Source organism: Megalops cyprinoides, chromosome 10 (genome assembly GCF_013368585.1).
Source record: "Megalops cyprinoides isolate fMegCyp1 chromosome 10, fMegCyp1.pri, whole genome shotgun sequence".
NCBI classification, from domain to species: Eukaryota; Metazoa; Chordata; class Actinopteri; order Elopiformes; family Megalopidae; genus Megalops; species Megalops cyprinoides.
The window spans coordinates 11,694,403-11,836,802 of NC_050592.1; the positions used below are offsets into that span (position 1 = coordinate 11,694,403).

The 142,400-nt window shown below is 41.4% G+C and overlaps 9 protein-coding genes across 10 annotated transcripts; 5 read left to right on the top strand and 4 right to left on the bottom strand.

Moving 5' to 3' along the window:
* The first annotated feature begins 1,496 nt into the window (after positions 1 to 1,496).
* plin6 (perilipin 6) lies at positions 1,497 to 21,157 on the top strand. Its single transcript, XM_036538679.1, has 7 exons — positions 1,497 to 1,526; positions 1,875 to 2,073; positions 3,103 to 3,185; positions 3,706 to 3,955; positions 6,249 to 6,430; positions 16,721 to 16,999; positions 20,709 to 21,157. The coding sequence occupies exons 1-7, from the start codon at positions 1,497 to 1,499 to the stop codon at positions 21,150 to 21,152; spliced, it is 1,467 nt and encodes a 488-aa protein (XP_036394572.1). The 3' UTR covers positions 21,153 to 21,157.
* Positions 21,158 to 24,055: 2,898 nt separating this feature from the next.
* Positions 24,056 to 26,576, bottom strand: zgc:171704 (uncharacterized protein LOC100124619 homolog). Its single transcript, XM_036539261.1, has 4 exons — positions 26,418 to 26,576; positions 26,088 to 26,141; positions 25,904 to 25,980; positions 24,056 to 25,670 (listed from the first exon to the last, which is right to left on the bottom strand). Exons 1-4 carry the CDS (start codon positions 26,527 to 26,529, stop codon positions 25,257 to 25,259), a joined length of 657 nt encoding a protein of 218 aa, XP_036395154.1. The 5' UTR covers positions 26,530 to 26,576; the 3' UTR covers positions 24,056 to 25,256.
* Positions 26,577 to 29,579: 3,003 nt separating this feature from the next.
* Positions 29,580 to 42,551, bottom strand: trim33l (tripartite motif containing 33, like). The gene is made up of 18 exons (XM_036538680.1): positions 41,899 to 42,551; positions 40,940 to 41,040; positions 40,646 to 40,784; positions 40,156 to 40,273; positions 39,897 to 40,013; positions 38,038 to 38,152; positions 37,645 to 37,791; positions 37,402 to 37,513; positions 35,213 to 36,426; positions 34,432 to 34,887; positions 34,315 to 34,351; positions 33,890 to 33,920; positions 32,885 to 33,023; positions 32,003 to 32,190; positions 31,708 to 31,807; positions 31,519 to 31,587; positions 31,221 to 31,355; positions 29,580 to 30,812 (listed from the first exon to the last, which is right to left on the bottom strand). The coding sequence occupies exons 1-18, from the start codon at positions 42,125 to 42,127 to the stop codon at positions 30,546 to 30,548; spliced, it is 3,714 nt and encodes a 1,237-aa protein (XP_036394573.1). The 5' UTR covers positions 42,128 to 42,551; the 3' UTR covers positions 29,580 to 30,545.
* Positions 42,552 to 45,316: 2,765 nt separating this feature from the next.
* Positions 45,317 to 48,226, bottom strand: LOC118785261 (protein S100-A12-like). The gene is made up of 3 exons (XM_036539871.1): positions 48,108 to 48,226; positions 46,676 to 46,813; positions 45,317 to 45,882 (listed from the first exon to the last, which is right to left on the bottom strand). Exons 1-3 carry the CDS (start codon positions 48,117 to 48,119, stop codon positions 45,712 to 45,714), a joined length of 321 nt encoding a protein of 106 aa, XP_036395764.1. The 5' UTR covers positions 48,120 to 48,226; the 3' UTR covers positions 45,317 to 45,711.
* A 1,445-nt stretch (positions 48,227 to 49,671) lies between these two features.
* Positions 49,672 to 59,660, bottom strand: dcst2 (DC-STAMP domain containing 2). Its single transcript, XM_036538681.1, has 15 exons — positions 59,372 to 59,660; positions 59,006 to 59,176; positions 57,409 to 57,510; positions 56,890 to 57,084; positions 55,844 to 55,909; positions 55,084 to 55,297; positions 54,809 to 54,966; positions 54,399 to 54,563; positions 53,898 to 54,065; positions 53,071 to 53,171; positions 52,468 to 52,598; positions 51,888 to 52,015; positions 51,498 to 51,591; positions 50,297 to 50,548; positions 49,672 to 49,891 (listed from the first exon to the last, which is right to left on the bottom strand). Exons 1-15 carry the CDS (start codon positions 59,658 to 59,660, stop codon positions 49,672 to 49,674), a joined length of 2,454 nt encoding a protein of 817 aa, XP_036394574.1.
* Positions 59,661 to 60,349: 689 nt separating this feature from the next.
* dcst1 (DC-STAMP domain containing 1) lies at positions 60,350 to 69,530 on the top strand. Its single transcript, XM_036538682.1, has 16 exons — positions 60,350 to 60,395; positions 60,924 to 61,049; positions 61,138 to 61,212; positions 61,619 to 61,747; positions 61,843 to 61,982; positions 62,127 to 62,298; positions 62,945 to 63,088; positions 63,389 to 63,510; positions 64,160 to 64,317; positions 64,812 to 64,911; positions 65,035 to 65,130; positions 65,384 to 65,510; positions 65,861 to 65,977; positions 66,387 to 66,529; positions 68,784 to 68,894; positions 69,291 to 69,530. The coding sequence occupies exons 1-16, from the start codon at positions 60,350 to 60,352 to the stop codon at positions 69,528 to 69,530; spliced, it is 2,046 nt and encodes a 681-aa protein (XP_036394575.1).
* A 1,250-nt stretch (positions 69,531 to 70,780) lies between these two features.
* Positions 70,781 to 96,391, top strand: adam15 (ADAM metallopeptidase domain 15). 2 transcript variants are annotated; one of them, XM_036539665.1, is made up of 25 exons: positions 70,781 to 71,670; positions 73,734 to 73,834; positions 81,309 to 81,385; positions 81,739 to 81,817; positions 82,211 to 82,287; positions 83,555 to 83,738; positions 83,883 to 83,948; positions 84,572 to 84,643; positions 84,776 to 84,945; positions 85,435 to 85,519; positions 85,638 to 85,786; positions 86,255 to 86,432; positions 86,641 to 86,733; positions 86,943 to 87,138; positions 87,537 to 87,645; positions 88,136 to 88,331; positions 88,987 to 89,064; positions 89,154 to 89,265; positions 89,410 to 89,566; positions 90,171 to 90,279; positions 91,896 to 91,961; positions 92,574 to 92,642; positions 94,884 to 94,952; positions 95,114 to 95,283; positions 95,370 to 96,391. In XM_036539665.1, the coding sequence occupies exons 1-25, from the start codon at positions 71,421 to 71,423 to the stop codon at positions 95,434 to 95,436; spliced, it is 2,979 nt and encodes a 992-aa protein (XP_036395558.1). In that variant the 5' UTR covers positions 70,781 to 71,420; the 3' UTR covers positions 95,437 to 96,391. The 2 variants fall into 2 exon arrangements, with proteins under 2 accessions (XP_036395558.1, XP_036395559.1); XM_036539666.1 differs by lacking the exons at positions 91,896 to 91,961; positions 92,574 to 92,642; positions 94,884 to 94,952.
* Positions 96,392 to 102,719: 6,328 nt separating this feature from the next.
* Positions 102,720 to 116,117, top strand: LOC118784834 (semaphorin-4A). Its single transcript, XM_036539279.1, has 14 exons — positions 102,720 to 102,910; positions 109,362 to 109,522; positions 109,807 to 109,866; positions 110,494 to 110,592; positions 110,966 to 111,056; positions 111,304 to 111,426; positions 111,791 to 111,918; positions 112,212 to 112,393; positions 112,821 to 112,971; positions 113,225 to 113,414; positions 113,511 to 113,626; positions 114,148 to 114,311; positions 114,588 to 114,679; positions 114,875 to 116,117. Exons 1-14 carry the CDS (start codon positions 102,814 to 102,816, stop codon positions 115,825 to 115,827), a joined length of 2,607 nt encoding a protein of 868 aa, XP_036395172.1. The 5' UTR covers positions 102,720 to 102,813; the 3' UTR covers positions 115,828 to 116,117.
* An 8,233-nt stretch (positions 116,118 to 124,350) lies between these two features.
* nudt17 (nudix (nucleoside diphosphate linked moiety X)-type motif 17) lies at positions 124,351 to 129,153 on the top strand. Its single transcript, XM_036539199.1, has 8 exons — positions 124,351 to 124,683; positions 124,903 to 125,028; positions 125,401 to 125,584; positions 125,671 to 125,696; positions 126,004 to 126,096; positions 126,691 to 126,789; positions 127,168 to 127,304; positions 127,665 to 129,153. The coding sequence occupies exons 1-8, from the start codon at positions 124,609 to 124,611 to the stop codon at positions 127,840 to 127,842; spliced, it is 918 nt and encodes a 305-aa protein (XP_036395092.1). The 5' UTR covers positions 124,351 to 124,608; the 3' UTR covers positions 127,843 to 129,153.
* Positions 129,154 to 142,400: the final 13,247 nt, after the last annotated feature.

Below are 142,400 nucleotides of genomic sequence, written 5' to 3' on the forward strand. Positions count from 1 at the left end.
ACCCAAGGGATTTCTTCTCTCCTCAAAGATAAGCTTCAGTTAGTCTGGATATTAGGCAGTATTCTAAATAATTAGGTTCAAAATGTTGCGGAGATTGTTCTATGGTCTAATTTGAGAAGATAAGCAGACTTGGACTTGGACTTGACCATATACAGCACTACAAAGAACACCACTACTAATCTGACAGCTTTTTAGCCAGAAATGAATAAGTAAATGTAAATGTAACTTAAATGTGAAACATTACATAATACACTGTAAACAGTAAATGTAGGCCAGTATACCTTCAAGGGGGAGAGTTCAGTCTTCAGCTAAAAAAGGGGAGATGTTATTGAAAGAGATTCATGAGCAAAAAGCAAAGTCAATCTTCCCCTCCTTTCTTTGCTGTTTTCTGCTACAGCCATTTCTGTGAAGGGTAATCTTTTTAAGAAAACCCTGATTTATTTTGCTGTGGTCTGCCCTCAGTTTTCAGAAGCATGTCCTGGATGAATGCTTCATTTGTTTTGATGGATGTTATTTCATTTATCAGTTTGGTTTCTACGAACACAGTTTGAATCCAATATTTTTTACTTATTTGAAATGATACTCATGACTGATCATGTTATCTTTTATTTGCTCTATTATGTTTAAGAGGGCATCATCTGTACCATTGGCATTAAGGTAAAAGGTTACTGCATTGAAAACAACATTTGGTTTGTAATGTATTCTGTAGGTGTCATGATGATAGATTTTTTTATAGTGATGAAAAACACACTCATTTGTGCTGGGCATAGTGGCTCATTTTTTAGTTTTATTATTATTTTCATTCCATATTATCATAGTACCAGAGGGGAGACAATACATAGATAAAAGGAAGGCAATAATATTAGTATCAATAACATTAGCAATAGTACTACTACTACAATTATTACTTCTAAAATTAAAAAGAAGAGCTGATAATAATAACAAAAAAAAGATGTTTCCAAGAGGCTTTTGGTATATGTATGCATATATACATTTAAAAAAGTATATATACATAGATGAGAACAAGAAAGACAAAAAGGTGTTGGGGTCAATTTCATCATATTTCTCGTATATGTTAGTAAGTAGTTTCTTAGATAACTCGACTACCCCTTATTCTGTAAGTATGTATTTGTTCCAGAAGTTTATCCCCTAGTCATGAGCCTCTTTGTGACTTGGCAGCCAGCAACATCAGTTCAGCTTCAGCTGAAGGTTGCGTTGTTGAGCAGATGGCGTGCTTTTTGGAGAAAACCAAATTTCCATGCTGTGATGGGGTAAACAGGCAGGGGCATTGTGGTGCCCAGGCAGCTGACTGCCCCGTGGGAGGGAGAGGCAAGAGCAGCAGACAGGGTGATGCACTCTAGTTATGTAAAAAACGGAAAGGTTTTTTGACACTATTTGGTAATGTTGTGTTTTTCAAATACTCATACAGTACAGTACTACTTATAGTGTAAAGCCCCTTTCCTCTCTCTCTCTTTCAGAGAACTGGTGACAGTAAGATGTCGCAGTCATCGACTCAGAACAGCGAGGTGAGGCGTCCCGCTGCTGCAGTCATAGTAGTAGTAGTAGTAATACAGCATTAGGACCCGAAATGAATATCTTCATTTCAGCTTGAATGGATACGCTTCTGTTCTTTTGTGCTGGAAGTCGCTCTGGATAAGAGCGTCTGCTAAATGAATGTAATGTAATGTAATGTTATGCAATGAAATGGTTCTCAGGTATTGTCATGAGGCTCACATGTCTCCACTTGTCCCAACAGAGCTTACTGTCTCACGTTTCTTGAACTGAACCTACTCTGCCTTAAGCGATGGATGTAGGTTGACAGATTTACCCTTTCCCTCCATCTCTAACCTGTGCCCCTTCTCTCTCTGGTTCAGGGGAACGTGGTGAGCCGTGCGGCTCGCCTGCCTCTGCTCAGCTCAGTGCTGCAGAGAGTGACCTCGGTGTACGCTGATGTAAAGGGGCGCTACGCGCTGGTAGGCCTGGTGGGAGGTGTGGCGGAGATAGGTCTCCGCAACGTGTCCCAGGCCACTGCCCGTCGCGCGGAGCCCCTCCTGCAGAGCCTGGAGCCCCAGAGTGAGTCTGCCTCGTTCTCCTGAACCGCTCCTGAACTTACCTACCTTGCCCTTGAGCTCTGCAATCATGGAGAAACTGACTGTCCTAGCCCACGATCCCTGTCTGTACTGGTCCCTCAGTGGTGGAATGAGCTCAGGACAGTGGAATCACTGGCCATCTTCTGATGCAATCTGAAGACGCACCTCTTCAGACTGCATCTCGGTTCCACCTAAATCCTCATCCCCTAACACCTGCTGCTTGTATTACTTGCTGTTTGTTTTATGTGCAGTATCGCAATGTGTTTTTGATTCTGTGATCTAGTGACTGTGATGTATGGTAGTATACTTGGCTTCCCCTGTGTAGTCAGTTTACATGAGTTAACTTGCGGTAGGGCTTGAATAGTGTCATGCTCACACTCACTGGTCTGGGAGTGTTGTTAGCCTCGTCTAACACTGTTGCTCATTCAAGTTGAATGGATAAACTTCTGTTCTTTAGTGCTGGAAGTTGCCCTGGATAAGAGTTATAAGGAATATAATGTAATTTAATGTAATGAGCCAGTGAAGAAAGCCTCCGTATACATGTTTGCTAGATGCTGTCACATCAGACTACAAGATTATTAATGAATGGCTGTGATTGTGTAATGTAACTGACTTCCGGCAGCTGATGACTTGGTCACTGATTCATTTTAGAGTAGGAGGATATTTGCTAAAAGAAAATTTGATTGTATGAAATCACTCTTTCAATGGACCAACTGACCAGGCAAGAGCAGCCGGTCACTCCTCCTCTTTGCCCTTTGTCTTTTGTTTTTAACCTGTGCAACTGTTTTCATGAACTGCATTACATGCTTGGTGGTCACTGAGATCACAAAAAATATAAAAAATATAATGTGAATTATACAGTTCCCTTAATATATCATGCATTCCATATGGTTTGTTAGTCAATGCTAGAAAGCCAAAGATATCTTCAGCACTGTGGTGCCCTGAGAACATAATTGCCTGTCTCTGCTGTTCATTAAGGCTGTTTTTGTCATTCTGCGTGATCCTCCCACAGTCAGACTAGCCAACAGCTATGCGTGCATGGGCCTGGACCAGCTGGAGAAAAACCTTCCCATCCTGCACCAGTCTGTAGAGGAGGTGGGTGTACTGGGCGTGTATAACAGCTTGCAGTGCGGCGTTGCCTAGCCTCTCCATAACTATGACTCATTATATGCCTGTGCACAACCTCCAGCCATATTGTTCCACACAACCCAGACAGAACAACAAGTGCCGTGTCTACATGAATGTTACTCTTCCCCCTCCCCACCCCCCCTTCCTAAGACACTCATCTTACTCCTACTCAGCTGTGGGCTACCTCCTCTCCTTCCTCTTACTCACTCCGTCCCCTGTGTCCCAGACCACTTCATCATCAATGAAACCTGGCTTTCACCTAGGCTGTTTACAGCACCTTGTGCCCTCGGATGGCACAGAACACATAACAGTCTGAGCAGGAAGTGCTTATGGTCTTTAATATGGGCATGAACAGCTGTTCTAGTTACGCGATAACATCTGACTGTCTGTACCGATGTGCTTTTTAGTCACACACCCAAAACGCAGTAAGTATTTTTTTTCACCCCCTTTGAATTTGTCACTCCCCTCCCCTGCCGTCCTCTCTTAGGTAATGGGTCACTTAAAGGACGCCTTTTTCCTGACCCTGGACGACCTGCAGGTGCGAGTGAATGAGGAACTGGACAGGATTTTGGAGAGAACAGAGAGACTGGTGGATGGGACCCAGGCGGCGTTTGGCGTCCCGCTGGGGGCTCTGAGGGACTCCTCTGTGGGGGCTGCCCTGGCCTTGGGGTTTGACAATCTGCTGACGCGTTCCGAGGAGGCCGCCCAGTACTACCTGCCTCTACCTGCTGAACTGCGTGAGTGACAGAGAAACGGACAGAAAGACAGAGAGAATGACCACACCTTGTAGTGCCCTGGAGGTTGTCAGGGAAATGTCTTTTGATCAGTCTTTCATCAGTTATATTAATTGATGAATTTCATCAATTAACATCAATTAAAGCTGTGTAATTTTGAGGTGTCCCAAAGGATCTTTGTTGTCGTATTTGTGCTCCAGTGTTCCTGAAGTTGACAGAGTATCTAAGAGCAGTAAACATGTTGCACTCTAGAAATAGAGCAAAAATATCTTATTTGTAAATATCTTTATTGTAAGTAATTATTCTGGATAAGACAAAGATGAAAGTGTTCAGAGTACCGAACCCTTTCACTTAGCAACACAGAAGAATAGATCCTATTTTACACTTATACGGGCACAAGAGGGCAATGTAGCTCTGTCTTACCAGATATGTAGGTCACAAAAGTATTCAGCCATTGATTCATAGCAGCAAAGAGTTCAATATGCCTCCAGAATGAATTATGACCAAGGCAATTGCCTTGATTGCATTTGATTCCAAATCAAAAAGAAACGTCTCAATTTCAGCATGTTTATTGATCGCTGTTCTATGTATACATTAAACCAAGAAATTTGTATTCCCTGGAAGCTGCTGAACCATAAAATGAAAATGAAAGGATGCAAACACCAGCTATAGCGTGCATCACAATATATAGCCTACTTCAGGAGTTCAATTTTCTGATAATTGGGCCAAAAGTGTAGTTTCTGTTTTGATTAACAAAATTCTTAAAGATTTGGAAATGGCGTTACAGTACACAAATTCAATTAATCTAATTAACTCTCCTTGGCCTTTGTTCTGGCTATGCCTGTGTATCCACCCTCAGGATTTTCTACATTTTTGTTTAGAGATGGCAGTATATGGAGTATATATGACTGTAAGGACAGACATAGAGTGCTGATGTAAAGAAACGTGAGCTTTTCAGATGGGAAAAGGGGTGTACTGTATGTCACTGGTGATGATCCAAGTAATAGTGACAGATGAAGGGTCTTAGATGAAGTGATACATAATGACTACCCTGTGTGTGTGTGTGTGTGTGTGCACGAAGGTACGGCAATTTAATCACCCCCTCCCCACCTTCTGTTTCCTGTGATTCTGTGATGCAGAAGCTAATTACCCACTCACTCACACCATCTACTCACTCAAACCGTTCACTTAGTCACTGTTTTATCTGTTTTGCCAACATCGCAGTGTCAACTGGACAATCTGAAATGATGAAAAGAGACGGCCTTTAGTTTTGTTAGAATCTGACAAGTTCAGGGGTTGAAAACAAAATACCCTTGATTCAGTCTTTTATTCAGTTATTTGAGATGTCTTGGGATTTTCATTATCTTTATCAAGTCCTTGCCAAGAGGGACGCACAAACTGTGATCATGTCATTGTAGGAAAATGAGAGCTATTTTGCTCCCCATCACCAAGACAGATAGAGGAGCTTAGAAGGAAGAGTTTCACTGATTTGAATATTACCACTCACTGTCTGTCATTCCATTTATTCGATCCACAAATGATTAATGGAAGTCTTTTGGCATTTAGTGCATTTTTGTCTGTATTCTTGGCGTATTGTGTTTTATAGTTACAGTGTTTTATAGTGATAGTATTAAGCAATGTGATTCAATTGTGCACATTGTAATGACCAAAACGGAACCTTTTTATGCAAATTTAAGAGATGAAATGTATATTTTGTTGTCAATCACAAAAAGATATAGATAATTATCCATAATTTTATGTTTTCTCTGCCTTAAAATACACCTGCTCAGACTTCACCTTGGGTCCCAGAGCTTGTACATGTACTGTATACTGCCACTGCATTCACTGCGTGAAATCTGGCATAAACAAAAATATTGTTCTTACAGTTATAATGCACTATAATGCAAGGAAATCCTCCTCTAATGGATGTATTTTTGGCACCATATGAGAACTGTTAAACGGTAATATTAACTGTATAGCTCCTATAAGCATGTGTAAGTTTGTATGATGTAGGAATGTTGCATTCAAGGACATTTATTAGTCATTAGACCTCAAAAGAGGCTGTTGTATTCTTACATTGTGGCACTGTTTTTCACTTTGACGACCAATCACTGGTTGCTTGGCATTCCTGCTGTTCTTGTTTCTCCTGTGCTGTGCACAGGATGTACCTAGCTGTGATGGCTTTGTAAGCCAATCAGAATTACAGCCTCTGCCAAACGAATGAGTAACCATAACAGTGCGACTTCTCGGCATGTGTTTTGTCTCCGTGCGGCTGACTGTCTCTTTGTGCCTGCAGAGCGGCAGCTGGACCAGAAGGTGCAGAGCTACGAGGACGAGGAGGAGGGAGATGAGCCAGGGACGTGGACCCGCGTGCGGAGCCTGATGCTGTGCGTAAGCCTGTACCTGTACCACCAGGCCCTGCTGCTGAGGGGCAGCCTGCAGCATGCTGTCATCACGCTGGGGACACTGGCCGACCTGGTGAGAAACACCCCCCCCACTCCCACCCCCTCCAAACAGCCCTTAAACCAGACAGTACCTCACTGCCCTCATTCCCTCGCACCCACTCACTGATTTCCTGCAATTGAAGTTCCTGACTGACATACAGTACCAGTCAAAAGTTTGGACACACCTGGTTAAGATAATGGGAAACGTGCATTCAAAGACGTTTTGATCTAAAGACTTGTGCTTAAATACTTGAAATTTGTTTCTTAGACAAATATAAATAAGGAAGTTGATGTCTGTGTATGAATTTCTTTCCTTATTTTTAAAGAGTTTTTAAAAAAATAAATAAAAAATATGAAGAATCTAAAATATAGAATAAGATGATGATTTTGATTTGTTTAACATTTTCTTGGTCACTGCATAATTCCATTTGTCTCATGTCATACTTTTGATGTTTTTACTATTATTCTAAAAAGTAGAAAAGTAAAAATAAAGAAAAACCTTTCTATGAGTAGGTGTGTCCAAACCTTTGACTGGCATTGTATCAGATGCAGTTCTTGTACTTTTTGTGCATTCACTCTCCTCAGTGCCTGATCTGGGCTTGATCTAGGCTAGACCTGGGCTCTGATCACTTAGATACTGTTTTTGCAGCATCTGAGGATCTGGCCGACCTCAGGCATAAGCTGATTAATTGAAGCCATTATGCAGTATTATTTGGGATTACTGCCTAGCGCCAGGCCTCAGAGACTTGGTGGAATGCCAGTTGTTGTTGTTTGTCATTTGATGGTGTAAGGCTTGTTTTATTTGGACCACAGGTGCCATACACCATTGAATGATCGTGTCGACGTGCTGCTCCCACGCGCACATTTCAGTTGACAGAATGGGTTAAAGGATTGAACATGTCCCTGCGATTCAAGGAGTTTTACACGATGTAGTTAATGACTCCTCTCCAGCAGGGAGACAGGCTCAAAATGTCAATGACAGCACACGCTCACACAAAGCTACGCGAGAAGGTCAGTGTCCTGAGTCTGAGATGGCCTTCTGACTTTCTGTAGGAAGGGTCACAGTACTGAAATTTACAGAACTGATTCCATGGTGCTACCATGGATGACTGACCACACTCTAATTTGAAAATGAATATGAAGATTCATTTAAGGATTATGAAGCCTCATTTAAGCACAAATTGAGAAGTTACATATTTGGATAAATTTTTTCCTATTGGATTTTGTGATGCTGGCCAGCACTTCTCACACAATAAGGAACAAACTTGCAAAAAGGCCAAATTATTTATTTTAAAATTCAAAGCAAAGAAATTCAGCCTTAACCATGAGCTGCCTACAAGAGTTTCCAAGGAGCACCTACACACCTGAATTTAATGTGCCTCTGGTTAGGCCGACATGGTCCATTAACCAATGGCTGGCTTCACATGCACACAGATAATTACAATGACAAATAGTTGCAATTAACAGATTTGGATGCACTTGATAAAGTGATCTCCTATTGGTAGGTTTGAATTGGATTGAAGACAAAGGGCCCTTGAACGTTTAACATTTAATGATTGACACAAACTAACAATTAGCAAGCATTTAGTTTCTAGGGGACCAGTGAAGGTTCTGTTTCACAGATGTCCTTAATTTGTGTGTTGTTTTTTCAGAGAGCAGCCAATCTTCCTTTTTAACCAGCCATGGTACACTGTTTGGCCAAAAGTATGTGGACACTCCTCCTAATTATTGAATTCAGGTGTTTCAGCCACGCCGATTGTTAACAAGTGCATAAATTCAAGCACATAGCCATGCAATCTCCATAGACAAACCTTGGAAGTAGAATGGGTCGTACTGGAGAGCTCAGTGACTTTAAACGTGGCACTTTCATAGGATGCCATCTTTGCCACAAGTCAGTTCACGAAATTTCTGCCCTGCTAGATCTGCCCCGGTCAACTGTAGTTGTCTAGGAGCAACAACAGCTCAGCCACCTTGGAGCAGTAGACTACGCAAACTTACAGAGCGAGGCTGCCGAGTGCCAAAGCACGTAGCACATAGAAACCGCCTATCCTCTGTTGAATCACTCACTACAGAGTTCCAGACTGTCTCTGGCTGCAACATCAGCACAAGAACTGTGTGTCGGGAGCTTCATGAAATTGCTTTCCATGGTCGAGCAGCTGCACATAAGCCCAAGATCACTATGTGCAATGCCAAGCGAAGGCTGGAGTGGTGCAAAGCACGCTGCCACTGGACTCTGGGACAGTGGAAACGCATTCTCTGGGACAATGAATCGCGCTTCACTATCTGGGTTTGGCGGATGCCGGGAGAGCGCTACCTACTGGAATGCACAGTGCCTACTGTACAGTTTGGTGGAGGAGGGATAATGGTCTGGGCTGTTTTTCAGGGTTTGGGCTAGGCCCCTTAGTTCCAGTGAAGGGTAACATTAATGCTACAGCATACAAAGACATTTTAGACAATTGTATGCTTCTAACTTTGTGGCAACAGTTTGAGGAAGGCCCTTTCCTGTTCTAGCATGACTGTGCCTCTGTGCACAAAGCAACATCCATAAAGACAAGGTTTGACAAGTTTGGTATGGAGGAACTCCAATGGCCTGCACAGAGCCCTGACCTCAACCCCATTGGACACCTTTGGGATGAATTAGAATGCTGATTGCGAGCCAGGCCTTCTCATCCTACATCAGTGCCTGACTTCACAAATGCTCTTTTGGCTGAATGGGCACAAATTCCCACAGACACACTCTAAAATCTTGTGGAAAGAGAGTAGAGGCTGTTATAGCTGCAAAGGGAGGGCACAACTCCATATTAATACCCATGGCTTTGGAATGGGATGACCAATAAGCTCATAGAGGTGTGATGGTCAGGTGTCCACATACTTTCGGCCATATAGTGTATGTTTCCCATACAGTCCACACATTTTAAACTCTAACAGTGAAGACAAGATTGAAGAGGACCAAATACGCAGTATGAGCTGACCAGATAAAACGCTAGGCAGTCTTTCTGAGTGCCACTCTACGCATTGGACAGTTCCTTTGAAGAAGCCTTGAGGAACATCAAAACATCCCCTGCCTCTTTAAAGCTGATTTGATTTTGAGTAAAAATAACCGTGCTACGTGCCGTGCACCATGGCTTGGGCAGTCAGATGGCCCCTGGCGCTCCCTCCATTTCCTGCCTACATGAGTGGGCGCAGGACCTTGTCGTCTGAGAACACAGCTCCAGTAATTATGTGTTCCAGACCTGACTCCCTGGGGTTCTGGTTAGCAAAAAGATGGAGGGTAACTTAAGCATGTGGTACTCCTCTGTTTTGGAGAGGGAAAAGACACACAGGTGGCACGTATGCCTTACACCATTTATGCAAAATATTTATGCAAGATTCATTTATGTGCACAGTCTCTCTCTCTCTCTCTCTCTCTCTCACACTTTCACACTTATACCCTCTTGACCCTCTTATACCCTATCAGTCAACACTCCCTGGTCCAACTTTATTAAGTAAATGTGCCGATTAATTTCTTTTTTACATAACTTTCACATTTTTCCATTTCCAGGAATTAGTAGATGGTGAGGGTTGCGTCTTTCTGAGGGTCCCCACACGCATATGTACAGACAGACAGACCGACAGACAGACACACACACACACACGCATATACATATACATATATATAGAGCTTGGCTTCAGGCCTAAAACAGTTTTCAGTTTATTTTTTCCTACTAAACATTTAGCCAAGCCAAAGAACATGTGGTATGTTTATCCTCATCCAAACATCTGCATAGAGACTGACTCTGAGAGGGAGAAAAATTTGTGATTGTCTGGCCTGATAGGGCAGTAGATAGTCTAGCTCTGTCCTGTGGGATGTGGGTGTACGTGAGGCCTGAAGCTTTGCTGTGCCCGGTCAGACACAAAGATAAGGAGAGAGAAGAAGCGTTGTGCCAGGGACAAATCACACTCGGAGAAAAATGTATAAGTTTGTTTTATAACATTTATGTTATGTTGTATATATGTATATATCCACAGAAAAATAAATATGTTCAGTTTCATGTTGCTGGGTTTTGATGTGCAGTAGGCCATTGAGAACTGCTTTTTACAGTTGTTCTTGTTATTTAATAAGTATTTAATAAGATGAATTAGTTATCATATAAAATTAATGAGTGATAGCTTGTAGCTTTCTGTCAGTCTGTATGAATCACTGGTAACAGCCTGTATTTATTTCAAATGAAGTTGGTTTTATGTGTGGATGGGTGCAGAGCAGGGCAGGTAGATAGGATTGTAGGGAAATTGAAGCAGAGGGCTGAGCACTGTAGCCTTTGTGTGGCCTACATTAGGAATGAAAATGCTGGGCTGAGTGGCTGCTCATGTATTATAGTGTAAAAAGCAACAACTTCTCAAGTAATATAAATATACCCTCTGAAAATGTAATAACTTTTGGAGGAATCTGAAGCACCAGTTCATCAAGGACCTAAACGAGGCTGCAGATATGGGATCAGGCTGGCTATGAATGGTAAAAAGAAAGACACGGGGGGAAAAGTGGGGGGTGGCTACTGTAATTATTCTTTCAACATTATTTCTTTATTCTGCAGAAACCATTATTCAGCGATGTAAAAAATACAATGTGTACATTCATGCAATTCAGAAACGCCAAAAAGTAAAATTACAGTGACATCAATTACTATTCGCAATTTCTGAAACAAATGATCTACTTCTTGTAATATTCCATAGCTACACGATACAATCAAAACCATAAGCTGCCCAGTTTACAATTCACAGTTGATTCACTGGCATTGCCTCAGGGTCACAGTCCAAGCACACAGGCTCGGGACAGATCCATACCGCACGTCCAAGGGACACTCTAAAGGGGTAAATCTTCAGATGTTGACGTAGCGAGGGTGAGTGGTTCTGGCTATTCTGTAGTGCATAGTACATCCCACTCCAGGTGGGAAAAAGCTGAAAATGATAAGTCCCTTGCTGTGAGGCCCTGGATTGAAAGGACAGGCCAACCGACAGTGGAGAGAGGGATGCAGGCAGTGATAAAGAGAATGGCAGAGTTTTGAACATGCAGGCTGTGGTCCACAGTGGAGGTTGATGAGGAGAGAGGTTTAGCAGGAACAGACGAGGAGTGGACAAGGTGTTAAGTGGGGAGCTGCAGGATTTTAAGGGGCGGAAAGCACTGGCAGAGAGGTCTGCTTAGCAGAATTGCATTTGTTCAGGCTGGACCAGAAACTGGGCAAAACAGATGGTGAGAAATGGGTGTAACCTTTGGATGCAGGACTTGAATAATCAGCAGGTATGAGTCAGACCACAGCATTCTGGGAGATGACAAGTATGTTGTCTGTGATTATTGCAGTTGATTGTATTAGGACCAGCATATTCAGGCTTCCCTGGATGTTGTTGTGTTTCTTGGTTTTTTCAAAGAAATAATTGCTATTCTCAGAAACATATGTTAAGAATTTGGACTGATATACAAACCATAAACAAGCCCGAAATAGTCATCTTTGTTTTGCTTTTATTAGAACCCTGCTAGTGTCAGCCATAAATTCCAGTCATGCATGTCAAACTAAAAGACCCCTTTTAGTGTCCTCTCTCCCCTCACCCTGGCTGTCAGATCTGAGCCAGCATGGATCACCACATGCTTTGATAATTAACTGTAGTAAGGAAACATTTCCTTCTCTGAAAGCTCCATAATGACCCGCTGCTATCAAAAAACATGCACATAAAGCAGCTGCTAAACAAACTCACTTAACCCAAATTCCTAAAGCCCGTGGCTGGTTTGTTTTTTTGTTCATAAATTGTACTCCCCCGCCCTCTGTACCCTTGTCCCCTTATCAGCAAAATGTGCTGTGGGATCTCACGTATCCTAGGCAAGGCTGTTTGGTGTGTCTGGTTTAGGAAGGGTCGACCAGACTTGCTCTTTCTAGACAACAAACAGAGATTCGGTTGTTTGACTCTGACACAAGCTGTTGTAACTTGGAAACTTTTGAGGGTGATGCTGATCATCTCTGCTGACATGAGTTCTGTCTGGAAATTAAGGAAAGTAACACGTGATGCACATTTCCTTGCTAAGTAAAACTGAGCTAGTTAATTCATAAATCAAGCAGCAATCAGCAGTCGCTACCTGAGATTGTATTTACAGTGTGAGCCTCTCCTGCTGTGGCTCTTACACATTTGTGTTTGTTGCACTGCAAAAAATAGCCCTTCAAAAATAAGAAATAAAATAATTAATACAAGGTGTTTTTTGCTAGTAATAAGTGAAGAAATCTGCCAATGGAACTAGTGGAAATACACTTGTTAAGATTTCTTGAAAGGGATCTTAAAATTAGGTGGAAAAAAACTAATTTTGATCCATTTTTAACTGGTATTAGGAAGTGTTTTTGTGTCATGCAGTTTAAAAACCTTCTGACTTGTCAAAAAGGCTTGCTTAATTTGATATACCACTCAAAGTAAGATGTTTTCAAGACAGTTTCACCAAACAAGATATTCAAGATGCACCGTCTAAAAACAAGTCCTTGTAGCTCAAGGAAATTTTGCTTGTTTGGTGACTGTGTCTTATATTAAGTGTAAAGAGATATTTTAACTTGAAAAGAGACACACGTGCTTGGTGAGATTTGGATTTTTTGCAGTGTGCTGTGCGTTGCTTTTATATAAAGTGCTCCTTTCATCTCCCTGAGGAAGGCCCACTAATGTCCTTTGGGCTGTCTGTGGGTTGTGTGGTGCATGTGCGTTCCATGCGCAGTCAGTTAACAGCACTTATGTAGTGTTGCATGTAGGCAGAGAGATTTGCATGGCATGCAGTGTTGCGATGCGTTTTGGTTTCTGTGATCTAGTGACTGATGCATGGCAGTATACTTGGCTTCCCTTGTCTTCTCAGGTTGTGCAAGTTAACTCGTGGCAGTGCTTGAATAGTGTTATGCTCACACTCAGTGATCTGGGAGGGTTGTCAGCCTGGTCTGACACTATTGCTCATTCAGCTTGAGTGGATACACTTCTGTTCTTTTGTGCCGGAAGTCACTCTAGAGAGTCTGCTAGATGAATGTAATGTGATGTAATGTAATGCCCATCTCTGCATTTTGGGCAAGATAAGGTTGGCGCTGTTGCCTTAAGGGCCATCTGCTGATGGCAGTTCCTCCAGGTTCACACTGCCTCCTCTGACCAGTAACAGGCTCTTACTGTGAGCAGATTAGAGATCAAACACTGCTCAGTGCCAGAGGAAGGTGATGCTTGGTTGGGGAGCCAGAGGACGGCACATTACTTCACAGTGTTCCCAGCGAAAAGACATCCACTCTCAAACTTAATCACCAGATTATGTAATGTAGCTAATTCAACATTAACTCAGACATTAAATCCTGAGCCACAGGAAAGGAGCAAAAATATGAGTCAACTCACTGGCTCAGGTTACTTAGTCTTATATGACTCATTGGTCACAGCTTTCCTCCATTAAGGTGGGCAGCTTGTCTGTACAAATCGGCACCTTAATGGCCAGTGTGGTACCCAAAGAATGTGGGTAGTTATGTGGAAGGTAGACAGGTCCTGTGGGTGTGTGTGTGTGTGTGTGTGTGTGTGTGTGTGTGTGCGTGTGTATGAGTGTGTGTGTGTGTGCATGCGTGTGTGTGTGTGTGTGTGTGTGAGCATGTGCGTGTGTGTGTGTGTGTGTGTGTGTGTGTATGAGTGTGTGCGTGTGTGTGTGTGTGTGTGTGTGTGTGTGTGTGTGTGTGTGTGTGTGTGCACGCACACGTGTGTGTGTGTTTTGGAGTGCAGGGGACTGGTGCCAACTCATGCGACAGTAATGTGTACAGGAGGACCTGGCTGCAGTTCCAGTTTCCCAGCAATCAGCAGTGTGTAACTGGGGACAAATGCTGTTCCTGAGAGGCTGACCCTCACTTCAAAGCTGCTCATTAAAAGTGCTGGAGACACTCGAAGAGGGGATGATCAGAAACGTGATTCCATCCGAGGTGTTTGTTGACAAGATTTGGCTGCTGTGCTCCACTAGCCCACATGCTGACACTGTGGTGTCTTTTTTGTCCCCCGGCCACCCTCCCTCACTGGGCAATGCCCTCTCACCAGGAGCCTGTAGTGTTTTGGCAAGTTGTAGATGGCAAGACACAAATGTCCATCGTTTGGCTGACCTAGTTTCCCCCTTAAATTAGGGGTCTGGGAGGGTGAGCGGGTTTGAGGAAACAAAGGAAGACAACCCAAGAGAAAGGACATTGGTGAATTCCAGACAAGGCCCAGGATAGTGTGTGGGCCTGTGTTTGCTGGCTGCAGCTCCACAAATTCAGCACTGTCATCTCAGATTCACGTGCTGGACTCTGAATATGGTCTTTGTCCACCGCTAAGCCAACGTGACTATTTTGGTTCTGAGTATTTTGCATTAGAGTTACTGTGTTGTGGTCCTGTTGTAGTAGGCGATGGAAGCATTGGGTTTGCAGCTTTCAGGTCATGGGTTTTTGTAGCTGCAGTCTATTTGTAGAAAAGGAGAAACTGAGATAATTGATAATTGGGAAATTGTTCTGTAGTGTTTGTGTGTGTGTTTTTGAATGGATATACAATCTATAACACTATGAAGCCTGACAGAACAGAGGTATTTCAATATATTATGTATAACCATAATGCATAAATCCAATGTAAAATTGGTACTTTAGTCTTTAATACCTGCTCTGCAAGAAATGTTGAAAGCTTCTTTTTGTTTATTAAAACAATCAAATGATGTATTCAGCAATCTAGCCATTAGCAGCTCAGATGGAATTAAACGTTGAGACCTACAGTTAATACTGATGTTGTGAACCCTTGGCATATCGCACAGTTAACAATGGTATTTACTACCTAATTTATTGACCAACTAATTTAATGAACAACAGGTACATCACTGGAAAAATACATCGCTCTTTCATAACTCATATAAATACACGAGTTACAGACATAATAATACAGATACAGTATACTCCTGTCTGCCGTGGTATGTCTGAGGTTCGGAGTCATTGTAATATGTCTTCATCTAGATGTATGTTAACTAAATACCTGTGTCCATTTCCACTTCTCCTTTTCCCTTTAAGGTCTTTCAGTTCCTGTGCTGCTGTGCTGCCCAAACACCTCTAGCCGCATGCATTTGAATGACAATTCAAGCTTGCGTTCAAATATATTATCCCAAAGAAAAGAGAGCCTGTATAGAGATAGAGAGAGATAGAGATAGAGAGAGAAGGGGAGAGAGAAGAAGACATAGAAATAAGTTCACAAGGCACTTAGACAGCATGTATATTCAAGCTTCTGCCAACTGAGAGCTGTAATTGGATCCAGGAAAGTAATCACATTTTCTCATGGGGTTAAGAATTCTTGTTGTATTGTGGCTGTCAGTCCGTGTTACAATAGTGGCTTGCTTGTTAAAAATTTGCTGGTTAAAGAAATACAAAGACATTGTGTCCTACGGAAAAGTTCTGGAACTGAGTCTTGTGATTGGCTGTGATACTGGGCTGCCGCAGCCCCAGATTAGAGCCCCCTACAGCTTCATGTTGACCAGATCAGAGAGAGGGAGGGAACAGAGGGCCTGTGGACAATGCTTGCTAAATTTGTTTCAGTTATACATCTGGCAGACAAAAAGTAACTTTGTGTACTTACCTACATAGCTCAATGGTATGAGGAGTAATCAGTCTTTGACAGTTGATTTTCAAAACGCTCAGTTGCCCAGTTTAAACCTTACCAGTTCTGAGATACATCAAATGACCTAGCTGACAGGTTTTTTAATTTTTTTTTTTTTTTCAATCAAGTTATTCATTCAATTGTCAGGAATTCAGGTTAGAACTCTGCTAGAACAAGGGCACAGGTACAGAACAGCAAGCAGATCAGTCAGGGAAACAAGAAAGATAAGTTTATAGTACAACCAAACAGGCACAAGTGTTTATAAAGTGTTTAAAATGATCATAAGGAGAACTCATAGCATGGCGTATCCTAATATCATAGCACAGATTATGCCTACCCAAGACCCATGAAAGCAACCACTAAAGCAACATTAGAACGGCCATTAGATACATGAACATACATTTATATACAAACATATAAGTTGGGCTTAATACTGATGCATAGCGCTACATTAGTCTTCTCTCCATGTAAGGGCTGTTGAGTTTTCAAAAGCGGGATCCATCCTGGTTCTGGGAGCCAAAATGTAATATGAGCATGTGCATTTTGAGTTGGTGACAGGTTCTGATTGTAGTGGGGTTTTTTCCATAATACAGAAATCAGAGAAAAGACATGTGGGTTTATGGTAGAAATGAAACTGTTCAATATCCTTCTTTCTGTCTTTCTGACAATCCCTCCTTGTCTCTGCGTTTCCCTCTCTCCTTGATAGGTGGGTCTGACCCAGGTTACTGAGGCAGTCATCACGCTGTCCCAGCGACTCCTGGCCTTTCTTGTGTCTCGGGGGGAGCAGCTGGAGTCTCTGAGGATGCTGGTGGTGAGTCAGGTCTCTGAGGTGGCCCGCATGATCTTGGGACTGCGCCCCGTCAGTCTGGCTCTGGCTCTGCCGGCTGCGGTGCGGGACAACCTGGTGGTGCTGGTGAGCGACCTGCAGGAGCTGAGCAAGATCCTGATCCAGCTGCTGATCAACACCACGCCGCTCTACAACATGGTGAGGATGACCAGCGTACACGTACAGCATGACACTGTGCTTGCGTGTGTGCATGTTTGACGTGCCACTGTGCTTGATTCCTGTGGAAACCAATATTGCACACCATGCCACCATTTCACACAGTCTAGTGTGGACCATTTACAAGGTTCATATGCATTCATTTTCAGCCATCCAAAAAAAAAATGCTTCCAGGCCCATCCACAAGGTGGAGCTATCAGTTTCATGAAGTGTTTTTGTTAATTGATTCTCTTCTCAATGGATGAAAATGCAAATATAGGCTAGCAGTAATTGTGCTCCAAGTAGTGCTGTCCAGCTCCACAAAGCATACACTCAAGTCTTACGACATGCCAAAAGGCACTCATGAGGCAAAACATGCTGTATTAGTCATAGATGAGATCAGTGATGTTTTTCTCAATGTGTTTATTGATTCACTTGAACCAGATGAAGAACAATATCTCAGCTAACTTATGCTATGACACATAAAATTCATAGATGTCCCCAATCATACAGAGTTATGTGTTCCCAGAATGACTGGGAAAAATAGGCAGATAGACATACAGAGTAAATGAATTGATACTGACACAGCCAAATTTCCTGATAACCAGTCCAATAAGTTATTAATTCAAAGCTCCTTGCTATGGACCTAAAGGCCCATCCAAACACCCTCTCCTGTGTACTGAGCATGTTAACATTTTGTCTCCTTGTGTGCATTCAATTTAGCAGCTTCTGAAATAATTGAGGCGGAACAGGTGTGCGGCGTGTCCCGGTGGCATGTGCTGAGTGAACATGACCCAGTGGAGAGTCTAAGGTGCATGTGAGGGGTACGGAGACACCTCTGTGTTTGGCCCCCTGGACTGGCATGGCGTCACAGCTCTGATATGTGAAGAATGCAGGGAGTCAAGAGTTTGGGCCACCCATCGGGACACCAGGAATGCCTGTCTTTTAACCGCAGTCCAGGAGATGATTTTCCTGACCCGTGAAGTCCTTGTTTCGGGGAGACGGCACGTCTCGTGTCCTATTTTAACAGCAGTGACCTCAGCAGTCTATACTGGTTAATGGATGTCTGCCCTGCGTATATTTTTAACTCATTCTCTAGGGGGCATGCTGTGGCTTTTTTTCGGCATCTCTTTATGTGGGCATCTTTAACATGGTTTATGGATTAATGATTTTCGCTTGATAGAGGTAGCATTCATCTTTTTATATTTGTCAATAAAGGAATTTATCATAGTGAAATATGATTTACAGATTTTTTTTCTACAAAGGTGTATAATTTCAGTTAGATTCTGTTTCTGTCAGAATTATTTTACTTGTCAAAATATGCAGTAAGCAAATTATTAAAGCATGTCAAAACTGAAATGAGACATTTTTAGCACTTTCTACAATAACCAAAACAAACAAACAACAACAACAAAACAATATAATTACAGAAATGAATTGTTCAGGTGGGACCAATGTCCTGTGTATCTTCCACATAAGGAAGTGAAATGTGAGGCCATAAGAAGTCCATGTTGTGCAGGATGCAGGATGAAGGGAGTGTTCGGTGAGTTAATGGTTTATTGCAATGGCTCTGCAGGGGGTGGGAGAAATAGCACGAAACCAGCCTATGACCCCTCATTCCTTCTGGAGGAGAGGACAATTCCATGTTCCAAAGTACACTCAACTCGTTCTTTTTCAGCAGCTGTTTTGCATGGAAGACATAGGAATCTCTGCAAGAGGTCACCGATTAAGGATGCCAAATGCTAACTTTTCAGCTGCTCTGTTTGGCGAAGAGCCAATGGTCTAACGTGACAGCATGTGACCGTATAATACCTTTGCATGTTTCGGCGTAAGCTGGAGCTGGAACATCTCCTCTGCCCATTTGAAAAACCGGTCATTGATACTTCTAACATGAATGAGTACATGCATGTGTGTGTGTGTGTGTGTGTGTGTGAATGTGTGTGCATGTGTGCATGATTGGTGGGGGGGGCAGAGAGGGAGGGAAGAAATGTATTACCCATGCTCCTGTTGTTTGCTGGTTTAATTTTCTCCAGCAGTTGTCAGACAGGTGGTCTGTTACTTGTCTCAATTTATGAAGAGCATACTCAAGTCCAGAGGGATAAGAGGTCTTTCAATGGTATGATTGATGGTATGATTAACAATGGTTAACAAATGACATAATTACTGATTACAGGAAGATACCTCACAGATTACAGTGAGATAGAACAGAGCTACAGTTAGGGAAGGCAGGGTGACAGGATGCCATTTCCAACTTATTTCAAGTGGTGCCTCTTGCCAGTTTCTTGAATTTCTTGCCAGTTTCTCTACTGGGGATTCTAGAAGGATCCGTGCACATTTAGAGTTTAGTCCTTGTTTTAACACTAACCTTTTGTAGGTCTGAGTAATGGAAGTGCTGACCGTGTGAGTCATCAGGCCTTCAAAACACATCATTTGACTTCATAGACTTAATGGATATGAACTTGAAGAAGGTTTAACTTACCCTACAAAGCAACTCGTAATTACAGTAATTACTGGTGGATGTAGGCTGTAGCCATCTGATTGCACTTTTCATTGTTATGTTGTTATTGTGAAAGTCTTTTATTAACCTAGACTTTTTAATATAAAACAGCAGCTTTATGTAAATGGTGTCTACAGCCCAGGACTGCACTCATGTGGTCCACACCATTAGTCAGTCATCCTGTTAAGTGATTTTCCAGTTCTAAGAATCCATTTATTTAAGTCCCATGAATAATACCTCACCATTAATCAAAGCACACAATATGCACACACATTCTATGCCTGTCGGGAAAACAGACTGATGTTTGACAAATTGTCAAACGGTGTGTATTGGAGAGAATGGTCTACAGCAGATGGTTTAGTCATTTGCTGGAAGCAGAGGAGATGGAGATGCTCCTGAAAGACTGTGTGAAATGCTGCGGGCTCATTTCAACAGGAAGCACCAGAAGGCTGATGGTGGCAGAGGTACTGAAGGATAGCTGTCTGTGTTGACGCGGTCAGATGAGTGCCATAATGGAATAAACCCCCCCCCGTATCCCTGTTTGCTATTGCGCTGGCAGCTAATGGGAACATCTAGTCCTTTCCTTCAACTTCCTTTTGCTCATGATTAGCTTTGAATGTAGTACCCCTACGTGAGAAATACGTGTGTACATACCTTCATGGTTATCTGCACCTGTTGAAAAGCTAGACTCCACTATGCAGAGTTTCACAGTTCACAGTGTTCTGTCCTTGTTCTTTTTTTCGGTCTGTTTTTGTTAATTGATGTTTTCACTTTGTAAGTTTATTCTCTTAATTAATTGTGTCCATTGTTTTTAATTGTACAGCACATTATAAAATTGACTTTGTTCCGAAAAACGTACATGGGTATGTGTTGGCTTGCAGGTGCAGCTTCCTCATCAAAGGAAGTTCTCAGTGTGAAACTTTCTCTGCTCGGTCTCTGTTCTCCCCTGACAGTCCCTTTGTGTTGTCCTCCCTTTCGCTCTGCAGCATCCTGTCCTCTTTGTTTGGTTTCAAATGTGTTGTCTCAAAACCTCACCTTCACCTTCACTTCTTTCTTCAGTTCTCCTGCATTGCTTCTTTTTCCATCTATCAACTCTCATTCCTTTTTTTTCTACTGTCCTCAAATGTACTCCCTCCCTCTGTCTTCATCCTCTAAATAATCCTTTATCTCTCTGCTCCCCCTTGTTTTATCTTTCTCCCTCCCTCTCTCTCTCAGCTGCAGCAGCCATCAGAGCAGCAGTTGGAGGACTACCTGAGCCAGGAAGACCTGTCCGAAAGCTGCGCCTCACGCCGCGGCTCCAGCAACAGCCTCTTCCTGAAAGCGCCGGACGGCCGCCCGCGCCGCCGTAGGAGCCTGTACGTCCGCTCTCGCCGCGGGTCGACCACCGCCAACGCCTCCGCCTCTGCCACCGTGCCCAGCCCAGTCAACGGCCGCAGGGGAAGCCTGAAGCTGGACAGCCAGCCCGCGTCGCAGCCGGAGCTCGACACCCTCGCTGTTCCCGTCACCGCCGCGGTGCGCCGCCGCTCCTCTGCCACCGAGGTCCTCCTGGCTCCCATCATGCAGCTTGTCTCCCAGGGCCAGCGGGCCTTCGAGTACCTCAGCCCTACCCCGCACCAAGAGGACACAGGAATACCTGTGGTGCACACTACTGAGCACTAAGCCCCAGAGGAGGTGCCCTGGAGTGTGTTTATGGAGTAATCAGAGGATTTTTTAAGATAGCATAGATCATATTGCTGTGATGCCCAAATATGTCTAATGGATCATATTAGCTAAAATGAATTTACCAGAAAGCACTGCTGGGCTCTTCTGACTTTGCCATGTCTATGAATGAAGGATAAATTTGTGTCCCTCATGACTCAGGGATTTATCCTTCATTCATAGGGACAACCTTTTCTATGTCCTCCACTGTTGCCTCATTTTACTTATACTAGCATGTGCGTAGTCTTTGTGCAGACAAGCTTGAAGCTCCCAGTAGTTTTGAGGAAATACTTGGCGTGACCCAATGTACGAATAAGAAACTAAATATAATTTTGTATGGTATAATTTTGGACCACAATTTTAAATTATACTGAAAGTAATTATGCATAGATACTCAGCAGCAAATGGACTGCCAGAAGCCACGATGACTCGCTTAAGGTCGGTGTCATGGCGCTCTTCTTCCCTTTAACAGGGCAGACTAGTGTAATGCAGTGTCCCTGTTGACTCTGAACAGCACAAAGGACACAGTCTCACCTCTCACTTCTGACTCACAGTCCTAATGAGCACTGAACGCACAGGTACAAGTCGTACCACATCGGCCTGTCAGCTTGCAAGGGCCTGTCTCATTTGGGCACCTAATTTGGATTTCAATGAAGGGAGATAATGAGCATGACATGCTACATGGAAATTGTCACCATGGCCTGCAAGCTCTCTTTTCTCCATGCGCCCCCTGGCCACACTTCTTAGACAGACGTTCGCTTCCATGGCAACGCTTCCTTGCTCTTGTTTGGTGGAGCAAGAGAGTTGGAGGCAGCTTGCGGTGCTTGTGAGCAAATACGTCTCGGGTGAAAACGTCAGCGCAGTAAAACGGGTTAGCAGGTTTGCTTTGTGAATCAGGAAGTCGGGGTCCTGCTTGCCCCCCATCATGAACAGATTTCACAAATGACTCAGAGTAAGTTCACAAAGCCTTCCTTACCCGTATTACAGGTCGCCCACCCATTCACTTCCCCCAGACCATTGCTAGTGGTGCCCAACTGTCCAAGCGCCCGTCATAACTGTTGAATATTCATGAACTTCCTTTGATTTCATTGTTAAAACAGAATGGAATCCTGTGTCAGAGAGGTGCTGGTGATGACATCAGAATGGTCTACAGTAATTGGAGCTGAGCAGATAGAAGCCACGGCAGTGCACGTAGCAACAATCGCCCACATGCACGCCCACACTGCAGGGGAAGCACTGTTGGGTAGGAGTGACGTTGCCTGTATGTTCAACCAGGGTTATCTTGCTGTGTGGGATGTGCTTGGCTCTTCGTCACAGGGAGGAAGTTCCATTTGTCTGGCTTGCCTGCAAAGAGACACAAAGCATACAACTTCATGGCCCAGGAAACACAAAAGCATTCATGAGTGGGCACATTATTGAGGTTTAATAATGTTGGCCTTACAATACAGCGGTTAATCCATACTGTAAAAAATGTTTGAATGAAAGCATCTCCCTTTGCAAACTGAGACAAGCAAAGGTTCATCTGTGTTCTAGGAAGCTTGCCTTGTCAGCAACTCACAATGAATTGAACCATGAACTGCAGGAATACTGCACTCCTGAAATTTTAAATGATGATATTCTAAATTATTATTATTATCATTGCATGGTAATCTCTGCAGCCAAATACCCTAATTGTCAGACTTGTGATCAGAATGTGAATGAAGTAACAGGATATAGCAGCATGTGTGGAGAGACATCAGTGGAGTTTGTAGAAATTTAGGTGCTCTTTTGAAATGTGCTTGTGTAAATCACGGACCTTAGGCAGAGGTGAAAAATGCTCATGTGTATTGAACAGTGGAGTAAGATAAACTTTCAGGATGTTTTAAAATGTATGTGCATTGTTAATGCTGTATCTGCAATAGGTTTAGTCTGGCTGTGGAAGGGAGAATGGGTAGTCTGTTTGAATGACAACATGTACTTCAAAATTAATGACTCCCCTCTGACTGACAATTTCAGTCAGTTTGAGAGTCATAGATGATCAGAATGATTATACAGGTTAGCAGCTTGTGTGTGGAATGGAAGAACAGGTTTGTAATTTTAGAAGGCCATGATCTCAAGTTATGGATGCTTTTTGCAATATATTACCTTATATAATCATGAAGTTTTTATTCATTACTGATGCTTGTTGCAACCATACATTATTTGCATATTTTAGGTAATATTTTATGTTATTTCATTTGCATTCTCAAATTTGATGTGAGATTATTTTTCTGTATAGCAATGGTGTCTGCTGGAGACCCAGGGATTTATGTCTTTTTCCATCTCAGGTCTTAATTACTAAGCTGAAGTCTCTGATTGGATGGGAACTGATTAGATGTGTAGCCAGATGGTTGTAGGGTTGAATCCTGGTTGGAACACCACTGACGTGCCTTTCAGCCATGTTTTACTGTCCAGCTATAGAAACAGTAAATTAGTCATCTTGGGCACCCTGGATAAGGGCATCTGTTGTTCAAAGAAATTTTATATTTTTTAATAGCATCAGGACTGTAGATCCTCAGGATCTTCAGTAGACACCACTGTTACAGAGTGAAGATTTTGACTCGTATTTTAAGGACCTGATTTTAATCACATTAGTCATCAAGTGGATTCTTTGTGTACAATATATGGAAGTTATAAATATGATAAAGAACTCACTACTTAACACATCCTACCTGTTCAGTAGACAGAGTTCATGTTTGAAACTCAAATAAAACCCAAATAATCAGATTGCATTTCTTTCCAACCTTTTATTAACAGCAAAAGGTATAAAAAAAACATTATACATTTATTTTAATTTGCATACAGTAACTAGTCTCACTCCATTACCGATAATACAAATAAAACAAAATAAAAAAAGCTTGAGTTCAAGCCTGTTCATCTGATATGTTTCAAAATAGAGAATGCTTCTGTGTATGAGCATTATATTGTTTCCTGATGCCCAGGGTCTCAAAGACCACATAAACAAATTACACTTCTTTCAACTTGGTACACTGAGAATAAGAAAAGTCCAGGTACTATCTGATCATAAGTCATTTGGTACTGACTTTTCATGATTACAAATGCAGGAGTAGTACACCATGACTCCCACTGTCCAAGAGTATGTACACCTTGTATGACTCAGTGATATTGTATACTACCCAGCGGAATGCATAAACTTTAAAATCCATGTATCCACATACATTATGAATGCGATCAACAAGGTTTTAGTTCCAATGGGTGTAAAAAGCATACAAGAAATGGATGCACTAATCAAAAATTGATTAAATGCTCACAATGAATCCTTCTCTCTTGGTCTGATCACTATGACTAGCAGCAAACATTTCCACTTTCAAATTCCCTTTCGTACACAAAAGTGTTGTTCAAAGTAGGTTAAAACCATGCTGATATGACATTCTGAATAATCTACCTGTAATTTAATTCACAGTATTATTAGTCATTTGCACTCCAAATAAAGACCAGCACCAATGCATGTTTCCAACACGTACTAGACCCCTGCCCGTCATTTGATTTTTTAAAAATGCTACATTGTATTGGAGTGAAATGACAATTCAGAGTCACTTGGATTGTATTACTTTTTGAGGTGCTTGTCTCTACTGTGAATTTCATTTGGTATTTTTCAGTAAACAGCCAGATGAGTTGCTAAGACAAAACCACAACTGAACAGGTGACACACTTCACAAGGCCAGTGCTGGATTCCTTTCTCTGTACAACCACATTGACCTTCTATTTTTTTTTCTAACTTCAGTACAACAATCTGGGGTTCAAATCTCACTCCTCAGTTCCACCAGTCCAACAAGATACGAGTTCAATAACGTAACAGTTCTGATGGTCACCATAACTCTACTCTGCCTTCGAAATTCGACCTTGCAACGTACCATAAATCAATTCTCTGCACGTGCTCCACGTCGCACCATAGCTTTCCTGACTCCACTACTAGCCCAAGCGTCCACCAGCTGGCATTTGTCAGCCAACAGTTCAAAACAACTGTTTTGAAAACGCACACTTCTCTAGAATATTCCACTCTTCGGTCCGCAGACCCCTATTCTGCTACTCAGCTCGTTTCCTTCCAAAAACCGCCGACACGCTCCTTACGATGCCTTTGAATCCCGCACCCCCTTTCTTAAGTGCCCTCGCCTCCCGAATGAGGTCCAGCAATTCGTGGAACACAAGTAGTACGCCGTGGTACGTTTCGGCGGCCGAGATTTCGAAGAACCCACAGTCAGCTGAGAGAGCCAGGAGTCGTCCCTCCTCGCTGGAAACCGTGCGTCGGTGCTGGAGGTCGCGCTTGTTGCCAACGATGATGATGGGCGACATCCCGGACGTCTTCTTTGCTTGTCTGATAAGATGCACCTGTTGCCGCACCACGTCAAAGCTTGACCGGTCGCAAATGCTGTAGACCAGAATTAAACCATCGGCCCACTGCAACTGCTTCTCGGTAATTGACTCCGTTGTTTCACAGTTCTAAAAAAATCAGACGGGATGATGTTATTATATTTTCACAAGTTGGAAACTGGTTTCAGCACTAGGATCCACACAAAGCTGCGTTCATGATTAATCATAATTAATCATTAATCATGATAGGCTAAATCATGAGTAAACTCGTCAAAACTGTACTTTGTATTTTTAAGCTTTTCATATACATTGTGTCATATATTTCCACACACGAGGAGGGATGTCTATCCTCTATCCCTCACCTGTGGATATAGGGAATCCCAGATGTTGAACGATATCTCCCGTCCGTCAACTTTGTCATTGTGATTGTATATTGATTCTGTGGGGGAAAAAAGTGAAGACATCAGGTTATGCGACCATCATTAAGGGAATACCAGAGAACCATCTGAGGCGTTCGAGTCATTGATGTTTGCACGTTGCACTTACCAATATCTCCGTACTCGCCGATGAATCTTCTGGTGAGAAATCGCACGGTGAGGGCTGTGAACAGAGAATTTGCACTGTAAGTATGGATTCCTTCTCACCTACATTCAGTCTCGTATGTATCGATACATTAAAGTGCTATGCTACGACACAGTTCAGTGTCCTCAATCAAAGTAAATATGGCAATACCGTAAATAATGTATATGTCTTGACAAAATGCAGCTTTGATAGTTTACATCTTGCTAAATCTGTTTCTCTACATTTATTGGTTTAAGTATAATTGCTTAAGCAATATTTTATAAAGTATTAAGGTAAGATATTGAAAATGCTCACCTGATTTCCCAACGTTTTCGGCTCCAAGCAACAATACGTTAGCTTCGACTTTTTGCTGCGCTCCATCCATTGTTTTGCTTTGCTGGGAGCTGGGTTTGACCTGAACCACCATTTGTCACAAGTAATATGTTGTCTGAGGATTTAACTTTCACTACAGCGTGCTCGTCGCTCTTTGACCATACCCCGTCGCTACTGGGTTTTTATGTACAGTTGGGCGGTACCTCTCCATAAATGGAATTTCAGCTGAGCCAATAAGAGACTTGGGCGACCGTTGGCGAGGCACACAGCATAACAAGTTTGAACTCTGAGAAATTCTCATTTACCCCCCAGGGAGATGAGGAATACTAAACTGCAGCCGGAAAGGATAAAAACGTTTGAAGGAGGTGGAAGAGACTGAACCTGACATTGTAGCCCTTGATTAATTTTGCGCAGAAAACTACATTAGGGGAAACCACATTAAGTCGTGATATATCAAAGTTATTTGCTAGGCAGAGTTATATCTGAGGCGGATCCAACACAAGCACCGTGGTATGTTGTGTAATCAGTTAGTATTTCGAGGTTTTCAATTTGGACAATGTCGGTCATGCGTGCATTTTAATATTAGAGACCTGGATCAATTACATCAATCCCAGTTTAAATGCCCTTTGCAAAACACAGTATGGAACAGGTGTCTGATCTTTGTCGATGCTGGTCACCTTTACGACCCATACTGCTGTAGGTGCTGTAAAATTAACGGAAGGACAAACGAACTCTCTTGGGAACACCCAGAGAGATGAGGCCCGCGTGAATATCCTCAAATCTGCATCTTACAACCTTCAAATGTAATCGGTGATGAGCATGCAAAACAGAACATAGTCACAGGAGAGAAGGGACAAAAGGCAAATAGGTTCATAAGTAAATTCGTTTAATAAACCCCCAAATGAGAACGTTCCGGAACCCTACGGCGACACTGCAGCTGCAGTAATTCACTTAACCGGCACAACCTCCATGATCCCACATTTCTTGAAATTACAGCATGCCCTCCGTGATACTGGTCCAATGCTATAATGAATGAAGCTTGATTGTAAAATAATACTAAGAAATGATATAACTGACAAAGTGTGCCTTCTCATGCCTAGACGCAGGCCTACGTATTACGAAAGTTTTTGCCTGTCTAAACTCGTCATGCTAAAATTATAAGGTTAGTTGTTGAAGCAAAAAATAATTTCTGTATACAATTGGACGCAAAATTTGCTCGATCATGACAGATCTGCTCCGTAAATGAAGCAACATAAATACGTATTTGGATGGACCAAGATTATCTACAACAGCGTTTCCCACACCTCTCCTGGAAGACCCCTTGTCCTGCATGTTTTAGATCTCTCCCTGCTCCACCACAGCTGATTTAAATTTGTTATTTTGTTCATTTTGAATCAGCTGTGCTGGAGCAGGGAGAGATCTAAAACATGCAGCACAAGGGGTCCTCCAGGAGAGGTTTGGGACACGCTGATCTACAAAATCAGATTTCAATACAAGTACGACGGTAGTGTCGTAACTGACGCCATCTGCTGTACACAGTTTCACTAAGATTGTAGAGCGTACAATAACGGTCAGTTTCCGCGCAACTCCAACATTTTCTGTACAACAGCATCCCCTAGTGATTGTTAAAGAATTTTACGGAAGGAGTTGCGCGTTTATTTTCGACTTCAATATTCCATTCAGTTGCATTTCAGGCACCATGGTTTATGTGGTCGCGTCATATTTATCTTGATCATTTTGTCGGTTTATTTAGTTTTATTCCAAATGTGTCGTGGCTTCATACAATTACAGCCTTTCGGACAAACCACCTTCCTCTCACGTATGAGCTGTGTATTTTCTTAACAGGTTTACAGTACACAACCACCTGCGTCTTTCATATGCTTTAACATGTGTAGTTGAGGTATATATTTTCCCTACAAGATCAACTTTTTTGGTCGCAAACTGGCAATGCTATAGAGTGTGTTGTAATTTTATGCTTTAACAAACAACAGTAACTGAAGTGCTATTCCAGAAGGTCTGTGGCCCTCCTGTGGTTTTGAGGTTGAACGGCGTTTCTTGGGGCATACCAAATCTGTTCTATGAATTTAATCACTCAAATATATTGTAATTACACTTACATTTATTCATTTGGCAGATGCTTTTATCCAAAGCTCACTTCCAAGTAAGGCGAAGTACAACAAGCAAAAAGCCATAGTCATTGTTTACAAATATATGTCTCATGACAATGTAAAAGTGTACAGTTCATATAAGAAATAATGTTAATTTGGGTATGATCCTTGTGTGAAACAACCCTCTGAGATCATCCAACCATATAAGATATTCAGACTTGAACACAACTCCACTACTAGTGTTTCCCTTGCCATTTTTCAAGGAAATATATTAGCAATGCAAGTTATAAGTGTGTACATATGTACATATGATATGTACATATCTTTCATATCTTCATAAAGGTTTATGCTAAACCTTCATTGGAATGTGATTTTATGTTATAATGGTGAATCCGTTAAAAATTTAACTGATGAAGTTAAATTCCCTCCTTTACAGACTACACAGAAATGTGACTGTTCACAGTGAATGTTGTGTGAATAACATCTCAAAGCAATATGTAATTCCAGAATATGGAATGCGTCATTTATTCCAAATCACAGAAGCAAAACATTCCTCAAAGTATTTGGCAAACGAGAGCACTTACGCATAGTTTTCCCTCTGCTATGTAGCGAAACATTCCCACTTGTTTGAATAGTTACACAGACTGCAGGTTAAATACATACATAGTAAGTACTGGTCAGTATCCCTGTAAAGAAGGAACAAGTGGCATACAGGAGAAACATCAAATTGTGGCATTTAAACAACCCTATCTTGCAAAAAAGGCATATGTTGGACATATATTGGACCACATTCAATACCTGAGGATTCAAGGCACAGTCCATAGATATGATCATCTTCCATGCTTTTATATTGAGAGCACGAACAAATATCAGGGAACAGTCTAAAACACGGGAATGTATGAGAAGCCCAATATTGGAAACATAACCAACACGTAGGCCATTTGATTATATTTAAACCTTGTAATGAATAAGTATGAGTAGGAAATGAGTAAGTAGGTTTCTAAAACTAGGTAATTATTTTGGATTTAAAAATTGCCAGTGAAGATACAATCCTCATGTGTTCTGCCAAAGAATGCTATGACTGAGGAGTGCCAGCGCACAAAGCTATCTTCTCCTTTCCTCTACTGATTTACTCTCACAGTGTAGAGTATGTAGCTTCTCCCAGAATATCAATACCTATACATTAGGTAAGCTTCTATATGGCATTCAGATTACAAGCTCAAAAGCCAATAAATATTTTACACAGATACTTTATAAAAACAGTAGGTTTAAATTAACACAAATGTGCAAAAGCCAGTTAGCTCAGAAAACAGATCATTATAAAACAGTACATTCATCAGCACAAATTAAAACTACAAATGTTTCAAAGATATGAAAATGTGAAGTTATTTAAATGTGCAAAGCTGCTGCCTACAGCCCAATACAAGTGGGGCAAGAATGCAATCCTGAGGGACACAAGTGGTATTTGCTACAGAAGACAGATTCCCTTAATGAAAGCAGCCCTCTTTAAGCGGAAAATTTAAACCGAATAGCTGCCTTCAAGGACAGCTGTTTAAAACAGAGTCCATCAAGAGCAGCCCAAACACTCAGAAGAGCTGGAATGGAAACTGCATTTGAAATGGAGACTACAATATAAATGAAAATACTGTATGTTTCCCCTTGGCCTGGGGCACTTCAGTGTCAGTCTGTCCATCTGTCTGTCTTACACAGGTAAATAATACTGTCTTCCACATAACATCCAAGAAATAAGGGTATACAACCTCGGAATTTAGGCCTACGCACAATATTCTTGAACAAGGTTCAAGGGCAGTACTGTTATCTGTATTATTTCAACTAGGGCAAGTTCATTTTCATCAAAGATGTGCTATACGCCATGAGTGGGAATGGTCGATGTTCGTGCAAAGTGCAGTGGTTCTCCACAGGAAAACAAGGCCTTGAGGTAGATCCCTAAGCTGTATGCCAGCACGCAGTCCCAATAAAACACTGTGCTAAGTCAGGCTCTCTATGCGGCTCCTTGGCTCTCTTCCTCTGTCTCCGCTTCCACATCCTGCCGGAGTTTTTTGGGCAGCGACCCACGGTTTGCCTTAATGAACTGCCGCATCCGCTTCAGAGTCTCGCTCACCCTCTCCCTCTCGGTGTTCACGTCTCCCACGCTACCGCTCCCCTCTCTCTCAGGACGTTTCAAGAGGGAGGGATGGAGGGTCTTCCCAAAAACTTTGCCCAGCTTCTTCTGGAAGCATTTCTGAATCTTCACAACCAAGTCTGTTTCCTGAGACAGAAGCAAGTGTGAGACATGTGTGTCTAAGTGCCACTTCTCATTATTATATTACATTGTTACATTATTGGCATTTAGCAGACACTCTTATTCAGAGCGGTTTACACAAGTTATAATTCTCACATGTTATCCATGTATGCAGCTGGGTATTCACTGAGGCAATTCTAGGTTAAGTACCTTGCCCAAGGGTACAGCGGCAGTGCCCTAGCGGAGAATCGAACTGGCAACCTTTCAGTTACGAGTCCTGTGCCTTACCACTATGCTACACTGCTGCCCCTTCTCAGCTGCACTTTACAAGACATTTTTATGTGTTATCTGTGACAAATGGATAGATAGTAAAGATAACTAAAAAATGGTAATAATAAAGGTAAACATATAACAGCCAGCACATGAGTTTCATACCTCTGAATTCTTTAACAAAGTGTCCAAGAAGACCCACATGTCAGAGACAAATTCAGCGGGTGTGCGATACGGGGGAGACAGTTTCTGAAGCAGCCGCCCTCGAATCAGTGTGATGTCGATATAATGCGAGGAGAGCTAAAAAGGGACAAGGACGGGGACAGAACTATGTTAACATCAGCTACAAGTCACGTTTAACAAATGCAATCAAATACCTCAGGGAACAAGCCCAATGTTCATGTTAATTCCGCATGTAAGTATAATTGAAAAAAGCACCAAGTGGAACCATGCGTGTACACACCTCCACTGTCTCATTGAGGATGGTTCCATACGTCTTACACATCAACGCAAGTAAGAGATGCTCGCATTTCTGCCATCAGGGAAAGGAAAGCTCAACTTAGGACAACACATGCCACAAACAGGGATACAATTAAATAGCAGTGTGACACGATCAGCTTATACACTGCACAGGTACAGACTGCCACCTCACCCTCTGATCCAGAAGGCTCAGGGAGGGTCTTTTTGGTCGCTCGTCGCTGAATAGGTCCTCTGCGTCAGACAGGTCTCTACACAACGTACACTGCCACTCCCCGCTGCCAGAAGACAGTTTAAGAGAACTCAAATACAAACAAGAAGGGCACTGCAATGAGAAAGGGGATCAGCAGCAGCAAGTAATGAGGAGCCCTCCACTATAGCGCTACAAATCACCCAGTGCTCATTTGCTGAGCTCACACGTGCAGGTCTCCCCTTTGGGCTCGGAGAGACCAGCAGCTTGAGAGTCGCACCTGGCGGTGGAGCTGATGGTCGGGAGATGACAGTCTCGGTGGAAGCCCCTCCCACATGCCACGCACAGCGTCAGTGCCCCAGTGGTCCGGCAGGCTGCACAGCACACCTTCACGACCTTGCAAGGCTGGCTGAGGGGCAGGGGCTGAGAGGGGCAGGAGCTGTCCAAACCCTGGTCCAGAGAGACAGACTGAGGGAGACAAGAGAACACAATGGGAGATGAACAATCACACTGGTCTCTCAAGGGCAGCTATTACGAACCGAGACCTGACTGGTACTTTGGATGGAGAGCGCTCCAACAAGTGGTTATGTTCCTTTATGCAGAAAGGAGGAAAACAACGATTGTAAAACACAGAGAGAGTGTTGGTTTGCATGGTTAGTTTTCATTTAAATGATCAGTGAATTAATGGACGCTACTGTGAATGAGAGCTGAATTGTTGGATCTACCTGCTGTGCAGAGCAGTGATTGGTTCTCTGATGAGTGGGGCTGAGTGGGGATGATAAAGGGAACCTTTAAGCACAATCAGCTCTCTGCTTTTGAACTGATCAAAGAGATGCATGGCTGGCCTCTTGAGATGCTCTCTTGAGATGATTGGTTGTCTGGGAACTAAGGCAATCAGTGTCAAAATTCAGCAGCTCTCAAGCAGACATTAAGTGAAGGGCCAAGTAAGCCACAAATATGAACACTCACTACTCTACACTATAACACTGACTACTTCGGTCCATGATGGCCTCACTTCAACAGGCTCAGTCTGGGAAGAGAACTAACCCAAACAGAACCCTAAAATCTGAAAGCTGAATCTGCATATTCCACGTGTTCAACTCACGTTAAGCTCTAGTGCTCAGCCCACGTGGCATTTACTGCTGCAGAAATAAGCTCTTACCAGCTCACCCTCTTCGACCACCTGAAGAAGGATTTCATCTTCTGCTGCACCAGGAAGAAGGCGGAACTGGGGCAGCGGGCTTCCGGAGGGAGGCAGAGAGATGGGCATCCTCAGCATGGAGACCTGAGGAATCCATTGCCTGAAACAGCCAAAGCAAAGCAGACAAAGCGGCATGTGTAAATGAGGAACCAGCTCTGTGCATATAGCCTGTAAACGTCAAAACAGTAAAATACTACAGGACAGTATAACCTGTTCTGCAGGAGTTTGACCCATAACAATAAAATACTGCAGGACTGTATAAATACCTTGATAGACAGTATACAAGATACAAGTCAAGAACAACATCAATACACGGATAATATTAACACTAGTGGATATTATATCAGAACAAATGAATAGACTGTATTACGTGACCTGGACAGAGGCCATGATGTGCACAATTGTGCAAGTTGTCTGAATGATCATATCTGAAAGTGCAAACTGCATGTTTCAACTTCAGGTCACACTTTCCTTAAACAAACACGAATGAAATCCAACAGTTATCTTACAGTGTGCAAACTGTGAACATTGTCAGAAATACAAAGAGAGAAATAGCCACTGTTTTGCCAGAAAGAAAACAGCTCCCAGATTGACCATGCCGTGAGCCCTACCGCTCTGCCTATGCTGCAGCAGAAATGTAAAATGGCTGCACTCCAAAATGGCAGGTTCTCAGGCAAACTGGCTACAGAACACCAGACCATGAGCTCCTGAACCTGAACTGACCAAAAAAAAAAAAAAAAAAAAAAAAAAAACTTACATGCATACCTCTACCTATACCAGCTACCAAGAGCGTTATTAATCATCATTAGCATGTTGTGTATAGTAACACAGTCCATATTCAATTTGCTTAGAGTAGATCGAGGGTGTAGAAAATACTGCTATATATTTGCTGCCATATTAAGACACTGCATAGCAGTTGTTGATGTCATTTTGTGAAAGTTACCCATAGCTCCCTATAATTAGTACCTGCTAAGTGGTCCACTGGGCTCACATGCATCTGAAACATTGAGGGAGAGAGAGAGAGAGAGGCAGGAGGACAGTAAGTCAAACAATCAGCATCGCAATAAGTCTGATGTCACTGTCAGTAAATGTAGTTTATGTTGTTCAAAACAGTGTTCAATATGATTTCTGTTCACATTAGGAGTGTTTAAAACATAGTTGTGACAGTGGAGTTGAATGTAGTCCGTTGTGCTTCTGTTGCTAACACAAGACAGTAATAATATAGATAACAACAATAATACAAGATGCTTAACTGTAACGGATTACACAGGGTGACTCCGCCATGTCCATTTCTCATCTGCAATCCCAGTGTGTAACACACTCCCTTCTGAATGAACACTAACAGAATCATATTCATAATCATAATTTAAGAAGAAACTGTCATAACTCACTCTTGGAATCTGTGTTATCGTCATCGGTCTCCTTTACCTGTCGAACAGAAAAGAGCCCCTTCAAAATTTGCACTTAAATCTGACAATGACAGCAGTTAACTCCACTGACAAACATACCTCTTCAATAGAGCTGCGCTGGTCTCTCTGCTCTACTAATTCTTTCTGGGTGGGCCTTCTCACCAGTATTTCTTGTAAAACTGTTGGCTGCTGGATGTTCCAGAATTCTTCTTTATCAAGGGCAACCGAATCAGTCAGAGTGGGGCTTGGAGAAGGCATTTCAAGAGTATCCTTAAAGCCGGTAGGCAACCTGGTGTTACCATTCTCTAATTTACAGATACTGGAAGGTACTGGAATAGGTGTGGCTCTATGGGGCAACTCTTGCTGAATGGGTATTGTCTTGGAGTCAGTGTTCACAGAGTTGGAGGCCTCACTTTCTCCATGCTCTGGTTTCACTGGGTGGAGGTTGTGTTGTTTTACTGGCGCATGGGTTTCTGGAGTGAAAGAACCAAGTGGTAGGCTGAGCTGAGTCGTAGGGGACAAATTAGGTTGTTGGCAGGATTTCACTGTCATTCCCTATAAAGAAAGACAGCCAGTGATGTGAAAAATGAAGAGACTGGAATATTTCAAACTAATGCAATACACCACATGCTTTGGTTTGCTTCTTGTAACAAAAGAGCCCTGCTACTCACCAGCCAAAGAGGTTTTCCTGTCATTCTTTTAACACCTTTGTTCAATACGCTTGGTAAAATATAAAGCTCAGTCAAAGCCAACAACGACATCTTATGCAAGGAAATGTATTAAGTGTTGGCTGTTGTACAGGCAATTACTTCTAACAGAAATAGACTGGGACAGCTGGAAAACAAATGTACAGCTAGAAAACATTCCACATGTTACCCACATTCTGTGTCTGGAGAGTGCTCACTGCAGCAGGCCGAGGTTCTTGGTGTGCACTGCCACTCCCATGGTCAGCACTGACAGGTGTAAGGGTCCAGTCTGGAGGTATAGCAGGTGTGTGGCTCCCTGTGCCACCATCACCTGGTGCAGTGCCAGCAGTAACAGTGGTCATGAGCCCATCAGCCGGTGCACCTCTGGCGGTGATGTGGGCAGCGGTTCCATTGGATGACACACTGTCCTTATTAACAGCGTAGCCGCTGAGGGGTTGCATTTCAGAAGCTGCAAGCTCAGCGTCCGTGGTGTCTGACATCTCCACTGGAAGCGTTGCGTCTGTGTCTGTCACAGTGGAGGAGGGCTCGTTCTCGGTGGCATGAGGGTCCGGCTCTGTGACCCTCTCGCAGCCAGCAGGGGGAGCCCTCTCGCAGGGGGAATCGGCTGGTGCTTTGACAGGAGGGATGCACTGCGGGTTGTTAGAAAGCAGGTTGTCTTGCTGTTCTAGTAGGACAGCAGTTTGGATAGCATCAGGTACGTTGACGCTGTTGGTAGTTTGTACAGTGTGTCCATTGCTTTTCTCTGGATTCATATCCAGGATGTTTGTGCCGAGAGGAGACAGGACCATGATTAAGGGGGGTGAGGTGACAGGAGAGGACTGAGGTTCTGGGACCGTGGGAAGGGATGAGGTGGGAGGCTGGCTGACCACTACAGGGGGTGGAGAGGGTTCCGGAGAACGAATTTGTCTGGGAGCCGGTTTGGGACATTTCGGCTGATAGGGGTGAAAAGACCAGGTTTGTTTATGCTTGCGGAGCTTAGAGGGCAAAGTGTGAGATTTGACAGGGCGTGACAAAGAGGAAGGGGGAGATGGAGCTGACTGCTGAAGACGAGTGTCTGAGAGAGTGGAGGGCTGAGGAACAGGTGATGAAACTGAAGAGAGAGAAGATGCAGCGCTGGAGTTTGTAGGTGAATATGCACTGCGAGAGGAGGTTAGGATAGAGGAAGCAGGTGGGTGGGAAACAGTGGCTGTGACTTGGATATGGGAGGAAGTGGAGGAAACAGGGGTAGAAGTAGGGGGGTGACTGGAGAAGGGAAAGGGCGAGATGTGAGCAATGGGGTGGTGATGGTCGTTTACATTATGGGTTTGAAGTGGGCGATCCACAGACTTGTTTTGAACAGTTTTAGAATTTGAAAGACAAAAGGGGACCTCCTTGGACACAATTTTACCTGGGGACAGAGGGAAAACATGAAATTAGCCATATATTAGACCAATACAGAATTAAATCAGCAGTGTCAACCTCAATTTCCAGGGGGGTATGTGTATTTTTGCTTTTATATTGACATTCTTTACAGTTTTTTGAACTGAAAAAAAATAGTGCTTCATGACCAATACAGGGCAATCAGTTGTAAGCAAAACTAGCATGCATAATAGCATAAAAACATTATGAGACAAAGAGCCATTGTCTACATTTAAACATGTATTTTGGCAATAGCACACCACACCTAAATGGCACAAACATTTGAATACTAACAAAAAGTAAATACTGTTTCTAATGTACAGGGCCACGTTACTGTAATGAAACAAAACGTCACTGTGAAAAGCACCCCGAACCTCAGCATCTTAGGACTGAGGTTTACTTCTGACTGCATTCTATATTATAATAAAATCAGAGGCAATAGGGGATAAACACCACTCTGGATTGCACTGGACCTAAACAGTGACACTCCCTTGCAGCTGGCACCTGCAAGCACATTTCCTGGAATGTCATGTTTTTGCAATGCTGATGCAATGTTTAATTCCCTCAAAGACTATAGCTGTACTGAATACCTAGCGTAAGCTGACACAGATTTTTGACTGAAACAATGCATGCCTCCTGCTCACATTTAAATGCTGAAATTGTAACAGTGAGACTGGAGTTAGACCTTGCTGCAGAGATCTAAAAGTTAAGATTTAGAGGTTTACAGAGGTTTATATGAATACAATTATCTCTGAATATACTATCACATGGGTAGACATGATGTCATGGAACAGAACTACACAGATACATGTTCCCCTGTCAAGATATGTACATCTAGCAGGAAAACCTTACAGCTTTGAAGGCCTGAAGGTGGGGATCATTGCTTAAGATGTACTATGTTCTTTTACTGCGCAACAACGACAGCCTCATACTGTCATCTTCACAAATGGAGTGGAGGACATACCAAAAGTGGCAATGCGATTGCAAGAATCCTGATCACAGTGGAAGGTCACCTCCATCATAGCGGCTGCAGGCAATGCATTCTGGGACAAAAGATCTTGCAGCTGAGAGTGGATCTGTCGGCAGAAGGGTGGAGGTCAATGACCGGGCGTTAAGCCTTCAGTGCTAAAGGTCATTCTGTCACTGCAGGTTACTACTCTCTGCAGGGGGGGGGGGGGGGGGGGGGGGGGGGGGGGGGGGGGCTTACCTGTCTTTTGCAGGAGAGCAGAGCAAAGTGGTCGTCAGTTTCAAGGGCTTTCTCCATGAAGGCTAGAACGTATTCTTGTCTCTCCTTGAGACCCCTCAGAATATCCTGTTTCTCTCTGATTCTTTCTGCCTCACCTCCACACAACAGCTTGGGAATACATAAACAAAGTGTACAGCATGCAACACTGACATCTGTTTACTGCATTAATGTCATTTACTACATCACAGAACACACATTCTACTTGAACAGGCAAGATTCAGATCTGATTATTTTTTTTGTACCTTCCCCAGTTTCCCTCTATTTTGACACTAAGAGGCAGCTGAACAAATGACTAGTGCCTCTCCAAATTTTCAATTGTCTACTCCCTTTAGCAAGCAATGTAATGTACTCTACCTGCACATCCTTTAACAGCCTCATCGCCCTCTTCATCAGAGCATAGCGAATATAGACAAGCGTTTTCTGAAGTTCAGCCTTCATTCTGGATTTTACTTCCACCAAGTCCAGCAGTCTGAGGGCAAGGAGTACAAGGATGGTCAACACCAACAAGGAGAGTGACCTTCACAACTCTGTAGGACAGCCAGTCACAACCAATGAGGGAAGTGGTGGCTGTTGAAGGCAGATGCGTGCGTTTGTGTCTTTGGAAGTAATGATGTTAAAATCTGCCAATCAAATAACTCAAATCTAACTCCATTTTATGCCAACCTACGTTTTAGTTCCTCAGTTCCCAATTCTACTTAGCATCCCAGTAATTCTTAGTTTGCTTTGGCTTGTAGGTGATCAGGCTGTGACCAACAAATTTAATATAACTCGCTGCCGTGTTATACTCTACATAGAATATACGTTAAGTGGCCCACCTAGGGACTGCAGACTCGTCAGAATAGTGCAATACTTAAGACTGACTATGAGCATAAGTATCAGTAGGTTTCGAGAGGTATGGCAAGAACATATGGAAAAACCTTGAGTCCTGCTACGTGTGTCGCTAGAAATGGCCAAATGAGAAATCACAAACAAAAGTTAAGACTAACATCTTTATTGATCCGAATTGTCCCAATCAAAAGTATCCCAATCAGTTGAAGTTTAAGATTACAACAGGCAGTATAGTAGAGTGCAAATGATGGCAAATATACACAGCCTACTTATGCGGAGTCAAATGGCTATGCACTTGGTGCGCAGGAGTCCGTGCTGACAGTGCTCCCTATAGGGAGTCACACAGCTATATGCTTGGTGTGCAGGAGTCCGTGCTGATAGAGCTCTCCGAGTGCAGAAATCTTTCCCTTTATATATCTGAACCTCAAGGAGTTGGTCAGCACATGAGGTGGGGTCATGGACAGGGCCCCAATAGGTTTTGTCCTTATCTGGCTATTGACTGGTGCCAGTGTTTATTCTTGTCCCGTTATTTGGGGCATGTGAATTGGTGCTCATTCTTTTAGCTTTCTGAGTGAATTTTCAGAATAAGGGTTAGGAGACTTCCTACTGCTGTAGGACTATAACCCATTTGCTACTTGCATTGTATGGATCAGAATGAGTCCAAACAAGACAAGACCTTGAACCGAACAGAATATGCAGAAATAACAGTTGATAGCTGCAGGTTGGGATTTCACCACTGGTCAGGAGGAAGGGTCCCTGAGGGAATTGGGATCATCAAGATCCTGTGCCCTCTGACTCTCCCTACCCCCTGGTGACCCATCCTGTCGTACAGTTCCTTGGTGTGGAGGAGCGGGGACACATTCCTCAGCCAGGTGGTTTGTTATTTATGGCCCAAGAATGCTTACTTGAGCAACAGTCCCTTATTTGGTGTGCCACAGTCCATATGTTGTCTCCCATTCCCACCTTACAACTCTTACATGATAAATGTACAAATCACATAACACAACTCTTTCTGTTAGCGAGTCACAGTGTAAAGTATAGGCATGTCCAATATATGTAGACAGATGGAAAAAGCACAAAGAATCCCTATGCAGAAAAGGCCAAATATTTAATAGTGCATTACAAGTACTATAACTCAGTTTCAACACAGTACTGTACAATGCCTTGCAAACCTTTCCTTGTAAACTAGCCTTTTCATGTAAGCTAAGCAACTGCAGGTGCTCTTGACACAATATTACCAATACTTTGGTTGTTATTTTGCTGGCTAAATGTGAGTTTTACTTTAAGGTGCTTCCATGCTGACTTTAACAAAATTGTGAGTTGAGAGAGGCCTAGCAAACAGTGACACAGACGCAGTTCAAAACAGCACAGGAGATACATCATACCTTCCATCCAAGTCCAACAGGCTCTGTTTCACTGTCTCTCTCTGCTGCCTTACTCTCATCATAAGAGACTCAATCTCTTCTCGTTGAGCAGATATTGCCTCGTCTAGAAACTTATAACTTAAAAGAGAGAGAGAGACAGAGGTCATGTGACCACCATAAAACAAAAGCTTATATAATGAAATAGCATAATAATAACTAAAATACAGAAGTGTCTGTAAGACTTTGTATGCATTGCGTGCACTGTTCTGTCTTACTGTACCTGTGATTCCTGTGGTAAGTCAGCTGACAATCTCGACACGTTAGTTTATCACAAGTCATGCAGAACAGTTTCATTGGTTCTTCTCTGTGCGTAGGGCAAAACACAGTGGGGGTGAATCCTGACAAAGAGAATTTACAGTAGATATTAAATTCACACAGTACATTTATTGTATAGTAGAGTTCACACTGACTAGACAATACAAAGCATTCCATCTCCATGCTACTGACCATATTCAAATACAATTCTCTGCACAATAATGAGCAACTGACACTATCAAAATCTATTCTGCCAGTTTAATTACCCCCGATGCAAGCCACCAGTGGAAGAAATGAATTAGAACACTGCCCACACTGTCAGCATCACAGCAATTACAGTTTATATCAAGTAAATAATATTATAGCAAGTAATCATACCAAGTAATTACGCAATTCGGAGACAAAAGGTAGAAAGTCTAGTGTTTTGCAGAGGCAAAGTGTCTGAATGAGCGCACCTGAGGGCAGTATCTGTGGCAGGATGGTGTGATCACGGGTCACCCTGACCCTTTGATGCGCAGACACACAGATAGAGCACAACGCCTCACCGCACTCCACACACCACCCACTGACGGCCGTCTCCTCACATCCCGCACACTGAAAAAAAAGGGGAGTGTAGGGAGGGAGAGAAAGTGACCGATTAGTGACAACATACAAACAAGCACTACAGTACAGTAGCATACTGAAAAAAGGCAACAGGGAGAGGAACCTCTTTCAGTACATGATAATATACACAATAAGTAAACATTTACCTTGCTAACTGTATGGGTGCCTGACCCGGAGGGACATTCCTTAAGAAAGGGATTATCAGTGACCTCCAGGAGAGTGTAAAACCTTTTACACACAGGGCACTCTGGTTAATCAGAGAAAAAAATTAACACAAGGAACGCACATTGATCAAAAAAAAAAAAAAAACCATGCAAAACAGTTGCCTCTTCATTGTGGGTTTTCTAAGGGGGACTTTGGAACTGTTCTGGAGAGTTTCAGCGAATACAGGCTAAATTATTTTTATTGACAAATCATATTACATGCATTACATATACAGTGGAAAGCATAACAAGTAAGCATTTCTTATACAATTCCCTCTTGTTTGATAATCTTGGACAAACCACTATGCATTTAAAGATCGTAAATTGGCTTCAGTTCAAGGGAGAAGTACAATTCAGTTCAATTCATTCAAACTAGGCTTGGTCTGCAAAGTCTCCAAAAACCTGACCCATTCACAACCCAAACAAAATAATGTTCAAACACTATCTGGAAGAAATATAAATCGATTTTCATTTAAATTTCATTTTCATTTAAGATCATCCCATAATTAAAAGCATATTCTTGCTCTGGGTGAAAAGCATAGACATGTAGATAGGGCGTTCTGAAACGGACTGACAAAGGACAGGTCCATTATGCTCATGGACGTGACTATATTCAGACATCCACACAATTGCTGTCACCATAAATTTAACTGCGTCAACAGCCTTAAAAACATCCAACCAGATACACGCCGAGTACCGATTCAGCTGTGCCTTAAATTTGGAGTTGAAATCGCAACAACAAGCGATATAGTCGTCCACATTTTTCACTGAATGCATTTCATGATGTTACGATGTCATGCAGTAACAAACACGTTAGCCAGCTACCTGCTTAATTTGACAGTTACCTAGATCTGTGTATTACGTAAAATAACGGAGAGATCCACGAACAAACCAAACCATACCTCTGATGGTCTCTGCAGCACCGGGCTGTGGTACGCACGCTTTGCACACAGAATGCAAACAAGGAAGAAGTTGTGGACTTCGATTAGGCCTGAATATTGTCCCGCAAGCGCCACATTTTCCCAAAAACGGTGGCACCGGTGCTGGTATAACGTGTGGGTCTGTCCCCTCATTCTCAGCAAGTGAAATGACGACATGCGCTCCACTTCGACTGTCAACCATTTCTCCCATGGGAAAACGAATAAAATTTGAAGCATACAAAAGAGAGGAGTGAAGCTAGCTAGCTAGCGAACTAGCTACAGTTAAACCATCGTCAGGTCCCGCATATTCCAACAGCTAGCAAGAAAATACCAAGGGTTGCCTGGTCACTGCTGATAACAGTATGATACAGCTTGTGTTCTTTTAGCCTATGCGTTATCTTTCCACTTTAAACTTTATCTCTGATTATAAGATGGTTAAACGGCTACACTGAGTTCGCCAAACGAACGCGGAGAGGAAGTTACTATTACTTAAAGCAATACTGTCTCTCGCTCCAATCGTTAAGATTCCACCATATTCCATATTGCTGCGTAAGATACAGATTTTTTTTTTACTAATTTTACACAAGCTTAACAATTCGTGACATAATGATATGCCACTAAATACCACCCTTAACACTCCGTTAGAGTAACTCCTTCGGCGATCAACTTTTCGATCCCAACCAATGCCAGAATGAAGAGGTGGAGTTTCGCTGCTACGTCACATTTCAGGCAGTAAGCAAGCAACACGGTGTTTTAGTTCCTTGCCTCCAACAGCTAATCCCGATGTAGCGTATACAATACCAACAAATTTAGCTTTCCAATAACTTCAAAACGTATATTCGTAATTGGACGTATTTCAATAATTCAACAAACCTACTGAGTATAGGGTTATATAATACAGGCCACATATTTACAAATTTCACGTTTACAAATTTCCGTTAAAACCTCCACTCAATGTCCTTTCATGAAAACCTGTCTTCACACTGCCCATTAGTCTTCACGATGAGATGGAGAGGGCAGCTCCTCTATGCACCTCCACCTCAATACCCACATCACCAAATACTAATACAATGTAACGTGCACCGCTCACGCCCAGACAGTACTGACAACAAATGAAGTGTATGGTGATGATTTTTATTGCTATTATATTTTTTGTTATCAGACAATCAGGTTTAATCAAATATACATCAAATGTATATTGCTGAATGATTCCAATTCTGATATTGCCATCTACAGCAGTTTCATGCTGCATTTTACAAGCGTAATTATAATGTGTTCTTTCAAAGAGTTACTGGATTCTGAACTTGAGGGTCATTGGTTCAAGTTCCTATGTGTTATACTGCTGTTGTATCCTTGAGCAAATGTGTTCCTTACGTCATTTGCACTGATTATTGCTGTTAACTAACTGTTCCATCACATTATTTTATTACTTAATCTGTGCTATGTCTGCTTGCCGAGGCCAATCATTATAAATGTAGACATCATAATCACCAACATTTTATTATCGCAAGGATGTATAGAAACACTGGCGTAAATATTGAAGGTGCAACTGGTGCAGTGCACCAGGGTCCAGAAGCTGTCAGAAGCGGGGACCATGTATGAAGGCGATTTTTTGCTGCTGTACTATTGTAGGTGGGCCCTCTCATGCACTGACCGTTTCATGCAGTCTTCAAAGTAAGCATTCAACGATATCACTAAAATTACTTGTAATTGTGATAGCTATATATACCACCCTCCCACCCTGTGTATAACACTTATGGTTTTGAGTCATAGCCTGTTTTTATGTATTTTCATTTGTCCTTATTGAAATGTTCCAAAACTGCATGTTTTATTAAAAATAAATATTATTTCTACCCACCACTTTTTTAATTTGGTTGCTTTCTTCTCAAAAGTTACGAAGGAAGAAGGCTTGCTGGGAAAGTGTGCGTATGAGCATGTACTTGTGTTTGAGGGGGGCAAGAAAAAATATTTGCACCAGGGCCAATCACAATTATGTTACACTACAGCATAGAAAGTGTACATTTTGTACATTATTTTATCTTCTAAGCTCTATATTGCAAGAAATATTCTATTTCCATTGTTACTTATTGTGACAATGAAAATGTTTCAGTCCATCCTGACTGATCAAAGTGAGGCCAAGGTGGATCAAAACATTATGTGATTGTTTTCATACAATTAAGAGCAAATCCATACGTTTAAATAGTGCACCATCCTATTGCAACATATTATAATTATGATTACAATTAATATTGCCAGTGCAGTTCATATTGCCAGTGCAATGTGCATAAGTATCAATGGAAGATTAATGATTAATTAATGAATTGATGAAAATGTTATATTTCTTAGTACTTGGTCAAACGTCACTGACAGGAACATGTGAACATTATTGAAAATATGAACAAAAATGTGGAATGGGAGGCACATTTTTTTTCCTTCAGCACAACTGCATTCAGTTGGTCTTGTTGTGATATCTGACAATCATTATGTATATGATTCAGTTACATCTGTTGATGAAAGGTTAACTTTGCTCAGGAGACCAATTCAAGTGCTGGGAGCGAATGAAGTGTTTTAGAAGATGTGCAAAGAGAAATAAAACCTTGACCTTTTAAAAAATTCCAAGATGAAGGTGAACTCATATATTGTTTACTGCATTTATTTTTGAACTATAATTTCATAGCACCGCACACAGGTTTTTTTTCCATTTCATATGGGAGCAATAGTGTGATATCATAAAAAGGTAAAGCAATTTCATTCCCCAACACATATTAATTCTGGGAGAGGTTTGCACTCCAGTGCCGCCCTGTTCTCATTTATGTATTTCACTGCACATCACAGGATGAGTCACCAGCATATAATAACTGGCCAGCAGTCCTCATTCACTTCACTGCCAGATGGGTCACTACGTACAGTAGGCCTACTGCGCAGCCTGTGGGTGGCCCAGCAAGAGGCCCTGGGGGATGTCTGCTCTGATGTTAGACATGGCTGTGTTGCTTGCATGGAGGAGAAGTGTGTAGATCTGAGCAAGGCCCAGATATACAAATGCCTTATGCCTTTATTCACGTCTGACTAAATGACTTATTACAAAAAAACCTTAGACATGTTCAGAGCCCAGAGACAATATGCAGTAATGAGGGTAAGAACATTAGCAGAATAGAATGCCAGAATCCTCACACAGTTTCAGCTCAGGTTTTCACATCCACTATACATGCAATGACAGAAGTGCATAATAATATAATAAAATAATAATAATAATAATAATAAAAATGCATGCAACAAATTAGCAAATGTTAATTTAAATAACCTTCACACCTTTTATTCATGAATGAAATAATAATGATACATAAACAAGATTTGTTTTTTTCTTTGTTTTATTACATTATAGACTTGCAATGTTGGGCAGAGTACTTTGATATAATCAAAATACATAAATACAACAGAAACACATTAATTAAGAGACTGCAAAAGGCAATGCCAATGAATGGTGAAATTGAATTTTGAATGAATTTTGCTTGTAGTAACCTGCAAGGGGAGTTCCTGGAGATTAAGGCTTTCAATTCTGAGGACCATACAATGAGAGATGTTTTGCTTGTTAGATAAAGGGATTGGCACATGGGTCTTTAGGCTGAGTGAATGAGGGTGGCGCACTCGCTGAAGACTGGATTCAGGAATTAGGGTAGGACTGATCAAGATCTGTGCCACTACAGGATGAGGAGGTCAATGGCAATTAACAGACTTGGCCTCTATACCTTTATGTTTGTGTGACTGGTTCCAGATCCTTGCTCTTGGTCCTATGCCTTACAGCAGCAGGCAGCTACACCTGGCACTCTTCTCTGGACGCATTAGGCCATGCTGCGTGGTGGCCAGCGACTTGACCAAGACCCAGAAATCCTTAAAGGTGATGCCCTCGTTGTCTTTCACACCCATCTGCTGCAGGAGCTCCCCCAGGCCCTGTTCGTCACCTGTGGACTGTCAGGGGCAGATTCATTATTATCACATGTCAGTCATAGACTTACTTAGTCATACTTCTCTTAACTAGCAACTCCTGGCAGACCGTACAGCAAACTGGTTTGGTTCCAGCTGACTACCTCAGTGGCGTAATTGTTATTATTATTATTTAGGTTGGTATGGACATTTGAATTTTTAATGAATCTTTCCAGATGAATTTTTCAAAATATTTCTTAGGTTAATTAACATAATACCTTTCGCTCATAATTATTTATTAAAAATGTTAATATGGAATTATTTTAATCAGGTCAACTGGATAAAGTAAAAAAAAACTAAATGAAATAGCTAAACTATAAATTACAGCTCTTGAGGGACCAAGTTTGCCCTTTGCATGTTTTTAACAGTTTAGACTTTTAAGAGAAGAACAGAACAGCACTAACATCTGAGGTGCCCGAGATGAAGTTTTAATTTAAAACATTTCACTACATTAAAGTTTGAGAGTGCAGGATACCTAACTTTGATGTTGTTTGACTTGTGTAATTATAACTGTCAGCATAACTGATAGTTGGAGAGACATAAAGCATTTTACCTGATTCTTTTGTGCTTCAACCAGGTTGAAAAGCGAAATAAAGGAAACATTTATTTGTTTGTTGGTGTACATAATTAGTCATAACTATGTTATAAAACTCTTCTAACTCTGGGAAAAAAAAGAAATTGAAAATGGAAAAAAACGGTGGTCATGACACTATGTGAACTGAAATGATGTCCCACGTGATGTGGCTGAGTATGCACAGAGCACTCATAAGAGGTTTACCTTGACCAGGTTGGGAAGCTGAGTGGAGAGAAGGCTCTTAAACTCTTCGGTTTTCAGAGTTGGTCCGTTGTCAGCAGAGGCAGCATGGAATTGTGTGACCAGGGTGTTTATGGCCGTCTCTAAGTCTGAATACTGTGGCTGTAAGACAGTTTGGATTGATAACATGGTGGGCCCATATGTAATAGGTGTTTACATTTACTTTAAACTGCTGAGTGGTCATTAGATTGGTTTACAATTGCTAGAATTCGTAATGCATTTATAAAGCTGGCCCCACCCAAAAGCTAATACAAGTAGAGGGCGAAATTTCTGATGTGTAGCCTACGCGCCCATGTAAAAGATAACACGTGCATAATTGAAGTTTCACTTTGTATCACCTTAAGTACCTCTTTAAAGAAGCAGTGACCCATTCATAAGCTGAAACCCGCTTTTGAACCGCACGTCAGTACTAGAAGGCTAAAAGAATCTGAGAAATTTAAAAGGTTGCCATTTTCACTTGATATAATCTAAACAGGTGCAAGCGCAACACTTGGGAGACTTGAGGGTGGGAACGCTGAATAGGAACTGCCATGCGTCACAAAGAACAGTCGACTATTGTGAATTTTTCCTGCGCCTAATATGAGTAAAGCCACTTCACATTACCGGTAGGTTTGACAGTACCAGCAGAAGCGTAGTACTCACCTCTCAGACTATGGTCATAGTCGTTATTTATTGGAGTGATTCGCATGTGCAGCAATCGTGTGCAAACTGCAGGATTAAGCGCTCCGCGCCCACAATTTCACGAGTACAATGAAGCTCTGCAACCACAGACCCGGATTCTCCGTATCTAGAGGCCACTGATGTAAGAATGTCAAGTTAATTGATTCCCCGTGTTTTACGTTTCTATCCGCATTGCGCATTGAGGCCGTCTGTAAAGCCACACAGCACAAAAGACTGCAGAGGATGGGGTCTTAACCCCTATCCACTTTAGCACATACTCTAAAGTCCAGAGTAAGATCAGTGCCCGCATGTAATTGGATAATTTCACGGACACCTTATTGTATAGGCATATTTCACAAATTCGTTGTTGTCAGCCATCGAAAATCAGAAAAGGGGCGTACAGCAAGTTAAAAAATTATAATTTGTGGCCATCTAGATTTTTAACAAGTCTGAGTTAATATACATGACATCTACTATAATGGTCACTAAATGCATTTTAAAAATACCAGATCCAATATACTCAGCAAATTTTCAAAGACTTAGATGTGTAAGCTGTCCCAGTACCCCAGTCTTAACGCACAGCAAATGTGTTATGAACACCAATGGGTAAAGTGAGCTCACCACTTTTCCTCAACATCGAAATCTACGTGGCTACAACAGCGACAAAAAATAGCTTGCCTATATTTTAAGCATGAAAAGACAGAAGGAAAGACACAGATTTAAGAATAGATCTTACTTGTGTCGCCATCTGAATTCGGTTTGGTCCTTTCAGTCAAGCCAGAAGTAAACTTCTTTCTGCGAACTTAAGTAATTGAAAGTTTTCTCTCTCAGCGTTGCATTGCCATTCTGGCTCCAGTCCCGTATCCTCCCACTCATCTAGAAAAAAATGCAACTGGATTCCACCTTCCGCGTCAAGAAATGAAAACTATGGGGGAGACTTTATCTGCACCGAAATCCATTCTTTATACAGGAACGCATAAGTGCGTTAAGGACGAGTTCTATTATAAAATGTTATTTTTAATGTTACTTTCTCTCTATTTAGAAATCAAATAAACTGTCTCCCTCCCCATACGCGTGCGCTGCAGTGAACATCTGGAACCTTTTAGGAATAGTTAAGGACACGTTTCATATAAGCATCAAACTATTAAGTTTTGGGCAGCTTACTTTCTTTCGTTTTGTTTTCGTATGTGGCATTGATATTAACCCATTCATTCACTGAAACCACACAGTACATTATTTCCTCTTCCTACTTCCTTTGATCTTTCCGTCCATTCGGATTTCGTTCAGTATCATACGAACGTACAGCACCTAAAGCCCATTTGCTCAGACACCTTCAACGTAATTGGACCTGTATATAAAATTAGTATATTGTCTAACAACTCTCAACAAATAAAAGCTAAGTGAAAAATACTAAGTGCAATTAAAGGATGTAGGAATTGATAACCATTGGGGCTATTTATTCGTTTTATTAACTCTCATTAAATGCTTAGATATGTGATCTTGACAGGAGAGATAGCAGAACAAATCATTTCAATTACCAGAGAACTATTATGACCACTACTGTCATTGCTTCAAGATTATTATTTCATTGGAGACCATTCTGGATTCAGATTACTTGTCCATGTTGACAGGATACGTTAAAACACGAAGGAATGCTGCATTTGAGCTTTCCATACCTGACTTACAAGATTACACGACTGAAAAATGAGGTTCAAATAACAAAAATAAAGCAAGCACAACCACATTCTATATGCATACAGGGTGAGCATTCTTTAAGTACAATTCACTGTTTCAGGAAGCTATCTATCCACAGAGAGGTTTGATTTACATACTAATCAATACATGAACAAACATGTTATTTATTCTTAATTTATTGCTTATATGTTAACATGTTATTTATTCTTAATTTTATGGCATAAAAATATTTCTTAAGTTTTAACTAAAGTACCTTTAGTCTGAATGAAAAGGATTTGTCAGCCATGTTATTTGCCTTTCATGCCATGTGCTCCAACCATAAGTCATCACAAGTTAGCAAATTATATTACATTTTTTTAACATGACACATATATGTTTTATGTGTCATCAGCAGTTATAAAAGACTTTGCATTAACTCCCTCTCAAATTTAAAGCGCTGTTTCAAAAATATCTGCTACAAATGATCAAAACATGTTCCCTTGTTTGTGACCATTCTCCCCAGCTACATAAACCACATCCGATGTCAGTGATTGCCACTTTTATGCTTGGTTGTTCAAGGTTTTGTGGCTTTGTCAGCCTGTGCTGAAGCAGTTAATGTTGAGTCCTTAAGATGGAGGGGACTTCTGGATGGAGTTCTCAACTGTGATGGTGTGCAACTCCGCCTCCTGGAAGATGCTGCTTTTGTAGGAGCTGGAAGAGTCGCTGACATCCATTTGGACCCCCTGCTCCTGCCTTACAAACACATCCAGAAAGGGCTGGGGGTCGTGGTCACTGGATCCAGAGTGGTCCCATGCTGGCTGGTTCTGGTAGGCCATGTCTGGATCACTAGAGGATAAAGAACATTTCTTTAAATTGCGAATTCCCACATAGTTAGCCATAGTCACATTCACAGAAATATCTTACACTGTTGGCTTATTAATAAGTCATGGTCACAAGTAAGGAACCATATTTTCCATACCTGTTTTATACCTTACTCTGGGGTACAACTGCAGTGTCACAGCAGACACTAAACCAATACCACAAGTCTACAATCAGTGCTTCTGGAAAGTTCTGTAGATTTGAGAATAGGCTGTGCTGTGATATTTTATGTATCAGAATACATATGTTTTAAAGAAAATGTTAATGTCACTTGTGGGTTGCTACTGTGAACCACAGAGATTCTATATAATTTTAAGCAAACAGAGAACCACATACTAATAACCCTTGCCCCCCCCCCCCCCCCTTGGCTACCTGTGGTCGGTCTCACTCTGGGTACTGATGTTACTGCTTGTATCACTGCCTCCCGCTACTCCAATGTCCTGCATCCTGGTTCTCTCACTGGATCCTTGCTGGCTTTTCCCATCTCTGGCCCCTGGCCTCCTCCTAAGTGCTTCTCTGATCCTTCTCTTGAGCAGTTTCTTCCTGTTGCTACTCTGACAGCTGTGCTTCATATTCTTCAGGGCTGCAGTCCACAAGCCCACCTGCTTATCATCACTGGAGTCTCTGCAAGACGGGCACACACATATTGGTACGGACAAAAGCAGATGTGGGGACCAGCTATTAATACCACCAGTTAACACACAGGCAGATCCATAGACACACAGTAGCTTAATCTACTCAATTAAAGTTTTCACGTTCTAACATAGACAGCACACTATTGTTCTCAGTCATAAGTGCAGTTCCCTAACCACTGAGGCACTGGCATCTATTGTCCCCTCTACTCCTTGCAGGAGATGTTGCTTGGGGTTGCAGTGTGGTGGAGGGGTTATGGAGATAGACTCATATCTCAAAAAGTTGCAGGGACAATGCCCAGGGCAGTCCTGCTGTACCCTTGAGTAAGGTACATAACCCGAATTGCTTCGGTAATGAAACAGCTGAAGAAATGGATGATATGTAACATATAAACTTTATAAGTTATCTTGGTCAAAGGCAAAGGAAATATGTAATGCAAATTTGGTGATCTTGGAGAAATCACAGGAGTTGAAGTGAGATCCTAAATCCTCCAATACACTCACAAACAGTGAACAGCTATTTCTCCCTGGTCCAACAGTGCACCACAATGAACTGGTAGCCAACTGCAGGATAGATGCTATTACACTGATGTTATCTGAGGAACACACAGACACCTGAAGAATTGCAGAGCGCCGCAGAACAGTAAGATAGGAAAACTCTGCTGCCATACCCACCTCTTCCCCAGTGGAATGAAGCCAATTTGTAGCCAACTGTAGGCTCCTGGCCATTGCCAGCATTGACACCACTGGTATTGAACCCGGGCTGTAGGGCTCAGCTTACACTCCTCCTTCCTGACTGAGCCGTTCGAGAACTCATTGCATAAAATAAGTCTGTTTCTATACCAAAGCTGCCATTTGTCTACTTTTATATTTGATGTGCAAGACGGCCTTTTTCTGGTGTTTGACTTCAACTGAGTGCTAATGTAATCCAGTGTACTCACAGCTCCTCCTCAGAATCCTCCTGGAAGGTTAGGGGCCCCATGCAGATGGTGCACACGCCATCCATGCTGTGGAGGCACTGGTGGCAGAGCAGGCCTGCAGAACATTACACACATACAGGCTGCTCAGCACCACAGCAGGGCTTCCTTCCCAGTCCTGGTCCTACACAAAAGCCAGCTTCCATTCCATCCAAACCTTTCTGAGGTCAACTTGATTTTACTGGTTCAAATGAATGCCAGCAACATAGCTTGTTATTGATTACCGCAAAGGATAAAAAAAAAACATCTGTAGGAATGCAAACATGTGGGTTTACAGCTGTTACACAGAAAGGGCTGACAACCCCCTCTTTATGTGTTCACATTCAGAGGACTTAATTGTTCAGTTTGAGGTACCTTTGCATTGTGGCGTGCTGCAGACGAACACATCAGGATCCTCCCGCCCCTTAGCCACCTTGCCACAAGCCATGCAGGAGACCTCAGATGCCTTCAAGAGCTTTGCGATACAGGACCCAGCAGGGAGGCTGAAGGCAGACAGGGCCTGTGACCCACCTTGCTCAAAAGGCCTATTCACCGATACATCATGCTCAACTTCTTGACCAATTATTGCATCTATTATGCTAACCCAATTGTTCTTTAACTAATCGACGCATCCATCCCTACATTTATCTCAACTTATAATACATTTCATCAATGCATCTACCCATCCAGCTGCCATACATTCATCCATCTCCTTTCCATCAACAATTCATGAGTCATTTACCTGAACAAACAGCTAGTCACCATTTGCACTGACATACTGTAAGTACAGTTTCAGAGTGGTAACAGACTAGATAGCAATAACAAGTAGAAATGAGCAGTCTGGCTTGTGTTTGCACTCCCCGGAACCTCCACTAATCGACCCCCTATATTAGAAAAGGATTAGTATGAAGACGATGACACCAAGCACAGGGTGGTGGTGCTTTGAATGCCTTACAGGGCTGCCAGCTTTTGCCGTAGGCTGGGGTGAGCCTCGTCAGCCTTGCTTCGGGCCACGGACCGCAGCAGCGCCTTCCTGAGAGAGGCACGCTGGGTGAGGATGCGGTTGTACAGAAAGAGGATCCTCTCCTGAAAGAGAAACACACATGGTCGAGGACATGTGTAAAACCTGAGGTGTTTTACTGTACATTGTGTCTTAATATTTGTCAATCACATGATTTTAATAAGAATCTTCATTTGTTTTAATTGCTAAGATCAACTGAGAACTCATTTCAGACTTACACTGACACACTGGGGTGCGTAGAGAATGCAATGGATTGCACAGAGCCAGGACTATCAGTATGTGCAATAGGATCTTTAGTGACTATGGTGAGTCACTAGTCAGGACTTTCATCTAAGTGATAACCAAGCACCAACACCCTTACCACCATATGCTTAGCATGAGTCATGGAGATCTGGCTTCTGGCTGAAGCCAACTTGAAGTGGAGTGACAACGTGAAAATGACTGAGAAACCCAATGAGGTCATGCCTTTTGATTTTTGATAGGAATGTGGCATTATTGCCGAATCATGACTGTTTTTCCTATGTTTGCTGGACTTACCCGTTCACGTTTGGGGTAGTAACTAGCACAGATGAACCTCCGAATACGGTTGCAGTAGCTACCAGCCATCACAACAAAGAAGGAGAGGCCATATAGTACTCCTGTAACAGAAGACAGAAATGAAACTGCAATGAATTCTTTCTGTTGAGAAAACACTTCATTTTGTGTCAATCTGCATAGTACAAGAGTTTAATATCTATCGTGACCATACGTAATTTTACAAACTAGCTTTTTCAATTTAACATTCATAATCTTTGTTATATATTTATGAATTTATTTATTTTGTTATCTATCATTTAATTTATTATTCATATTTTTTAAATGAACTTTTTCTAACTGTAGTTTCTGATTCTACTCCCTTTCAATAGCAGTTTCAGTCTTAAAGGCTGTTTTTCTTTGTTAATAATCAAGAAAATAATGCCTACACATGCTATATTCATACTGTATTCTATAGAGATTAAGAAATTTAGAGTATGGTATAACTGGATTTATTTTCCTTTAAGCATTGTATACATCATTCTTGCAGATACATCTCCTTGTTCATGCTGTAAGGACATTTGAAGGGAAAACACAAAATGCATTTTAAATAATATATTTAGACTGCAGACAGTATAGGGAGTAGTTATTAAAAAGAGCAGTTATTATTAAATTTAAAAATTAATTTAATCATTTGACATTGTGCCCTGAGAGCAATGTATGATTTTCAGAGGAAGCCCTATTCTTCTGTCCACAAGGTGTCAGGCATTGCCAGAAAAGTACACAAAGTCGCCAATCCAAGTTCCGCAGAGCTTTTGTGAGGCAACTGCCTGTTTTGGGAATGCCCATACCTATAATAATGTAGCCATTGTAGTCAGGCTCTGAGGGCTCCATCAAACACTTCTTGCTCAGGACAGTAATATTGCCCTTTTGCAAGATGTCAAAAGAGGCAACAAGGTCCTTGAAGATATCTGAGGCATAACCTGAACCATTCACCTGAACTGCAACCACAATAGGGGCTGGGGAGACATGCAATCATTAAGACAGTGACATACCCACAGTAATGTAAAATCAATTTGCAAGTGGAAGTGGACTGTTGGATTTGATTAAGACTCCATAACTTTTATATATCTATTCTGCACATATATCTTTATAGATATAAGGACACCAAAAATATGCAGAAGTAGTTTACAGATTAGAGTGAATCGACTTACTGTTAGAATTGTAAACAGCTGTATATAAATAGCTGAAATAGCTGATGACACTTATACATGCACCAAAATGCTTCTAAGGAACGTAAGCAGATAAGTCTTCCTTGTTTCTCTGCCATCCCGACAGGAGATTTATCTCACCTCTGGCCACGATCTCACCCTGTGCCAGGTGGTGCACTACGTCGAATATCCAGAAAACCATCAGATCCAATGCCACAACCAGACAGCCCACAACTATATGCCTGAGGATGGACACCGCACTAAGAGCAGCTGCCCGTTTCTCCTTGGCCGTCAGGGACAGAGAATCTGGGGGTAGACACAGATGAATATCGACATCAATATTCCCTATTCCATCCTTCTACCTCCTATCCCACCTCTCTCTGTCTCTCTCTCTTGGTGCTCTCCCATTTGGCTTCCCATTGCTTTCCTTATCTCACTCCTCTTCCCTGTTCATATGTTCTGAGACAGCCTACTCTTTCAAACCTCCTTTTCTCTGTTTCAACCCTCAGCTCTTCCTCCTCATCCCTTTCTATCTTCTTCTGTCCACTCACAAGGCTGGATGTAGACAAGGGCCTCTTTGTGGCTAAGTGGCAACAAAGTGGGTTTGCCCTTTCTGGATCTCTCAAGGTCCAACTCCATGAACTGTTCAGTGATGTAGATGTTGTCAAAATCATCCTGGTAGAGGAATTTGTTTTTGTACAGGATGGCCCTTCCCACAAAGAAGAAAACATGATCAAAGATGCTGAGTGAGCAACAAATGACACATTGTTTGATATGTAATATTTTGGATGATGACAGAAATTAAGTTGTATTTCAAAACACTTACTGCAGGTACATGAGCAGCAGAAGAAATAATCCGACATATCCCAGCAGTCCCATTAGCTCTTGGACACGGGTAAGGTCTGCAGTGACCTCTCCCATGATTCCTTGGGCCACTTGCTGTACTGACTGGCTGCTGTTAAGTTGTGTGTCAAAGTGTATTGAGGCCGAGATGTTGAAGTCAAACTCCTGCCTCAACTGCTCAAACGCAGCAATGGTTGCTTGAAAGAAGCAAATTGGGAAGAGAAAGGTGAAATTATATTCCTCTAACTGTCTTCTGCTGTCTAAAAAAGCCAAGAGGACAATGAATACTCAATCAAAACTAGCCAATTACCTCTCCTCACTTTCAACAGCACTGATGCAACTGCAGTGAGAAGTGTTTTACAGTATTATGCACGGTTCATTCAATATACCTACAGTGCTCTTTGTGTGAACATGAACACTGTAAAATGTTCCTTAATTCTTCTTAAAATGAATATATTAATATATATGTATTAATCACTCACTCAAAATTTAGGAATAAAAACACTTTTTGGTTAAACAGAATGTTATACTGTATGAATACAACACAAACTTATTAAGCGAAAAATGACTGGTAAAAATAAACAAAGGCTGTATTGAATTAGGACAGAAATGAAACAGTTCCCTTGTTGATATAGTTTAAGGTATGCTAGAAGTGCATACACTCTTTTTGTCCCTGTTTTCTTCTAGATGCCTGGCCTCAAAGCAGAATATATAAAACATTCATGGCTTGGAATGCTACTTACAGGCAGCCACTCTGGTCTTCATATGGCTGGCTATATATTCAGGAATGATACAGAACAGCTGGACCACTGCAATGAGAGGAATGGAAAGTACAGGACATCCCAGAAATTCTTGTGAAAGTGTGCATTGTCATGGGAATTGAAATGGGATTTAATAAGTGTTTCCTCCACAGATACTAAGTCATATGTTGTGTCCCCCATATTGCTACTTTAAGTTTTAGAACGTTTTTGCCTGTACATCCATATGCTACCTATTAAAACCAGAAGATACATTTTCCCCAATGTCCCCCCACTTCTGCAGTTTCTCCCCATACATGCTGTTTCTCACCAGCTCTCTCCTTAACAGCCTTCCCTAAGTCATTCCCTATGTAGCTTATGTTACCGCTCAGTTCACAGTTTTAAATTACAAAGGGGAAGCAGTTAGAGTCCATGGTGTCCATTTGACCTTTGAAATGTCTTATAGTGTAATAATGAGAGAATGCACAGACATTTGCACAGTAGAAGCAGTATACAAAACAGGATAGCCAAGGACCTGTGGTCAATCCATCTGGCCCTTGTCTTTCCCTTCTATCCACAGACTAGGGTATTGTTTGAATTAAACACAAGTGGTGACAGTTTTACTGGGCCACACCAGAGATAGACATTAATCAATGATTCATTTCCAAACAGGTCATGATCAAAGTTAAATTTATAAAATGACAAAGTGAGTCATGGCATTTTAGAAACTCAATACTGGTTTAGTTTCAGGTTTCCCTGGCATATTGTCACAATATGACCAAAACATTCATCTCCAGCTGTGTGGTAACTTCAGTTCATTGGAGCTTTTTCATTTTTTATGGATTGTGGGTAATAGGTAGAATGTGGGTGCAATGGAGCTCTCTCTTACTGAGAACATATGCTCTCATTTGCTGATACACTCTATCCCATCAAATAGAATCACTGAATAAAATTCTCAGAGGTAGAGCTAACAAATCAATCAAAGACACCCCAAAACACTGCAGGAGAAAACCAGAGCAACACTGCACTTCAACGTAAGGACTGACACTGACCATGAGCAAGACCACAGAGGGGCCGGAAGCCTTCCACAACATGACAGAGGAAGGAGAATATGGACAGGAGCTCCATGCAGTTGTCACGGGCCTCGTCAAAGACATTGTTGCATTTCCTGTAAGGTGTGCTCATCTTGTCGTTGCACACCTCGCCAATGTTGACCAGGAAATGGAGGACGTTCCTAAGGGAACGAGCTAAGAGGGAACAGAGAAAGAGATGCGAGGGGTGAAAGGGCATAGCCCAAATTACCATGTCGTTTCTAAAGGCCATCTATGTTAAATTTTGGTCTATAGGATATAAACATGTTGACAGAACCATTTTGAGATCAGGGTTGCAAAACTCTGGTCCAGTGGAACCACAGTCCACCTGGCTATTGTACAACCAGAGAACTCAAGTAACCGAGTCAAGCAATGAGAGTGAATTAGCATTAAAGAGAACTGAAAAAGCTGCTGGACTTTTGGACCACATAAGAAGGGCAGGCCCTCTCTTTGGTGCTCCTCTGCAGCATACTGACTTACCTATGTGCCGAACGGACTCTGTCAAGGCCTTTATGAGGTTCTGTACTCTCCCTGCCATTGTATAGGCATTCCTGGTAATCAACTTTATCTTATTCAGAACAGCTGTGAGGGGAAACAAATGTGCCAAGGTCAGCTGCTTTCACAGGAGCTGCAATATCTTGACTGGAAGAGATATCGAGTTATGCTGATCTAGAACATACATACTCGTGATATGCTGCATAATTACACATTCTGATTCACAGTGTCAGACTATACAGTTCCTTAACAACAGTCAGCGGAGGTCTCATCATTTCTATCCTACTATTCACTGATAATAACCAATTCAAATAAACATAAATGCCTTTAAAAGACACTTAATCACCCATGATATAATCTTATTCAGTCATCTAAAAACCAAAAACTCTGAAGAGCCTACAGCAATTGTATCAGGACAAATGGTCAAAAATCCCCCTCAGAAGTGCCAGAACCTCATAAAACTGGACAGGAAGCGCCTTTTATGTGTAATCCATGCCAGAGAAGGATTTGCAAAATGCTGACTACAGGGGTGGAATAAATGTGACTCTCATGTTTTCTAGAATAAAAGTTATTTTTTCAGACTTACTTTGTTCTGTGCAAAGAAGGAAAGGTAAAGTTTAGCATTTGTTAACTCAGTAAGCACGAAAAATGACCAATATGTACTTTTTTCTGTTATATTGCATCTATTGAACCGGGAATATAAGTAAATATGGAGGGCACTGTATATCCAAATGATGGCATTATATTGAACATTAACATGAAATATGCATTTAATCCCAATTTATTGAACATACTCTATTTTACAGTCGTTATTAAATTATTGGCCTTTAGCAGACACTCTTATCCAGGGCAACTTACATCAATTACAGGTTTTTACATGTTATCCATTTATACAGCTGGATATTTACTGAGGCAATTCTGGACTAAGTACCTTGCCCAAGGGTACAGCAGCAGTGCACCTGTGGGGAAACAAACTGGCAACCTTTTGGTGACGAGTCCTGCCCCTTAGCCACAATGCTACGCTGCCAGCCTACTGTTATGTTATGACAGTTATGACAGTACATCAAAATAATAACAATAATTTTAAAACATTAATAAACCCCTATAACCCTCTCTTGTGTCCTCTTTCCTTGTTCATCTTATATTCTTAAAGCATAAGCGCTCTAGGCTATTTAAATGGAAAACCCCTCATACCCTGGAAGATCTCAGAATTCTGTCACTTCTGTCCTAATGCACTTTTTAAATATGTATTATTAATCTCTAAGATGATTTATGTATCATTTCATGTAACAGAGGGGGCTATTTCAGGTAAAGTACTTTACATTACACAAATCTTAAACACACTATTTCCTCAATGACATTGAATTCTTATGGACAAAATAATTACTTGTAACAAAGCAGGAATGTAGCCTAATTAGTTTAGTGGGAGAGACTATAATGATAGCATTGAAGTAAAGAAGTAGCTATGTGATCATTCCCTATGACCTTTCAATGACTTTCCTCGACCACGTTTCTTGTACCCTTTAGGTCCCTATGGTCGACAGGAAAATTATAAGCATCTGTGTTTGGAATGAAAACTCACGAAGCAGAGGTGCCGCGGCTCTCTCCATCAGCTGGTGGGTCTGATTCATTGCTAGCTCTGCCCCGCAGGCCACACTGCCTGCAGCACGGTCAAAGTTCTCTAATGTGTTAGCCATGGGCCCCTGAACCACAAGGGAAAAGATCAGGAACAGCAGGACGTTCTTTCCCTTCCCTGGGAGACAGATAAACAACATCCATTTGGACCAATGTTCAGAAAAGGCATTTTGTAAGCTATTCGGTAAGATTTAATGTCTCAGTAAATCCATCACATTTAATGGCGTGGTGTACTACGATGTGCACAGAAAATTTCATTCTATCTTGTAACCACAGTGAAGTTTATTTTTTTTTCCCCCCAAATGTCACTCACTGGAGCATAGCATCGGTAGCATGAGCATGACATTGGAGCGCACGCGGATGGAGAGGCCCATGCCGAATGCGATGAAGCCGGCAATGATTACTGTGGTGGTCAGGCAGTACCACAGGCCATAGTTTTGCAAGAAGAGCGCTGTCCCGCCATATACGGTGGCCAGAAACAAACCAAACATGAACCAGCATAAACTGCGTGCTGCCTCAACCAAAGGAGAATCGCGTAATTTGTCCGAGTTGCGTCGTCTACGTCCCTTCTCCAATGGCTTGTAGATCTTGTCTGAGCGCATCTTTTCACTCCAGCAAGCAAGATCCAAGGAGAAAAAAATGCATGATATTAACATAAAACGGACTGACAGTGAACATGAACATAACAACAACGAGGAAACCACTCGGTGCTATGCTCAGCTACGTAATAAGTCTAGCCATTAGTAGCTAAATTAACAACTGTTGCAGCGTGGTCCTATTATTGGATAGTGTAAGTGTCACCGTTTTATCAATTTATCCGCACTTACCTCATCTAAGTAAATACGTTAGTTCACTACTCTACCTGTCTAAAGATAAAAATAAATAAAATCTGCATTTGAACCAAGTATACGTTACGGAATGTTAGTTGCCAAGCAACAAAATGCTAACGTTACGTTCTTTATCAGAATTTAAAAGGACATCTTCGTTGTCCAAATGTTGCAAATGTTGTAGGCTACTCAAAAAAAAAAAAAAAAAAAAAATTCAGCATGGCATGGTTGTCCTTTTCTATATTTCAGTAGAAGGCCCTAGTTGAGAAGAGGAAACAACCCACGAACGCTCAGTATTGAGCTAGCAAAATTAGAATTAAAATGATGTTACGTTTGAGAAGTTATCAAACAGTAGTAGCTAGTTACATATAATTAGAGTGATGCATAGTCAACAAAAATAGCAATAGTTAACGTCGAACAGCAACCGTAATGATTTAGCCTGGTTAAACTTACTGCAATAGACTATGGCTGAGACAAGGTGGACAAAAACTCGCAAAGTACCGCATACAAGTAAGTTGAGTCATTTTATTACGTGGAATGTATTGCTCACACTATATTAAATCAATGGTTAATTTATATCAGGGAGCAATCTTTTGAGCAGCAGGGAGAATGGGGTAATAATGAAGGGAGCAGTCACTGGAATATCGGCTAATGTAAGGCTATTTCTTCTCATTTCTCGTTCGTCTTCGTTCGTCTTATTAGCAATGTGAAGCAACAATTTTGAATGTCGCTATCAAGGCTAGTGAACGACGAGCTAAATCTAACACATGCTACGACTGGACAACCACATATCACTGATTCTAGGGACGGATGCACCACATATTGCTTATTACTCATTGGTAGTTTTAGGTGTGACTTAATTACTACATCTAATTTTACCACTAAGGTGCAGAGAAAGGCTGATAGTGTTACAACAAGAACAAGTCCCGGACCTAGTCTTAATGATCATATAGGTATGGGTCGGTATGTAGTCTACTGAGCCTTTGTTCTGGACAGTTCAAAACCTGACGCACACATATCGTCCTCCTCTCTGCACAGCTGTGGAGCGGGTCAGCAAGAGGATCCTCCCAGCCTTTGCCCACCGGTTCTTCTTCAGCCAGCCGCAGGAGTTCCGCTTGGCCCGGTTGTTCACGGGAGCGTTTTTCGGGGCGCTTGGTGGTGCCGGTGGGGCAGAGGCTACGTTGTAGTTTTGTCAAGCTGTTTTTCCAATGCTTTTTCACTGAGAATAGTATGGTATTCTTTTACCTTGTAGGGTTATTCCTTGGGCTTATGCACAACATCCCAGTGTCCATGCTGTACAAAATCATTTTTGGATGTGTTTTTATTGGTGAGTAGTGGTGATGCTGGTGATTTATGGTCCAATATTAAAACAGCAATGGTGTGGTTTCAGTTCAACCCTGCCAGAAATTACTGGAAATTGGAAACAGGTGTTCCATAAATAGGAAAGGGTATCACTGGAACTACAATGGAATGATATGTAAATATGTAGACTTAAAATCGAACAAAGTGGAAGTAAGTCATTGGATAAAGAAAGATTTACTGGACAAATTTAAATGTATTTTAGGGTTAGGGTTAGGGTTACTGTTACTGTAGAACATTGTTGGGATAGGATTTATATAGGCAGAAGTGCAGATGCTCTTGTACAGGCCCTGTTCAACATTCTTAACAAAGTTTTCTTTAAATGGTACTATGATTATTGGTACAACTCTTAGTCTTTGGTATTGCTGTTACAGGATTGTGCATTATTGGTGGGGCATTATCTTCTTATTTCCGCTGCTCCATCTTACTGATGTTTCCCAGCATGCTTGGATCCCGGGGCCAGACCTACCTTACACTTATTGTAATCTATGGACTCTACCAAGGTACATCGCAGAACCCTGTGCTTTTCGGATTACGGAAACGGATTACAATTTTGGCACTTTAAAGTGCCTGATAATCTCACTGTGTTTTCTGACAGGCCCCATCTCCAACATTCACCATAATGTGCAGGATGTGGCCTTTTCTATGGGCTGTAACATAGAACTGCAGATCCAGCACAGCAAAGTTATGTGGAAGGTGGTGTTTGATCCCTTCATGCAAGTGATGCAAGGCATTGTGGTGGGTATACAGTGCTGACCAATCTAAAGTGTGGAATGTGTGTGGGGCACCGTGTATCTGACATCATTGAATTATAATGACAACAACAATGTTGAATTATTTGTCCTTTGTTCGCATTGTTTTGGTCACATTCCGCTGTAATAGGATGACCAAGGGAAGTTTCAGGATGAGGCAAAGAATGTGACCAGAAGTTTCCAGAGTGTCAGCAAGGAGGTGATGCAGGGGTATGGATATGACAACCATGAAGAAGAACCTGTACTGAAGGGAAGAAGCACCCAGGATGTGTTTGTTGCCAAGACCATGATGCGCTGTGAATGTGAGTTGAGAGGTTTAGCATTACTTTATGTCACCTGTCATAAGTATGTCCTTACTCCTGCAAAAGTGCTACATCACACTCCAAAGCTTGTCATGTTGTGAAAAGCCAAATTTCTGGGTCATATCCTGTCATAATGGCCACAGGTGCATCGTTATGAATTATTCATTCTCCTTAATGAATAAAATTAACAAATAAAAGGTGGCTTGGTAAGAATTCATTCTTTATTTGAGGGTGTTATTCTTTTTCCCTTTTGGAAGTGAAAAATGCAGGGAAAATATGGAGGATGCATATATCCACAGGTGTGACACAGAAATCTATTTTTAATGAAAATATTCTCATATTGTATAAAGTCATAGCCGGATAAGAGAATGAAGTGATTGGTATTATTTTGGGTGGGAATAAAGTACACAAGCAAAGGAGATGAATATAAAATACTGGTTTTGATAAATGTATTGACTTTCCAATCTTTCTCTTCACCTAGCCAAATTCTGGCTATACTTTATTTGCATTACTTTTCACTAGCTGTTGATGACTACTGTTTTAAAAATATGAATAATTAATGACATTAATGATAATGTATATATCTATACTTCATCCTAACTGTTATGGATGCAGATTTGACACTGAGATACTTGTTTTGTATCAGATGTTGTGCAACAGGGTATAGATCGTTGTCAGGAATGGTTCGATGTTAAGTGGCAGGAGTGCATGGAAACTGTGAAGGCGCCTCTGATCAGCCACTTCCTTTGTGTGCCCATGCAGTTCCATTTCCTATGTGACATCATGAGAGGTAGACAGTTCTACAACTATGTGGAGTATGGATGCTAGAATTGAAGCCCAGTGTGGGCCCCTAGTGAATACTTTGAACAGAGTCTTTGCTGTAATTGCTTAGTATTGTGCAAGACAGCCCTCTCACCCCTGTGCTTCTTTTACTGCAATTAAAAGTAAAGTGTAAGATGAGCAGTTGAGGGAGTAGTTTCAGTTCCCAAACATTTTTGTATGTGATGTGACATTTCGGGAAGGGTTATGTGAGGAGTGGCTTTCTCACTCATGTTTATCCCAGGCCCTGACTTTCTTCCTGTTCCTTCAGTAATGACTCCCTGGTGCAAAGAGGAGATCCCTGTGGAGGGGAACTTTGGACAAACCTATGACAAGCTCAACTCTTCCATCAACAAGCTGGGGGAAGACTTCACCACTTCCTTAGTCGCCAAGGTACAAAGAGTTTCTTCAGCCTCCTCTTTCAGAGTCATCACAGTTTCAGTGACAATCTCCAAGCCGGTTGCTAGACAAAAGTGTAGCTATGATACAAATGTGCAAGAACCCAAAATTCATTGCAGTGATTACATAAGTTATATATTAATCACATGTGACAAGCTGTTTCCAAAAAATGCAGAACAATGCTGACAAAGAGGGAATGCAAACTTAAGTCGCTAGATTGCTAGCCCTGTAGTTTGCTAGACATACAAAAAAGGAAGTGTGCCATGTTAGTGTACAACAAAAGGGTGGCACAATATGACAGAGTGATGTTTTCTTAAGCATTACAATGAATTCTGTGGTCCTGAACATTTGTATCATAGCTTTGTTTTTGCCTGAGGACTGGACTGCCATCTTAATGAGAGATCCCAGTCATTTATATCTCAGCACACCGATTAAGACTAATATACCTCTGTGTAAGCTGTCTAAGCACAAGTTAATAAATTAATGCATCTCAGTGAAAACAGCTGAATAGAGCAACCATACCAAAGTCATTGATTAGTACCATATAGTCAGAAATTATTTTAGTTTGACCCATGGCGATTTGGACTTTATCTTCATTTGGACTCCCATGTTTGTTGATGAAATTGATCTTTTGTCTCAGCAGAAGACAGAACAGCAATCTTTACTTGGAGTGACAGACTTACATGAAGCATTTTCTGAGGAGCTACGTAAAAACTTTGAGGAGAAGAAGGTCTTTGTAGAACAATTGCTGGAGGTCTTCCAGGTCCTCCTCTCCTGCACTTTCATCTTAATCTTCATCTCGTAAGTCTGTTCCACCTTTTCTGCTGCCTTAGTCCAGAGCTCTCCTGCTTCTTGGGAAAAACACCTACTCTGTCATAAAGTGGTGGAGTTATGAAACAGAAAATGTTTTCCTTTGTAGTCTTAGGATCATTTGGTGAATTCCCCTAAGCTGCCTAGCAAATTTATGCCAGCAGTGTGGAGTAGTGCTTAATGGACAATTTTGGAACTACGCCTTAGAGCAGTGCCTAGATTTCTGTCGTTAAATCCATTGTTATTAATTTGTAATAAATTTTGTAATGAAATAGCAGTCCAATTTTAAGGAGATCTCATATGAAAACAAATAATCTGATTCAAATACTGACAAGCCTTTGAAAAGCCATAAATGAGTACTTTTCCATTTTTTGTGTATCACTTGCAATGTTTGTATTTAAAGGAAATACAGAACCAAACTGATTTCCATCCATCCTTCCATCCTTTCCATCCTTTTCTTTTCTTCTCTTTGTATGTGTGTGAAGGGCATTTAATTATGCCAGACAATACTGCCAGGTCATTCGCTTTGACAACATGTACATAACCACTTACTTCAGACAGATAGATGCCCGCAGGAGAAAGGCGGTAAGACATTTGCTATAACTGGGTCATAGTGCTTATACCAGTAAATAACATTCATTTGTTTTACATTTATATGCAGACAAAATGCTGCTATAAACAAGTACATTGTGCATACATTCTCTTCAGGGCAAGCGTTACCTCTTACCACTGAAGAAAGCTGAAAGCAGCAATTTCATTTACCCCTGGAGTCTCTCCATACACCCCAGTGAGCTCAAGCTTGTAGTAAGTTTTTCTCTTTCAGTTCATTTTTTAGAATAACAACAATAGCCCCAATCCCTCTTTGTCATGAAATGTACCCATACTACTCTGTCATGCTGAATAGTTTTCAGAGGAAGTGAATATAAATGTTCAAAGATATCATGCCAAATGAACCTGTAACATTGGAGACGTTGGATGACTGTTTGTCTCCTGAATGAGTAATGAGGTTATATATAGTTCTCATTAATATTCTATATGTGATTGCTGTTGCCCACAGACTGTTGGCTTGCTGAAGGTGTGTGGTCTGAGCTTCTTTGTTGGAATTATGCTGGCCACTGACTGGATCCTGTATCACATCTTTGACATCATCCGCAGGCACACGTTCACGGAGTACTCCTTCACCAGTGAGTCTGGCCTGTTTCTCAGGGCACTTGTCTGGTTACACAGCTGAATGATTCAAAACTGATAATTATGTTTGAGGCATTGTTCTGGATTGAAATTGGTAACACATTATATAACCTGTACACACAAAGTCATTTGAGAAAGAGAAAACAGCGATTCAATAAAATAAATAGCATTAGAAATGTAATTTGATTAATAATATGGAATCATAACCTAAAGGAAAAAAGCCTTAATTGTTGTCGCTCACTGCATTATTAGTGTAAAGCACTAGAACGACAGCATATATTTACAAAATGTATATTCTTGGCAGAACTGTTGTAATCATAGAATAAAAACTGTTTTTGCATTTTAGGCAGTCATCATATAGAAGTCAACATCGGTGGCAAATCCATGCTAGCTACGCTCCTACGGAAAACAATTGGTGCCTTTAACACCTCCTCCAACATCGACATGATGTCGAGCAACAGGCGTATGACACTTGTTCTCCACTTGCATTCCCTACTAGCAAACGAATAGTCCAGTCAAATACTACTTTTACAATTACAATTCAACAGACACTTGCCACACATTTTGATACTTGAAAACAATTTTAGGTTCTCTGGTAAAAGTCAGTCAGTAATCAAAGATGAAAGTTGTTGTTGTTTGTAATTGTCTGAATGTTCACATTGACTCGACCCGTGGTGTGTGGTGTGTGTGCCAGCCTGTGATGTTCAGCAAATGCCGTCTAATTCTCTTTGTCTGGCATTGATGCAAAGCTAATCAGTGTTGCTTATGGGCTATTAAAGTCTGGAGCACTTCTCTCTGATTACGCGGCTTCCAACTAGGTCTGGCAGTCTGGACTGTGACTGTACTGAGTTGTCATTTCCTCCTCTCTGCAGACTGCCTGCCCCAGCCGCGTGCTCTCAGCGGGGGGGAGTACCTGTGGAGCACGCTGCCTGTCCTGGTGATGGTCCTTATGTGCTGTCTGCAGGTGTACAGTAACCGCCTGCGGCGTGTCATCTGTGCCTTCTATTTTCCCAAGGTGAGAAAAAACACCTGTCTTCAGTATCCCCCTAACTCAGTATGTGTTTCAGACACACAACACTGTCCAAGCAGTAGAGTGATGGTCACGGGATCAACACAGTCTGTGATCTGATGCTGCCACACTATGGGCCAGATTCAATCTAAATAGCAAACACCTGGTCCTTAACACTGAGTAATGTGTATAGGCAAAGGATATGTTTTTTTTTATTCTGAAAAAAAAAAAAACATTTTTTGAACTGCAGCAACTGTCAGATTCATCTTATTTAAAAATGAGAAAAGGAACATATGAAATGTTTGCAAGATTTTTTTGAATCATACTTTTTGCGTGTGCTTGGTTCCCATGATCGCAGCTTGGACCTATGTACATGGAATCACAAATAAATGTCACTTTATAATGTGCAGTATTACATTATGAGGTTCCATTTTAAGCAGAAATTCATTACTAGCATACAAGCACTACATTACACAGCAAACATGGGAACACAGAACAGCAGCCTCATTGCATGTTACAATGTTCCTGTGAATGCTGGGAAGTAGCATTGTTAATGCCCATACTTTAAGTAATTACCACTCGTAGAAACATTAGCTCAATAATGCCTTATATACACATGAACATGCTGGCAACTCTCCAAACCAAGACTATGTTTGTCAAGCTCAAGCAGGAGAACATTATTGTTCAGATTTTTTTTTTTTTTTTTGCCTGCTGGTCATAGCATGGGAAGGTTTGGACAAATAATGGGGTCACCTCTGTCAGTCATTATTATAACAAGCAAAGAAAACAATCTCATACAAAAAGACTTTGCTATGTGTATTTTTTATTAATTTATTATTATTTTTTGTAAACTGGGATTTATAAGCTACTGATAGATTGCTTTTATTCTTCTTAGATCGTGAGCAGATATTTTGAAGGAAAATGGAGCATGCAAGTTTGAAATGTTATGACAGTAAAACAAATGAAATCATTCGTTATATAGTTGGGAGTGAAGCAGATTTATTTGTAATTATTGCTTCCAGTCACCTGAACACATGCTACAGTAATTAACTTACTTGATAACTGTCCCTATTCAGCAGTGAAGACAAATGCGCAAACCTCAGGTCCTCACTAGGGCAGGGAATTCACGCCCAATTTACGATGTTATTAAATGATATATGTTACAGAGGAAGTAGCACTTTTGCAAATGGGTAGAATGGTCTATTCAATTAAATTAAGTGTTTTAATATGAAAAGGAGTGTTGTGCAGTTTCAAATGTTCAACATACATTCAAAGACAAAAGGAAGAAGCAACCCACAGACCTCTGGTTGACGGGAACAAGTCCCCAGAGATAAAAGTATAACAACCAGGATAAGGACCATGAGTTATGTCCTTACATGATGTCTGGACATTTCTTTGAGAAAACCTCTGCAGAACATCTTTAGGCTGAAATGTTTGCCACTACTTTTATCTTGTCACTGGAGGACTTTTATGCACTTTTTGCAAAATGCTTCAAAAATAAATAAAGACAATTTTTACATGAATATTGGCTAAAGAACTTTGGGGGTTAACTTTCCTTCTGCCAAAAGGTATGTGGATTTTTTTTCTACTTTTTGTGTCATACCTGTGTTTTTCAAAACCACCACACCCGTGTCAAGTTTCTATGAGTATTGTTGAGTAGGGTGCAGAACCAAACCTTTTTGTCAACATACACTTCAACTTGTGCAAAAGAGTAAACTCAGCGTGTGTACTGTGAATAAGGGCATCCCTGCAATCCTGCTAAAAATGCATTTTCATGTGTGTGACCGGCAAAGCAATGCTCAGCCGAGAGAGCTTAGTGTAATAGTATTACACATACTGTATTAAGCCCACTAATATCGCAGCCATGCCCATTCAAGAGGATTACATCTATATTTCTGCAGTGTTTCCTTGCATACTGAGTCAGCTGTAGTACAGTAATTATTCTTACACCATCCATTATTCTCATTAAAAAGATTACCACTGGATCATAAGAAACTAAAGTACTGCAAAGGGAATTGGGAAGTAAGTCAGTGATGCACAGAGTTCTGAAAAACATTCATCACCAAACATGTCCCTGACATGTGCAGATCATAACATTTTGGGCTAAAGAGGACCTTTATCTAAGCATGCAATGAGGCTGCTGGTCTGTGTTCATGTTTGCTGCATAATGTCTTCATCCTGACAAGCTACCTCATAATCACTGTTATTCCCATTGAATGTGTCACCCTGTACTTGTCCTTCACTGTGAATGATTGTTTAGCGGGAGAAGAGGAGGGCTCTTTTCCTGTACAATCTACAGATCCAGAGGCGGATCTCATACCTGGACACCCAGCGCAAACGTCTAATGAGACGAGGGAGACCAGGGAGGAATGTGAGTATTCACCATGTTCTCATGGTCACAAATTGTCAAATTTACCTTCCATAGCTTCAATAAAACAGAATTAAACCGCTGCGGTGCTGATGTTGCACAGGGTGGACAGTCAGATTGTTTAGTAGAATAACAGTTAACTGGCTGTGCCAAACTGACTGCTCTTTGAACAGTGTCGATCTTGTTTCCTCCCAGCTCATACAGACCATGCTTTGTAGCGAAACACTTACACACTGTTCATATTTTGTCATGATATTGACAATGTTTGAACATGGTTTTCTTTCATTGTTTAATTTTTGGATATCTGTCTCCTCTCCTTGTTTGCTTTTGTGCCTCACTTCATGTTTCCCTTTTTCCACTTTTTCCATTTGTCTCTCTCTTTCTTCTTGCTCCGATCAGATGTTGTCAGTTTTCTCCTCCATGTTTGAGAAACTAGGCTGTAGGCTTCAGTGGTGCTGTGTTTGCAGAGAGCGACAGAGAGGGAACCAGGGAGTGGAGTGTTCTGTCCAGGGCTGCAAAGTGGTCTACTGCCCCCAGTGCTGGAGGGACCTAGGCAGGATTTGCTTTGCTTGCACCTCTTACGCCCAGTATGACGTAGAAGACAGCCACAGTGATTCGGATGGCGACTATGCTGAATAGACTAATTCAGTTACATAAGCTTCTGCTGATAAGCAGAAACACATACACACACACACACACACACACGTGTGCTCTGAAAGATAAGGGCAGATTTATTGGGAACATTTGATCATATGTTGTTTGATTTGCAATTCTTCGTCCACTAAAAGTATTTTCATGCGAAATGGTAAATTTATTGTACATAAACAAGATAAATGCCTAATGCTAATTTCCTGTTATTATCTCTATGTTGCCTAAATGGACACAACATCTGTACATCCGGACATCTTGCTGACAGAATTTATTGGCTGATGCAGTGAAGCGCTATACATGAGGTCAATCAAATCTCCAGGGATGTTTGGAACAATAGAGTGGGATAAAAGATCACTAGATTGTACGGAAGTAAGTGAATAAACATGTCTACATCTGTCAGGTATTTTAAGTTCATTCTCTGAATAGGGCTGTAGTGTCATCTCAAAATAGCAAATTTCCCACTCAGAGGTTCTGTTAGGATTTAAGTGAAACCTGAATCTTACTGATGTCATCATCTCTTTTTGTTAGACACTCTTAAAGGTGTCAGGAGCAATAAAAATGAAAACATATTGAATATCTCAGTGAATTTCATTGTAGTTCATGAAGTATCAGAGCTCTCCTCCTATTGTTGTGGGAAATGCATTTCTAGTGGACCATGGTCCAATCGACCATTTGCACATGGTCTACAAACTAAAGTGTTTAAAGTTCAGCTAACTTCTTAGCTTTTTGAAAAATTTAACTAGGTAGCTTGTTGGCAAAGTAGTGTGATGTCTAGCTGGCCTGAACACGTTAGCAAGATAGTTTGTTGGAATGTGTTAAACAAGGAAGATTGAGAATGGGGGGTTATTTGAAACTACATTTTATAGAGACACCGAAGAAAATAAAACTCATTTTACATTAAATGAAACTGTGCGTAGTAAGATTGGACACATCTAATAATGCGCTGTATATTCTGATACCCAACAGCACAACCACCATAGGCTAGTTATGATTACAGAAATACGGTCCGAATTCTCAAGCAAGTTTTGTGCTCAGGTATTTAGCAATATTGCTTGCAATATTTAACATTTAACATCAAATGCTTTGGGTACCATCACAGGGCGAACCCGAATCTGTTCTTCATGACGGTGAGTCTAAAAGCGTTCGGGCAGGAAAGCGTTAACATCTGTAAGGAAATCCCGCCTCGCTGCTCATGCTGTAGAGGAGCAGGATTACACCATAGCCTCTGTTAACGTTCAAAGAAGTGCCGTTTCCCGAGAGCTCGGAAGACGCTTACAGAGCATTGGGAGTTTTATCTGGGATACATACACGGGATTAGGCTACAGCACAACAAACGAGACAACATATTAATGCAGTATTACTGCAGGGACAGTTATAATAATAAGTCATTTAGATGTCGCGAGTCAACAAGGAAAACGGGACGAGGTTACAGACAGCTGATCTGCAGACAGCGCATGTTGGGCCGAATACTTTTGCTGGATGTTTGTAACGTTTACTGTTCAGCGCAGGTGAATTGACCCATAATAAGCAAAGGACGCGAGTTTTTTGTGTTTATACGCCACACTCAATCGAATTTTCTACTAGCTACAACTGGGCTTGCTGCCCCCTTTCAAACTGAAAATGTCGTTATGCCAGGGATATATGCTGTCCATGGAAACATACCTTCATTTCCAGGCAAAGTGAAACGGCGATTTTCCTCGCAGCTGCTGCTGCGGCGGCAAATACAAACGGACAAACTTATAGCCTGGCCAGGAAGTCTACCCGAAAACGGTCTGATTTAGAACTCCTTTTAAACTCAAGCTTGGACCGCATCCGAATCACGTCGTTTCCACTGCTAAGAGAAACAAAACAACGAAGACGGACAGCTGTCATCGCTTGATGATGTTTTTCACTCACGCCTTACAGACTCTCCTTCTACTCGGGAGTACGCTACAAATCACAATTAGAGGTACCCTTTCTCAGACTTCGACGTTCCCAGGTAACGGCCCACATGGATCACTGCAGGACAGCGATTTGGGGATACTTTTGCCTGTGGAAAACATACAGAACACACCGAAGAGAGGGACAGCTGGCGAGAAGTTTAATTCTGAGAAGGGCACCACAAGAACCACTCTTCCTTTGCATAAAAGTAGGTAGCCCACCATGTGCATAGCCTTCCATATGCCATAAATTGATAAAAAGGAACAGGGAACCCTTTTGATTTCTCAAAAAAGTGCGAGTGAAGTTTGATCAGGACGATGCTTTATTATTCATTGTCTGTTTACAATGAGTCATATGTGCACAAAGCAGTCATTCACATGTATTGTCGAGAGATGCATTTCAATGTGTTAAACCTATAGACTAAAACCGGATAGATTAAAGTTCACAGCAGAGGATGAACTAAAATATTTCACAACGTAATAGGGAAATCCACATGAGTAACATAAAGCGTCTGCTGAGTGGAGTTTTTGTGGTGGTTAAATGTAAGTGGTCAAAAGAGTGTGCGCTGTGTTTGTGGCGTTATTGACAGGTCTGTTTTATTGAATGAAGAGGGATGAGAAACATACACGAAGTTGACACACGAGTCTAATATTAACTCCTGTCAGTTGTACCTACCGCGTATCCTTTTCACACCCAGCCTATAGTAATACTTATTGGTTGTAGAGTGTTCTGTGCAAAAATAGCAAATGTGTATGTACGACTTTACTTTTGTGGATAAATTATTGTTTAGACAGAGGGAATGTGTATTATATTGCTGTATACTATTTGGACTGCTTGGACTACTCTACGACTCTGTACTACCTTGGATGCAGACAGTGAAGATAAGTATTCCCAGGAGCTCATGTTGATTGTCAACAGCAAACTACAGCCGCTGAGCGTGGTGCATGAGACATAGCAGGTTTTACCACCTCTCAGAGACGATGCTGGTATACTGACCTGATATGGAACGCTGGAATCGCACAGGAGGGCGGATTCACAGAGCACAGAAATTCATGTGCGTAGCAGGTCCGACTCGCATTTGACCAGTATCAGAGACCGTAGGCCTGATGAGAAAACTCCTATCAAAATCCATGACTGGAGACATGCCCTTGATGTCCAGCAAATACTGCATGACAGTATATGAACAGATTTTTGGCTGCATTTCGGGCAAGTCATAAAAGCATCCAGGTTCCTGAATCAATCATATAATCGATTCATAGAATCACTCCACTATAGAATAATACTTCCATAGACTCTCACATAATGGTCTTCACAAGTCCTTCATTCAGAATTTTCAGGAAGAATGTGGCTGGAATCATTCTGACAAAGATTTGGGGGTTACCTAAAACTCTTTCCTTGTGTTATTTTTGCTTTATCATAGATTTGATAGTTTCCTCCCAGTTTTGGGTATGTAAAGGGGACCCTGTACTCTCTAACAAGCAGTTAATCACGCCATCCTGCAATAATGGGAAGCCATTAGCCCAGCATTTGGCCCTTCCCAACAAAAGAATGACTGTTCCTCTATGATTACAGTTAAAGCAATTTATAGTGCTGTGTTACTGCTGACATGCTAGTTTAATCTGATAAGGAAGGCTTTCTGGTCTCCGCATGGGGCTTGTTTACACATGAAGCAAGTTCGCAGGGAATATCATAAGGGGATTTAATTGCTCCAGGAACCCAGAGGGCCTAAGATGGGGCTTGCTTGCTCAGCCAGTAACAACCATCTGACGAGACAGTGTCTGTTTAGATACACTGCTAGTTGACAGGAAGAGAAGTCAAGAAGAGATCTGAACCTATTTCTATTTGTAGTTGTACTGCAAAATGTGTCAAGAGTGGAATTTTTTGTTTTCAGTGCTATGATGAAATGATGGTTGTTACACAACCCATCAAAACTAGGTACAGTGCACACCTCTCCTAAAAGTCCGTATGTTTACCTTCAGTCATTTTATGTACAATAGGTAGTGACACTCCCAATCCCTGCTCTGTGAGAGCAGGTGAAGCAATGGAAATACTCGCTGTTGGGAAAGTTGTGCAAAGTATGGTAGGAGGAATTTTGCCAATCATAGTCTTGAAACTCACTGTACTATTTTGTAAATTACAGTTCCATTCATTAGAAAAGATTAACTGAGCTTCTATTTAATAATGTTTCTGGTTAGCCTTAAACAACAGACATAGTAAGATTTTCAGTAAGAACTGTTTAGAACTGATTCATGTCTTATTATGCCTCTGTAGGTGCAGACCACCACCAGGAAAGGGAAGGCAAGCCGCTGGGGAGGACGAAGCCCTTTGTCATTGTGGATGGATACAGGAAGAATCTTAGTGAGGCACTGCAGGTGAGTTGGCTGATAACACAACTGCTTTAGGGTGACCATGACCAGGGAGGTACCTCTGAACCTCTGAGTTTCCTACCTCCAATTTCAGTCTCAGTTTAGATTCCCCTTTTGAGGTCAGCCCCATGACAACATTAATTTTTATTATTTTTATTTGGAGAAAAGCAGAATTCTTCAGGAAATGACTTCAGACCTCCTGTCAGCTGCAGAGGAAGTGTCCGTCCTCTTAAAGCGGCCCCTCCTTCCCCTCCTTAGATCATACTTTTTATGCAGGAAGCTCCCTGTAAAATATGTCAGAGCTCCAGTTTCCTTCTTTTCTGTCGTATGAGGGCTGAACGGAAACCAGACAGCAAATTCCCCTCCATGCCATTCACACTCTCACACTCAGGAAGACAGAACTGGATAATAAGGTAGATCTTTGCACACTCTGGGGACATAGTGGACAAGGCTAAAGTTTAAAAGGGACGGTTATGAAGACCATCTTCATCAAGCTCACAAGTCTGTTTCACCGAATCAAAATAACTATAAGGCTATACACACACGTTACAATAAGCAGATAGAATCATCGTGGTAACCAGGACCTGTTACCAGCATAATTGTTCTCAAATTGAGAGGAAAGGTGGGGGATAGCTTGGGCGTGCCTCGTAAAGTATTTTCAGTGGCCCTCCTCAACACCCATCATTTTAGCACAGAATGAGATAAGTGCAGTTTTCCACATCCAAATCATTCAACTGATAAGGATGAAATGGACCTGAGCCAGATCCGTGCTTACAATATGGGCTTGTTCGAAATAGCTCTGAAAATGATTTTTTAATGACCGCTCACATCACAATACTACCCCCCCCACCCACCCCTCCCCCCACCAGCACCCCTCCCACCAGCAGCACCACCGCGGGTCCTGCTTTGAATAGCTTCCACGTTGTGTATCCCCTGAGCGGCTTAAAGTGTATGCTATAGTGTCGGTGAACCGTCCAGGAGATGAATGGCTTTGCAGAGCCATGCTGTGAGCTGCACGCGTACACAGACATACACACGGCCCTGGCGTGTGAGACGCTCCAGGGAATTCCACTCTGATCTGGATTAGGGAGCAGATCTTCTCTAATTCCTAGACTGACTGCCAGTTATTGTGAATACGGAGAAACCACCTCTGACCCAGAGAGCCTGATTGTGTAGGGAGACAGTGGGGTGGCAGATCTTACCAGACATTCTTCTTGTATGAGCAGACTGAGGTTTATGTTGGTGTTTCGTTGGGGGTTTGTTATCTTCTTAAGACAAAGTGAAAGTGCTGGAGTCACTATGGTGAGTCAGGAAAGGACAGTGTTTTTCAGAAATAAACTTGGCTCAATCTTTGAACTACAAATAGAATGTATATTCTTTGGAGGCATAATGATTGCAATTAAGTAAAAAGGGGCAGTACTTAAAACAAACTGTTCTGCACAGCTTTTAAATCTAGTTTGGAAGAACAGATGCTTTTTTTGATTTCTTTAGTATTATTACAAGGTTGGTGAAGCCATCTTCCCTGCCCAGATTAAAACTTCCCTGCAATTACATCAGGATGTCTTAAATATTCTGTTAAAATTGACAACGGAGGAAATAACTTGCATTTTCTTGTCAATGACGGAAGAGGGCTAAAGCTCACATCCAGCTCAGTTATGAACACTGTAAATGCACTTTTTGGTTCCTCTCTGTCTTTGTGTTATGAATGTTTACTGTAGCTCCGACAAAATGGAAACAAATTCATGAAGAGGTAAGGGCTGTTTGAAGGCATGGGAAAATACTTTTCACCATGTGGAATGACCCTGCCACTTAAAAACTCTTAGCCCAAAACTAGACTGGGGGGGGGGGGGGGCACACCTGGGGGGCTCTGATGCAGCTCATCTCTCACTGCAGATTAGGGCCGCTCTGAGGGGTGTTGCCTTACGCTACAACAAGAGCCTTCACTATCCTTCAGCTTCAAAACAGACTTCCAGATCCAGCTGACATCTGGTTAAGCACACTGCTCCCCCTCTGCTGTGGTTTGCGGAGGACTGATAAACAAGACCCTTTTGTGAGTCCACAGACAAAAACAGGGAGGGAGAAAAATAAGGACTGAAAGAAAGAAAAGTCACCAGCTCAGACAGTCTTTCCGTCTCCGTCTCTCTGAAGCTCGTTTTTTTTTGCCAGAAGGGCAGGTCTTCCGTTTGAAGGAGGTGGAAGGAATTGCAACAGCCCCCACTCTTCCCTCCCTTCCCCCCCTCTGTCCCTTCTCGCTTACTTCTCTTCATGACAGGCCTCTCTGAATGGACCCCACCCTGCATTCATCTGGCAGTGAGCTCATCCTGCTGGCCACGGGACCCTTACATCTCAGCACATTACCTCACAGAGAAAGGGGATAGCGTGAGAGAGGGGAGTGAAATGGCAGAGAATTACCTCACAGGGAGAGGGGTAGCAAAGACAGAGAGGGGAGTGAATTGGCGGAATATTACCTCACAGAGAGAGAGAGAGGTAGAAAATCAGAGAGGGGTAGAGGTGGAGAGGGGAGTGAAAATACAGGAATTTACCTCACAGAGAGAGGGATAAATTGGGCAAGAAGGGGGCACTGAGACTGAGAGAGAAAGAGGCTGGGAGGTAGAGACGGAGGGGCGTGTTAGAAAAGGGGAAAGCTGAAAAGAGTCAAAATCAAGATATGTTTTTACATAGTCCAACTTTAGCTAATTTTGGAAGGAGAGTGAAAACAGACAAAAGAAGGAGTGCAAAAGGAGGTGGGTGTCACTGGGCTGAACGCCAGAGCGTTGGTTGTAATCTTTTATTAATGCCACATCCAGCCACAGCTCCAGATAGGCCCTTGTTCTTCTGACTCCTCCGACTGCTCCCACAAACCAGGGAGGCCGGCCAAGAGCTGTCGTCTGAGTCACCCTCTTTCCCTCCTCATGTTTCCTCTCTTCCTTTCGGGGCCCAGCCCACCACTCTGGCTGCTCCGGCTTGTTTTTCGCAATCCATAGCCAGATCCCCACCCATCGGCTGGATTTCTGGGTCACCAGCTGGACCCTTGCCCAGGACACATAAAATTGAGACCCACATAAAACCAGCTACACCCCTTCTTGTTCCCTCTGGAGCAGAGCTCTCTTGTAAATAAGATATGACACATGACAATCGAATGTCCAACTATGTTTTTATCCTTGCTAAGCCAAGGTATTATCAACAAACATCTTATCAATATTTGTGGATTCTTTGGTGATATTCTTGGGTATGTGGTCAGCCTGACTTTATGTAACCAGATTGAACAGGTATGAGCCGTTGTTCATGTGAAAAGTTGAGTTAAAACTTTTGATGTGCACATAACTGCTGTAACCCAAATTTGTCATTCATTTTCTAAGGAAGAGGATGTGTAAGCAGGAACTGAAAATGAAAAAAAAAATGAACAGCCTGAGGTTAATGACTTCTCAGTAACGTCTGTGGAGGAATCATAAATCAATAAATTACTCGGCTGTAACTTCATGTAATGATTTCGCTAGAACTTTACTGGAGTTATCCATAATTGAGTAAGATGAAGGATTTTTTTATTTTTATAGTAAAAGGTTAGTAAAAGCATCATTCTCAATGTTGAATTGTGACAGGGTCTGCATTATTGTAGAGCTACAGTGTTACAGAGTAAGAAAGAAATACATGGAGGTGCAGAGTAGGAAGGACAAAAGCCTGCAAATATCATAAGAAATTCTGTTTCTGTAGTCACAGTTTTATCAATATCGACAACCCTTCAAAAAACTCATGCTTTCTGCTTAATTAAAAAAATACCATCATGGAAAAGGCATTATTCACCAATGCCATATTTTCAGTGGCAGTACTCTATTAACATTTCATGATTTACAAGAGGTAAAGTCACATCCTATTGCAAAATAAAACATCTATTAAAACCCCAAACTCACAATTCCCTCCTCTCAGGGTCTGCATAATGTCTAGAACACTTTCCAAAATATATAAACTGTTACTCCCCCATGACAACAACCAGTACCCATACATAGGGCAAGGATATAAACTCAGGCACAGATCACTCATTCTGGAAAACAGTAATAGCAGTGTCCTCTCAACAACAGTGACACACAACACAGACATTCACCCTACATTGCACATGGTTATGTCCACATTACACTACAGCAGTGTAGTGTAATGGGAAGAAACAGTGCTTATAACCTCAAGGTTTGATTCCCTGGTGAAGCACTGCTGTTGTACCCCTATATGAGGTACCCAGATTGCCTCAGCAAATATTCAGCTGTACAAATGGATAGCATGTAAAATTGTATTCTGTGTGAAAGGAGCATCTGCTAAGCAGTTGAAATGTAATATCTAAGCTCAACAAAAATGCTCTTGATAGGACCATCCTGTTAAAGACTTTGCTGTTTCTGTGATAATAACTTTACAGAAGGCTACGTTTATGCCCGGAGGACTGCCTTCAAGCAGTAAGATTTTCCAGACATAACCTTTTCAATTTTACCCTTCACTTTTATGCACCACTACAGGAATGCATACGTTTAAATTTGTCAAAAGTAAAGTCCTAAGACTCTACAGACATCTACAGGTGTGGCATCACTGGAACAAGTGTAAACATAATCATTATTTCATGAATTGTTTTGATGTCTACATGTTGCAAAGTATAGCACAAGTGGAAACAAAATGTTTTAATCAAATATCTCAATTCAAAGGCAAGTATCATATCTGATATGTCAGTTCAGTGAAACAGTAGCGTGGCATTAAAGCTTTAGCAAAAGAGACCGTCGTTCCTTGATGTGTGTTAGGTGATTAAATGTGCCACGCTTAGGTGTGAAATGTAGCTGTCTAGCTGGAGGATTGTCCTCACTCCACTGACATCGTCTGAGTGCCAAAGTTAAATCACAGGGTGTCACAAAGCAGTGAGGGAGGGGGAACCCTGGCTGACCCACTCACCTCTATCACTGCCAGAACAGATTGCCAATCAGTTCTGCCAGTGTGGGCTCCTGGCTTTGTTGGCATATGACATGGCTGGTTTTTGAACCAGGGCCATAGGGTTCAGCCCGCACTGAAAATGAGGGCCTTGCTGGCTGAGCCACTTGAGAGAAGGGGGGCGGGGATGAAAGCATAAATATCATTTAAAGCTGGTGAATGTTAAAGTAACGATTCTAGCTATTGTTTCTTTTTATGGAGAGGTCAAAACATAATTACGTCTTTTAGGAATCATGTTAATGTGTTTTTGAAGTTGTACTTCAAAAGGAAATGAACATTCAGAAATGTTAAAGCCTCTTGTGACCTTTGAGTGCGAAAACACAATGTACCCAGGATGATATATGCCTTTCAGACAGCACACGGGATTTCACTGGGAAATGTCTGTCCTTTTGAAAGCACATGTAAAGTATTAGTGTCCTCTATTGACAAACTATTGGCCACTGTCTTTCAGTGCTGAGATCGCTACTAGACATACCTGTCTGATATAATCAGGTTTTTGATATTAACATGAGGTAGACTCCATCATGGTATGTAAATATTCAAATGGTAATGTAAATATTCTATAAAAGCTTTATGTAGAAGTATCTATTTTTGTGGAGTGTTCTTTCAGGAAATGTCAGTGATCTTGACCTCACCTGATACAACATTGGCATCACCTATTGTTGCATCGTTTAAGGGATGGCCAAACTTGGCCTGCCGCCCTGGCCTTGAAAGGTTGGTGTGGCAGCAAAGGGGTTATGTGCAGCGTGCCCCCTGTAGCCGAGCAGAGAAAGCAAGGAAGCAGCAGCAGTAACAGGAAGTCCCGGCATTTCACTTGTGCTCTCTTCAAAGGTGGAGCGGGACAGAATGCCAGGAAGAGGTGTTGAGAGGAGGGTCAGGTCAGGCCTGCCAGAGCCTGGGGTGGGACGTAGGGGGAAGTTCACTCTGCCCTTTTCCTGCTATATACCGTGCGCAGCCAGTTTTATCTAAACACAGGAAGAAGCGTGATCTACCATCGCTGCCTGACCAGGGGGCAGCAGGGTCAACGATAATGTGATGACTATGAAGAAATAATGGAGGGAATAGGCCAGTAGTAGTCAGTGGCTGTGTGTCCAAGGGCCAGGTACTGACTGGCCTCTTTCAATTAGGAACTTATTTAGACTTTATTTGTGACATCCTACTGTAGTAATGTGATTACGAGTGGCACACAAGGACTTTGTCTGGGTGTTTAGAGATTTTGGATTTGCGAGTTTGTGGTTCCAAAACTCCCAGGAAACGATGGCTGCCAAGTCTGTGAGCCATAGCCTACGCATGGATTATCTTAGTAGTCACCCAGGTCTACACGTGGCTCAGGCTGGATGAAAAACAGCAAATAGAAATCATTAATCACCGTCAAAAAGAGCTACAGCATCATAGATTTGGGGCTAACCCAGTCGTTTCTTTGCAATAGGAATAATCTCAATCTCAGAGAAGCGCCTTTTAAATTAATTCATTTTGGATGTTTTGCGCATATGTACCTTTGAAGTGGTGTGGATTCGCACCACGGAAAACTAACATGCTTTAAATGCTGATCATGACCGGAATTTGGGCAGCACAGCAATGTATGAGGCTGCTGTGGTTTTTTCACTAAGAGGCTTGTGCATTGCAGCTGCGGTCCACCCTTACGCTGAGCTGAAGTGTGCTCATTAAGCCCCTCGCGCTCGTGACTTACAAACCTCATGTTGCAAAAGCAGCGGTAATTAACACAGTTAAGAACAACAACGAAAAGCGATAGCTCTTCAGACCAATTTCCAGAACGTCCGAAGTTTTACAGTAAGCATTTATTATTTAGAATTAGACCCCATTGTATTGTTGTTGCTTTGGATTGTGTTTTTTTTTTCTTCCAGCTGATTTTATTTCTCAACAATAGTTAATCTACTTATAAGCCCCTATCAGTTAACATCATGTGTCTTTGTTTGGTCAGTTGGTAATGTGGCATGAATGAGAGGTAAGCACCTCAGTCTTATATGGAGGTGCTGGAGCTTTCGGCCACTCATTCAGTGAGAGCCCATGAACAAGAAGTAGGCAAGTCAGAAAATTTACACTTAAACACAATTGTCCTCAATCTGTCTTTGATTGTTTGAGTTTAAGTAAGAATTACTCATCAGCTGCTGATTATTTTTGTTCTTCATTTTGTATGTTCTTCACTGTAGCCTTACAGTGACTTTGTGCACTTCACATTCCATCGTTTCAATTACAGCAGTCTGGTTGGGTTACTTTAAATCATACTGATTATAACAGAGAAATCTGAAATCGTATCTACCTTATAACCTGAATGAATTCATTTTTCCAGTATACTATCATGCACAGTAACACTATTACGAATACAATCGTGTTGTTCTGGAAGTGTCTGGTTAAGTGTGTCAGCTCATAGTTGGTGTGCTTATTAATTGTGTAAAAAAATCCACAGGTTCAGGATGCTGTGTGTTAGTGTCTTTACACTGTTGTATTTTTCCTGCATATAAAAATACAATAGAACTTACTTTCCTGTTTTAATCCACAGAAGGGCCACCCAGAAAAGCTAGTGTGTGGACTGCAAGTTGGAGGCAACACCTACCTGTTGGACCTGGAGAAAAATCAGTAAGGAGTAACCCCTTTTTACATATCTACCTATCCATCTTCAGGGCCACATTGGCCCCGCTGTGTTAGTGATGATCAGCTTTGTGCTTGAATAGTCTTACTCCAATAGACAACATAGATCACTAAAATAAATAATATGTCAAATATGGCCTTAATTAACACTGTATGTTAGTTGTAGACAGTAGTTAATGTACTCAGGTGTGACATGGGTCGATTATTTGTTTGGGTCTTTACTTCTTACTTTGGCCACTTCATTTGACTGTATCGGGCACATTGTCCTGGATTCTAGAATCCTTTGGATGGGCCACCGGCTGATGGTCTACACATGTTCATTCAATCTCTGTTTCCTGCAGTGACCTGATGCCCAACCCCCCCAATGTGTTCTACTACCTCCCCAACGGCACAGGGGTCTCAATAGAGGGGAATGCAGCGGTGAGTGTTCATAGCCACAGCAGACTCTCTTGGGGTAGGAGTGGTATTGGTTTTACACGATCTGCATCGACCTAAAAGGAATAGCAGCCAAACTACGTTGTCTGCAATGTGTCTGCAATCTTATGTCAATTTTGTGGTGTCTGTCTGCAAAGACTGGAGAACAAAAATTAGGCTGTGCTTAAAAGCTAATTTTTACTGCTCTTGATTATGGTTGTGACCTTGATAGAACTTTGAAATCACAGGGGATACAGGCAGTCGTTTATGCAGGGAGACATGAGGGGGTATTGCATGTTCAATGAAGTCCTCAGACTGCTTGCCTGCTTGACGTGTGTTTTATTATTGCAGTGTTATTTGAGAGCTGACTTCCTCTCTCTTTCCTTCCCCCTTGCGCAGATACACTGCTACTACCATGGCTCAGTGAGGGGGTTTCCACAGTCTAGAGTAGCTGTCAGCACCTGCTCTGGGTTGCGGTGAGTTCAGCCACAGTGAGCTTGGGCTCAGTTATGTCATTCATTTGCGTGTAAGCTGGTCTTATCCAGAGCCGGACACATACAGTAACATACATTTGTAGCTACTGTCAATTTATAGAGCTGTATATTTACTGAAACAATTAAGGTGAAGTACCTTGCTTAGGGGTACAGCAGTGCACCATATGGCAATCAAGCCTACAGCACTCTGGACAATCTATTTCCATAACCAGTGTAACATGCACAATGACACAGTCACAGGAGTTGCACAGATGTCTGCCTGTCATGCTTTGTAGTGCTGTGCTGATGGGCTATGTCTGGTCCTGGAGGCAATATGAAAGCTGTATTGCAGTAGCACCCTTTACAACGTGTAATATAATACCCATTATAAGTGCACTACATACCCTTGCTATCAGTGGCAGCGGTGGCAAACTTAACAGTTGTGTTTAATGGTGGAATTCAAGTCTGTATCAATTTTGAGATTGTCTTCAAGCAAAAGCATCCCTCACAGGATGACCCTCAGACAGTATGTGCATTTCATTAATTAGTGTTCTGTGACTGAGGGAATTACTTCAGCTGTAGTTCACCCGAGGTAATGTTGAGCTCATTAAATCATTCCTTTGAGTAAATATATGCATTTTTCATCAGGGTGACACAAGGGGTCATGGTAACTCCGTGCTGACCTATGATCTGGCTTAACCTCGCTTGGATTAAAGCAGAACGCTGACCTACCTACTAATCACTTGTTTCAGCGCCAGAGCTTTATCGTGGGGTCCCTCCAGGGTTACAGCAACATCTCTCACGAGTCCAGGGACAAATCCTTAGGCTGCATGGGGGTCATTTCTGGTGAAGCTGCTGTCAGAGTGCATCAGCCCCCTGCAGGTGTTCACTCATGAAGCAGCCACCATGCTGGGCCTGCTGTGCTGTTGTTCACTTAAGTTTAGCCCATGAATCACTACCCTGTATAGTGTGCTGTAATCCTGTTCCTGTGGGTGCACTGTGTATGCTTGTCTTCATCCCAGCTGAGCTCATTATTAGTTGCATTTCGTAGGAACAGGTCAGTATTCTGTCGATGTTACATTTGCTTGAATTGTTACTCATTATTACAGACAAAGCATTGTAGTGATTATATTCTATTCCCACCATAATGAAAGTGATTATAAAATGTAAAATTCAGTAAACCAGGTCCCCAGTTTCCCCTAAGAGGAGAAATGTGTACGGTGTAGGGCTTTATGTATTGATCACTTATAGCTCAACCTTTCTGTGACAGGGGGTTGATTGTGATCAACGCCACTCTCAGCTTTGAGCTGCAGCCTGAGGAGGAGGAAGGGCATGGCGGAGGGGAGGGGATGCACCTGCTCTACCACACCCACCAGCCAGGCTCTCGGACTGGGGCCTGTGGGGTGTCCCACACACCAGTGCCCCCTCTGAACGCCCCGGCCCATGTACATAGGGTAAGAAGCTGGGTCAGTGGAAATGGAGTTGATAATAAGCTGGAGCATACACTCATAGGCAGCCAGAAACCTGACTGTTTCACTTATCTCCCCTATCTTTCTTTCTGTTTCCCCCTCCATCTCCCTCTCCCTCTGACTGTACAGAGCAAGAGGGATATTCTCTCAGAGACTAAGTACATTGAGCTGGTGCTGGTGGTCGATCACAAGGAGGTAAGATGAGAGTCTCTGGAGGCCCTGTGTTATTGCGGAGCAATGATATGTGGCATGCCCAGCAAACCCAACTGCAGCATGCCTTCAGTATCCATACAGCTGTAACTTGGGGTAGATGTCGGCCATCACAGAATTCCAAAACGTTTGTGGTAGATAGCATAAACAAAAAAAAATCTTATTGTGCTCCGTGCTTTGTGCCAGGAGTAGGCAGGCCTGTTCTTGGAGTGCTAGGGATGTTTCTGGTTTTTTTTGTTCCACAGAAGCTCTTAATCACATAATTGGATTAATTATTCCGCTAAATTAATGCAGATGACTGTGTGCCCGAGGCACTCAAAATTGCACCATTCAGGCTGAATAATCAGCATTAATTGAGCGTAAATAACTAATTACATAAATTAGAGCTTGGATAGAACAAAAACCAGAAACATCCCCTTTACTTTACCCCTTAACGTTCCTGTAAAATTCAAGTCTTGTAGTTCAGCGCCCTCTGCTGTCATGCAAGAGTAAGCCAACATTTCTTCTGTCAAGGATATTTGAATATCATGTGAGCATGTGTTAACTGTGTTATAAACTGATGTCTTTATGTAATAACCTCTGAAATGTCCATTAACTTCATTTTCCAGTACATAAACTATGAAAAGAACAACAAGACTATCATCTACCGTATGCTTGATGTGGCCAACCAGGTGGACTGGGTGAGACTTTAATGACATTTCCTCTTCCTGTCTGGCCTGCACAGTAGCACATCTTTAATCTTATTATAGTCTACTGCTCCTTAATTTTGTGTTCAGACAGCACTGTTAATGTGTCTGCCCAATGATGTGCAGTTTTACAGACCTCTGAACGTACGTGTGGCTCTCCTGGGGCTGGAGATCTGGAGCGATCGGGACAAGATCCTGGTGGACGAGAACCTGAATGAAACCCTCAACCGCTTCCTGGAATGGCGTGCCCGCGAGCTGCTGCCCCGCCTGCGCCATGACAACGCCCAGCTCATCATGTGAGTGGAGGGAGAGCAGGGCAGAGCAGGACATGTGTAGAGATTCTGCTGTTTCAAGCTTGAAATGGCCAACTAAGCTTGTCTGGCCAACTGCTGAAACTTGGACATGCAGCACTTCTAATACTGTGGACTCCTTATATGGTTTTTGCTTGTGTTGCACTCTGCCTCACTTGTAAGTTGCTTTGGATGAAAGCTTCTGTCAAATGAAAACAGGTAAATGAAACACGAATCACAGACGCTGGAAAATTATAGCAAGTGTAAGAGAGAGCAGTTGTGTAAATCCAGCTGCTGTGGGTTGATTATTGATTGGTAAAACATCGATTGACCATTGATTGATTGGTAAAATAGATAATGGTACTGCAACATGAAAAGTGTTTCTTGAGGTAAAGCCTACTGACACATACTGCTACTCACATGGTTAGATGAAGGGTGTTGTAATGTTGGCTGAACCTCACACACCTTGTGTGTGTTTTGCTTTTGGCCGTCCAGGGGAGACTCCTTTAATGGCGTCACAGTGGGAATGGCGTCGCAGTCCTCCATGTGTTCCAAGGACCGCTCCGGCGGAGTCAATGTGGTGAGTGACGCTCCTCCGTCCTTCAGCGCGAGCCGTCAGGCTCACTTCACGGTCCCACGTGGCAGCCGGTGTCGCTGGAGCCGGAGGGTGAGCGCTCTCTGCTGCGGTCTCGCTGCAGGACCACCTGGTGAGCGTGCTGGGCGTGGCCTCCACGGTCGCCCACGAGCTGGGGCACAACCTGGGCATGAGCCACGACACAGCCGACCGACGCTGTCAGTGCCAGAACGAGCCACGCCTGGGCGGATGCATCATGGAGCCCTCCACCGGGTGAGAGGTGGAGCCGGGGGGAAGCAAGGGTGGGGAGCTCGGGGCAGCTTGGGGGCACCACTGACAGATGCTGGGAAGATATTGTCGGAAGGGTGGTATACTCCTGAGGGTGGATACTGAAATATGTTCTGTCCAAGACAAAGAAATGTCCAGGAGATGGGGGTGGCAGTGTTGCATAGTGGTAAGGATCAGGACTCATAACCAAAAGGTTGCTGGTTCGATTCATCGCTGGGGCACTGCTGTTGTAACCTTATACAAGTTACTTAACCCAGAATTGCCTCACTAAATATCCAGCTGTCTAAATGGGTAACAAGTTAAAAATTGTAACCTATGTAAGTCGCTCTGGACTAAATGCCAATAAAGTAATGAAGCCGTTAATGAAGAAAGCACACATCATTAAATGCTCTGTGAAGTGTGGCAGGTAGACGGGCTTTCTGACCCCTCTGTGCTGTGCGACTCCCCCCCCAGGTTCATGCCGGGACAGCTGTTCAGCAGCTGCAGCGCACGCGACCTGTCCGTCAGCCTGCTGCACGGGGGCGGGATGTGCCTCTTCAATGTGCCCCAGGCCGAGAGGCTGCTGGGGGGGCCGCGCTGCGGGAACCTGTATGTGGAGAAGGGCGAGGAGTGCGACTGCGGCCTGCTTGATGTACGTTCAGCGATGCGCCAGCCCATACCGTGGCTCACTGTCTCATACTGCAGAGTACTGCCTCACCGTTAACAGCATACTGTGCTGCACTGCTTTAGCCTGGTGATGTTTGCTCTACCATAATATATCCTGCTGTATTTTGTTGTGTGCTTGATTGAAAGCTCTTGTATTCAGTGTATTTGTATGTCTTGCGTGCTCGATTGCACAGGAGTGCAAAGATCCATGCTGCAATGCTAGCACCTGCAAACTGGTTCCAGGAGCAGAGTGTTCCTCTGACGGCAACTGCTGTGACAACTGCAAGGTATGATCATCTTTCCATTAGTACTACTGGTTACCTCTCAGACAGATTCCTGTTAATCAGAATATCCACTCTGTACTCTCATGCTGTTCTCTATCATATGTGTTATTATGATTTCCTTCGCCTTCCCTCCATTTCTGTGTTGTCTCTTTGATCATCCCTCATTTTGCCTCCCCTCTCGGTGTCTCCCCCATCTCTCCCCCTCCCTGTAGCTGCGTCCGGCAGGCTGGGTGTGCCGGGAACCCCTGGGGGAGTGTGATCTTCCGGAGCACTGCACCGGCACTTCCCCCCACTGCCCCGCCAATGTCTTCCTTCAGAACGGGGAGCCCTGTAAGGGGAGCGACTCCTACTGCTACAGCGGCGTCTGTGCAAACCTGGACTCCCAGTGCCAGATGCTGTTGGGACCTAGTGAGTTTCTGAGCCACGACGGGTTGGGAAGTGTGGTGCACTGCTTAAGTAATGGGGTTTGTAATTGTAATGATGATTGCAGCTTTGATTTCCACACTGGCTGTGTAAATGGATAACTTGCCCTGAATAAGGGATGTCTACTCAGTAAATAAATAGTAATATGTAATATTATGTATGTATAATATGTATAATATAGGCTGTAAAAATATGTGTGCCACCTAGAGCTAATGGGTGTGGTGATGTACTGAATGTACTGGCTGTTTAGCTTCATATGGTCAATGCAGTAGATTTGTGGGTGAGCCTGCGCATATGTGGGAATGGCCAGCTGAAATAACCATTACCACACGAGTGTTGTAAAAGCGCTCTCTGACAGAACTGCTCTGTCTCCTGCCATCCAGACTCCACAAAGGCCCCGGAAGTGTGTTTCTCCTCCGTGAACAAGCAGGGCAACAAATACGGCAACTGTGGTCGGATGGCTAATGGCTCCTACATTCGTTGTTCTGATGCGTAAGTACCCTCAGCTATCAGCGGAGGAGGATGGTGGATCGGTATGTGGATCAGTGTCCACATACACGATTACAGCATTACTTTCAGCCGTGATACCTAAAGAGAGACTTTACCCACTTCAGTTTATACATTCTGGACCAGTTGTACCCTTGTGTCCGGCTCATACATCAGGTCATTTGTTTCCAACATGTTCAATATGCAGTTCCCTGTCGCGTGGTCTGGGTTCAGCTGTACTTCACTTCACTCGCTTATTCTCGAGTTGCGGCTTTTGAAGTACTAGACGTATGTAATTTAAAACCTACAGCTGCAAACAAGTCAGTTAACTTTGACATGGTATTACGGTATTTTCGAAGAAATTTCTCGTCTAAGGAGTGCTTCCTGCATTTTTGCTGTGTAAATATTTTTTTAATTCAGTGTGTCACGCCAAGCATCCAGAATACACAAGGCTTACTGGGAGTCCAGGTTAACCCAGTTATGTTTCCTGTGACAGTGATGTGTTTTGTGGGAAGATCCAGTGTCAGGGGGGCAGCGATCGCCTCCTACGGGGCTCGAGTGCCCAGATCATCACGGCCAAAGTGCGTCTGAACTCCAGTGATCATGTCTGCCGCGGAACTTACTTCAACCTGGGCGACGATGTCTCTGACCCAGCCATGGTTGCACAAGGGACTCCCTGTGGGAAGGGCAAGGTGGGCCTCTTAAGTGGCAATGTTACCACCTCAAAGGGTAACTTTACCTTACATTTGTTCAAAATGTAGTAAGTTGATCCCTATAGGTATCTATATTGATACTATATCGATATATTCAAGCTTTTCTTTTTTGTTTGTTTTCATATTTTTCAAATAAATATAGTCTAGATACTTCAGCCAAATTACACAATGTTACCAACTATATAATAATGAAAAAATAAAAATTAATTTCTGACACACTTCTGTCTCTCATAACAGTTCCAGAATTTACTGCTGTATTTCTCTTTCTCACTGAATTATATCACATCATATTTGCAAATTTCATTGCTGTTAGTCATTCTCTGTTAACCATTTTTGATCACTTAAACTCATAAATAATCATAAATCACTTAAACTCATAATTCATAAATACTTAGCCAATCTGTAAACAGCCTGTGCTGTTGTATGCTAATAATATGTCCACATTCATGTACACCTGGACATTGGTTAATGGAGATGGAGTCATGTGACAAAAGTTACAAAAGTCTTGATCTGTTGGAAGATATTTTCATGTGATTATGCTGTCATAACTATGCCTCTGTCAGAAATGCTAATAGAGTACATTACCTCAGTGCTAGCTGGACCTGCTGTGAGCGTCCTGCTTGTTCTGTTCCAGGCCTGTGTGAACCAGCGGTGTCAGGACGTTTCTGTCTTCGGGGTGCAGGAGTGTCAGAGGAAGTGCAACGGTCACGGGGTGAGGGAGTGGTGTGTAACCGGCCGTATCATGTCATGGAGGAATCTGGCCACATGGTCCTTATTACTATTGCGTCCTCCCTGCCTCAGGTCTGTAACAGCAATAATAACTGCCACTGTGATGTGGGCTGGGCACCTCCTGACTGCAAATACTCCGGCCACGGAGGCAGCGTGGACAGCGGGCCTGCCAGGGACCCCAGAGGTACTCCTCTACCACGTACCATTCTCAGCAGCACCACTGTCAGATTTCACCTCTGGAGTATAAATTCAAATATTCGCCCTTATCAGTTTGCGCGTCTCTCATTTGTTCTCATCCCCTCCTCGTATGGTGACTCTCTGATGGCAGACTCTGACCCGGTGCGAGTGGCCCTGCTGGTCATCTTCCTCTTCGTCCTGCCGGTGATCCTGCTCTTCCTGGCCCTGCGCTTCCCGCGGTGTCGCCGTAGGCTCTCCTGCCTGCGAGGCAGCCCCTTCCACAAAGGCCCCGGCCGCCAACAGAGCCGGTAAGGGCTGTGCACAGGGCTATGCAGAAATTCAAACCACTTTAAGGCAGTTTTAAATAGAGAGGTCTTAACACATACAATACAAATAAAGTACTGACTTAAGGTTGCCTGTGGAATTGTCTGTGGAGTCTGAGTTTCTGAATGAGTTGGCATTTTAAGTATAATGAGATCAGACAGGTAGGATGGGACTAAGCAATGAATGGCTTAATATGGTAGGAGGAAAATCTTGATAGAAGCTCTGAATCAGACATATGCATGATGTATGTAGGACATACAAAGAAAAAAAATAAAGTGAATATAAACCATACCAGAGACGTTTGTATGTAAGTATATTTCTCAAAGTGCATGACATCGCCTGGAACGTAAGCATGCCATGTAAGGATATTTGTAAATATTTGTCATTTATGTCATTTATTTTATGTCATGTCTGTGATGTGGGGGTTGGGGGGAGTGGAAAGATACATACAATAAACTTTTTCTGTGTATGTGGCCTTCCAGAACCAGTAATAGCCATCTCTGTGTAGTGCTGTCTCTGTGTTGTGCTTTCGGGGGGTCAGATGCTGGGAGTGTGACTGTGTACATGTGTGTGGTGGTTGTTGTCCAGGACCCCAGCGACAGAGCGGGTTGACGTGCGGAACGGGGAACAGGTACATCCACTGAGGTACCACTGTACTCACCAAACGGACATCCCGCTGACCCCGCCAGCAACCAAGGTAACGTATCACCAGGGTGACCAGGAAGATCCGTATAAGTGCTTGTAACATGTAGAGTTATATAGGGCACCCACAGACAGTAACTGATGCTCAATCCAAAAACCCCACACTGGTTTCCTGGAGCAACACGCGTGTTTGTATTTTATGTTCAGCCTGTACGCAAGAGGGTTCTGTTAAAGCTGGTAAAGAACTTAATACATGTTTGGGCATTATTGTATTACTGTCAAAATCTAAATTAATGTTATCACCATGAAAAAGCACTAGATGAGTTGTTTAGGGAAAAATGAACTAAACACTGTTTTTAGAGTATAAATTAGAATTAACAGAAGGGCATTTCTGTTTACTTTTGCACAGTGCCCCAGAAGTACCTGTCCACTTCAGTCTGTTTACATTTGAATACTGGAAGACAGTGATTGATTGATTTAAAGAAAGAATAGATTATGAAGAGCACAAAACTACTGTAGATGCATGAAGTTATAAAAATCTACAAGTTTGTAGTTCTTTTTTTTTCTCCTCCCTCAGTATTCTGATGGGGTTACACAACATCATCGCACTCATCCTATCTAAGCAGGCAAAGCGTAAACTGATCTCTACCACAGATTACTGATAGCAATGGACATTCTTTAGTGACAGCAGATAACACAGGATGAGTGAGGTTTCGCCAGTTTTCAGTTAGAGCCAGACCCAGTTTTATTTGGCTGGACAATGAGCATAAAAAGAGACCACAGATTACTGGGGGAAAAATAGGAGTCAGCGCTCAGTTTTAGTTTAATAAAAGGACACGTGTTTCTGGCTTCTCACCCCTCTTCTCAAAAACACATGCTTGAGGCTACATGTGTATTTTTTCCCAGTGGAAATAACATCAGGTTACAGGGGCCCCACATTGTGTTCTATTAAATTCTGCTGTTGGTTTTTACATTATGTGGCTGTCATCCCTGCCTCTTGGTTGTTTGAATAAACAAGTGTTTAGGTATGTATGTAAACTGATGTCAATATCTTCAAAGTGATGTCTTTGAGCTGTGTTCTCTTAGTTGACACCATTATTGATGTGGTTTTCTGTAGGTGTGAGTTGGTTTCCTCTTCTTGTCATAAACTCCAGGTGAAGGGATGAGGATGGTGTCAGAAAGAGGTCATAGGTTATTGATTTGCATATGTTGGAGGGAGGAAGTACAGCAAGTATACCCATGGCAGTCCCTTAAATGCAGTTATTCTGCCGTAAATAAAGCTCTGCATGACTGTTTGATTGTTGCATGTCAGCATTCATTGCTGTATCACTTGTTAACTGCTGCATGAAAGTAACACAGGCTGTTCCCACATCCTGCATGGAATACTGTCTCAATGCATGACATCATGGAAAACACTAAATATGAAGCAGTGAGTTCACATAACATTCAAAAACACTACTTGCAAGGTGTGACTGAAGCTAAGTTGTTAATTTTAACAAGTTACAACCTGTTTCATTAATAGATGATTACTCTAACATGAACACATGAACATTAACATGAACACTTTTGACTTCAAAATCTTCAAAGGAAAAACTTTCCTGGACCTCATCACTATTGGCTTGTGCATGGTTTACATTGGCTGTCACTCTTCGTTGCTCTTTCTCCTAACAGGTTAAAGACAGGCCTGCCCCTCCTAATAAGCCCCTCCCACCTGATCCAGTGATAAAACCCACCCAGGTAATCTCCCTGCCCACAGGGATGATAGAGAAATGACATATTCTAGACAGGCCATTGCTGGTATTGTTGAGTCTCTGCAGTGCAGTTGCCTATGTGGAAAGCTCGTCTGTGAAAACTTTACATAGTTTGTTGTTTGCTGTATGTTTGAGTTAATACAGTACCATAATGGGCCATAATTGTTGACATATCATCATTTACATCATGGTTAAATAAAGGCATTTGTGTCGAAAAGTGGCGTGTATGTGAAGTGACAGAAAAGACAGGTGTTCTTATATTGATTTGTTTTGTTTCGACATTCTCCAATGTATTTGCACGAAATTATGAGTGTAAGGTAATACAGGCATGTCTAAATCCTTGTTGCGTTCACTACAGTTGCGAATCCAGCTAACACTAAACCGCTCATTTTGAAAGCAACAGCACGGCAATTGTTTGCTGCACAGCAGAAAGTTAATTTTATATCTTGTTGGCAAATAGCTTTGGAATAAATCGCTCTCCGCCATGTCAGGCACAGACATTTATAGGGGAGCTGTTAACAGCCCCAACAAGATGGAAACAAAGAGATGTGGGTCCATTCGCTCTTCCTCTTTCATGTTGTGCTATCTTCCGTTGCAGTCGGCAGGGGAACGGCCGGCCCCTCCAAACAAACCTCTGCCCCCTGATCCTATTCCAACGGGCGCCAAGGTACATGTGGAGGTGGTCGGAGTGATGTGGTTTGGGTTGTTTAGGACCGTGTAGTTCGAGTCTCAGTAGTAGTAGTGCTCCTTTTGTGACTGTCAGTCATTGTGGTTTGATTTCGTAGTTTTCTTTGCCTGCATAATTATACCTTTTATTCTGCATTGCCCCCTTCCTAATGTCTTCACCTGTGATTCAAATCATTCCATTGAATCATCTGTGCAGAAATCTACATCTGCTCACCCAGTGCATGGGACTGATTAGAGGATGAATGTTTCTAAACACTGTCCTGAATTGGTGTTGATCTGGTCTTTGTGGTAGCCTGAGACTTGTTGCAGTGACTGTTGTTTTGTGCCTTGCATGGGTTGGGTGAAACAGTGATTTTTGTGTCTGTGTTGTGTTTACCATAAGAAAGGCCAGAAGATACTGCTTGTATGTCATCTGAATGAGTATTTGCATGAGGACCATAATCTAGTGGTTGTTAATATGCTACTGTGCAAGACAGAGTATGACAGAGTATCAGAACAATTCCTCCTATTCTTCCATGTGTCTGATAAATACAGTGGAACCCGCTTAATATCCCTACTGCCATGCAGAACAAATATTTGACTTTAAACTGGGTGTGATTTTCAGTATTATCGAATGGCGCTGCAGCAGAAGAACAAAAACCTTGTTCACTCATGCATTGTAAAGATAAATACATATCACAAGCTGGTTTAATTTGGCAGTGTTTCTTGGATAGATTGACATACACTATATGGACAAAAGTATTCGAATGCCTGACCATTACACCAACAGGGACTATAATGACATTGTATTCAAATACATATACTTTAATATGGAGTTGGTCCCCCTTTTGCAGCTATAATGGCTTCCACTCTTTTTGGAAAGCTTTCCACAAGATTTTGGAGTGTTTCTGTGGGAATTTGTGCCCATTCATTCTGTAGAGCAAGAGAAAAGGGCCTTCCCCAAGCTGTTGCCACAAAGTTGGAAGCATAGCATTGTCCAAAATGTCTTGGTATGCTAAAGCATTAAGATTGCCCTTCACTGGAGATAAGGGGCCTAGCCCAAACCCTGAAAAACAGGTGTGGCCAAATACTTTTGTCCATATAGTGTATATTCTGGTGCCAGAGGTCTTGTATTCTGTCCCACCCTAGCAGAACAAAACCAATTTGTTCTATCACTGTAGGCACCTGGTCACTGTCGGCTGATGACATGGATGGGATTGAACCCGCGGCAGTGATGCAGCCTGCAGAACAGTTAGCAACAGTACATGGTTAGGTAGGAGTCCAGACAGCTAATCCTACCTGAGATGTCTGGACAAGCCCATAAATCAAAAGTGAACACAAGCTGAAGTTTGACCTTTTCTGAAAAGGTGTGCTTTATGATTTACTTCATTGAGATGAGAGTAAATGCAGACATTTTTTGCTCCGTTACAATAAATTTACTAACCATTGTTCGTTTGATGAGTCTGGAGTGTAGCTTTATAACCCCTCCCCACCAACTTTGACAGCTGTATAATATGCTACTGTGGTATTATGGCATTATGGTATAGTATGGTATTATTCGTTAAACAGATTATTTTGAAGCTACACAAAAAGGGCTAAATAAAGGGCTTATTATTGATTATACTAATGTTGAAAATATGCAGGGTTTTAAAATAGTCCTTTTAACACTGAAATGGTGAGTGGCAAGTGGATTTGGAAAAAAGTAGGAAAATCATGATATTAGGCCAGGTGTTATTAACCGGGTTCATCTGTAAATAATAAAAATACATTGATCCAAGTTCTGAAAAATATACGACTGCATTAACACCATCATCATCAACAGGAAAAAACAGCATAACAGTTTGAGAGAGCAGATGGTCTGCTTTTCGCTCTGTCCATCGTCATGCACAGCTGCTGTGGTCTGACCCATTCAGAACACGAATGAAGCTTAGCAACGAATCCGTTGTTGTCTCAGATTATTTGGCCTGCTATGTTAAGAGACCTGGGTCTCTGAGAAGACACACAGCACCTGTGTAACAGGCTCACGACCCCGTGAGTGGGCCTGCTATGCGTGGAATTGAGAATCTACCAAGATTATTGTGAATCCTCGTCTCAGTGTGGTACCTCCCGCATCAAACCGGAGTTACTGGGTTATAAGAGGGTAGCGCTTGGCGATCACCCTGAGAGAGGAGCCCTGTCGAAGGCTCCATGTTGGTCTTATCCACTCTTCCTGTCTCCCTCTGTCGCTGGCATGGTGTTTCAGCTGACGGTGGACCGACCAGCACCTCCGAACAAGCCTCTTCCCCCTGACCCTGTCCCCACGGGCAGCCAGGTACCAGTGTGGTGGAAGGGGTTGGGCCGGAATGAGGATGAGTGCTTTGTTTTAACGTGCTGTCTGCGTGGCTGCTTCTAAATGAGACGAGTCGAATACTGGAAACCGACTGAACAACGCTTTCCCCTCCTCTGCTCTTATGATGGATTTGCTTGTTTCAGACCTTCAGACCCGCGAAACCACCTGTCCCCAGGAAGCCCTTGCCTGCTGATCCCTCATCACACCCTGTTTGTGGAGTGCCGCCATCACGCCCCGTCTCTGGAGTCCCCCAGCAGCATGGAGCCAGTGTAACCCCCACTTATGGTCCACGTGTTGCCGTTGTCCCAGCAAGGTGAGCGTTGAACCAAGAGCACTCTCTGTTTCTGTGGCTGAGTGTATTGTAGTGTGTATTACACTCTTTGTGTCTCTCTTGTGTAGGCGTGCTCCTCCTCCACCAGTGCGGACGTCTTCACCCATTAAATCTCACTCGCCGCCCCCAGTGTAACCAACATAGGGCTGATATCTGGGGTATCACTGGGGTTTTTTCGTGAACTGGGTCACACTCCACTAAACTGCACTGATTCTGAGGGAGGGTTCTGCTGAGAAAAGCCTTTGAACTGTACAGAACTATGCTGACAAACGCCTCTTCAGCTTTATGCTGCAATCCATTGCCTCTCATCTCTAATGTGCTAACTTAAAGACACCCAGACAGCAATGTTCAGACAAAGGGGCATTCTGATGAAAGTTCAGTGATGTCTTGCAGCTACAAATGCATTTGTAATGGCATCATTGCAGTTTGATCCACAATCCTGCACAAGGCCCTCTGGACAAGAGTGCTGTGCACTCAGTAAGAGAAAAGACAACTTACAGGCTGCAATGGAGGGTTTGGGCAATGGTAAAAGGAACAACAGCCATGATGTTTTACTAACTGGAGTAATGCACTGAAACCAACACCCAATATTCACAGAAGACCAAGGATGCAGGAGCTGCCAAAGAGGACACAAGCTATGAGTCTGAACAGCTGTCTTTCCTCCTAACAATTTGAAATAGTTGGGGAGGATGCAGTTTTCAGACTGGGGCCAAAAACAGGTCATTGCCACTTTTATTATACAGATGTGTTTATGTTCCCAGCCTCCAACATACTTGTGACATTTGCACAGAAATTTGAGGGTTCTCTTGATACCGTCTTTATCAGCTAGATACTGTTGCCGATCCAAGTAGGTGGTGGCGAAGACCTTGTTTTCCTCCATAACCCACTTCTTCATGGTCAAAAGTTTGCCATTGTCACACCATCCCTCAATTTTTAATTAATTTTACAAAAAGATTGAGTCGGCATTTAGACTCATTTGTGAAAGAACGAACAGCACTATGTACTGTAAATTAACGCTTTGGGAGCCTGAGAGGCAGGACACAGAGAAGAACATTGAAGCCTGGACTGAAAAAAAATTGAAGTCATAAAATTGCAGGGTGTTTTTTAAAAAGGATTGCCTTCTTAATACCATATTTTTATTTTCCTAAATGAGACACAGAAGGACCCTTACCAGAGGAGGACACATACATGAATTCTCCAGGAAACCACAGGCAGTTGGAGTGGGAGCATTTTATTTATTCTAGAATGTATTTGGAGAGACACTGACAGTGTAACTGTGTAAGGAAGATTCTGATTTGACAGTCAACTCCAGATTATCCATCTCATTGTCTAGTTTGTGAAGTTTGCTAGCCAGTGGTCGTAAATGTACGTGCATACTTTACATGTTAATAATATTACTAATAAACATTTTGTAAGCCTCGCGACATGTTGGGGTATGGATTTCTCTTGCTCACCAGCCATTCAAATAAACATATTATCAGAGAGGAAGGTTGCAAATTACACTGGTAATTATACAGGTAACATTAGAGAGGTAAAATTAAAAACAATCAAGTAATACTTGCAACTGATTCACAAATGTTCTTCAAAGCTAGCTACCTGTAACCAGGTGATGATACATGGCAACTTGCCACTACTTATCTTGCCTTGTAGCGTGTATCTTGTTACATGTGTCTTTCTCAGAAGCAAATTAAGTTCTGTATGCAGTATAAAGTTCTGTATTTTGTGAGCGTATTGGTTAAGAATCTCTTTTTTAATGTTATTTGGTGGTGAGTACTATTTGAATTATAAGGAAAATAACATTTTTATGACATTTTGAGCTTTGTCCATGTTGCCGTTTCTCCTCCATTAGACTGGATAATTGGGAGTTGACTGTATTGTATTTTCCTGAGACAATCAGCTGCTATTACTGTGCCTCTGGAGGATGAGGTGAACACCCAACAGACTGTTTGGTGTACTTCGTGAAAACCTGTTTAGGTTGCCGGCCTTGATCAGTGCCTCTGTGATTTGAAGGAAGCAGAATATATCTTGATCCGATTGTGCCATTTCTGTCACTTTCATGTGTTCATTTGTTCAAGGTAGTTATTAATGTAAAGAAATGTAAGCAGAAAATTCACTCTACATCCTTTCTCATAATTGTGGCGACTGTCATCTATGAAGTAAATGTGACCTCAGGAATTTTGATGGAATTTCTATGCAAGTAAAGTCAATGTATATTCCAGTTCTAGGAAAGGTTGGGCCCGTGTGGAGTTTGGCCTGTCATGTCACCATCTTCATATCTCAAATAGAAAACTAAGCATGAAATTACAATTGTTCACTGGAATAGTAAGCAGCAAAGACATTGACCCATGATTTCAGCAAGGCAACAACACATCAGTAGAAAAAACTATATTGACCTCATTTTATATGTGAAGCACTCCACCACTATCATTCAGTCAAATTAAGGGTATTAACTAAGCACCCACTACTATATATAATATGCAATATGAAAAGCCCTGCTGCTCTGAATGTTGGACTGATACAATCATATTTAATATATATAAATTAATATGGCACTTCGATAAAACTACAATGGCTTCCAAACGTGTCGTAGATTTGATTGTAATGATTCTTCAAATGTGCAATTTTACTTCTAGTTTGGTATATGCCAATACTGAAAAAACTTACAAGTATTATTTTCTTACATTCAAAAACTGCTATTTGTGTCTTCCTCACTTTTCTCTCATTGGTGTAATAAAAATATTTTCAGTACTCTGATGTTGATAGCATATGGAGCAGTTAATAGTAAATTGTGTGGGGGTTTTTTTTTTGTTCTTGAACTGTCCAGTGAAATGCACAATTAATCAAGGGGAAAGGTAAACAATGCACTTAAAGTGTGGCTTTATTATGCGGGTTTCTGCACTCTGATATTGTGGCCTGTGTTGCTGCAAAATTAAATGAATTCTAATAACATATTTGCCTGAGTGTGCTTTTTTTTTTGCTTGTGATTGGTGGGGTGGAATCTTTGGATATCCTTGGACCATGGTTGGCACTTTAGAAATGTAAAAATGACCTGTAATGCCTGTCTGTAATGCCTAGAAATGTAAAAATGACCTGTAATGCCTGTCTAGAAAAGCATGGTACTTCAGCAACTTACCTTTGCAAGCTAGTTTAGAAATTCAGAAGAAAACAACACATCAAAATTAGTCATATGACTCAGGGCTAAATGTTTAGTTTGAAAAGAGCATCATATGTCTCCATGTCCCTAGCATATCAGCTTCTGCAGCTTAATAACCACTTCAATCCCCACCCCTTAACACCTGATACCTGCAGTATTTGATACTTATTTTACATGTAGCATTGTGATGTATTTTGGATTCTGTGTTCTAGGGACTATTGTACGTAGTGTACTTGGCTTCCGCCAGACTGCACAAGTTAACTTGTGGTAGGGCTCGAGCAGTGTTATGCTCACACTCACTGCTCTGGGAGTGTTGTTAGCCTGGTCTGACCCTGTTGCTCATTTAAATTGAATGGATACACTTATTCTCTATTGTGCTGGAAGTCGCTCTGGATAAGAGCGTCTGCTAAACGCATGTAATGTAGTGTGGAGAATAGTAATGCTGCACTTACTGGCAGCGGTGAGGGAAGCCGACCTGCTCAGTCATAGCTCTCAGTTTGTCAAGTGGGGTTTTGTGAAAGGCCACTTCCCCTTTTATATTGTCATTTTAGATCCATGCTCTGCTTTTTCCTTCCGCAAGTTCTGGTAAGCGGTCGGCTGTGCGCACTCCAGAGATCAGTTGGATGCTCTCTAAATGATTACTGGATGTTACATGGAACAACTCCAGTGCCATGCCACGATAATGTCTAATTGTTTAAAACTGTAATAATTGTTATGTGTGCTGCATCACTTGAAGCAAATTGTGCTAAATGGTTTGTTTCTAAATATGTCCTAGATTACGGTCTAGTGATTCCATCTGCCTTCACACATTAGCTTGTGGTCTGTGTTACCGTTATACCTGAGGCCACATCCACAGTTCTGTAAATGAGTTTTGACAGATACATGAACATGTTTGACCATTAAAGTGCAGATTTCTTGATTTTCTGCTGAATTCATACAACTTCCAACAACTGTGTGCATTACAATGCTGGACAGCTGGTTCAGCATGCACCTCATATAAGACATGTCTTGGTGGAATGAGGAAGAATTGCTGTTGAGGAGGTGTATTTTATTCATTTAGGTGAGCAATAACATGATAGTGTTTTTTCCTCATTACCACACGTGCATATATGACGATTATTAAAATATTATTTACAGCACTGATATTGATAAAATTAAATGGCACTGTATCTTATGCTTGAGAAGGTCTTGTAAGGACCCCTGAAACAGGTGTTTCATTCTTTTTTCAAAATCTCAGTTTTAGTTTACTTGAATTCAGTTGACAGGCAAAGTTTAGATCAGCTATCAGAAAGACCTTACAGCACAGGAAGCTGTTATCGCATTCAGCTCTACAGGGAAGTCAGATGAAAGCAGATGTTTATGCAGTAAGGCAGTATGTCTGAATGATTGGCAGGAAATGCACTTATATCTGGGACACTCTGCTGTTTGCCTACCTTGCCTTTGTGAATGTAAATTCAGTTTTTTTTTTTGTTTGGTCTCCATGTCATTTGTACTTCTTGAAAGCAACAGAAGCAATGGAGGCTCTCAGAATGTTAAGTAATTGGTTATTTTTAAAACCTGTGAAACATCACAATGACTGAATGTGGTTTGCTGGACACAGGTTTGTGTGGGCTCAAACTGTTTACAGGTGTCCTGATTACAAGTAGATTTCCCAAGAAATGAAGCTGCAAGAATAACTTTTCCTTGCATCGATTAGGCAAATTGAGATGTTAAGTGCCATTTTAAATTATATGCAATCTATCAGTTGCTGAATCCGGAGCTACCAGACAATTTTCCCCTTTGCGACCTGTGGTTTGTTATTTCCATAGACCCCTGTGACTTTGCAAAGATATGCATTATCTAAATTGAACATCTGAATTTTGTATTTTGTGTTCACAACATGTCCACAGCATGTGATATCAAAACATGTTTGAATGCATCTATGAGCTGTGTATGCAAGTGCAAGACCCAGTAAAAAATAACTACCTACATGAACACCCCCCCCCCCCAAAAAAAAAAAAACAATTTTGAATATTTCTACACAGCAGCCCCATGTGTGTCAATATGTATGTATATGTGTGTACATAGCTATGCCGCATTTGTATCTATGTGTACGTGTGTGTGTGCATGTCTGCGTGTATGTGACCATTTGAGGCACCACAGTGAATGACATCAGATATGGAAGCCTAATCTCATATAGAATAAGAGCATGACATGTCAAAGTGTCAAACAGGGGTTAAAACAGCAGACAGGAACAGTATTAGAGCTGTGTTCTCAGTTCTGCTCTGTTGTCTGGAAATCATTGGTGGGTGCAAGACTAGATGATGTGTCATGTATAAAAATACTCACATCTGTAACCTACCCATCAACATCTGCTTTTTACTACCGGCCAGATCAATGCATAGGCTATGTTAGGCATCATGTGAAGAAACCACTGCATGAACATTTACCACAACCATCTCTGAACATTTACTTATATTATCACATGGTCAGCAAAGGCTAGCTGCATTCTCCCTGCTATTTTTACATGCATTTTCTGCTGCCGCGTGGCTATTTGTAGCAGTCAGAAAATTTGTGAGAAAGATCATGACATTCAATGTCTTTGTATTTATGAGTCGTTGTATTCATTCTAATTTGTTCTACAGATAATTTTCATGCATGTATAGAGTTGAATTGGGTGCATTTTGGGGTTCATAAGCTTACTTATTCACCCATATAGTATTTCCCCAAACTGATGGAATGTCAATACCTTTTGCATGACAACAGATTATTAGTTGACACAGTTATATGCAAGTGTGTATCTGTAAGGATTGCTATTGTTGTGTAATTAAATTTCTATCAAACACTATGGATAAAATTTTGGCATGTTTCTTTCAAAAATTGTTATGTCATGAGTTTCAAAATTTTAGTAAATTGTCTGTGAATATATACTGCCGCCATTGATTGCTGAAAAAAAAGGGTTTCCATTTACATGGAAGTATAGTCTCAGAATCCTATGGAAACTTGACAATTACACTCCAAAGTTTTTACAATTCAAGACATTAACACAAGTAAAAATGCCTCCAGGCTATTTCTCTACCCACTCTGGCAATACTTAGCTCTGGAATACATACCTACACTACTAAAGCTTTCCGCCCACTTCCAACTTTGGTCTGACTCTCAGAGCAGCTCTAAATGGGTATCTGTATCACTAGCCCCTTCCCCATTTAACAAACAATGTACAGGTATAATGCTGTCACTATGCACAGTCAACATTCAAAATCTAAATATATTCACTTCATAATGTTACACTGATTACATTGATAATATTACATACCATTACTAAAGGCATGCAAGGCCACACAAGGCCAACTTCTTCTTGCAACTTTCTGGGGAAATCTACTAGTAATTAAGACACCTGAAAGTGACATACCTTAGAGAAGCTTTGAGAATTGCATTTCATTTCCAAATTCCCTTCCACTTCCCACATTAATCAGGCTCTACAAACAAGGATACAGGCTGTAACAGAATGGTCAGGTGTAGTTCCATAAAGGTACACTTGTGGTGGCTGCAACCTCATTCCTTTTACACACCGCTACAAACTCACAGGTAAGCAGAAGCTTGTAGGCCTCCAAAGATTTATGTCATCCATCAAACGTTTTAAGACAGCTCATTTAAAAATACGCCAATTCTGGCTAAAAATAGATTTAACCGAGGCACAGACTACAGGTCTTTGTGACATGATGTGGGAAAACAGTGCAGTGTTTTTAGGAACCATCCTCAGTATAGGACATGCATATTCAGTCCATGACGGATGCTTTTCCAAATGAAAAAAACCTCAAAATCAAAGTCTGTTGACTGAATACTTTTTGGTCAGTGATTGTTACATTACACATTTAAGGATTTTGCAAGAGACAGAGTGTTAGGATTCTTCCATGAGCACAACACATTTTCTCCAGGAACCTCAAGACTAATGTCTCCATTTACAGAAATTAATGCAGTGAATTTTTTTTTTTTTTTGAAAGAAGGCTCCTTATATTATCTTTTGTAAGAGTATAGCCTGTGAAACAAATGTTTGCCATATGACAACATATTCAATCCCATCATGCTTTTCCTGTCAGCATGTGTTGCGATGCTTGGCTGACTCAACAGCGTGTGAAGAGTTAATGAGTTTCTGCTTTCTCGTCTTTCTCTCCCCCGCTCTCTTCAGATGAGATAATTTAACGCTGGGGAACAGAGGAAGTGGCGAAGCCTCATGAGCTGCGCAAAAACTCCTGTCAAACAGTCACACTGATAAGCAAGACAACACAGCAGCCACGCACCCGCTGACACAGACTCTCATTCTATGATCCTTATCTTCCTGCACACGTTCACCTTCCTCCTGTGTCCTCTTTGTTAGCATGGTGCGCCGGGCCCAGGCGTGGCACGCCTTGGTTCTGCTGGGGCTCCTGGAAACCACTCAGGCATTACTCCTTGCCCGAACCTCTTTCGTCATCGGTGAGTGTTGATCTTCCTTCATTCATGTTTTTCTCTTCAGTTTAGTTGTGCCTAACGCTTGCATGAAAACAACGCTTACAAAAATGCAGCAAGCTGTAAATGTGGTCAAAAGGGCATTCCTCACAGTGTAGGGAGTAGTATGGAAATGAACAAGATCAAGCTAACTGGAGAACCTATCTATTCAAGGCTTGCGCAGAAAAGCAAAGCAATTTGACAGTGAACATGAACAGGCTGTAGCCGTTTAATCAATTAAAAAAAAATAAATGTTATACATGGAAAGTAGCTGCAGGATGTTATACTGTGCCAGGGTTGTAATACCTAAGGAAACATGATCAGTGATTTAGTAAGAGTAGTTTCTTAACTTTAAGACAAAGTGCTTTTAAATTTTTTTTTTCTTCAAAGGAAAGACAGAGAGGGTCAGCAGGACTGAAGTGCTTGTGATATTTATATTACATTAATTACTATACCTGTAGGATGTTTGGGGGGGGACTTGAGGTATGGACTCAATTTTGATTTGGCTTACCCCAAGAATAATTGATAAGGCGCTAATGAGAAGAACATTAACATTAGATTGCAGGTACGAATTGGTTATCTTCTGTATTTTCATTCTGTAAAATAATGCTAAATGCTCTGCTTTTTCTCATTTCATTTTCCAATTCCAAATAACCAAAAATTCACACATATATTTTATTCCCATGAACTTGAAATTTTCATATTCAGTAGTTTGTGGGGTTGGTTTCTTTAAGACTCACTCACAGCAGATGCATTAACAGTGTAGATAAACAGTATGTGATGATGTCAAGAAAGAGACAAGAATACATGACTTCCTTTACACTGAAATCTTAAAGATGCATCAAGTATTGCGCACAGAACACACCGCACCATTGCATACAGCTTTGTGATGGCGTTCACGCATCTAGCGTTTCCCTGCTGATTTCTGCTGTGTGCTTCAGCTGTGCCATTTACTCCTCTGTGTTTATGTGTGTGGAATGGAAAGAGAGGTTGAAGTGCTTTTCAAAAAATTTCCAGTAAGAATGTGGAAAATGTCATTGGGAACCACAGCCTGATTTTCTGAAGGGGAAATTTAACACACAAAATAGGTCTCTGTGGGTTTGCAGTGTGATTCAGTGTCTTGATTTTCATAAGACACAGATTTATTTGTTATTTGCAGAACCCTTGGTCCCTGTTAATGAGTGATTTAAGTGAAAGAACCATTGATTTATAGCTTCTTAAACTGATAAGTAATATGGGAATAAAATGACATTTGAAGCACAAACATGAAGCAACAATCATTTTTCGGTAATCATCAAAATTTAGTATTACATTTAAAACATTGACTTCATTTTTAATGCACACTGCACTGTATTGCAGTGGACACTAAGTGTTGCAGTGGAATTTTAAGCTTTGGCTTTCTGAAGGAGCCTACATTTTATACATTTTGGAAATCATCCTGACACATATCTACATGCTGTGCCCTTGGTCACAGCAAAGCAGCCAGTGTTCAAGTGTTTAAGACAAGGCAGAGACCTTAATTTGAACTCCTTATTTGAGGAATCTGTGGGCAAATACCCAATTTGCACATCTTGAAAATACATCACATCATGACTTAAGTGATTGAAATACTAAAAGTTTCCTGTTTTGAAATATGTTCTACAGTCCTAAAATGTGCTTAATAGTAGGCATAATTGTTCTCTTTTCCCCTCCTGAAAAGTGGGCTGAATGTTGTGGGTCATTAACATACTCACGCAGTGCTTATATAGGCTTTATGTAAAATTTACGCATATCACTTCAATTAAAGTGCTACTGCTGTTTAAAACATTTTCCAAGTATTCTCAGCTTTTCTTAAATTGTGTCAAGATAAACATTGATGGCCACAAGAGAATTACAATGTATTTTCACTTGACAAGCTACTTACCCAAACATATCCAGATTATGCTCATATTTAACTTCTAACAAATGCATTCTGGACTGTTTTCTGTTTTAAGCTTAAATTATGGTTACGTTTAAATTAAGTATGTTGAACATTAATGTACTGTGTTATACAAATGTCTTTGCTGGACTTTGGTTCTGATAATATGGAAACCTGCTCTTAAGGGGTCTCTTAAGCTGATACCACTGTATAACTCCAGCTAAGCCCATACATATCCTCTCAAACCATTATTTACACCCAGTATGTCATGATCTGTAGTTTGCTACATGGAACCAATATAGTACTATATAGTAATACTGCATGCTATATATACTATATTGTATTTACTATATATAAATATATGTATTATGTTTATGAAGTTAGAACAGAAACAAAATTATTTTAAGATATAAGAATGACTGGGTTCAGTATGTTACTCATAAAAATTACTGTACTGACAGAAGTCAGCTGCCCTCTAACCAATTACCATTGATCTTATTTTGAGGAAGTAACACCCCTCCCCCCTCCACATTTCTGCATTCTGCAGTGCACTTTCATAACTCGCTTCTTTAACAGGTCTTGTGACACCTCGGTGGCCTGGGCACACTGGCTGGTCTGATCTTGGATGGTGTCAGACTGCTGCAGCCCTTTGGGAACTGCAACTGACTGCAAAAAAATAGCTTGCATTCTAATTCTAACAAGCATAATTTTCTTTCAAATGGTAGCAGTCAGTCCTGAAGTATCCTTTGCCTGCCGCTTTTATTGGCTATGCATTCATTTTTTACAGTGATTACCTGTGGAATCTTCCCTTTCAAAGACACACAAGTAGTTAAAATAAGCCATTATCATGAAGCAATAGAACCACAGGCTTTGTTGGGAAGTTGTAGACTACCTAATTGCTTACACAAGTCCAGGCAACATTTGGCAGTGCAATGCAATGAACACAAAATGCAAAGTGTCAAATGCAGGTGCAAGGCCTTCAGTGTACAGCATAAATGTGAGCAATTATGCAATCTTTAGCTACGTGAAAAGCATAGCTGTTCCTTTATGATTTGTTTAATTGATTTCATGCATAAAGGCGAGATCAGTATCACTATAGGTAAGACAATTTTACCAGGTTACCATCAAGTCTGGTGAGACCTGTATAACAGGCTTATAGCTATAACACAGTAGGAAAGACTATGCATTAGTGGGAAACCGAAATGACAGTCATAACCTTGTTACAGAGAGAGGCCAGTCAAAGTTGAATGGGCAGCTGAACATGAAAGGTTATAACTGAGATTTAGAGGGTGATGTGCAGGATGAGACCATACATACAGCCTCTGAGGATGCCTCAGTGGGGGTGCAGGAGACAGCCAGCTGGATGACCAGCATAGCAGACAGAATACCAATGTAAGCAAGAATATGACAAAATTGTTACGCTGGCTGGTCTTTTGCAAGAGGGCGCGATGGCTGCCGTTCTGACTTCGTTGTTCCTTTTTCACTTCTCATTCATGAAACCATGACTGGCATCTGAAGCAAGGAAATACTGAACTTGCAAATCTGGTTTTCTTTGGAAGGGGAAGTCTAGTTAATGACCCAGTTTTATATTTCTATAGTTTGTTTATCTACTAAAGCCTAGTAAATGACCCCAAACAGAGCAATCCTTTAAAGTGCAAAATTGTGTTCTAAATGTTAAAAACAATGAATTAGGCATTTTAACTATATAACTAACAAATATGACTCCACAAAACACATTATATAATTCGTATAAATTGTATATTATTTTAAACATTTTTTCATTTTGGCATTTTTTCCTTATCACTTTTTGTAATCAGTAATTGGCTCGTCTTATTGCAACAACGTCTGTACTCACACAGAATCACAGGATATGGCGAATGCAAACTGTCAATACGCCAACTGTGACTATTTTTCACACTACAAGCTCACCAAGAAGCAAACACCAAAGTGAGGATTGCCACATCTCCCCACATAGTCACATAAGTAACTCATGGGTGGCTGAAATAATTACAGGGTCCTGATGGAACCCTGGACAACATACTCACCTTTACCACAGCAGAACAAAGCCAATTTTTGGACTGTGGACCCATGACACAGCTGGGCTCAATCCCAAGCAATAGGATTTGGCCCACACACAGAATAAGAGACTGATGGAGCTACTTAGGGACCCAGCATACCAATAAGGTATAAAGCATAGCCTGTTCCTCTAAAGGTCCCTTAAACTGTCCTGTGAAGAAAATTATTGAGCATGGATTGAGGCTCCCATAACTGAGCTGGTACAGAATGTGTTTCCTTAGCCAGTCAGACCAAGACTTCCATGACTGGCCTAGTTTTTAAGGGGCCAGCAAAGCATCACCTGCATGCAAATAAAGTGTGTGTAATGGAACACATTTTTGTGCATATCATTTCTTCCTGTAATGCACATTTATTTCTAGCATAATGTAGCTTTATAGGGCACGTACGCTTATATACATGGATATATTCAGTGCACTTAGACACTCAAAATAACAGTGACAGTAAAATCTAATTGCAGATCAGTTTTGGTGAGCATTGGTATAGTGAAAAATCTGTCAATGCATTACCCAAACGCAATATTTTATATGTGTTATGTGAGAAAAACAAGCTCCTAGTCGTACGCAGCACATTCATCAGTATTTCTCCTTTGACTGTGGTTCTTTCCTGTGGAATGTCCCCTGTTGGCTTCCTCTCTTATAGAAGGCATTGATGATTCTGTTGCTCAAAATTGTGCATCTCAGCATGTGCAGTGTGGTCAGTATCCCTAATAAAAACAGACTTTGTTAGAAGTAAGTGCTGTTGAAATTCCCATTTGACTCATGTGTTCATAAACACATTATGGCTGTGTCTTAGTCAAGTTTCTTCAAGAGCATCAATTGTGTACAACAGACCGCCATATGAAAATGAAATATATTGTAATATCCTGAGAAATATGTTGTTTAGACCAAGAATATATCGCAATGTAATTTAATTTTGCAAGAAATATGTTGCAATATACCAAAATGGCAATATTTTACATATTTTAAGTGTATATATAATATACATATATTCTCAAAAATAGACTTTAAATATTTTAAAAATATTTTAAAATATATTTTAAATATTTTTGGGCGGCAGTGTAGCATAGTGGTTAAGGAGCAGGGCTCATAACCAAACGATGCCCGGTTCAGTTCCCCACTGGGACACTGCTGCTCTACCCTTGGGCAAAGTAGTTAAACCACAATTGTTTCAGTAAATATCCTGCTGTATAAATGGATATCCTTGTAAAGAAACTGTAACCAATGTAAGCTGCCCTGGATAAGAGCATCAGTTAAATGCCAATAATGCAGTGTAACTATATAAATGCTTTTTACAGGAGTAAATAACCTGAACATCTCTAACTTTATTTCAAATGCCTACACATGTGTTTTGATTAGCTGTGCTTTACTGGCATGATGATGGAGGCAAAGTTAGTCCTGTGGATAGGAAGCTCGTATATTGGTTTACCACTGATGCACTGGCATTCTGATTCAGTCTTATCTTTTACTGTTCCGCGTATTTTTCAGTCCTGTTCGCTGAACAGTTAGCAAAGGCTAGCTATGGACAGAGTCTGGAGTGTGGGCTCCTGCAGGTGCATAAAACATCACACAATGCAGAGTGGACAAGAGTTCACTTCTTCTTTTTTCGTGTCTTATTTATGTGCACACGTACAGTATGCAACACTGATAATGTGTGGGTGAGAAGCATTGGTCTCTACCACCCTGAGTTAAAATACGAATACTATTTCTATTAATAGAGTGGAAATGTCAGAGATCATACTTCACCCTGTTCTTTGTGTGGTGGTCACTGTGGTAAAACTAAGCAAACAACAGAACACAAACAACAGCTTTATCTCAGCGATACTCTTCTTTTCGTAAGCGTCTGTGGAATACTTTGCATAAAGGACTTTGCCATTAGCTGAATGTCACCTCTGTTTAAACATTCTGGTCTTGTATAGTTATTTTATTGCACGACATTTTGGTAGCTTGCATGTTTAACTGCCTACTATTGACAACAATGATACACTTTTCTCTCCTTGTCCTTTCTGTCATGTATGCATTATCTATGATGCCTTAGTGAATTGCTCCACATATGTGACATTTCGATATAAATGAAAATCCTACTTTTAGCCCTGTTTCTTGCCTGTAAAGAAACATTGTTGGTAATAAGGAACGAGCATGAGTCATACATGAGCACAGTATATTTGTGCTGACACCTGCTGCTAAAAAGGAGGAGGCAGCAATGTGCTGTAGTCGTAAGGGGTGGGGCTTGTAACTCAAAGGTGGCCAATTTAATTTACTACTGGAGTGCTGCTGTTGCCCCCTTGGGTGAGGTACTTAACTCAAAATTGCTGTATAAATACGTAATATGTAAGTAAGTTTCTCTGGTTAAGAGCGTTTGCTAAGTAAATAAATGTAAATGTAAAAGTTTTATCATTTATCTCCATTTGAAAATTAATTGGATATGCATGTTGGAAATGTTTTCATCCATTTGTTCCCTCCTACCCAGATGGTCCGGGTAGATCTCTCACCCATTTCAACGATCCTGATGTCGAGAATACCACCACACTGTTGCTAAGTGATGACGGCACCACGCTGTATGTGGGAGCACGAGATTCTGTGCTCTCACTGGATGTCAGCCAGCTAGGCGTCATGGAGATGAGAAGCAAGGTAGGAGTGTGTTTTTCTGCCTTGTTTGGCCTCAATGCAATATTGAGAAACACCTATACTTGGGAATTTAGGCTTCCCTCCACCCATTTGCTGACTGTTTAATATTCGTTAATTGAAAGACATGACTACTCTCAAGCCACCCACCATTGACATATTAGCTATAGCAGAGGTATACTGCCACTCAGCCAGGGTTCAAATATATGAGTGATGTTTATATGCAATAGAGCGTCTATGAAAGGGTTTGTGTCAAGATTCTTTCTCTCCCTCTCCTCTCTCCTCCCCAGTTGGACTGGTCACCATCAACACAGGACCTTGGCAAGTGTACCATGAAGGGGAAAAGTGAGGTAAAAAGCAGCTGCATAAAACACATTGAAAATCACTGATGTTTAATTTTAGGGGGTTTGTGACAGTACTTTGAAGTTCACTGAAGTTAAATTTAATTATTTCAAATATGTTTCGAACTGGTGAGATCACTGCAACTTCCCTGCATGGAACACCTATGAAGTTGGATTGTTTATGACAGTGGTTTTGGAACCCTAATGTAGCATGTTGTAACAGCAGATGAGTGTAGTTGTAGTAAAGAAGACCTTTTGCCCATTATCGCAAACCTGGAACAATTTCATGGCATTTGCAGAAAATGTTATTTATCAACAGAGTAGGTGTGTTTATCCGCTGGAACATGGAAGCTTACAGTTCACACATCCTCCACTTATACGGCTGGATATTTACTGGAGCAACTCAGGTTATTAACATTGCATGAGGAAACTAAAACTGCATATTGTACGCATGTGCACATATTAGCCAGATGTTTTCTATTGCAACCCAGTCTTTTGAGTCAACAATCTTTTAACAACTACAACATGCTTGTATATGTGTAATGTATTTGTAACAACTAGACAGGTGATCTACTTCGAATGAGGAATTGTCACTGACAGACCACTTCTTTGACTGGATTCTTGCCTTCTTGCCAGGTGGATTGTCACAACTTTGTCCGGGTGCTGCAGTTCCTCAATTCTACTCACCTGTATGCATGTGGGACCTTTGCCTTCAGTCCCAGCTGCATCTACACAGTAAGACCTTGGCCTCTTTTTTACAGGCAGCAAGCTTTAGGTTCCTTGAAAAAAAAGGCAAATTGGCATAAATAGAGATCCTGTAAAATATTGAGAGAAGATTTGGCTGCCCCTGGATCCTGGAGATAAATTGGGTAGTAGAGAGGTAGACAGTTGCTGTAAACAGTTAGATAGACTTTTATAGAAAGACTGAGTCACTTAAAGGGTCAGACGGGAATTACACACACAGTGTGATTGTAGTGTGTTGCCATTGATGTGTAGTGATAGGGGTTAGGAGAGGGTGTTAACATGGAAATCCGTGTCAGAGAGGGCTGTCATGATCTTATGGCTCCTACAAGGCATTTAAGTGACTTTCCTCTGTGCTCTCTGTCAGACCTTGTCCCTCACAGACAGGTCCATCACAAGGCGAGGGCAAAGCCACTCTCCTTTTGACCCATACCAGAGGAACACAGCCATTGCCGTTGGTGAGATCCTAGTGAGATGGAATGGAAATAAGGACAGTCTTACAAAAATGCATGTGAATCTTAAGATGTATAAATGGATAATGGAAAAAAAGGTAAACTAAGCAAATGTAATCTAATGTAATGTTTGCAGGTAGTTCATTTTCAAAAATTTGTGACCTCTTACCTGTTCAATTGATTTAACTGTTTAATTGATAGATGAAATCTTGTTTTATCTTGCGTCATCTTTTATTCACCTCTGTGTCCTTAGATGGAGAGCTGTATACAGGCACTGTAGCGAACTACTTGGGCACAAATCCTGTCATCTCACGCCATCTGAGTAAGGGGAATCGTGCAGACCTCAAATCAGAAGACTTCATGGGCTGGCTGGAAGGTGAGAAGCTTCATGAGGTGCTTCAGTTAGACCATACCTCTTTCACTCTGGCTTGAGTGTATGCGTACATTCTAGTCTTTGGAAGTGCTGTCTGCAGTTGTATATAACTGCTAGACGTTTAAACAAAAGAACACATGCATGGTGAAATTACTGCTTTGAACTACTCAATTTGTCAAACAAAAGAGAGAAACTGGCACTATATTCATTCTATAGCGAGTTTATACATCATGTTTAAGTCTAGGAGTGCTAAAGCAACCTGCAACTTTATGAATGCTTTGAACTTTTGTTAACTGTGTACACAGGTTTGTAATTTAGCAAGTGTTCCAGTCATAGCCTCTTCCACTAACATCCTTTTTTTTGTCAGATCCCACTTTCGTCAGTTCCACCTTCATCCCCCGTGAGGAAAAAGTCTACTTCTTCTTCAGCGAGGTGGGCCGAGAGTACGAATTCATCGACAAATACACAGTCTCTCGCATCGCCCAGGTCTGCACGGTAAGGCACCTTTCTGTCTGTATTCTAAGCCTGATCGATGACTTCCTGTCCTGTCATCTGCACAGTCTTGCAGAGGCCCATTTCATGAAAGTGCAGTACAAGCTGAAGAATAATAGGGTAACCTCAAGCCTTACCACATCAAGCCACTTTAATTGTACACGGAACACTAACATCATCTTTCTGTCAGGGGCCAGAAGTGGGTCTTGAGGTAACATACTTTGCCCCAGCATTGTCATTTGTTTCAGAGGGTTGTCGAATTTGTCTGAATTTTAACACGACTTTCTCTTTGGCAGAGTGACGTGGGAGGAGAACGTATCCTGCAAAAACGCTGGACCTCCTTTGTGAAGGCACAGCTCCTCTGTCAGGCTGAGAGTGAGTTGCCATTCAATGTCATCCAGGACATAGTCACCCTCCCACCACCAGAGGGCGTTTCTTCGGATGAAACTCTGTTCTATGGTGTCTTCAGTTCACAGTGGTGAGATATGAATAAAGGCTACATCTGTGCTAATTGCTTTGACTTGCATTTTTTATTAGATTTTACAGATTTTGGTGTCATTAATGATGCTATTTTTAACCATGTAATAATTAATACTCTTCTTTCTTATCACTTCTCTTCAACTAAAACACCTTCTTTCTCTGCAGTAGGCCACTCAGCCCAACTCAGGTTCACTTGCAATTCACTTGCTTGCAATTTTTAAGAACTGTAATAGGTTTTAAGGGAAGCACTTGGAGAGGTTCTGAACATTATCGTATTTGAGACTATTATGACTATGGATTTGGAAGAGTCCATAAATGTTCTGTAGTGGGACATACTTGCAAAGCTACAGCAATATCTTCTTGGAAACTATTTGAGATGTATTTCTCAGAACACTGTACTTCCCTCATGTCTTTGTATGCCCCAGGACAATGAATTCTGGGCTGTCAGCAGTGTGTATGTTTCGACTTGGGGACATTAAGAAGGTGTTTGCAGGCAACTACAAAGTCCTTAACCGGGACACCCTAAGATGGAGGACTCAGGGACGTGTTCAGGAGAAGCTTGCCACTCCAGGAAAGGCAAGTGTTAAAGGTTCATGATGGAAATGACACATACATTTATTTATTTTTATGATTTAAACATGAAACAGTCCTTCTTGATTCCTGTACAGGAATTTCAATTGTTCAAAATGTTTAAAATGTTTTTGATCTTTTTTTGTAGTCAATTATTAGAGCCCTTAATATTTATATTGATATTTAGATTGGAATAGTTTGTAGTTATGGACTACTGATCCAAATTTACATGCTTCGCTGTCTTTATCTCTGTGTGCAGTGTGGATTGCATAATGCCTCTGACACAACGCTGGGCTTTGTGAAGGAGAACTTTCTGGCGGATCAAAGTGTGAAACCAGTGGGCCCTGGCCCAGTGATGGTGTCCCCAGACCAGCATTACAGCAGGATCGTGGCCCAGAAGACGCAGGCTGCCAATGGCAAGAGCTTCACTGTCCTCTTCCTGCTCACTGGTAAGACAGGGGGCTCGAGCTCCCCACAGCAGAGAAATAAAATGGAAAGTAGCATATGTTTTGTTTCACTCTCTTCCCTGATTACTTTTCTGCCAGAGTCTGGGTTCCTTCACAAAACTGTGCTGTTGGACAAGGGTCCTCACATCATAGAGGAAATCCAGGTCTTCAAGCAACCGCAGTCTGTTAAAAATATGCTCCTCTCCATCACCAAGGTATCCCTCTCTCCTTCCCTGTCCATCTCACCCTCTTTCTCTCTTCCAACTCTGATCTCAGAATAAGGCATCCCTCTACTTCACCACCAGTATCTCTCCATCTCTCCATTTCCCCATATTTATCTTGGTCTACAACTCACTCTTCTCTTTTGCATTTTTTTTCCTCTTTCTGACTTCCTCTTCCCATGTGTCTTTCTTCAAAGAGACAGCACATTTCCTTAGATAGATGATGGAGCAGCAGATATCATTCCATTGCCATGTAAGGGTCACATGATCACTGTCAGTCTGGAGCCTCGGATGTTGGTGGGAGCTGCTCAGAATTGACACTGAACTCTGAGCATGAGCACACCATTATAGAAGACAGTAAAGTCGGGTGTGAATACTTGGACCTTTCAGGGTGTCTGAGGCATCCCAAATCAGAGGGTGATGGTATCAAGTCTTGTCAGCTTCTTTACAGTCCCTTTGTGCTTAGTTGGGAGGAATGCTGTTCTTCGCCCTGACCGATGTTTCTGCTGTCACAGGGTGTGGTCTTCCTGGGTTCTTCTGAGGGCGTGTTCCAGGTACCGGTGTCCAACTGCTCATTCTACTGGAGCTGTGCCGAGTGTGTGCTGGCCAGGGACCCCTTCTGTGCGTGGGACCCTGCTCGTTCAGCCTGCTCTGACGTGACCACCATCCCATCCGACGCGTGAGTGGCTCTTTGTGCCTGGTCTTCTGATAGAGAGTAGGAAGGGGTAGCAGGGTGGCATAGACCAGGAACAGAGGAGAGAGGCCTCCCAGCCTTACCCCTGAAACAGAGCCGGAGGCAGAAAATGGGAAACTGAGAAGGTGATGGGGATGTATAGATCTGAAGATCTTCAAGGCATCATATGTCAATGGAAAACTGTGAGACAGACACACGGAAGGGCCAGATTTGGCAGGATTATGGTGCCCAAATGCTGAACTCTCTGTCTGTTGCTTTCAGAGCCCAGGATGTGGAAGCTGGAAATGTGGCAGAGACGTGTAAAGATTTCCAAAGAGGAAGATCTGGAATTGCTCGCATCAAGGCTCCTACAGGTTAGGGTCACTGATGTTGGACATCAATCAATTAGAGGTTTAAGATGGCCGTAGATAAGTGTAGTAAAATTCACAGGGGTAACAACAAAACCTAAATAGTGTAATTATACAGTATGTGAACTTTATATAGTGTAATTACATGTGCATGCCAATAAGATTTTGACCTTTGATTTCTGGTTCTTTCCCGTTCCCCAGAGAAACAGATCAATGTGCCGCTGTATGCAGTGGTGAATTTACAGTGTCCCAAGGCATCCAGACTGGCATCACTGTATTGGGAGGGCCCAAATGGCAGTCTGCACCAGAACACCTACCTACAGCCAGGTGACGGTAGCCTGCATTTCCTGGCCACTCCCCTCACGCTGGGAACCTACCGCTGCGTTGCTGTGGAGAACGGCCATGTGCAGACTCTGGAGATCTCCTCTGTGAGGCAGACCGCCACCCCTCGATCCATCAGCCACAAACCTGCGCAGATCCATCCGACTACGGCAAAGGAGTGGAGTCCAGAGACAAGGAGGGAGGAAGTGGGAGAGATTGAGGTGGTGCCAGAAAGGGAGTGGGAGGAGACAGAAACAGATTGGGTGACGGAGACGGAGGAAAAAGTGCCAGAGATCGAGGCTGTGACAGAGACTACAACAGTGACAGATACGAAGGCAGAGACAGAGAGGGAGGGGGAGGAGACAGAGGTGAAGGGGGAGACGGACAGGGAGAGGGAAAAGACAGAAACAAACGGAAAGACAAAGGGGGAGACGACAGAAATTATGCCTCACCCAGACCCAACCGAGGATATAGTTTTCCCAATCGAAGAGACCATATCCACCCAGAAAGAGACCGGGATTTCCACTTCAGTCAACCACCACCATGACCCTGTGAGTGAATTCAGGAGTTACTACAGTGAACTGGTGGCAGTCTCTTTTTTGCTGGCAGTGTGCTTGTGCATCCTGCTAGCTGGTGCACTCTATATGCGGCGCCAGAGGGGCTGCGTTAAAACAGCCCTACAGGACTGGTCCAGGAGAGACACTGAAGCAGCCAGCCCTCAGGAGCAAGATCTTCTCTCCACAGACCAGACCACTTGCTGTGTGCTGAAACAGAGTGAGCAGGCGCTGAATAAACCCTCTGCTGACAATATAACTCCAATGGCATCCAATTAACACCTGCCCAGTATCTGTCATTAACCCACAGGTCCTGTCCTGTCTTAGAAATGATTTAAAATGACAGCGTGGCTCCCAATCTTATGAATCAAATCAACAAAGATTGTTGCAGTCATGTACTATCTGATCAATATGTGTATTACAACTAAATGTGATGCCAATAACATTGATTTTTGCAGACTTAACCAAGCAGTCTTAAATACACAGGCAGGATTGCAAACATATTTTTCAAGAAACTGATGTTGTGCTATTGATGTTGACTATGGGCAAGCACAGCAGTATATACTGTAATGGGGTGTTTCCTGAAATGTGTTCCTGAAATGACATGGTTGGATAGTTAAATGTTATTAAATTGTTTTAAATTGACTGTTAAAAACAATGAGACTTCCATTACCTCTTTCCTTCCATGTGGTTTTATATAAAGGTTAGTGGTTTCACTGCTCAGAACAAAAGAAGCTTCATGCACAGATGAGAAATGCTAGTAAAATTCCAGTATGGATTCAGAGTAAAATTACCTTCCTTTATATTAAATGCCCTGTCATTCCCACCTCTGGATACATATGTGCAGGTGTGCATATGTGTGTGCATTTTTGTGTGGTGGGAGGGATTGCTAATGTGAAGTATATAAATAAGTTTTGCACCACTTTTTAATACAGTTATGGCTGTTTGCAGTGTTAAATCAGATCGCATCAGAGAAACCTATTCTTTTTACTATTAGATGATACAGATTTTATTTTTGTACTCGGTCTTATTTATTTTCTATGATTATTTTGTCCTTGCTTTATGTATATATCTCTTATGTGTCTCATTGATTACAATTTTTTTTTTATTTATATGAACAGGAAAAGAGGGAATTGATGCCAATATCCTTTTCTTTTTAGAGATAATTTGCCTGTAAAGACTGCTGAAAATTGATGTTTGTGTTTATCATACAAAATGCATGTGGAAAAATGTTATAAAATGAACCTGAATGCTAAAATGTTCTTATATCATGCATATCATGCAATACTCTGATATTGCCAAATGCAGTCAATTTTGTCTGTTTTTTAGTTTGAAAAATAAATCAATATCGAAATACTTTGCATTTCATTATTATTTTAACGAAGAAATATCAGGCCACGATGCATCTACAAATTCTTGGTAAACAGTGAAGCCATGTGTTGCCAATGACAATAACTTGTCAGAACCAACTAAATGACTTTGATAGCAGAGCCTTATGATTGATTTCAGAACGAGCAAGTCACTGATAACACATAATAGCACCACCCAGTTTGGGGTTCATGAAGCCCAATTCTCCCATCAATGGAATTGCGACAGTTGACAAAAATGCATATTAAGTGATTTCAGTGACAGATGAATGCTTTCTGGATCTATAAAACACACACACACACACACACACACACACACACACACACATATATATATATATATATAAAGCCATTCTAAGAGGGATCACACAATCTGTGTAGAGAAGAGGGAAAATAAGGGAAGATGAAAATGCAGGTTAGGTCTCTAAGACAGAAACATTTATGTAATTATTAATATGGTAAATGCTTCTGTCCAAAGTCATTAACAGCCAATGTGGCACATGGCTGGGGTTGTCAGCTTAGATTTCATAAATCTAACCATTCCTGCCATATACAGTATTTGGGTTTGAGGGGAAAAAAATCATCCACTTGTTTTTAGTGAAGTCATAGTGAGAAAGCAACTGTTTATTAATTGAAACAAAAACTGTTTCACCTTATAGTTCACCCACTGAAATTGAAGGTGTTCCAAACATATCTGTTGCATTTAAAGCGTGAGTCAGCACGACTTTTCCATGTTGGTGAACATTTTCACCTAATCTTGTTTCTTGTATCTGAATCTGTCTCTGTTGGCACTCACAATTTACGCTGTTCAAGGTCATACAGTTATTTGCACTTTTAGTTGATTCATGGCAACAGCTGTAGTGACGTTATTAGTGTTGTTGTTATAGAACTTCCCACGGGCACATTGAATACGCCAGCCTTGTAATGATTGCGTTTCAGGGGACTTGGTGACCAATATTCCTTTAGAGCGTTTCTGCTGCAGCTCAATGAGAGTAAAATTGACAAAAAAAAAAAAAAAATGCAAAGATGGCAGCACACTTATAAATGGGTATTCTCAGTAACTGGGAATTCACACGGGTTATAGGATTGGGCAAAATGAATAAGTGAGCTTCAAAAACCGAATGTTCAATACACAAACATTGTAGCAAGTTAAGCGTTTATCTACAGCCTTAACCACAATAGATTCAAATTGTTATAGTTGGCAATTACCAAAACCAAGACAACAAAACACTCCGTTTCCTTTGAACTTCTCTCATTCAGTGTACCCTGTTTCACAGAAATATGAGCAAAAGTCTTAGCAAAACAAAGAAATTGATAGCTCAAGTGGCCTTCAATGAGTTCTCTTCCCCTAAATGACCATTGCATACTATAGCTGATAGATATAGATATGTCACAGGACAATTCATCCACTTAATCAATTGAATGCGGCTTCCAAACAGCGATTTTATTTTATGTCGCGAAATTCCTCGCTAGAATCTTATTGTTGTTGGCTTGTCTTTACTGCTGGTTAGACCGGTAGTTTCCGCCATCGTTCTGTGTAAATTAATTTATATTTCTGGTGAGTATTTGTATTGGAAAAGGCAGTCAGGGTAGTGGCTAGCTTGTTAAATGTTTTCATATTGTGTTTGCAGCGCTAAATCAGGCACGCCTGGATTAGGGTGCTGTTTGGGACAGTTTGTACTTGGAGGCACGCGGCTCCTGCAAGTCTGGTAGCGCATATTTGTATTAGTCAATTACAGTAGCGTAAGGATCCATTAAGGATATCCTTTTGGGATTGCCTGTAACACCAGAGCCGCCTACGTGCGCAGCTATCCTCCACTGTTTTCTAACAGCGGCTGTAGCAACTACGAAACTTGACTACCCATCTTCTTTCTTGTTCAGTTTAAAAAAAAATTGGAAATAAAAGTAAGTTTAAACTTTTGTTTTTAACAGACCGGAGAGGTAAGACATTCTGTATGAATTCGTTTAACTTAATTATTGCATCTTTGTTTAACCTGTAGTTATACTGTTTGGCTTGGAGTTTTAAGCTTTTTATGCATCATTTTGCGCTACACCTCCTTTTTTCTGATTAATCAAATGATGGATTGGAGTGTTTATTAATACTCTGCTTTGGTCCTAGCCGTAACAAGTGATGGAACAAACAGCCCGGACTACTAGGAAACGCCCTGATGCTCTTTGCCTGCTTTCAAAAATTGTAAAACCTTGTCAAATATTGCCCTCGAAAGCAGTATTTTGACACGTAACATTTCTTTAGTATAGCCTCATTTCGGTTTGGACCGCTTTACTTGTGGACATGTTTGTTAAATTCAGCATTAACACTACGGGAAAGCCGTGTGTGTCCTCAATTTTCAATTGTTTGTCCCCACCACGACCTCTCTGTTTAACTCTGCATTTTACCGCTGTTACAGCCAGCAATAGCATGGCAGCTGACACCCCTGTCCCAACGACTGGCAGGACTGACTCCCTGTCAATCAAACAGCTGAAAGCATTCCAGAAGGGAGAGCCCAAAACCTTAGGGGTGAATGTCTGACTCACCGAAATATTAATTAGATGGTTAGATAGAGGCAGCTCTCTCTAAGGTCGTACTTCCTTGATCGTATAAAAAGTTATGTTGACTTTTTATCAAGTGTTCATGTGTTAAATATAAGCATCTGACGATTTACAGAGATCCATTAAATTAGCAAATTTCCAGAAATGAAGCTGCTTCTGATTTAAAATGATCAGCATAGTCTGTATGATTGCCAGTATCTTAAGCACTTTTGATAGCCCAGAATATTAGTCTTGCCCTTTTGACGGTTTGATCATCAGTTTGTCAACTTAGTCCAGATTTGTCCGATTTCCGTAGTGAAATGTAGCTAGATGAAGTTTGCTCTTAATAATTAAAAATAAATGTACAGTATGCATGTACAGTGACTTTAAAAGTGCTCTCCCTCACTTACCATTTGTAATCCCTCTCCTCTCATAATAACAGGCAATTCAGATCATCATTGGAATGCTGACACTCTGCTTGAGTGTGATCCTGATTAAACAAAATATTCTTGCTAAGAAAGCTGAAGGAGTCCTGTTGACTGCGGCTTTGCTGGTAAGCTGAACTGTACCTAAAAAAAAAAGTTCAATATTCAAGTGGGCTGACAAATGAAATTTAGTTATCTTCATAATGATTTAAAGTTGTATAATACATAAACATCCTGCATCACATAAGTCACCTTTTTCTACAAAATTTCCACAATCTACAAATTGATTGTATGGAGCAGAATTCTATATGAAAGAAATGTCTTGAGATTTTACATCATAATTCATATGTATGCAGTCATAAATCTTGGTCAGTGATGGGTGAGTTTGACCCCACAGACTGCCACGTCTGGAACGACCCTGGTTCATGCTGGGAGGAAACCATCATACTACTGGGTGAGTCAAGTTGCTAAAGGTAGACTGGCATACAGCATCTCAAACTACATCCAGTGAGAAAGTAACAATGCTTCTGCCAGACATGTGTTGCTGGCATGATTAAATTGGGATGTTTAAAACCATGGTTTCGCTCACACCTACACAGCTCCTAACAAGGACAGCATTCAGCTGTATACTGTTTTTGCTGACTGTTGTGGGGGCTATTACTGCACTCTATAGTATGGTTTTTTGGCCATTCATGAACCTGTTTTTTATTATTATATCTGGCCCTTTTGGGTGGAGCAATGAAACTATTGGGTATAGGGACCTCAATCTGATTTCAAGGGCTCATTGGAGCAGCCTTTAGAGCACTACAGGACAGACGGTATGGGTGTGACCATGGGTGTTCAATAGTGGCTGTTTTATTTGTCTCATCCATATCAACTATAGAATTCCAAGAGTCAGAGTAGGGATTGTTCTGCCCTTATATAAGGAAGGGGCATTATCAGAGGTTATCCCTCCAGGGACTACATTTATAGTACACCTTTCTATTATCAGGGCTACGGGATGAAGTCAATCAGATGGGCTGATTAGAGCAGCCCTTAGCTGATACGACCATAGTCACATCTGTAACCTCTACTGTTTCCTTTACTTTCATAGGTAAAACTCAATGTTTCCATGCACTTTGCAAGTGCAGGTATTGCCATTGCAGGCTTTGGGCTTTTGTCCAAACATGTGTCACATGGGACCTTTCAATGGGATAAGGTAAATATTTTGATATAAGTTTAATGCAACATATACTCTGTATTGAGCTTGCATGATGGGGCATTTGGAACATGCTAGATTAGATGTGGGTAGCAGTTCCCAGTAACATTGGACTGTCTCTTGAACACACTACTAGGCCACAGTCAATGTGAAGTTATTATAAAGGTGCTATGGTCTTTATTAGTTTGATTTCTTGGTATCACATTAATATTGTACCATTGAGCAATCCACTTCCCCTGAATTCCTCTGGAGGAAATGCAGTTATAAGAATGGATAGCAGAATATGTTTAAGATCATCTTTCATCTCAACTGAAAAAAAAATGCAAACATGTTAGCAAGCACTTATGGGATTGTTAATGTACTGTTAATAGAAATCTTTTTAAAAACAATGCAGTATAGCATCATTTTAAAAGTATAGTAATTGCAGGGCTCCGGGAAATTTACAGAACAGTTAGTTTAACATGAAAACCATGCCAAATGTTAAAATCTGTAGTCCAGGATGAATCAATCTTACTAGGCATAAATGGAGAGACAACATTGCAAATGGCATAGTCAAAATGGATTTCAGAAGGTGAATGCATGGCTGACAATTCTGCATTTTTTGAAAGAATATTATATTTGGAGGTTATGATTCAAAATTACGATATTAGAAGAGATCTAGTACCTTATCCTTAAATACACATTGACTGAACTAGTGAAACATTTCATTCTAGTTTTCATTTCAATTATGACACTGGATTTCTATGAACGAAACCTGCTTTTTTTCTGAAGTGAAAGGTTACATGTTTTATTTGATTATTTGCATAATTTGGTTTTACTTTCAAGACAAAATCACTTTCAAAGATAAATAATGTAGCATAAAGTTGCATGTATGTACAGAGGAAAGCAATCACACGGCCAACAAGTTTCTTGTATTAATCCAGCGTTTCCCAAACTTCTCCTGGAGGACCACTTGTCCTGCGTGCTTTAGATCTCTCCCTGCTCCAACACAGCTGATTCAAATGATAATGATCAACTCGTTACGAACTTGAAGCTGCTTAATAAGAAACTGATCATTTAAATCAGCTGTGTCGGAGCAGGGAGTGATCTAAAACACACAGGACAAGTGGTCCTCCAGGAGAGGTTTGGGAAATGCTAGATTAATCCATTAAGATCCGTTTTAATGTGTTTCTCTCCTAGGTGTATGTTAATGGTATTATGGGCACTCTGATTGTGTTCTTGGTGTTGGAGTTACTGATCTGCATCACAGCCATGTTATATGCACTCAATACTATGATCACAGAGGGCCCAGAGGTTAGTGGTTTCCTCATACAGAAAGCATAAAGTTATGGAATACCGGTGTGTGTGTGTGTGTGTGTGTGTGTGTGTGTGTGTGTGTGTGAGTGTGTGTGAGTGTGTTGTGAGTAGCTATTGATGTCAACAGTGCTTGTGAGAGGGTTCTTGGCTTGATTTTGTTGATGAAATATTCATTAATGTGAAGGAATTGCCAAGACACCCATTTCTTATTGGATCACTTGGAAAGATATATTTAGTTACAGAGCTATTAAGAGTAGCTATTAAGACAGACAAGGTAAGAACACCACCAACCATGCTTCACTAAAAGGTCCCAGAGCTAGCCAAAACCAAGACATCCCTTTCACAGAAACATGTCCACAAAAACCAACACAAGAAGAAGATCCCATCATGAAAAAAGCATGCTACAGACTGCTAATGTGGTCTATCACAAACTATTTTTATAACAAAACATATATTTATAATAGTTTATTCTGCAGCTATATGCTGTTTAAAAAATTTAAAGCTGGAAAAGCTGGATATTGGCCCTTCAGGGGGCATCACTGGTATGCCAAAATTTGCTTGTGGTTAAGTTTCCTGTAAAGTGGCACAGAAGTTAAAGTTGGTTTTGTTAGAAACGAAAAGTAAGTAGTTCTAACATGATGACGGTGGCTTGATCATTCCATACAAGCACAAGATAGATTTGAACATGATCATTGCATTACATATTGTGATATCGTTGAGACTTGAGACTTTGAACTCAAGTCTTTGGACTATTGACTTTGGCTTGATTTGACTCAACCATTATGACTTGGGAGATTTGACAATTGTCGCTGTGGTATTGACTTGAGACTTGCTTGGGATTGTGATTTGATTCCATGTGTGTGCATAATAGGAACAGGGTAGAATGAATGTCAGTCAATAAGTCAATAACACTAAAGAAATGACTTTATCTCTGAAAACCAGGATGTCCCCAGCTCCAGCCCAATGCCTGAGGCTACAGAGACCTCCGCAGTTCCCACTGAATCTCAAGAGGGCCTCACTGGAGTGGAAGCACAAAAAGATCCATCGCTGCAGTCCAGTCTCCCTGCTGTTTGAAAGTGAATAGGCAGCAGTTAAAGAGAGTAAATGCAGAAAACTAAGTCTGTCTATCTGTTTAAGTCTGCATCTTTACCTTAAGTAGTGCAATGTAATTTATAGTGGAGGTAATTAAAGGTGTAATTGAAAATGGACTTTGAATTATTTAAATGGAACTGAACATGACCCAGTTGAATGTAGCGGAGATTAGCTGGGGAAACTTGACCTCACTTGAGCTTGATTTCACGTAATCATCGGAAAGAAAGTTTTCATATGGATTGTGTTTGCATATGTGTCAGTGGCTTTGCACTTTCTAAATAGGATATACCGCTTTGTGTTTGCCTTATAATTGAAAGTGGTTTTGCCTAAATGGAGTGATATTCTGTAAACTGCCATACTGGATTAACTCTTGTTGCATACACTGGTTATCTTATTTATGTAATGGCATGAATGTTATTATAATAATAATGTAATAAACATGATGTATTATTGTGTGTTCATGTCAGTATTAAATGCCAAGTTATTTGGAAGGATTCATGGAAATAAAACATGATGACATAGTCAATATATGGCAGTGTCTAACTGAGTATGGTATATTTCATTTATTTTTGGTGGTGGGAATTTTTGTTTTCCGTTAGGAAGAATCACATGGCCCATTCACAAGTGTTGAGATATTGTGAATCGTGAAGAAATAACATTAGCCGGGTAGGCCATGACCATTTGAACAACGTTTTTTGGCAAAGCATGCAATGTATTTTTCAAAAACAGAAGCAGCAAATCTTTATTCACATACCATCTTCGCACGGGAGGTTGAGGGTGGTGCGACGTCATGCAGAGAATACGTCTCTCGATGGTGTCCAATAAGAGATTACGTTTCCACTACACGTTACGTGTTTTTACCGAATAGTCACATGGGAAACGCTATGCTCAACAACAGATTTTTCTTCTTAGGACGAGCGTTTCGAGATTTAGGTAGATAGTGTAGTCACTAGCTAGGTGTAATGTTATCATATCTTAATCGTAGAATATATTGAGTTTACTGTGGGTTTTGAACGCATGGATGAGATCTGATACCACTTCTTGCCTATAGCTTTGCTGAGACAAGGCATACTGTTGTTTAGCTGTCTCATTAACAAGGCAGATTGTGTTGATGTTTTGAAACTTGAGCGAACTTGAGTGGTGACTTACAGCAATGGAAAAAGTGAGAAAAATCTTAGTGCATCTATCGAAGGAAAATTCCGCACCCCAATGTGCCCGCTTCATACAGGTCAGCTATCTATAGCTAGTTAGCTAGATAGACTAGACTAGATCTATAGCTAGCTAGCTAGCTTGGTTGACATATTTACTTTTCTAGCTAGCTATTTATTAATTATTAAGTTGGTACAGGTTTGAACGTGGCATCATTAACTGCTTAATTTCAGCACTTTCATAAACCCACGACCTGCCTGGCATTTTGCTCACGATTGCGGTGTGTTCTGTCTGTCAGAGTATAACAGGACATTTCGCGGGTTGCCAAGACGATCAGGCGAAAGTTTGCTGTTCTCTCGAAAACAATCGCTTCCTCTTGTTCGGGCAGGAGAACGGCAGAGGGAGGACGGTAGTACCACTCCAGGTGAGAACTCAGTCAAAATGACAAATGATCCAACTAAATTACCAGCACTCCCCAGTACGTATTACTGTCTAGATTATAATTATGAACTAATGTGCAAGCAATGTACTTCTTCGCCATAGAAAAAGTCAAATAATATATTCAGCTCGAGCTTCATGCTTATAAGCATGATCTCCATGTATGCTTATGCTTTTGAATTGTTTGAGCTGTTACTCATCTGGATAAACTTCTCCTTCCATGTCTGGTGCAGGAGCGCTTAGGACTGTGAGAAGGATTCTGGCCAAATAATTTGATACAATTCAATACGAATTAAGCTCTTTGAAGGTATTACTGTAGCAAACGATGCATTACTTTTATTATGACTTCCTCACCCAGAGGGCGCCTTTCTGCCCATTCAAGTACTTGTCAAACACAGAAGCTTCTACGCTCCCGTTAGACATCAAGAACCGTGGTGTGGATGTGGGTGTAGCAGTTCTGCTGCAGTCAACCAATCAGAAGGTGCTGCTGACCCGGAGAGCGGCGAACCTGAGAATTTTTCCCAATGTGTGGGTCCCACCTGGTATGACCCTTCGCCAGCCTCAACACTCATTCTCATTGGCTACAGCTCTTTTGCCCTGGAATGAATTGCATTCTGCTGTTTTTCAGGTGGCCACGTGGAGCTGGATGAAAGGGTACAGCTTTTGCATTTGAAAATAAAATCCACATAAAAATCATCTACAATAACAAACTTATTGCCAACCTGTCTGTCAAAGCAATGTTAACAGGAACATTTATGTAAAGAGCAAAATAGGTTGATTCATTTATGCTGAATAAACAGCACTTCCTGGAAGATACTGGAACAAAGCTGTCTTGTCTGGAAATGTTGCTTGACCTTACGGGGTGATAACAAGGTTGCAATGGGCTGCATTATGAATTACCTCCCTGAAAGCTTGAGTGCATTTAATGGCATTTCAGTGTCTCAGCTTGTCTCTCCTGCAGCTGCTTGATGCAGGGCTCAGAGAGCTGTGGGAGGAAACGGGTCTGAAACTGGCCCCAGAGGAGGTTTCATCTCAGCTGCTTGGGCTCTGGGAGGTGTGTGCGTGACTGCGTCCTCCGCAACACCATACAAATCCATTAACCCTGAAACCACATGACATGGCATAGCATTAGCTCACAACACAGCACTTTATGCTCTCCTGCCACAAAGCACGTCTTGGTGATCTCTAGAGGCCCATGTTTTGTCTAAGTACAAAATAGCACAAAGTAACAGAATATGAATCCTGCAACAGCACAAGAAAGGAAATTCATCATTCATTGTAAGAAAATGTAGTTATCTTTTTAAAGTTACCATTATTTAACACAATCTGTATTTGATGCACAGTTGTTGCTGCTGTCAAGACATTTGCGACCTATTTGTCCTTATTTGCTAATGCATAAACAAATATTGTAAACAGACACAGGATATATAGTATAGCAGTGCACTTGCTTTCAATCCCTTTCTCAGCACTAGCTATCTCCCAAAAATGTCTTACTGAATTGTGTAATGCTGCTTGTTGTACCTTTCCATCAAAACTCGAATGGTGCAGCCTCAGCCGGATATGACAACACAAGGAAAAACACGATGACCACGCTGAAGTTGATAATTAAACCTAATATGATTTTTTGTTTTGTGCCTTGAATCTCCAGTCAGTGTACCCTCCCATGCTATCAAGAGGGCTGCCACAGAGGCATCACATTGTCACTTACATCCTTCTACACACCTCCCTCACACACCTACAGCTTCAGGTATACTATATATGTTCATGTTTCATGGTGTGTAAAATAAAAGGGTGCCTTTCTTCCAAGTATTTGATGATTGGGTAGAAGCGGGGAAGTAAAATCATAATTATGAGATGTACAAGGAAATGAAAAGAAATGACTGAGTGAATGACATGTTCATTATCTGTAATTAAGAAAAAAGAAAAAAGAATATGTATGAGGGTAATGTGTGTGTGTGTGTGTGTGTGTGTGTGTGTGTGTGTGCATGTGCATGCATGCATGCAGTTGCATCATTTATGTCCTCTTTTTTTATGCAGCCTAGGAAGAAAGCTTTTCAGGCATGTCCTTATCAGTCCCTGAGATGCTAATGTAACTCTCTCTGAATGCCTCTTTCCTTTGTCTCAGGCTGCTTTGCGCCCTCAGCCTGCAGAGGTCAGTGGCTGTGTGTGGGTGGATGCTGATTTGGTCAAAGCCATTGTGTCTGCAGTAGATGGAGAAGAGCATTCTGTGAGCCTGCCAGAAAACCTGCCACAGACTGTGAGGTATAGTACTCTTGTAATTACCAGACATCATTATATCCAAGTATCCATTATAGTCCAAGTTGTGGTATCCCCCTTTCCTGGCTGGTCATGGTATTTGTCATGTGGGTTATAATGAATCATTTGCTACATGTACAGCTTTTACGGTTTTGTATGTTTTAATACAGATGTCTTAAATGTGTATGTCTTTCTCTGTTTATGCATTGTCTCGTTATATGTCAGGTCTTTCAGTTCAGAAAGTTGTGTTTTTTTAATTATCGTGGTGTTCCTCTCTGCATTCTCCAGCACGTGTCTCAGTGTAGATGTTTTACCATCTACCACTGTGACACTCGATGAGGTCAATGTTCTGTTAACACTCCGCAGTGTGTATGAGGTGTCCCCGGAAGGAGGACTCAATAAATCGGTTCTGCCTGTGTCCGTTCTGTGCAACCGGGCTCCAGCAGAGGGGGAAGATGTGGAACGAGTAAGCACCGGTACCAAGTTCGCCCTGGAGCTGTGGCTGAAAACTTTGGAGGTGCAGTCGCAAGTCAGCAGCAAGTGATAGCGACACTTGCATGACGATCTCCTGACTCTCTGAGTCAGCTTGGATTCAGGTGAATTCAGGTCCACCCATACACTGTAGCACACTGTGACTTTGGGAGCGCATCAGCTGCGATGGACAGATTTATGTGATTAACATATGAGTAACTCTAACAACCTGCTACAGAATGAAAGAAATCTGTAACAACCAGCTACAGATTTTCAGATCCTAGACGGGAATGTCGCATTCAATCACCTTGAATTGATTTACAGATTAAGAAATGAATCATTCAGGAATTTAAGCTATTTAAGTTCGAAAGCCATTTAAGATGTCAGTTAACTTTGACTAGTGATGCACAACTGAAAATGCTTTTTACCTCGGTGTATGTGTGCACCTATGAGCCACAAGGGGGCAGAGTGATCAGGGATTAAATGGAAAGGCAAATGTCAAACAAGACAGTTGTTTAAATCAGACTAGAATATAATGCCATGTGTTATATGTTGAAATACATTTTTGTAATGTTTACATTATTTCTTCCATGCTCTTCTCAGAATATCCTGGGTGCGAGGATGAATGTCTGTTCTTATGCACTGCATTTTGTTCATGTGAAGAAACAAGCCTAAAACAAATTATAACTCAGGCTGACTCATTTTTGCTAATTTTCTGAGTTAATGACAGGTATTAACTGATTCCATGCCTTGATTCCATGTTCTGTGCCTTCACAGATTTATTGATACATTTTACATTGATTTCACCCAATTTACATATATATATGCGCTTCTCCACTTGGCTGAAAAATGATGATTTTTTTGAAGGAATTCATTTCTGATTAGTCATTTAAAACAATCTTTGTTGATATTTATTTTGTGCCATCTGAGTAGAGATATTCCTATAGATAGATTTTGGTGAAGTAGTGGTGATGTTGGTATAGTAACCACCTTAAGAACCAAAGTAACTAAAAGCATGTTTACCCAATATCAGGATCTCAGTTGTGTGTGCTTTGTGAGAAGGTGATTTGTGTGGCGGTTATTAAAAACCTTCAGAATGTTAATGGTATTTAGAGTGTCTCTACTGGAGTTTACATTTTTCTCTTGCAGCCATCAAAAGTCTGCCCCACTCCATCAGTTCCATTAATCTGAGCATGTAAAACCAAGTGGCTATTGCATTTGTTGATACAAGTAGCTATTATGCATTTTCAACAGTGTATTGTGTTAGTTTTGAAAGAAGTTGGAGAGGATTGAATTCCTAAATGTGTTATCATTGATCCATCTTAAAACAATTACGCTCTGATATACCACCACATAATGGAGTGTGATTTTAGGGCAGCCTGTATTTATGAACAGCCATGGTCCATTTTGGTTTTTGTTTTTTGATTCATTAAGATTAGATGTTTGCAGTAGGCAGTATGCCTGAATATTTAAATCCATGACTTTGATCAGTGAAATTGGGTTATTTTTGATCATGTTTTATTTGGGTATATCCAAAGAACATGGTAATGCCCGTGTAATTATAGATGAAACTGATAGCTTTGCATTCATCATGAAGCATTTTATGTTGTTTTTGGTGCTTGAAAAGCAGGTGTTCATCCATGTGCCTCAAGTCAGACATTAATGAGAACAAAATACATAGGTACCATTATGTGGCTCCCTGGTTTTTGTTTGGTTACACCATTGGCAAATGATTTGAGATTGTGTGATGCATATTCTTTTGTGTCAAGTTCATTTTATCCTCTCTGATGCAATTAATCATTTTGTGGTAGGCAATGACAAAATCATAACCGTCCACAGTGTAATGTTATCAGTAAAAACTAAACAGTGCACATATAAATGTATCCTGGCAAAAGCCTTTTTTTTGCCTACTGAATCACGATAGCGCAAGTGATGTGGTGACAAAACACACCTGAGAAATTCACAGCTTATGGTGACGCACACTGAGGACCAGCTTTCAAAGGCTATGTGAACCAGTGACCACATCTCAGACCCTTGTATTTAGTGTTCCTTTAAAAGCACAAGGCCCGGTTAACACATTGAGAAACAAAAATAAAACAGATTCATATGTCTTGTCACAGTTGTGCTCCCTTTGTCTGAATTACTGCTTTGCTTTCAAAGAAGGAAGTTCTCCACTGCATTCTAAACCAATCTAGATAGGAGAGTTTTATTTAAAGGATAAACAAATAAAACTCCTGACAGATTATAATGGTTTTGGTTTAGCTGACAGTATAAGCCAAGTGTATGTCACTGCATTTATTCTTTAAACCAATCCAGAGTGGACGGTTCCTCTTCTAAATCTGCATATATACAAGTGAGAAAACTAATTCAATGACAAACATTGTGTAAATTGAGAATACAGCATTTCAGGTAACTAGCAGCTATACGTAATGAAGACTACTCTCGCTCTGCTTTAACCATGCTTGGACAAGGAATTCAGTTTTACTGCCTGGACCTTGGCTACCTTGTAATGCTAACCGTCCTGACTGAAGCTAAGTGGGGCTATGTGGATAGGAGACCTAGGAAAATCAGTTTTCTTCTGTGTGGTGTGCCAGTAGGGAGTAGTCCTCACTCTGGACCAGTGCAGTGATGGAGACGCTGTACTGTGGAAGATTGCATCTTTCAGATACGCTATGATACTGTCTTTACTTAGTCTTGTTGTTACTCAGTGTTGTTGTTAATGATCCCGCGGCACTTATTACAAAACTGTAGTGGGTTTGCTGTGGTCCACTCTAAACTGACTAAATGTAATCCATTTTCACCTCAGATGATGATTTGCTGCCTGAGAAAAACTGTAGGTCAAAATACATTGCAGAGTATGTATACAATCTCCCAAGTCAGTGCTACATACAGTATTGATGGGGTTGAGCACTGTAAAGTGCTTTGAGATCTGTAAAATGTGCCACATAAAGGCAGATTACTACAATTATTATTATAGGGACAATGAAGGTGTGTTATTTGGGAAAAATTGCTTATTTGCATTGAAATGAGATGTTTGGAGTTATACTTGAAATACATCTACAGGACACTGTAGGTAATTGCCTAGATTTGCTTTTTTTGTGCAGACATCAAAATGATCCATAACACTGCACAATGTTAACTTCAGTTAGTGTGAAGGGGCTCCAGTCAGAAGCCTTCATATGGAGATGCTTCTAATGATAAGACCAAAAGAGTTTTCCTCATCAGACTACCACTGTCAGTCTTTCTAATTTGGGCTTCACTCACAGGTGAAAAGGAAATAACAGAGATCTGAATGCTGAACTATAAATGAATATGAAAGATAAATGGTATGAAAAAATCCCATTGCTGAATGCACAATGGTGACCGGTAGAATCAACCAAAACATAACACAAAAGTTACAGTTTGTATCCAATCATAACAACCATAATATAGAGTAAATAGGCATGTGAGGCATGGAATCTGATAAGGGATGGATGACTGGACCCACTCCAAGGTGCTAACCTCATGAGTCGGCGTTTCTTATCAAATCTCAGCCCCACCCCTCTGAGGAGCACTGGGTGGGCCTCACCTGACTGTGCAGCCCTGCCCTGGCAACAGGGTGTGTGCATTGTCAGGGATACAGCTGCAAGACGTAATGATTATGTCTTGTGTCATGGACAGGATGTTATTTCCGATGGGGCCCCCCCTGTTGTCGCGTTAGTTTCTGGTGCCCTACAGCATGTTACACTACTACTTGACACAAAACAAAAGGAGTAGTATCCCGGGTCTGGGGAGGTCGGATTTGTGTTGTTTTTATTCAGGCTGTAACTATTTCAATATGTTCAATAACATCAGATGCCACAGTAGGCATTCATTGTCTCAGTATTATTTGCTTGATCTCAGAATGCGTTCCTTCCTCCCCCATGTTTTTGTGTCACGAAATAAGGTTCATATCCTTTCAGGTTCCACTCAATGTGAAACATAATCTGGTTCTTGTTGCACAGCTTGTTGTTCCATATTCTTCTTGCTATCCAGCATCTTGCTATCCAACATCTTGTAACCACTCCCAGTAAATTTTTTAACTGCCAGAACTTCACAATGAGCTAACAGTGAAAATTTTGTAGCCTCTCCAATATTGACCATTGCCAGTCTGGCATTTTGTAGGGCCAACATCAAACGTCAAACAGGCCTGACATCCATATTTGATGCAAGGTTCCTCAGCCATCCAGACCAGGAGTCACTATGCGACCACATTAAAACATAACATAAGTTGGTGAAGCTTTTTGCATGTGTATCTAGTGATGTGCTGGGCAATAGCATGTGATTAAGAACAGGATGAGCTTGGTGGTACTTTGTATAAGTAGGGTGGAAGTGTTAGGATATTTTTGGGCCAGTCTTTCCTTGAATGTGATCACAATCTGCATTACAACATGTGGTGACATCACCAGCTACATTATGGGATAAACTAAGTACTGTTCAGGGCTAAGTGTGGTCAGTGCTGAAACATGCTCTTAAGATGGAAACATGTTTTTTTTATGTTTTACCACTGCAAATGAAATTACATTTACATTCTTTACCATTTGGCAGATGCTCTTATTCAGATTAATCAACAGAGAATGACTAATCAATCTATAAATCCAGACTGAAAGGTTTGCTCTTTCTGTTAGATCGTCCTGTGTTGTATGCTGGAACAGCTTCCAAAAAGGGACAAGATATTGTTCCCAAATAGCTATCTCAGAAGTACTCACTTCAGTGATTTTTTTGTACTTTGTGATAATTGTATTCTGTACCATATTGCATCGTGTTATGTTTGTTGGGATTTTTCTCACTTTTTGCAGCTCATTCAGAGGCAGCGATTTAATGGGGCTGGAAGGTGAAAGAAAGGCAGGAGTGTCTCCTTACTGAAAGCAATGCTCTGGTCTCCCTCCTCCATCAGTGGCAGCAAGCAGGTCTGCGGCCATTCTGCGCCAGTGCAGACAAAGCACTTTAGAAAAGGCCTGAATGGTGTTGGGATAAGTGAAAGCTCAGATACAGACACAGGCATATATCTGCTCGTCTCTTGTTGCGTTCTCACTCTGGACAAGATTTAATCTACTGTAAAGCATTTATCCATAGAGATACCTTGAAAAAAGGTTTGAAAGTAACAACTTTTTTGGGTCTTGCTATGGGTAGATTCATTCCAGCGCAATGTATCTGACCTTATGTGAAGTAATCACTCACAGGCCTATATGTTATGCAATGGTTTGTGCACATTTATTACAGTGATATGTGTTAACAATAACAAAATACAAGTTGTAAGAGATTATTTTATCTTTTTGGCATTCTCTGTATGGTACAGAATGAAGTATCACTGGTTGAAACTTTACAGTATACTTTTGCAAATGGGTTGGCAGTATTCAGGATACATAAGTAATACATACACGGGATGGAACTGACAGTTCGGCGCATGAACATGAGCTGAAGGCTGGAATGGGCTGGGCTAAGAGGTCTGTTAACAGTATATTCATGATATATTCTTCTGCACAAACAACACCAGGGGAAATATTGAAAATATGCAGACGAATATCCAGGGAATCATTTCACTTGTATATTAACCTTTATCCTGCTTAATCTATATTGTTTTTATTCTGCTGTCGTAAATACTACAGGCATGATACCCTCAAAACATTCATAGAGAAATATTTATAAAACACTGTTTATCATTATCTATATTTACCTGTACATTTCTAAGCAAATACACTAGATCTTTCCATTGTGTTAACAATAAAAAAGCACACTCTGGATATTGCATATACAAAAAATAGATCAAAATGTCATACATAGATGAACAGTTGTGATAAATATTAAGAACCAAGCCTCAGATAATTAGTCTCATTTTTGTGTTCATTTTGACATAGCAAGTATTTATTTATGCACATTTAAAGCTGCTTAGATGCTTATGTTCTGTCTCATGTTGAGTATTTCTTAAGTTCAGTAATTCAGTAATTAAAGGGTCAATAATAAAGATCACCTGCAACCTGTCAGCCAAATTACAGCATTAATTATTATGGTGGGTTCTCACTGGAGTTGAATATCTGCTGAAAAGGATGAATACAAAAGAAGTGGCCCCTATGCTTGATTTCTGTGATTACCCTATGAATTTGTCTTTTACATTTACAGTAATACGAGCTCAAGCATTTTGCACGCTTATTTTCCCTTCTCTTTGATACACTTCACAAACATTATATAAATAAATAACGTGGAATAAACTAGTTAAGCAGCTGAAAGTGACTTTACCAGTTAAAGACGTAGCTACAATGTCATTGTTGAATATACATATATTGCATATTGTACAGTCAAGCTCAAAGACTCTTCAAGCTGACAATTTATACATTTTTGGAGTATTTCCAACCCTCCCAAACAAAAAAGGTGGTAGTAATAAAATAAATCCTTGTGGCAAAAAACATTGTCTTCTGTCATGTAAATCCAAGGCAGTTGTGTCTGCAGCTGAGCATAAGAATGTCCATGTTAGAGTGACATTGCATCCTCTAATCTCTGATCTTACTCAGGATCTCCATGACTGCAGTGCTGTGCCCTGGGTTCCACTCACTGGAGTCTATGGGGGGAAAGGACAGTGTCAATTTTCAGCAAAAAAAAAAGGTATTCAAATCAAAATCTACAAAGGCTCCTCTCTTACATCTAATATCATTCACAAGTATTTTCAAAAGTCGTTGAAAAGAAGTGAGTGAATGTTGTACTGAATTTGTTGTTTCAGAAGGGGATTGGTAGGTGATAAGCAACTTCTGTATACAAATACAACTCAATCATGTCTACTCCAGTAGTTTTAAGTCTTTTCCTGTTGCAGACAAGACAGTAGACGAAACTTCACATTGCAGGTTGAAACTGATTGTGTAAGTGGAGCGGTGAGTATCTGCAGAGCAAGGTGGCAGCAGAATTGCTCAGTACTGGAGCTTTGTGTTGAGGTAAACATGCTGAACGCTGCACAGTGAATCCCGGCTGTGTTCTGCCTTATGGTGCGACTTCTGCCCTGTGTAACTGATCTCTTGCCGTTTAAATGCTTTGGGTCTGCAGAGATGAGAATCTATTCAGTTCTCCCTTTGTGAGACCTGCAGGTTTGAAAGGAGAGGAGCCATGCATGGGGGATCGGCTCCTAATGCCCCACCAGGAATGGTAAGGTTCACTCCCTCCGTTTAATGGTCTGATCTTAATGGAGGACAAATGAATGAAAGTGTGTCTGTGTTTTTTTTTTTTCTTGAGCAGGTGGTAGGTACACAATTTTCATTCAGTTAAGACTTTTATCAGAGTGTTGTTTCTGAAGGGTGAAGGGGAATAGGATTTATTAAGGATAGCTTCCAGTGCTTTGCTAGTGTTTAATATTGGAATTTCAGGCTAAGATTAGAATTTTTTAAAGTGTGCAATGTTTTAAACACTCCTTGCTTTGTTTGATCTGGGAAAAGCAGTCCTAGAAGTCCTAGTCCATTTCTCTGCTAATCAAGAAGGCATTAACATGTATCATCTTTAGCAGTATGCAGCAAAGCAGTATATAGATGTAACCCACATCTTACATAAGTAGCATTTGTACATACCAATATGGCAGTTATTCTTTATTGTCACTTATTCACCACGTACATCCCATGTCGGTTTTTAGTTTGTTCCTCTGTGTCCTCCTGTAAGAGAGAAATAAGTGGGTGAGTTTGGGGCCCTGAACAAAGGTATGTTTGTAACTTCACACACACTGCCACTGCCACCAGTGTACTGATCAAGGCAATTCCAGTCCTAAACCGTCAGTTGAATATATTGCTAGCTATCAGTCTGCTCTGCCTTTTGTTTCAAATACAAGACCTGGAAACAGAATTATCTGACACTGGTGTATGTCCTTGTAAGAGGGCTTATTTGAGCACACAGTGCTGTCACTGTGCCGTGGCTCTACTTTGCCTACTTGAAGCAGTGAGTCAGTGTAAGAGGTTAGCAAACAAAGAGGAAAAGGCACGTCTGTTGCCATGGGCCACCTTGTTACCTTAGTGACAGCTGGCACCGAAGTGTCACTTCTCCAAGTGCGGGAAAATCTCATGTACCTAGACACACTTACAAGCACAGCTTGCAGGGTGTTGTGTGGCATTGAGTGGCATAATACACTGTTATCTGCATTAAACCGGTATGAGTGTGAAGGACTCATGAATGTTAATGAATTCTTATGAATGCAATTATGTATCATCTTATGTCGTGCTCAATAATGCATTATATATTTCTGAAAGTAAAAACCTCTAAAGATGAGTCTCTTCCACATTTTGGTTTGGTTTGGTTTGTCAGTTGCCAGTCACTACGGTATTTGTATGTTCATGAAGGGGTATCACAATATTTCATTTTCCTTTTGATGTTTTTTTTTTTGTTGAGTGACTCAACAGGAAAACTCTGTTGAGTCACTCAACTATAACAATCGTGGTCTTAGGGCAGTGGCTCTATAAGTAAAGTTATTCATGTGTAATCTGTGATGATTGAAGCAATGAACAAAGGGAGGTGAGTCAATGGATCTCTGTAATACCTATTCTGTGTTTGTCCACTACTGCTTTATGTAACTGCCTATAATAAGAAGAGGCTTCAATGGATTCATGTGGTAAAGCTGAATTTGAATTTTGTATTTGACAAATTAAAACACTCCCTGTTTACTTAAGCTGGTTTTAAAATAAAGGATGAAAACTGATAATTAGTTCTGTACACTTACAGTTTACAATAATGAGAACTAAAAAACATTTTGTCATCATTGTGTCAGTATGCTCACATTGATGTGTAACATGCTCCCTTGCTTAGTAAGACTAGAAACATACTTTTCACTTGAGGCAAGTACCAAAGCCAAACAGAGTAGAAATAAATTTTGGATGGGAATTCAATGTTGGTGAACATTGGTACACAGTTACTAAAGAATGGCAATCATAAATATTTGCCAATTCACACTGTAATATATAATATAAAGTATAAGATTATAATAGAAAATGCCCAAAAAAACAGCTGAGGAGATCAAAGAAATCAGCTAAAAAGGGGGTAAACCTGGACGTGTGTCTTTCCATAGGTCTGAGGTGTTTATGACAGAGAGTGTTTTGTCACACCAAGAGGCTGGTCACCTCCTGGGTATGTGTGGACCTGTTGAGGTTGCAGGAATGAGGGAGAGGGGAGGGCTTGATGTCTCTATGGAAGGCTTATGTTTCCCACGCCTCATGTTTCCCTGTCAAAGCTGGCGCGACACAAAGAGATGTCTATGAAAGCAGACAGAAACGGGGATTCTCAGTAACAGAATCCAGAATCCGGCCTGGGCAGTATCTGGGGCCCTGTCCAAATGCTCTTGGCCCCGGACGGAGTCTGCGTCGGAATGTTTTACTGAGAGAGGGAGCGCTTGCCGTGTGCGAGGCGTCTCTAATTTCTCCATTCACCCTCCTCAAGCTGGTTCCGAGGAAGCTAATGGCTGATCCCACTTACAGGTTAAATTTGAAAGCGTGCTGGATGCAGTAGTAGACCAGCAGCCATGAGGTGTAATTGTCGTACAGTCCTGTGAGGCTCTGTAATATGGATTATTAAATCTGCAATTACACACCATGAATGTAATAGTGAAACCGTTCTAGAGGAGTGGTGATTGGGGAAATGGAGCTGACAAGAAAGGCTGCACATTCAGTACCAGGTGTGGTACTGCTGGTGTACCCCTGAAGGCTTCATTACTTCAGAAAATATTTTGCTTCACTGTGCAAAGTGTAGCGAGAAAAAAATAAGATAATTCGTCCTGGATAAAAGGATGAACTGCTTCATGAGTTGATATTGACAAACTGGTAGGAAGATGTTGAAGCTGTCTTTTTTTGTTCATAGCCGTGTTTTTTGCCTGGAGATGTAGGGAAGTTTAGTGTTACAATATGCATGTAATTTTCCTTTCACATTTCCCATACATTTTGAATATTCTAAATGCCCAAAACACCCTCCATCTGATCTAAACAATGTTTATGTACATTGTTTATGCATTTTATGGTCAATAACTATGTTACAATTACTTTTTTATCTCTTCAGCAACATTGTTTTAAATGGCCATGGAAGTTATAACACTGAGATTTTTTACAACTCCTGAACAAAACCCCCAGCTCTCATGGAAGGGATGGGTTTATCGCTTTCCATCTCGTTTCTTTGTGGCTTTAAGAGTGTGCAGCATTTATTCAGCAATGATTTGTTTGTTTTATCCAAACGTTTGACACATTGAGAAACCAATTAATTGACTATCTAAAGAAAACCTGCAAAGCTGTGGCTGGAACACTGTAGCCTCTCCCTTGTACGAGCTAATTTATACATGGGTGGAACTGGGTGTTACCCACACTGAGTGGGTGGCTGCCCCCTAATTCATTTCAGTTACTAAAAGGCTGTGGTAAATGTTGACAAGACACGTGCACACATCTAGGGCTGGAATCATCATGTCCTCAGGTGTGTAAAAATGACTGATTAATGCATGATGGTTCAGCTGTTTTTGCATTTAGTGTGTACAGAGTCTAAACAGACACCTTTGTGCGCAAATGAATATTATTAGCACAGGCCTAGGAGACAGTGACCAGTTACTAGAAAAGCAAATAACCGACCTTCCGAGCACTGTGTAAGCTCTGCACACATCTTGAATTTACATAGGCTTTCTGCTGTCATTAATTAACTGGACCTATTATGTCACAGACATAAGGTTTGCATCTAATGCCTTAAATGGTGTGGGCGATGGAACTTATATCACCAACAGATATACAATATCCTTTATGACAGCAACTATAGAGTATGACCAACAAGGAGTGGCTACAGAGATACAGAGAGGTTTGCTTACATAGGGCTTGCCGTTGGGTGAGTCGAAATGGCTGTGGGTGGTGTACATAGGAATATCAGCTCTGTAGTTCACGTGGTCATAGGGGCTGGGATCCCCAGACAAGTTCATGAAGCTGTACTGTCTTCTCCTACAGCACCAGAATGCCAGCTGGAGGAAGGACGACAGGTGATTGGGTCAGGACACAAGAGTCTGTCACTATTGAATATTACAAACATAATCACAAAATTTAAAAAAAAATAATAATAAAAAAAAACTTTGTTGTCTATCCCACAGGGATAAAAATTTTCTTTGACATGAGGCTCATTGTCATTACTGTTGACATTATCAGTCACCCCCTTATGAAAGGTGTTATAAAAAAAAAGCATTAAAGAGAAAGAGTGCTCAGGGGCATCAGGGGTGAGTGTAATGGGCCTCACCAGCAGGACGAAGAGGAGGATGAGGAGCAGCAGGATCAAAGCAGCCAGCACCAGCAGGGCTATTGCCCAGCCTGGGACAGTATCGTTACTTCCACTTGCTGCAGCCGCGGTGGTGCTGGACACATGGGCGCTCTCTGAACTTCTGGGGCTGGTGTGTGGCACTGCAGAGCGTTCTGTAACAGGACTGCTGACTGTGTTGTCTGAGGAAGGTCTGTTTGTGCCAGCAGTGGCATTAGTCATGTCGACAGCTGGCTGATGGGTGGCTCCAGTGATGGGAGGAGTAGAAGTGTCGTGTGGCGCAACAGTTGTCTTAAGTGTAGTTGTGTTGATTGCTTGAGTGCTGGCTGTGTCACTTACAGGGTGATGAGTTGTGCTGCCTGATGTTGATGTCGTTGTAAGGTTTGAAGGTTGAGAAGTTGTATTGCTTACAGAAGGGATTCTTGTGCCGTCAGTAGAGTGACTGATAGTATTGTGCAAAGGGGGAGTAGTTGAACTGTTTATGCCTTCACTGGAGCTAATACTGGTGGAGTTGTGGGTAGTAATACTCAAAGAAGGAGTGGTAGTATATTGTGCAGAATCTCTTGTACTGCTACTCATTGGATGACTAGTACTAACGTTTATGGAATTATGACTACCTGTAGTCTGTATAGGAAAAGGCGTACTAGTAAGGGAGTCATTAGCATTATGATCCACTGTTGGACTGGCAGTCTCATTTGTGAAACTGCTAGTACTAGCAGTGAAATGATGAGTGGTACTGCCATTCATGGAATCACTGGTACCACTGGTCACTGTAGAAATATGTGTACTACTTGTGGAGTCACTCATATGAGGAGTCAGTGTTGGACTGGTAGTCTCAGTAGTACGAACATTCGATTGAGTCTCATTTGTTGGAAAGTGATCTATATAATGTGCACCATCAGTGGTACTGCTCAGTGGAAGAATGGTGGAATCAATAATGGAGTCTGTAGTAGTTCCTGATAGAAAATAAGTTGGGTCATTCATGCTATCTGTAGTCCCATTTAAGTGAAAAGTAGTTACAGTTATAACAGAATCATTAGTTGCCGTAGAGATAGTTGTTTGAAGGGTTTTGGGAGATTCAGTTGCAGTTTCATTCATGCTTATGGCAAATTCCTGAGCTTCTGGAGCTGGCTGGTAAAGTTCTTGAGCTTTATAAAAAAATTTAAAAAAAGATATTGTAAGATTTATATTCCAAAAAAGGAGTTACTGCACTAACAAAACAGGTTTCTGGGATGAACGTAACAGAACAGAAGAAGAGCATTACTGTACCTTCAGTGTAGCTAATGTTCAGGTCAAGATCCAGTGGTGTTTTTTTCTTGACATTGTTGAGAAATAGATCTTTGACCATAGCATGATTAAGCTCTGCAGCCTTGAACACCAACGTTGAGTTTGCAACCACTGATCCTTTACTGAAAATGGAAGAAATCACAGGGAAAAAATTCACACGATCCATATATCAATCTCTTACCATTTAAGACATTCTCTTCTGCTGATGGTACTGCTACTACTACTAAGGCTACTCTGTTTCTCCATTAGTGTGAATCCGTAAGAGGAACTGGTATTAGGAATAAACAGACCCTACCTGAAGGTCATTGCCGATATGCCTGCATAAGCAAGGGATTCTGATTGGTAGATTGGTTCCAGCTGGAACACAAAAAAACAAAAAAACAATCCAGAGTGTACCATTCCAACTTAAAGGACTAAATCCTCATTTATTTCTGCACTGTGTGTCACTTCACCCAAGGAGTAAACAGTAGACCAGATCATGAAAAAAAAACATACTGTAGCTTCCACATTCTTGTGAGAAACAATATTTTACGTAATAAAAGAAAAAAATAATTACGTAAGTAATAAATTAAAAAGCTATCTTTACAGAGATCATTGATCATTTGTGATATCTGACAACTACTGAGGCCACTGTTCCTTCAATTGTAATCATTTTTGGTGGAAGAATTCCATAAAATTAAATAAAGTAAAGAATGTAGGGGACTGGAAGCATGCAGTAATGGTCAGTCTTTGTTGATGCATAGAACACCACATATTTGAACAGTGGCATGGCACACTAATACTGCCTCCTGTTTCGCATTGTCTTTCATTTTAAATGACAGGTGAAAAGAGCAGAATTTGTAAATAAGTGTAATGGTCGTACCAGCTGCGTGACTTCAAGCCGTAGTTTCTTGTAGTAGTCTGAGTTTTGGTCTTCGAGTGAGTCATTGAAGATTCGGTTGGTGATTTTGATACAGAGGAAGGAGGTGGAAATGGGGGTTGATGTGGTGGTGCTTACAATAGGTGCTGCAGTAAGGGTTTGGGGTGAAAAGTTGATGTTTTCCATGGAAGCACCTGTCAGGGGAGCAGTCATGAAGCTTAATGACAGACAAGTATCCTTAACACCCATATTACTGGTGAATTAACAACTTGCTGTGTGACAAAGAGAGTGAAAGGTTAAGGAACCCGAAGGTTCTTTTCCCCCTGAACACATGAAACACTTCAGTTAACAAAAGTTTCACTGAAAGAAAGCACATGAAAAATGCTAACAACAAACAGAACAATGCTTCAGATTGTTTGAAAATACTATGCTCCATTCACAAGGTCTGGATGAAAACTTTCCACATGGACGCATGGCTGCAAAGGACTCAGGAAAGGACACCAGAATTGCCTGTTCCAAAGAGCAGAAAATGATGAAGGTCTTCATTACCCCTTTTTACCTCTCCATTGTAACTCAGTTACAAGGGAACCCCAAATTATAGGAGAAAAAAGAAACACATTGATTGGATCTGCACAGTGTTTAAACTGTGCAGATCATGTTGATCTCACTGATACAGCTTTCATTTACAGCAAAAGTGCATCTCAGCTAAATTCCATTTACAATTTGAAAATCGACTATAATTTAGAAAGTGAAATTTTAGAACGACCTTTCAAATTAAAACACTCAGATTATAACATTTATAGCAATATTATAACAATAATAGTGTTTTTTTATTATTCTGAAATATGGACGTTTAACATTTCCAGTTGCTTACAGATTAAATAAATCAGTATTTTTGTCACAATGTAGTAATGATAAGTGTAAGGTGGTAAAATAAAAATTCAGAAACAAAACAAATTTCCTAAAGCACATCCATAGAGTGGAACATGCTGAATAATCATTCCATGGACAATGTTTGTCTTAGATGGAATTTGTCAATATATGTGACTGTTTGTTATTAAATTAACTTCTGAATTTTATGTTTTTAGCATTCATCAGTGACAACCATGATAGAGAAAGAAGTGGGCGATTCATCATTTGTTGAGAGAGCGAGAGCACTGTACTGTACATGTAAAAGGCCACAAAATGTATACACATTAACATCCTCTCAGGATTCATTAAACTTTCCCAGGAACAAT

What these genes read in the sequence shown, in the direction of transcription:
- adam15 (XM_036539665.1), top strand. Translation starts at nt 71,421, where the DNA reads ATGATGTTTTTCACTCACGCCTTACAGACTCTCCTTCTACTCGGGAGT. An exon ending in CTCCCTGTGGGAAGGGCAAG is followed by an intron (nt 88,332 to 88,986) that starts GTGGGCCTCTTA and finishes GTTCTGTTCCAG; the next exon opens with GCCTGTGTGAACCAGCGGTG. An exon ending in GCCTGCCAGGGACCCCAGAG is followed by an intron (nt 89,266 to 89,409) that starts GTACTCCTCTAC and finishes CTCTGATGGCAG; the next exon opens with ACTCTGACCCGGTGCGAGTG.
- dcst1 (XM_036538682.1), top strand. Translation starts at nt 60,350, where the DNA reads ATGGCTGAGACAAGGTGGACAAAAACTCGCAAAGTACCGCATACAA. An exon ending in CCTATGTGACATCATGAGAG is followed by an intron (nt 63,089 to 63,388) that starts GTAGACAGTTCT and finishes CTGTTCCTTCAG; the next exon opens with TAATGACTCCCTGGTGCAAA. An exon ending in CATGATGTCGAGCAACAGGC is followed by an intron (nt 65,978 to 66,386) that starts GTATGACACTTG and finishes TCCTCTCTGCAG; the next exon opens with ACTGCCTGCCCCAGCCGCGT.
- trim33l (XM_036538680.1), bottom strand. Translation starts at nt 42,127, where the DNA reads ATGGGAGAAATGGTTGACAGTCGAAGTGGAGCGCATGTCGTCATTTCA. An exon ending in GCCACAGATACTGCCCTCAG is followed by an intron (nt 40,274 to 40,645) that starts GTGCGCTCATTC and finishes TCTCTTTGTCAG; the next exon opens with GATTCACCCCCACTGTGTTT. An exon ending in TGCTCTCCTGCAAAAGACAG is followed by an intron (nt 37,514 to 37,644) that starts GTAAGCCCCCCC and finishes TTCTGCCGACAG; the next exon opens with ATCCACTCTCAGCTGCAAGA.
- plin6 (XM_036538679.1), top strand. Translation starts at nt 1,497, where the DNA reads ATGTCGCAGTCATCGACTCAGAACAGCGAG. An exon ending in CATCGACTCAGAACAGCGAG is followed by an intron (nt 1,527 to 1,874) that starts GTGAGGCGTCCC and finishes TCTCTGGTTCAG; the next exon opens with GGGAACGTGGTGAGCCGTGC. An exon ending in GCCTCTACCTGCTGAACTGC is followed by an intron (nt 3,956 to 6,248) that starts GTGAGTGACAGA and finishes TTGTGCCTGCAG; the next exon opens with AGCGGCAGCTGGACCAGAAG.
- LOC118784834 (XM_036539279.1), top strand. Translation starts at nt 102,814, where the DNA reads ATGGTGCGCCGGGCCCAGGCGTGGCACGCCTTGGTTCTGCTGGGGCTC. An exon ending in GTCCCAGCTGCATCTACACA is followed by an intron (nt 110,593 to 110,965) that starts GTAAGACCTTGG and finishes GCTCTCTGTCAG; the next exon opens with ACCTTGTCCCTCACAGACAG. An exon ending in AGCTTGCCACTCCAGGAAAG is followed by an intron (nt 112,972 to 113,224) that starts GCAAGTGTTAAA and finishes CTCTGTGTGCAG; the next exon opens with TGTGGATTGCATAATGCCTC.
- dcst2 (XM_036538681.1), bottom strand. Translation starts at nt 59,660, where the DNA reads ATGCGCTCAGACAAGATCTACAAGCCATTGGAGAAGGGACGTAGACGA. An exon ending in AGAGTCCGTTCGGCACATAG is followed by an intron (nt 57,085 to 57,408) that starts GTAAGTCAGTAT and finishes GTTCCCTCTTAG; the next exon opens with CTCGTTCCCTTAGGAACGTC. An exon ending in CAGAGTGAGACCGACCACAG is followed by an intron (nt 49,892 to 50,296) that starts GTAGCCAAGGGG and finishes TTTATCCTCTAG; the next exon opens with TGATCCAGACATGGCCTACC.
- nudt17 (XM_036539199.1), top strand. Translation starts at nt 124,609, where the DNA reads ATGGAAAAAGTGAGAAAAATCTTAGTGCATCTATCGAAGGAAAATTCC. An exon ending in GGACGGTAGTACCACTCCAG is followed by an intron (nt 125,029 to 125,400) that starts GTGAGAACTCAG and finishes TTCCTCACCCAG; the next exon opens with AGGGCGCCTTTCTGCCCATT. An exon ending in TCACACACCTACAGCTTCAG is followed by an intron (nt 126,790 to 127,167) that starts GTATACTATATA and finishes CCTTTGTCTCAG; the next exon opens with GCTGCTTTGCGCCCTCAGCC.
- LOC118785261 (XM_036539871.1), bottom strand. An exon ending in AGCTTCCCAACCTGGTCAAG is followed by an intron (nt 45,883 to 46,675) that starts GTAAACCTCTTA and finishes TGCCCCTGACAG; the next exon opens with TCCACAGGTGACGAACAGGG.
- zgc:171704 (XM_036539261.1), bottom strand. Translation starts at nt 26,529, where the DNA reads ATGGTGGTTCAGGTCAAACCCAGCTCCCAGCAAAGCAAAACAATGGAT. An exon ending in CGGCGAGTACGGAGATATTG is followed by an intron (nt 25,981 to 26,087) that starts GTAAGTGCAACG and finishes TTTCCCCCACAG; the next exon opens with AATCAATATACAATCACAAT. An exon ending in GGGATTCCCTATATCCACAG is followed by an intron (nt 25,671 to 25,903) that starts GTGAGGGATAGA and finishes TGATTTTTTTAG; the next exon opens with AACTGTGAAACAACGGAGTC.